Source organism: Coptis chinensis, chromosome 4 (genome assembly GCF_015680905.1).
Source record: "Coptis chinensis isolate HL-2020 chromosome 4, ASM1568090v1, whole genome shotgun sequence".
NCBI lineage: Eukaryota > Viridiplantae > Streptophyta > Magnoliopsida > Ranunculales > Ranunculaceae > Coptis > Coptis chinensis.
Window position 1 is genome coordinate 57,755,898 of NC_141459.1, and position 144,179 is coordinate 57,900,076.

General features: G+C 38.3%; 2 protein-coding genes and 1 pseudogene across 5 annotated transcripts; 1 reads left to right on the top strand and 2 right to left on the bottom strand.

The window, feature by feature from the left end:
- Nucleotides 1-24,921: 24,921 nt before the first annotated feature.
- Nucleotides 24,922-43,875, bottom strand: LOC147504153 (RNA-binding (RRM/RBD/RNP motifs) family protein). Of its 3 annotated transcripts, none has more exons than XM_086557226.1 (5): nucleotides 43,690-43,875; nucleotides 43,540-43,608; nucleotides 34,556-34,662; nucleotides 34,006-34,089; nucleotides 24,922-25,183 (listed from the first exon to the last, which is right to left on the bottom strand). In XM_086557226.1, the coding sequence occupies exons 1-5, from the start codon at nucleotides 43,784-43,786 to the stop codon at nucleotides 25,121-25,123; spliced, it is 420 nt and encodes a 139-aa protein (XP_086413352.1). In that variant the 5' UTR covers nucleotides 43,787-43,875; the 3' UTR covers nucleotides 24,922-25,120. The 3 variants fall into 3 exon arrangements, with proteins under 3 accessions (XP_086413352.1, XP_086413351.1, XP_086413353.1); XM_086557225.1 differs by lacking the exon at nucleotides 24,922-25,183 and adding an exon at nucleotides 33,471-33,814; XM_086557227.1 differs by lacking the exon at nucleotides 24,922-25,183 and adding an exon at nucleotides 33,471-33,764 and having other exon boundaries at nucleotides 43,690-43,865.
- On the bottom strand, nucleotides 30,434-31,718 carry LOC147504154 (serine/arginine repetitive matrix-like protein). Its single transcript, XM_086557224.1, has one exon. It carries the CDS (start codon nucleotides 31,496-31,498, stop codon nucleotides 30,518-30,520), a length of 981 nt encoding a protein of 326 aa, XP_086413350.1. The 5' UTR covers nucleotides 31,499-31,718; the 3' UTR covers nucleotides 30,434-30,517.
- A 16,885-nt stretch (nucleotides 43,876-60,760) lies between the features above and the next one.
- On the top strand, nucleotides 60,761-65,776 carry LOC147504155 (protein FAR1-RELATED SEQUENCE 5-like; annotated as a pseudogene). The gene is made up of 2 exons (XR_015192991.1): nucleotides 60,761-60,893; nucleotides 60,979-65,776. The product of XR_015192991.1 is annotated as a protein FAR1-RELATED SEQUENCE 5-like (transcript).
- The last annotated feature ends 78,403 nt before the right edge of the window (nucleotides 65,777-144,179 follow it).

The window sequence follows — 144,179 nt, forward strand, 5'->3', positions numbered from 1 at the left end:
ATCTGGGTATTGTTGAATCGTCTTAAAAACATTTACTTCAACAGAAAGATGGCCAAAGGATAAGGACATCAAACCATCACGGCAGTTTATGAGCGTGTTGGCAATAGCCAAGAAGGGACGCCCTAAAATGATAGGAACAGAGTCGTTAGCGACTTCTATGTCGAGGATAACGAAGTCGGCTGGGTAGTAAAAATTTTGAACTTTAACTAGCACGTTTTCAACCACACCCTTAGGATACTTAATAGAATGATCCGCTAATTGCAATGTCATTTTCGTTGGTTACATCTCTTGTAGACCAATTTGTTTATATAAATAATAAAAGAGTAAGTTAACACTCGCCCCCAGGTCTAATAGAGTAGTTATCGTGTGATTATCCCCCAAGGTGCATTGTACAGTAGGACGACCAGGGTCCTTGTTCTTAACGATTCCATTATTTTCAAATAGAGTTGGGAACTGTTCAGTTAAAAAGGCGTCTTTATGAATATTTGTCTTACGCCTAGTAGTGTACAACTCTTTAAGAAACTTAGTATGGTGAGGTAACTTTTTTATCGCTTCAAGAAAAGGAAGGTTTATCGTTAGATTTTTGAAAACTTTCCTAATCTCATCGAAATTCGTATCCTTGGTTAACATTGCTAATCTCTGGGGAAACGGTGGTTTCTTTCTATATTTAGCGTAAGGATCAACAGGATGTTTAACCTTGGGTTTTTGTTTCTTAGGTTGTGGTTTAACTGGTACCTCTACAGGGGTAGGATCTTCAGTTTCCAGTTTGGTATCTAGTAGAATATCAGGTGTAGGGACCACTAGTGGGGTAACCACAGGCATACTTACGGCATTATCAACCACTCTACCAGAACAGAGAGTGGTGATAGCATTTAACTCACCTACGTTTCCATTTTCATTACTAGTATTACCGATTACCTCAAAGGTTGTGTTTGGTATTTTAGGATTAGGTAACGCTTGACCTGGAAACACGCCTTTTGGTTAGGCTTTCTCTTGGGCTAACTGTTGGGTTAAATGATTAATAGATTGTAAAACTTGTCGGTTAGATTGAGCCATGGATTGGAAAAGTTGTTGGTTAGATTGAGCCATGGTTTGGAATAGTTGTTGGCTAACCTGTATGAAGGTGTCAAGACGTTCTGGTTGTGTAGGTGTAGTGGTCACAGGTGGTGTGGCTGGAACTATCTCACGTTGATTATTAACAGGTGGGTTGTGATAGTTATTATTAACCGGAATGATACCTGTATTAGCATTATAATTAATATTGTTATAATTATTATAATTACCTTGTCCTTGTCCTTGTCTCTGGGGAGCTTGGTTGTAATTGGGTGATGGCCTAACATTTTGATTATTATACCCTGGAGGTGTAACTTGTTGATTATTTCGTCAATCGAAATTGGGGTTTTGTCTCCAAGGTGCGTTAGGTTCGCTATTAATAGAATAAACATTGTCCGGTTGTGCGGATGGATGTTCATAGACTAGAGGATAATAGGAGTCGGGATGCCCAGGACTCAAACATAAATTACAGAGAATAGATTTGACATTCATAACAGGGGTAGGCTTTTGATGAACAGAAATAGCTTCTACCTTTTTAGTGAGGGATTCAATTAGAGATTTAAGCTCAGGATCATATTTAACCTCAAACATACTAGTAGCCTTAACTGTTGAAGAAGAACTAGCGAAACGGGGAATATCGGCACTACCCCCTCAGTTATTATTACGCTTTGTTTGATCTTCTAGAAATTTATAAGCCTCTGAGGCTCCCTTACTGAGGAAACTACCCCCATTCATTATGTCAAGCACCTTTTTGTGGTGGTGTAATAGTCCCTTGAAAAAAGCACGAACTAACGTGTCTTTCGCGAGGTGATGGTGTGGACACTCTATAAGAAAATCGGTGAAACGATTCCAAGTCTCTGAAAATAATTCATGAGGATTCTGTCAAAAGAAATAAATCTTGGAAAGCATTTCATCTGTCTTCAAAGGTCGGTAAAAGTGTTCCATAAATAGTTGAACAAATTTAGCCCACAAGTCCATAGAATTAGGCACTTGGGCAGTTAACCAAGACGCCGCCTTGTCAGCTAAGGTGAAAGGAAATACCCTTAGTTTAATTTGTTCAGCACCAACCGTAGGATGGTGGAATGTAGTAAGGACTTGGTCAATCATACGCATGTGCTGATAAGGTTTTTCATGGTCTAACCCATGAAAAATGGGTAACAAATTAAATATATTTGGGGGGATTCGGAAATCCCCCACTGGGTTTGATAGAACGATGCAAGATTTTGGGCAATCGTTCAAGGCTTTGTAAAAGTCAGAGAGAGGAGACTCTCTTTCTTCAGCCATTATTTCAGGTGTGGTGTGTGGTATATTAGCTAGAAGTGTAGTGAGTGATATACTAGAAAGGCGTGTTTGTTGACGTTGTCGGTTGATTACATTAGGCATTTTTCTTTGGCCTAACATTAATCTCATGCAAGGCTAAGACCAATCTTAACTAAACACGACAACACTCAAACAATCCTGATATGCTAGTATGAACCTCCAACAGGTGATGCAAGGTATGGAAGAAAGAAGTACCTGAATGCCTCCTTGCTTCGCTTATGAATAGCGTCTTGTATACGCGTGCTCAGTGTATTTAACAAGTTAGAACACTGAATAACTTGAAGTAATAGAAGTTTGAACTAACCTGTGGAAATCGGGCGGGTCAGAGTAGGGCGCAGGTCGCGCTTTGGTTCAGCCTTGGGAAGGCACGGGTCGCGACCGACCCAGATCGAAGTCCCGTGATTTGGGCGCGGGTGGCGCTCCAAGTTGGCCTACCAAGGGCGCGGTCGCGCTCTGTATTTCACTAATGTCCAGTGATTTGGGCGCGAGTGGCGTTCCAAGTTTGCCTACAAAGGGCGCGGTCGCGCTCCATGTAATCCTGCGAAGAAAATTTCAGTTCTGAAACGAACAACCACAGTTAGAATCAAATAAGGGTGGGTGGGTTTAATGGGACTTCGGAAAGACTAATTATACTAACGAAAATAATTCTAAAGGGAACTAAGACAGCAGCGGCGCCATTTGTGATAAAAGTAAAAAGATAGTTTTACTTACGAATAAGTTACGAGACTCAAACGCAAGTAAAACTAAAACGAATTACGTGTGCTACTTTATCAAGATTTTCTACTCTTGATTCTATCGAAATAGAGTTGGAGTAAAAGATTTGTTCCACTCCTAGTTCTTTAGAATTCGTGTTTCCTAAGATTATCAATCTATCCAAAGTTAATGAGAGTTTTACGAAATTATACTACGATGCAAATTATACTAACAAGATATGATAATTCAACTACGAAATGCTAAGGTTTGAATCTAGATAAAGAATTAGGGGGGATTGATTTCACCTTAACTCGACTTAATTTACTAACGAAAAATCGTCGTAATCCGAATTGAACTGCTTTCGCATAACAATTGGTTCTTCCTAATCCCTAGTTGTTCATGGTAATCTCTACCAACTAACATCTAACATGTGAAACAATCAAACCCATTCTCATGGTGAACTAATCGTTTTCTAGAATGAAATGGAAAATCACGACTATTCTACACTAACACAAATCAAGCTTCATCAAGGCTTCTTCAACCCCCTCTAATGGAGGTTTAGCCTAGAATCATTATGTTATCATTTCCAATTAAATTTAAACAATACATCATATGAAGATTGTAAATTTACTAATTTGATCTAATCAATAATTCAAATCTAAATTAACAACTAAGAAATGATTAACAACTAAGAATTGAAATTAGATCTAAGTAATTTTAATAAACCAAAACTGAAATTATGAATAACTAACTATTTTTATTAATCTAATGAAGAATAAAATAATGATTTAATAACTAAATTAATAATCTACTTTGTTCTAACACTAATTACTTGAACATAAAACTAGATCTAAAACAAGATATGAAAAACTAATTAATGGAGACTAAATCTAGATCTAAAAACTATTCTCTAATGGCTACTTGCTACCCTAAGCTAATTATATCTTAAGAGTTAAGTCTTATGTGTTGAAATGGAGGAGACCAGATCCACCTTTTCGTGCATGGGCTGAGGAGCCATGTTTTGGGCCAGAAAATCGAGCCCAAAGCCCAATTTCTTCAGTCCACAGAGCCCTTTTCAGTCGGATTTGACTTCAGTAGACTTTTCATCTACTTTTGCTCCTCTTATTGGGTCAAGGCTTGGACCATTGGAAAGTTCTTTTCGAGCCGGTTGTTTTGACATAAGGTAGGCCTAATTCCGAGGTTTGAGTCCAAAGATATGGCCTTTGGAAGTTCTGCTGACTTTTGTGCTCTATTTCTGCCCGCGTTGACTTTGACTTTTCAGCTTTGACCGGACTTTTTAAAAGATTTATCTTCTTGAATCTTGGCCTTTAATCACAGAACTTCTTAGCAACCAACCCTTGCTTCTTTATCTAGCCAAAGTGACACATTTCTGCACATAATTAACTCCAATGCATGAAATAAATAAAAGCTCGTAATCAGCATTAACTCTTATTTATTACTTGCATAATTGGTCTAAAAGTATTATTGTTAAGGGGTTAAAACTACAGTTTTGGGCACTTATCAGTTTGGTTTTAGATAATAGAACTCACTTGCTCAGTAAGGAAAGCTTTCTTGTGCACATTCAACTTACGTTTTTGTGTACACAAATCTTTAAGAAACTTAGCATAGGAAGGAACTTGTTTTATAGCATCAAGTAACGAAATATTAATTTGAACTTGTTTAAACATATCCATTATCTCATTAAGATTAGAACCTTTCTTAGCTTGAATCAAACGTTGAGGAAAAGGAGCTTTAGGTATATAAGATGGCACAGGGTTAGTCTCCACAGAAGTAGGAGGTTCTACACCCTTCCTAAAAGTATTATGACTATCATATTCACTCACATCACTCTCCTCCTGCTCACACTCTATAGGATCAGATCTGACCTCAGTGTCCCTAGGCATCTCAACCCTATTATCAATATGTTTACCACTCCTAAGAACAGTGATAGACTTGACTTGGTCCTGGTGAGCTTGGTTTAAATTAGAACCTATTTCCAACTGACCCCTCGGATTAGCCACTGGTTGACTAGGAAAGCTACCCTTGTCCCTCTCATTCAAAGTATTAGCAATTTGACCTATGGTGACTTCAAACTTCCTAATGGCTTGAGCATTATCCTGAGTAGCCGTTTGATTGGCTTGCATAAACTGTTGGGTTGTTTCCTGGAATTTCATGGTGTTTTGTGATAATTGAGCAATGGCTTCTTCTATAGGTGAAAGTTTAGGTGTTTGAGGTGCATACTGTGGTACTGGGTTTGAGTTACCCACGGGGCCTCCCTGATGCCCTTAGACCAAGACAAATTTGGGGTGGTTACGCCACCCAGGGTTATACGTGTTAGAAAAAGAATTATTGCCTGCCTTTTGGAATTAATTAAAAGCATTGACTTGTGCAGTTACACCAGGGCAATTATCTATAATGTGGTCAAGACTATCACACAAAAGACACCCAGGGGCATCGACATTGTTAACTGGAGCTAGAGAGTTTGCCTCTTTTTCTAACTCAAGAGCTTCAACTCTTCTAATTAAAGCGGCCATCTTAGCATTCGTTTCAAATTCCTTGTCAACGCGGAACAAACCATTCTGTGTAGTACTACTAGCCACCTTCTTAGGCTCACGACTAGTTTCCCATTGTTAGACCTTCTTAGAGACTTCTTCTAAAAAGGTCCACACTTCTTTTACAGTCTTACCACAGAAATCTCTAGTACTCATGGTCTCAATCATAGCCTTAGAATTAAAATCGAGACCCTCATAAAGAATCTGCACTAACCTACCCTTCTCTAGGCCATGGTTAGGACACTGCAAGAGCATGTCCTTAAACCTTTCCATACACTTCCGTAATGACTCTCCATCAGTTTGGAAAAAAGATGACAAGTCTTTTCTAAAAGCAATCGTCTTATGATTAAGGAAAAAGTTTTTTAAAAATACAATGCATAACTTTTCCCATCCCGTTATGGAATTCGATGGAAGAGTGTGAAACCAACTCTTGGCTTTTTATTTAAGAGAAAATGGGAATAATTTTAATTTTATAGCTTCGTCACTAAATTGTTGAAGCTTAATAATCCCACAAATATCATCAAATTCCCTTACATGAAGATATGGATCTTCCTCCTCTGTCCCCCTAAACTTAGGAAGGAACCCCATCAGATTGGGCTTCAACTCAAAGTGATTAGAATTAGTTGTAGGGGGAACGATGCAAGATTGGTGTATTGCCAACAAAAGTTATGGGTACCTCTAACTCGGGATTTCTACTTCTCCTATAGAGAGTGGGTTCAATCTCAGGATCAAACGGTGCAATAGGTGTGTTATCAGACCGAGTGTCTACCATAAACTATTTCTAAAACCTAGGACTCTTACTTAACTATCACGGCACACAAGACAAACAAATTTAAATTATGAGTAAGAAAAATACCTCCCTTAGTTTCACTGTGTCCTCCAACACTGGAACACTTGTACAAGCACAGTTCTGGGTTCCTCACAGCAATTGGAAGTAGCCTGTAAAAAATCAGATGCCTCAGTATAGAAGTCAAGGCGCGTGCGCGCTCAGAAAACACAGGAACAAAGTGCGTGCGCTCTCTGTGCTTAATTCGCAGAAAACAAGAAATAGCGCGGGCGCGCTTTCTGAAAGGCAAACTAGGGCGCGGATGCGCTCTAAGTTTCTCATAGGTGGTTTTCAAAAAATTTGGGAAACTTATCACAAAGGTTAGGAACTTGTTCCTATGGTCTTATGCAGGAAATACGAAACAGAAACTTAAATTATCAATATGACTAATTTTAACTAGGAAAAATCACGAAATATGAAAAACAGTGTTTTAACGTTCAATTATGCCACTACAATCCCCGGCAACGGCGCCAAAAACTTAATAAAGATTTAACTAACCTAAATAAATAGGTTAATTCACTCCTATTACTATTACTAGTTGCAAGCGCACAAGGTCTATTGTAGTAGGTGTGCGAGAACAAGGTCGAACCCACAAGGATTGTGATCTAGGAATAACTAAATTCTAAAATACTATTTAACCTAATCCGAATATAATGGTTGTTGATTTGAAGATTATTTAACTACTAACTATTTTAATTATACTATGAAAACTATGAAACTCGTATTAACTATGAATGGTGGAAACACTAAGGCATTTGATTCCACCCTAGATTCTTGTAGGTTCTCTTAATTCACTGTTTTAAAGTTCTCATGTAAATACGAGTAGCATGAGGGAAAGGAAACCCTAGCTTCCTCGAATATGTGTTCGTTTAAGCCCTAATAAGAGTTGTCTTCTTATGGCACAACTCTTCACAGATTCAATATACAATTAAAAGCCATGCTATAATGCTAATGGAATAGTAATCCTATAATTAACTAGTCAAGATATGAAATTTAATAATTCAAGATATAATCAATGCAAGTAAACCACTAACATCAGTGTGAAAACAATATATTAATCATTGAAAATTGTTTGAGAATAGTAACAGTAGCATAAAGATATCATACACAAATCTAGGGCTTCACCAAAGCCCTAGCTTTGAGTTTAGTTACTTATAAACATGGTGGAAGAAACAAAAGAATAAGGAAGAGAAATCATCGACAAAACCGTGGGGTAGGCGTTGGCTTCTTCTCCAGCAACTCCACTTCTTCTTCTCTAGCAAGTTGTCCTAAGGTTTGTGATTTTGCGTGTTGGGGGCTAGAGAGAAAGAGCTCTCTCCTTCCTTTGTTTATATAGAGATCCCTTAGGTCGTACAAGCCTTGGAACTCCTTTAGAAAGCTTCCTTTCCATGTTTTAATCACTTTTGGAAACATCCAAATCGAGTTCAAGCGGTGGAAACAAGCTGCGAAGGGTGCTGTGAAAACACTGGAATTCTGCGTTTTTAGAAGGGGGCGCGTGTGCACTTTGACAAAGGCTTCTTCAAGCACAGGCGCTTTAACCTCTTGACAACAGTACCTTAACTTTTTGCAGTAGCTTTATAATGTCATACACATGTTATTTCCCACCTTGTTTCATGTATTCTCTATGTAATCAAGACGTGAGAATCTCACAACTTAGTAAAGTCCTCAGTCTCAGCATGTTTCTTCTTACTCACGTTGATTTCTGTAAAACCAAGGAAATAGACTAATCAAATGAACTTATATTAATTAACTAGACAATGTAACATAAATATGGGCATACCTGTGTAGCATTTATGTGCTTATCATTCATGATTTCGGAATTGGGTGTTCGTTAAGTTTTTAGACTAAGTTATTAATTAGAGAATGAAGGTTTATTTATATTGCTAAATTACTCTCCATTTTTTTATTGTTAAACCCCTACGCAATGATTAATCGAAAAAACTATTATCCTAAACTTCTAGATAAAGTTGCAACTCTTGGGAGTTCATCTCCAAGTTAGTACTTTTGTATGCATATATCATCTCTTGTGTCTGTAACGTAAGTCAGTGGCTCATCGTTCTTGTATGTATCGCTGACTTACCAACTTGGAATTCGGTCCAACATTGGGTATAATTAGGGAGCATTGGAGGCTTAGGTTTGAATCTCTATGAGCGACTTAAAAGGTAAAATTTGATAGACAATGCCATCTCTCGTTGTTGAAATACTGCTGGACAATGGACACAATATTGACCTCAATGTGGCGACAATCTTAGCAACCGTTATGAACTACTAATCACCCATAGGGAAATGCTAAATTTTAAGAGGGGAAATAAAAATGAGTCAACAAGATATGCAAAAATATATGCACTACCATTTAATAATCATGATGAGTACCGTGTAAATGCGGTACGTTGAAAATGGCAAAACACAATGATAACATATTAACAGAATAACATCACTATAAGTCTATAACTTTCCTACGAACTGTTAGTCTACGTTTGTTTACTCACTAATAACTTATGGAAAGGAAAGGAAAACAATGGAATAGTCCACTATAGAATAGAATAGGGTTGCGCTTGTTATAGCAAAAAATGATGGAAGGGAAAGGAAAAGTATAGAGTGGCCTATCTTTTCCATAAGTTTGGTGTATTTGTTTGCCATGGAAAGGAAAAATGTATTTCCCTTATGGAACCAAAACTAAGGAAAAGAAAGGCTTTTATATTTCGAGGTTCAACCCACGGATTTGAGAGGAAAGGAAAAGGAAAAGGGTTGTTTTCTTTTCATTTCCTTAGTTTTTTAATAACAAACATGAAATGGAAAAAAAAAAAAAAAAATTGAAAATTGTTTTCATTTCCTTTATTTAGTTGGTGCATAGCAAATATGGTTAATTATGTTCCTTGGTTTTCCTTTTTTTTCCTCGGTTTACCAAATGTAGATTACTTGAATTTGTTTCCATTCCATTCTTTTCTATTCTATTCCAAAATGGACCATTCAATAGCTTTCTTTTCCTTTTCTTAGTTAAATGAGTAAACAAACGCACCCTAGGAAAGGAGTGGAAGTAGCTTTTCTTGTATTTTAGTTTGGAGAACTATGGAAAGGAAAGGAAAAGTATGAAATGAAATCAGTTGTGTTTGTTATACAAAAATCTCTGGAAAGGAAAGGAAACCTAAGAAAAAATTGACAGCTAGTATACAACTTGTTTGATCAATGTCAGTACCCTCCACTCTCAACCACTCGTGGCAGACCACGTGTCCAAACTACAAGCAAGTCATGCATATGTCAGGTCGTCCAAACGACCTAGGAAACGTAACCGCTGCAAGCTGGTCAACAACATTATTAATGACATATCATTACTTCATAACGGAAAGAGTAAAAGCAATCATCAAGACAGCGCAAAAGGGGGATCTACGCCTATAAAAGAGGCGTCTTCTCCATTCTCAAGGGAGAGGCTGACATTCTCTCCATCTCCAACTCAATCACTCAAGATGAACTACGTCTGACTTGATTCTAGTTCATCAGAGAACTGGATACGTAGGCAGCTCAGAACACTGACCTGAGTTCAGTCAAACATCTTATACAAACCCTATTCTCCGAGATTGTAAGGTCATGACTAAAATGTACCTCCAAATTGGCGTCGTCGATCTGCCGGTTCGTTCCCTTGAGAAAACACACACAAACTCTTTTCTCAAGCCCACAAAACTTGGTAAAACCACCATATGGAAGAATAGTCAGCATTCTTCCTTCAACTATCAATGGCAGCAAGCGAAAAGTTAGCATTCTAAGAGATAAATCTACATTCAACTATCCTTCATTGATACTAATCTTTAATCTTTAGATCAATTTGGATAATTTGTGCACAGTTCTATGTTACAAGATATACTTCATATTTACAAATCACTTACAGTCGATCCAGTACCAACCTGAGGGCTGCAACTACCACCATGTCACACGTTCCTTTACGGCGAATCGGTGACAATACAGATCTAGGAATCCAGCTTACAGGTCGCTCCTTACTAGGTCAACTAAGGTGTTGGTTTAACCACTCTCAAACAAAAATTTCAGAGCATGCTAATATCAATGAGGAGAAGCGCACACCAGCACAACTTATCACAGAGATATATCAAAACCTCAGCTAGATCTCATGCAAAGACCTCCGCCAGGTCGTCCATCAGCTAGGTCGTCATCAGTCATGTCATCCTCAGCAAGGTCATCTTTAGCAGGTCGTCTCCACTAGATCATCCATCAGATCAGCGCATCATCAAGTCAGGTCATCTTCAACTCAGGTCGTCCTCAACCAAGTCATCCATCAAATCAGCATCATCAAGTTAGGTCATCCTCAGCTCAGGTCGTCCTCAGCCAGGTCATCCTCCTCCAGGTTGTCCTCATCCAGGTCGTCCATTAGATCAGCGCATCATCAACTCAGGTCGGACAAAAATAGAAAAAAGTGAATTTGGAGAGGAAAACAATGGATTTTGACCTCAAAAATGGACACCATGGAGCAAAGTTCAGTGGTGACAGCGTGCATGCCGCCGAGATCTTTCCAAATTGGGCTCACACGCGTGATTCTGACAACTGTAGCCAAAGGTATGGCCAAAATACCAAAACACATCCAAACTTACTCCAATTAGCTAAAAATCAGCTCATCCTCAGATCAGGTCGTCCTCAAGTCAGCTCATCCTCAAGTCAGTTCATCCTTAGATCAGCTCATTCTCAGCTCAGTTCATCCTCAAGATAGGTCGTCCTCAAGTCAGCTCATCCTCGGGAGCGGCTCATCCTCGATCGCACTCATCCTCGGAGCGACTCATTCTCGATTAGCTCATTTTCTCGCTTCAGTTTGTCCTCAAGACGTACTCATCCCTCGAGAACACGCTCATCCTCATATCAGCTCATCCTCAGCTCAGGTCGTCCTCAGCCAGGTCATCCTCAAGTCAGCTCATCCTCAGATCAGCTTATCTTCTGATCAGGTCGTCCTCTGATCAAGTCATCCTCAAGTCAGGTTAGAGCAGGTCTACAACCTGGAAGAAGCAACCAATATTCTAACTATTAGTTCAACTCAAACACAATCACTGTCAGTTCAGCTTGTACACATATTGTCATCAGTTCACTGGAGCTTGAATGAACATCAATATTCCAGGTCATCCCAGACTGACCACACCGCAAAGCTCGCGTCGATGATGTCAATCAATCTAAAAAAGCTCACTCGCCATGGAGTTATACCACACACAAAAAGTTGCCAGCATATCCATCATCAATTGAAATAACAAATCAAGGGGAAGCAATACTTTATCGAATCAAGGAATCAACAATTCCAAACTAAGAAGCATCCAAGTGTTCCCGAATCAGATATAACAATTCAAAGCACGTAGTTCCCTCCTCGACAGTTCGCATATACTACAAACTGGTGAGTCGCTCGAATTGCAAAATGGAAGCTCACTCCCTTGCAGTTTATTGCAAGCCAATCAAGCTGGGGGCTAGCCATAGCCATCTCCGAACTGGGACAAGTTATTTCACTGGGGAAAAACAACATTAACACCCACAAATGGCTGCTTCTACTACGAACTGGGGGCTAGCGATAAGCACGCCAGCTAAAGGGTAATGATCAATCATAGTAATGCCCCCAAAAGGCTTACTATCAGCCAACCAAATTGGCATCTACGATCATAGTAACGTCCCCAAAAGGCTTACTAATAGGCCAACTCAAATGGAATCTACGACAACAATAGCGACGCTCCCAAAAGGCTAGCTATCAACCAATCAGCTTGATGCCCTGCTAAGGATCAAGTTCGAACCACGCACTACGATGTCAGATCGCAATCAAAGACACTCAACGGGAAACAACAATAGTGACGCCCCCAAAAGGCTAGCTATCAACCATAATGACGCCCCAAAAAGGCTAGCTATCAACTATAGTGACGCCTCCAAAAGGCTAATTATCAACAAAAATGCCCCCAAAAGGTGTACAAATCAACTTAACACCAACGCCAGGGTTAAGCTTGATTCAACTGTAATTACCACTCAAAAGCTAATTATCAGTCATATATAATCCATGGTACCCCCAAAAGGACCACAAATCAACTTAAGGTCTCTGATAGGGTTAAGCTTGATTCAACTGTAATTACCACTCAAAGGCTAATTATCAGTCAAATCCAATCTACGAACTACGATATACGCAGTACGAGCTACGACATACGATTTACGATCTACGCACTACGAGCTACGATCTGCGCACTACGATGTAGGACCTACTACATCAACTCCCAACAAACCTCTAAGCAACAAACGACATCCAACCTACAAACACAGAAAATTCAATTCACAGCAATCTCCATTTTCAACGAAGACACGCGGTCTCCTTTATTATCTTTCTTTACACTACTATTCTACAAACAGTGATATAAAAAAAATGGGGGCTATGTCAGTACCCTCCACTCTCAACCACTCATGGCATACGACCTAAGGTCAGGTCGTCCAAAGGACCTAGGAAACATAACCGGCCGCAAGCCGGGTCAACAAAGATCATTAATGATGGATCATTACCAGAACGGAAGGAGTAAAAGCAATCATCAAGACAGCGCAAAAGGGGGATCTACGCCTATAAAAGAGGCGTCTTCTCCATTCTCAAGGGAGAGGATGACATTCTCTCCATCTCTAACTCAATCACTCTAGATGAACTACATCTTACTTGATTCCAGTTCATCAGAGAACTGGATACGTAGGCAGTTCAAAACACCGACCTGAGTTCAGTCAAACATCTTATACAAACCCTATTCTCCGAGATTGTAAGGTTATGACTAAAATGTACCTCCACAATCAATATATATGACAACATGTACTAGACTTGCAAAATTTATCATATGCATGCATGGGATCATAAACTAATTATTTTTATTCTGCATTCATCACAAAAGTAGCATAGGTTCTACTTAAACTATTCTTACATAAATTTATCTAGCCTATTAATTAACCAACTTAGACGCTTGTGAGGAGGAACACTGAGAAAGTATATTTTTAGGTCATCATCAGCTCCATTGCATCTAGGGTTGTCAATGGGTTTCGATAAACCGATAACCGATCCAAACCAAACTGATAAAAAATGGTTTGGGTTTTATTAATTTGGTTTGTTCTCTACTGACTCGAAACCGAACCGAACCGATAAGATATTGGTTTGGTTTTGGGTTTGCCCTCCACCGTACCGATATGAACTCGAACCAATAAGATGGCATTTTAGTAATATTTATGATTAATTTTGTATATGTTTATCAATTGTGTGGCTGAAATTAATCGATTTGATTTTGGATTTAATTGATTTTATAGTTTTCAATTCGGGTCGGATCGGTTCGGTTTTGGTTTCAGTTTGTAATATATCTTATCGGTTCGGTTTTGGGTTCCCAATTTTCTTATCGGTTTGAGTTTGGATTTTCCAAAATCCGACCCAAACCGATCCATTCCACTGACAGCCCTAATTGCATCCACCTTCTCATCTTTGTTTAGCTCTTCAATGTCCTCAATACCAGTAGAAATATTGCGCTAAGGAGATGTAGCAACTGTTGAAAATCCTTGAGCTGCTTTCCTATATCCAAGCAACTGTATGGGCATAATTTTGTGTTCTCCTAAATCCCAAAACCTAAACGGCCAAAGGCTTAGTGATGGCATATTGGTATACATGCTAGGACAAATGTAAGCCTCGAAGGCCCACTTTTACTTTAGTATACTGTATACATACACTGTAGTATATTAGATCAAATCATCAAATCCACAATCCCAACCATAGTACAAAATATTGTGATATTTCGACGAAATTTGCGATATTTGGTAATATTTTGTTTAGGTAACAATTTTATTTAATATTTACCATTATATTTCAAATAAATATAAATGATATATCGTGATATATCAATAAGTATCCACGATATTTATCGATATTTTAGATATATCCACGATATTTGCATATGAAACAATGTAAAATATCTCTAAAGAAGAGATATATCCATGATACGTACAGTGTTCGTGATTTCGAACAGAATAACAGAATTCCACCGGATATTTCGATTTTCCAGAAAACCGAAATGGCATTGGAATCAGAACTGACCAAATATGGAAAATCGATTGAATGTCCCTCCTCACCATCACCACCACCGAAACTAAGGTTCTTCCTTATCTGAAATCCTTTGAATCTAAGCCCTATATTTACAATTCTTGAATAAAAATTTTGAAAATAAAAAAGAGATAAGAAATTGAATAAGTAGAAGAAAAATGACCAAGATCCCCCATTGAATCCTTCCACTGCCGTTTTCATCTATGTTCCTCATAGTGGTGGGTTTGAAAATCAATGGCGATGGTGCCTTCACCACCCACCAATTTTGGTTTTGAAAACCCTAAATTTTAAGTTCACTTCAAAAATGGTGAGAATGGCTGCCTAATCTAACGGTCAGGATCTGTTATATTATCTATTTTTGAAATTTCAACCTTGTAAAATTCGAACTATTGGTGAAATGCCGAATAAAATTCCGGTTTTTAAATCTATCAGAATTTCGTTAATTCTGAAATCGTGAACTATGGATACATATCAAAAAAATTGAGGATCGATAAATTTCTATATCCCGATATTTGATACTACGATCCCAACAAAGAAGTTGGGGCATGTTGCGTAATGGGACAGTGCGGAAACAACATTATCCACAACAAATAGATCAATCATACACAAAGATCGATCCTTCTCACTACACAAGACTTCAACACCCTCCAAGTAATATCCCAACACTTCTCAATATCAAATAACAAGCATATAAAGTAAAACTATTAATGTAAAGGAAGAACAAACCACAAGACGAGATATATCGTGGTTCGGCAATTTGCCTACGTCCACACTGCGAGTTCCAAGCTTTACTAGATGTCCGGAATAACAGCTCACAAGCTCTCTCAATTCACTCACAAAGAATGAACACTCAACTCACAAAGAATTGCTCTCTTATAATCTCTCTCTTTCTTGGTTTTGGTTAGGTTAGGTTTTTACAGAAAAAACCTATATTTATATTGTTACAAAAAACTTTCGAAATAGTAGAATACGTGCTGAAAATGGTGGAGCGCGGGCATGCCCTCGACCAGGCAAAAGTCGAGCGCAGGCGCACCGAAAACACTAGAAGTCGCCAAAGACATGAGCGTGTGCGCGCCCTTGTTAAGGCATACATAAGGCGCAGGGGGCATGGGCGCGCCTTACTCCAAATAGAGAAAAACGTCTTTTTTCTCTACATTCTCCACCTCGGTAAGGTTTTAACACATAAAACCAAGCCAAACACATCCAACAAGAACACATCCATCCGAAACTCACAATCAACTACCCCGAAAGGCAATACCCACAAAGGGCTCTTTCAAGCATGTAGGATTTAGAGCAAGTCCAAACAGTGTTGGAACTTAACTCTGGTGACAACCTTTGTCAGCATATCAGCAGGATTGTCATGGGTGTCCACTTTCTCAAGTGCTACATCACCATCCTCAACGACATCCCGTATAAAGTGATAACGGACATCAATATGTTTGGTCCGAGCATGATGAACCTGGTTCTTAGCCAAATGAATAGCACTCTGACTATCACAATACAAAGCAACACTATTCTGCTTAATACCCATATCAGCCAGAAGACCTCGAAGCCATAGTGTCTCTTTCACTGCCTCTGCCACTTCCATATACTCTACCTCAGTAGTAAATAGAGCAACTATAGCCTGTAGCATAGACCTCCAACTAACCGGTGCACCATGTATCATAAACACATAACCAGTAGTCGATCGTCGTCTATCTAGATCACCTGCATAATCTGAATCCACATACCCACTAACATAACAAGTGCTTCCACCATAAACTAATCCCATATCCAAGGTACCCTTCAAGTACCTCAATACCCATTTCACTGCTTCCCAATGCTGCTTCCCAGAATTTGTCATATACTTGCTTACAACACTAACTGCCTATGAAATGTCTGGGTGTGTGCACACCATAGCATACATCAAACTGCCCACGGCACTTGCATAAGGAACATGAGCCATATGTTTTTGTTCCTCCACCAAACTAGGAGAGAACTTAGCTGAAAGCCTAAAATGCCAAGCTAAAGGTGTAGAAACCGACTTTGCATTCTCCATACCAAAACGAGAAATTACTTTCTGAAGGTATTTCTTTTGAGATACAACTATCCGTCGCTTCTTCCTATCTCCGTCAATCTCCATGCCCAATATCTTCTTGGCTCCACCTAAGTCTTTCATCTCAAACTCAAAGCTAAGTTGAGATTTCAACTTGTCTATCTCCACCATGCTTTTGGAAGCAATAAGCATGTCATCCACATAAAGCAGGAGATAGATGAAGTCATTACCACGAAGCCTACGAAAGTAAACACAACAGTCATACTTACTTCGGGTGTACTCATGTTGCATCATGAATGTGTCAAAGCGATTGCTTTAAACCATACAGTGATCGATTCAACTTGCACACATGATCTTCTTTCTCAGCAACAACAAAACCCTCAGGTTGTCTCATATAAATCTCTTCCTCCAAGTCCCCATTTAAGAAAGCAGTTTTCACATCAAGTTACTCTAACTCCAAGTCAAAGTGAGCAACTAAACTCAATAACACACGAATGGAAGTATGTTTGACCACCGGGAAAAATACCTCATTATAGTAAACTCCTTCCTTCTGTGAGAAACCCTTTGCTACCGCTCTTGCCTTGTACCCAGTACTGTCGGACTCAGGAAGGACCTCTTTCTTTTTGAACACCCATATACTGCCGATAGTCCTTTTGCCCTTTGGCAATAAAACTAGGTCCCATGTGTGATTTTTATCAAGAGACTCCATCTCTTCTTGCATAGTGATAAGAGCCCAAAACTGTAGTTTTAACCCTATAACAGTCATATTTTTAGACTAATTATGTGAGTAATAATTAAGAGTTAATACTGATTACGTGTTTTTATGCATTTCAGGCTTCAAAGTTCATTATGTGCAGAAATGTGCCACTTTAGCGAGATAAAGGAGCAAAGGTCGGTTGCTAAGGAGTTCTGTGATTAAAGGCCAAGATTCAAGAAGACAAAGCCTTTCTAAAGCCCGGTCAAAAGCTGAAAAGTCGACGCCGGCGTAAACAAAGACACAAAGTCGTGAGAACTTCCGAAGGCCATATCTTTGGACTCAGACCTCGAAATTAGGCCTACCTTATGTCAAAACGACCGGCTCGGAAAGAGCTTTCCAATGGTCTAAGGCTTGACCCAATCAGAGGAGCAGAAGTGGACGAAAAGTCTGTTGAAACCAACTGCAGCTGAAAAGGCCTTTTTGGACTGAAAGAATTGGGTTTTGGGCCTGATTCTCTGGCCCAAAACATGGCTCCAAGCCCATGCACGATTTTTGGGTCTGAACATATAAAAACAAAAGTTTAGCTCTTTGTTAATGGTAGATAGTTAGACCTAGATTAGTTACCTCCATTAATTAGTTTTAGAATTTCAATTAGTTAATTAATTAGTTTTTCATATCTTGTTTTAGATCTAGTTTCATGTTTAATTAATTACTTTAGAACAAAGTAGATTATTAATTTAGTATTTGAATCATTGTTTTATTATTCATTAGATTAATAAAATAGTGTTCTTGGTAATCTAGTTTCATTTTCCATTTACGTATTTAGTTCAATTCTTAGATTTAATTATTTGTCATTATTAGTTTAATTCAATTATTGCATGAGTAGTTTTGAATTGAGTTTAAACAAGTAAAGTTCAAATCTTTATATCATGTTTTGTTCGAATTTGATTGGGAATGATAGCGTGATGATTCTCGGCTAAACCTCCATTAGAGGGGGTTGAGAAGCCTTTATGAAAGCTTGATTCCGATTATTGTAGAGTCGTCGTAATTTCCTTTCCACTCTAGAAATGATTAGTTCACCATGAGAATGGGTGTAATCGTTCACATGCTAGTTATGAATTGGTAGAAATGTCATGTGTAATTAGGGATTAGGAGTAACCAGATTGTTCTGTGAAGCAGTTCAATTTGGATTACGACGATTCTTTGTTAGTAGGATTAAGTCAAGTTAAGGTGGAATCAATCCCCTTCTAACTCCTTATCATAGAATCGACGTAGCATTCCCATAGTTGTTCAAATAGTCGACTAGTTGCATCTTGTGGGTAGTTGCATTGTAGTCTAGTTATCATTTCGTAATTCTCTCATTAGACTTTAAGTTAAGATTACTTATACGTAGAGAACATTACCATGCGAAAGGACTATGAGTGGAACGAATCATCTACTCCACTATATCTCAATAGGATTAAGAGTAGAAATCTTTGATAAATTTAGACACGTAATTAAGTTTTAGTTTACTTACGTTTTGAGTTTTATCGTTCATTTTGTAGGTAAACTATCTTTTTATGTTTTATCACATAGGAACCAACCAATCTCTGTAATGAGCATCTCTAACAGCTTCCTTGAAACTATATGGCTCATCATCTTTGATATTCAGTGCATATGCCACTAAATCCACCTGACCATAGTGTTTCACCTGCTTCTCGTGCCCATACTTGTGCACTTCTTTAACTTGTCTCTTTAGACGAGGGTCAGCCACTACAAGTTGTGGATGCTCTTGCTCTTCTTCCTGTTGCTGTGTGGTCCCATAATTTGGTACCTCATCATGAACCAACCAGTCATCTGCTGCATCAGACAACTCAAGCTCAATAGTTTGAACTTCTATAGACTCACCATTCTGCCCAGCTCTTTCCGGCTTACTGAAAGATAACACAGAAGTATCATCAAAGATAACATCTCTGCTGACCAAGAACTTGTAGTCTTCTAGACACCACAATCTATATCCCTTTACCCCATTTGCGAAGCCTAAGAATATGGCTTTCTTAGCTCTAGGATCTAACTTGCTCTCCCTCACATGGTAGTAAGCAGTCGATTCAAACACTCGCAAAATACTATAATCAGCTAGGTTACCTGACCACACCTCATAAGGTGTCTTGCAATCTATAGCTGGAACTGGTAACCTATTATATAGGTAACACGCCATGGACACTGCATCTGCCCAATACTCTTTGCCTAGACTAGCATTAGACAACAAACATCTCGCTCTTTCAAGTAAGGTTCTATTTATCTTCTCTGCCATTCCATTTTGCTGAGCCGTGCCCCTAACTGTCTAGTGTCTGGTAATTCCCTGTTACGCACAAAACTCTTGAAAAGGCTCATAGGTATACTCTGTACCATTGTCAGACCTTAGTGTCTTGATCTTCCTATCTGTGTGATTCTCAACCCTTGCCTTCCACTTCTTAAATGTCTCAAACACTTTATCTTTCATTTTTATCATATACACCCACACATAGCGAGTATGATCATCAATGAAAGAGACATAATAGCATTTACCTCCTTTAGAAGCCACTCTGGAGGGTCCCCAAACATCCGTATGCACATAGTCAAAGATGCTTGTTGTCGTGTGCTTGCTTGACTTGAACTTGACTCTGCACTGCTTCCCATAGACGCAATGCTCACAGAACCCCATACTTGGCTTCTTCAAGTCCTTCAAGAACCCTCGGTTACACAACTCAGACAAACCATTTTCACTCATATGCCCTAGTCGCATATGCCACATCTTAGTGCACTCAGAATCATCACTACATGCAACCACTGCTACATCGCGTATCACCGTACTACCTATCAAAGTATACAAGGTTCCATGTCTTTGACTCTTCATAACAACTAAAGAGCCACTGACAATCTTTAGGACTCCACCTTCCCCCACAAACTTGTGGCCTTTGGAATCTAAGGTACCAAGAGAAATAAGGTTTTTCTTTAGCTCAGGAACATGTCTCACATCAGTTAAAGTCCTCACTACACCATCATGCATCTTGACCCGTATAGTTTCAATTCCTACTGTCTTACAAGCAACGTCATTACCCATCAAAACGGAACCACCATCAATGCTCTCATAAGAAGTAAACCATTTTCTATTCAGGCACATATGGTAGGAACATCTGGAATCAAGAATTCACCTTTCGGCCATATAGTCTTGTGTGGACACATAGAGACTCAACTCGTCCCCTTCAGAGCCTGAAGCATAACTTGCCTCAATTTTAGCCTTACCTTTCTTCTTACCATCTCTCTTGTTCTCTTTCTTCTGGTGAGGATAATTACTTGTGTAATATCCATTTTCATCGCAATTGTAGCACTTCACATGTGTCAAAGGCTTCTTTGACTTGGACCTAGACTTCTCATTGCTTGTAGAAGTCTTTTCATGTGACCTTCCTCTTGCCACTAGCCCCTGACCTGCATCAATGTTATTCTCTACACGTGTCTTCTTCATCAACTCATAAGAAAGAAGTGCACTCTGAACTTTGTCAAGATCAACATCTTCTATGTTCATAAATGTAGTCATTAGATGCTCATAGCTTTCTGACAAAGAGAATATTAAACATGTCGCTTGATCCTCATCATCCATCTTCATGCCAACATTCAAATAATCCGCTAGGCGTCAACGGAACTCACTAACGTGCTCTTGCATTGTTAAACCATCCACCATCATGTACCGATAAAGACGCTTCTTAAGGTACATCTTGTTCGTCATGCTCTTGGTCATATACATAGAGTCTAGCTTGAGCCAAATACCGACAGCAGTATTTTCTCCCATCACACTATACATGACCTCATTAGCAAGACACAACCGGATTGATGAACAAGCCCGTAGATCGAACTCTTCCCAATCATCATTACTCATATTCACAGCTTTTGAGTTAATCCCCTTTAAAGCCTTGTGCAAACCTTGTTGGATGAGGATGTCCCTTACTTGGACTCTCCAAATCCCAAAGTTATTTTTTCCATTAAACTTCTCTACTTCAAACTTAGCATTTGACATCTTGGAAGCCATTTTTCAAGTTACACACAATAACCCAAAAAATAATTTCACTTCGGAATTTTATCGAACACCTTGTCTACACAAATTTCGAGTACTATGGTTCTTTACCAAAACTCAAAATCCTAGATCGAAAACCTGGTTCTGATACCAATTGTTGCGTAATGGGACAATGCATAAACAACATTATCCACAACAAATAGATCAATCCTACACAAAGATCGATCTTTCTCACTAGACAAGACTTCAACACCCTCCAAGTAACATCCCAACACTTCTCAATATTAAATAACAAGCATATAAAGTAAAACTATTAATGTAAAGGAAGAACAAACCACAAGACGAGATATATCGTGGTTCGGTAATTTGCCTACGTCCACACTGCAAGTTCCAAGCTTTATTAGATGTCCGAAGTAACAGATTACAAGCTCTTTCAATTCATTCACAAAGAATGAACAATCAACTTACAAAGAATTGCTCTATTATAATCTCTCTCTTTCTTGGTTTTGGTTATGTTAGGTTTTTACAGAAAAAACCTATATTTATATTGTTTCAAAAAACTTTCGAAATAGTCGAATTCGTACTGAAAATGGTGGAGCGCGGGCACACCCTCGCCAGTAAAAGTCGAATCTTGACGCGCAAAAACTCTTGGAAGTCGCCAAAGAAATGAAGCGTCTGCGCTCCTTTGTTAAAAGGCATACATAGGCGCATGCAGCGCCGCTTTACTCCAAATAGAGAAAAACGTCTTTTTTCTCTACAGGCATAAGCAATCTGGCTCCTTAACTTTATCATCAGTCATTCATCACCGCATTGGATACGTCATAAGCCAGAAAGGAAGCAAGCAGAGCTGTGACGAAAGAGAAGTATGTGTAATTTATTGCAAGCGGTCCTAGAAAAGGTCAAATCCCCTACAAAGCATGATTAGGCTTTGCACAAAGTGAAATTGTCATTTATCAAGCTCCTAACTACCAACAACAATTCTTCCTGGAATATTTCTTCTAGCCAAGAACATACATACTTGGTTATACATTTCTGAGGATTTTTTGTCCAACTCCTAACTACCAACATGCAGTTCTAAAGATTTCTTTTTGGTAAAGAACTTTAGAAGATGATTAGTTAGATTTGGAGCAATAAAAATAGCAAATTTTGTTTTATATTTAGAGGACAAACGCACAATAACCACTAAAACAAGATTAACGAAAAATCAACTAAGAGCATCTTTAGGAGAGCAACCAAAAAAACACCAAAATTTTGAACCAAAAAAACACCAAACCAGAAAAACACCAACCATCTTTAGGAGCAACATCAAATTTTCGACATCAAACTACGCGGTTTTGGATAAACCGTGCCATATAGCCCACGCAGTTTTCCCAAAACCGCGCCCTTAAAGCCCATCTGACAGGCCCAAGCCCACGCGGTTTTCCAGAAACCGTGTGCTATAACCATTTAACCCTCTTGATCCTACGAGGTTCTCTTCATTTTTCATGTTCCCTCTAATCTAAACTCATCTCCTTGAGCAAAAATAAAAACACTACCAAAACTCTTGACGATTTTTCAATGGATCATTCATCTTCTTCTGATTCTTCATCAAGCTCGAGCTCTTCAAATGATAACACTACAATTAAAACTCGTAAATTAGTGGTTATTGCTCTACCTTTGGTTCGACATCGTCTGAGTTTATTGCATCAGCAAGAAGCAGAGTCTTCTTATAGACCACATGGTGGTTCGAAGAAAGGAAGAAAATACAAGAATCGTCAGTATGAGGCAACATTGGCTCGAGTAAATGCTAACTACTTCGGCGCAAATCCTATATTTCGTGACCACGACTTTCGATGTCAATTTCGTATGGGTCAGTCATTATTTACTTGTATTTTGAATCATCTTAATCATAATGTACCATATTTTCAACAAAAAGTTAATAGTGCGGGTAAGTTTGGGATTAACCCAAAAATAAAAGTAATTACTACTATACGAATGCTTGCTTATGGGACTGTAGCTGATCTAGTAGATGACATGTTACATGTTGCTGAGCCAACTGTTCATGAATGCATGCGCTATTTCTATGATGGAATTATTAGAATTTTTAGAGGTGAATACTTGCGCAAACCAAATGTTGTAGATATTCAACGTTTGTTTGAAGAGTCTGAGGAAAGCGGATGGCCTGGAATGCTAGGAAGCATTGATTACATGCAATGGCAATGGAAGAATTTCCCATCCGCAGGGCAAGGGTCTCACACTGGCCATGTGCATAAACCAACAGTGATTTTGGAGGCAGTTGTTTCTCGTGATGCGTGGATTTGGCATGCTTTTTTGGAATGGTGGGTTCTCACAATGATCTTAATGTGCTTGACCGCTCACCAATATTTGATGATATAGTCAATGATGAAGCTATTCCTTGTAACTGCACTGTGAATGGCCATCATTATAATATGTGTTATTACTTGGCTGACGGTATTTATCCTAATTATACCACCTTAATTCAAATGATTGCTAAACCGACTATTGCACAAGACAAATATTTTGCAAAAAAGCAAGAAGTTGCTAGAAAAGACATAGAGCGGGCGTTTGGTATATTGAAGTCGCGCTTGGGCTATTGTAGCGAATCCATGCAGGTTATGGTATTTGGAAAACATGGCTACTGTTATGAGGGCTTGCATCATTTTACACAATATGATTGTGGAAGATGAACGCGAAACGGATATCCCGCAGTATATTCCTGATTTGGAAATACCAAGTAGAGAAGGTGCATCTGAAGATCAATGCTAATTTGTTCTATCTCGTTGGGCATCTGGTATCGAGAGGGTTCGTTCAAAAGTTGTTCATAATAGATTGAAGAATGACTTGGTCGAGCATTTGTGGAGTAGGCGTGGGCGGCGTGGTCAAACTTGATTTCTATTTCTATTTGCACTTCATTTGGACTTTGTGTTTATTTATCGATTCAATTTCTATGTATTTGTGTTCCAAGTTTATTTCTATGTATTTGTGGTTTTATGAAAGAATTTGTGTATATAAAAATTTTGAAAATACAAAGTAGACTCTGCCAAATTTTTATTAGAATGATAAAAAGTATCAACTTTAAATTAAGATAACTTAACTCAAATTAAAAGAAAACATTCAATTCAAGTACATTCTAATTAAAATCAAAATACAAACTCAAATTAAAGTATGTCATTAATTAAAAGATATAAATTAAAAGACAAATTAAAATACTCAAATTAAAAGACATACAAACTCAAATTTAGACTATGCACTATTTTGACTACTACCAGTGATATTGCCAAGTCGATTCTTCATTTTTTGTAAAATTTCTGCCCTTTTGAGTTGCCAAATTTCGCGCTCGTCTTCGAGTAATCCTTCTAATTTCATTCCTAGTATTTTCGCATCATTTTCCTTTTCTCGAACTTCGAGCGCATCTTTCTTCAATTGAAGTTTTTCTTTTTGGATTTAGAGCTTCCAATCCATCGAACTTTTCTTCAATTGAAGTTTTTTGAATTCCATCTCATCTTTCTTCAATTGTCTTTGAGCTTCCAATTCATAGCCTTCTTTGGTGGTTTTAGAAAGTTCCACCAGAAAATCATCAAGTTTCTTAGCGGATTCCTCCACTTTAGAATCACCTTCTTCTTTCTCTTTTTGCCTTCTTCTTTTGTCTTCTTTCTTTCCAAGAGGCCTATCCTTAACCCCATCAACTTAGTGTGGATCATAATCCATTGGTTGAGTTGTTGCAGTTGATATTGGAACTGATGAACCTCCTTCCCCACTATTTGACTTCGACTTTTTGGTGGGATGAAAATCATTTCTCAACTATAGCCTCTTCCATTTGGGTGAGTCTTTCACCATATTTTAGCATTGCATCCACTTCCAAACCCCATTATGCATCACATATGCACTTATTGCTTCCTCAACCTACCAATTAAGCATTAACAAAATTAGAATTGATCAATATATTTGTGAATCAAAATAACAAATAAAAAGTAAATACTTACAATCATATTGTCATTATAGCTACCCGGAGGAGATGGTTGAATCTTAGAAAGAATAGCATGAAACTTGTTGATATTAGCTTGAATGAGAATCCAACGGTATTTCATGCCCGTCAAGTTGCGTTCGATCATTCTTCCTAGATTTGCATGAAATGCATTTAGAATTCTAGCCCAAAAATCGTTCGACTTTTGCTCATTTCCTACTACACCATCTTGACTAACTTGTAGCCAACTATTGGTGAGAGCAACATCTTCTTCTTGTATCCATGAAACCCCTCTAGATTTTGCTTTTGGTTCTTGATTAGTCATTGTTGTTTTAAGAGTAGAGAGTAGAGAGTAGAGAAAAGAAGTGAGTGTAAAACTATGGTGTGAGTGTTTCAATTTATAGTGTTAGAAAGATATAGCCGTTTTTTTCCCATTGTTGTCATTGAGAGCATGCGGTTTTAAAAAAACCGCGCGGTGTTGCCAAAACCGCGCCATAGAAGTCCATTTAGCAGCCCAAGCCCACGCAGTGTTGGCAAAACCGCACGATTTTTCTAAACCGCGTGAGTAATTTAATACAGCACCAAAGCTGGAACCAAATATTGGCCGATTTAGTGTTTGGTTTGGTATTTTTTTAGTGTTTTCATCAATACGTGACTCTCCTGAAGTTGAAAAAACACCAAATTATTGAAAATTTGGAGTTTGATGCTAGTTGATATAACTCCTAAAAATGTTGTAAGTCCAAAACATCCGTGGAGATAATAAGAGCATCTCTAGGTGATGGTAGCATACTCTTCAAATTTGAAGAATGTGACCATAGAATCTGGTAGCAAATTTCGACCAACTCTAGGTGGTCGCAAATTCGTGGTCACAAAATTCATTGTAGGCCCACCATGCGCGACATTAGTACTGGCGCGCGCCAGAACTAATGTCGCGTGCTATGTTTTATATAATGTCGCTACGACGAATGGACTTTGTCATTTTACAAATTTTTTCAACTCACCACTCTAGTTAATAGGAAAAAAATGAGTTCAATTTACGAATCCATCTATAATAACCAAACACGATGGAGTGGTGGCGGTAAGGAAGAAGAAAAAAGCAGCATACGTTTGGGATAATCCCAGTGGTGATCTAGATGATGAACCAACCACTTTCGAGCCGGAAATCAAGGAGCCGAGGGTCGACGATCCATTCGCTTCAATATCGCAAAGTCGATTTTGAATTTCTGCTGAGGCTATTAATTTCAGCCATCTTAGGCGGTGTCTAAGAGGTTTCATGATAGGCATGTCTCAAGAGTTGTTCTTGAACAACGGGTATGTTTTTAATTTCATAAATTAGTAGTAGTAGTAGTTAATTTTAGTAGTTCAATACGATATTTTTTATTTTTATTTTTTTAATTTTAGTTTCATTTTGCGTACATCAAAGATGTGTTATGTATCGGGTTCGGTGCACTCCACGTGCGCTTAAGACGTGGTGGGATGATATTAAGAAAGTCGATGCACTTGACCATGTTAGAGATGCAATTTTAGCGACTCCCTTTGCTCATCTAGTTGACATCCCTTACAATAAGACTGACATTCAGGGAGTTATTAATGGTTTAGTTGAGAGATGGTGGGATAGTACACATACTTTTCACTTCCCTCAGGGAGAGTTGGGTTTCACTCCATTAGATTTTTGCATGATATCTGGTTTGAGTATATTATTAGGTAATCCGTTGAGATGTAGCAATCAATTCGAGTTGTGCCCAAATGATGACTTTCTTCCCTTTGTCGACCGAGGAGTCATAATACGATCTTTGTGTTAGGATTTACGGTATCAAGGCCGCATACATTACACCGCTGACTCTTGATTCAGATTGCGCTTTTTGATAGATTATTTGTCACTTGATTCGATGATGGTCAAGCACATGTTGATGAGTATGTAAGAGCTTTACGTATGTATTTGATGGGTGTCTTCTTTTTTTCCTTCCGCCATTCCACGATTAACTTGGGATATCTAGCTAACTTTGAGCACTTGCAATGAGTTGGTATTGATTTTGGTGGAGCCATATATCGTCATTTGTTGCGTTGTTTAGATAGGGCTTCTCGCATCGGGTGTTGTCGAGTCCCCGGATGGGAGGGTTTGTCATTCTCTTAGAGGTATGGTTTTATGAGTATTTCCGTCTTTGCAAATCCTATCCTCACAGAGTATACCGATGAGAGGCCTAGGCTCGTGGCTTGGCACGGACCTTGTCGAGCTCGTCGACCCGGTGAGATCGGTCATAACATAACTTCGTCCAACCCCGGATCGAGCTTAGCACACGGCTTTCTATTGTTTGGAGGCCTTAGAGGACATCCGCGCATATCGGGCGAATGACCCAGAGATATGCATTGTTCATTTCTCATAGGAGGATGGTATTCACTTGTGGGAGTGATATGGAGTGGTATTTAGGGGATAGATGTTACGCATACCACACCATGCTTTGGTATCCCTCCCGATCCGCTACCCATGTATCGAGGCTAAGGACATGACCTTAGAGCAAGTTATCGAGTAGTAACGCATTGGACTTAGCTTCTGAGCTTCGACCTAGTTACATTGCGGACTTATGAAAGCGATATTACCGCATCGGTTTAGGGTGTCTATTGGTCATATGCTCCCCACCGTAGAGGTCGCACAGCAACATTCATACGGTTAGCAATTTGGGTGTCGACGCGTGAATTCCAGATTGGCCGGCCGTCCACCGACGCTTTGGCCGGACTCAGGCAATACATTTGTTCCAGCGGATCCCCTCGGTCGAGTGGCCTTGGGTTTTCAGTTTGAGGGATCCGAGTGGCCAGACGATTTACCAGCCCATTTCTTTTATTGATGCTACTCGCGTCGTACAGTTAGAGCCTGACCTTGGACATCTATCTCTGGTAATTATTTTTATTGGTTTTGTTTTATTATGAAAATGTCATAAATTATTAATGAATAATTATTTCAGGATGACCTACGCATGAGATATGAGACAAGCATTCGTGTAAATGATGGCTTGCGCTTCGGTATTCGCTTCTGATGTTGAGAGAGAGAGACTTCTTTCCCGTGCTCATGTGGATTATGACGATTTGCAACGCCAGATTGATGAGTTACTGTGCCTCGATTGATCGCCTGAGGGTGAGTTCATCACAGCATGGACAGACGGAGAGTTTAGCACAAGGACAGTCGAGGAGGAGTTCACGGCAGAGGAGGCGTATGTAGGATAGTCTAGGAGGTTGTTGTATGACGATTATTATTATGTTGTGTGATTTAGAATTGTTCATTTGATTATTTTGATATGTTGTGTGATTATTATTATGTTGTGTGATTTAGAATTTACTTCCTTTGATTTAGCAAATGAATTACAATTTTTATTAATAGAACGACAACTAATACATGATTGCAAAAATATAAAATAAAAATAAATAAATAAAAGATAACTATTACATATCACCCTTATTACATACTACTAGAGTTACTCTAATTATCAAGTCAGTCATCATTTTCTTCATCATTGGCTTCTTCGTTGTTGGAAGCTTCATTTGTACTACTTGCTCCAGCCTTTTTTTCATATTTAGCTACAATTGCATCTTGTTTTAGCTCTAAAACCCTTCGCAAACGAGGATTGACATTGTCGAATGACATTACCAACAACCTAGTCTCATTTTCCTCCTCTCTAACACGGAGTTTTTCTTGCTTCAAAAATAACTTTTTTTGTGTCTTCTCTTGCTTCAATTTCATCATACTTTGAAATTGCTCATTTTAAATCTCTTCTTTATTTCTTCGACTTTCTTTAAAAGCTTCAAGAAAATCATCCATATTTTTAGCAGTAGATACAACATTACCCTCAATAGTAGAAGCAACTTTCTTGTTCTTCTTAATTTCTTTGCTCTGCTTTCTACCGACTGACCTCTCCAAAACCTTCTGCATCGCTTAGGATCGTATCTCGAAAGTACGAAGAAGGGAAGGGGTAGAGTAAGGCGTTGAAGGGGTTGGGTTGAGGGTGAAGAATCAAAACCTTCAACATCTCCGGATCTTGCTTTCTTCTTTGGTCTTGGAGCAAGCGTTTCGTTGCGTAACTGAGTTATTTGCCACTTTGGCGTATTTTTTACTAGATTATAACAATCTTGCCATATCCATGGTTTTCCAGTAGTAGCTGCATAAATTGTTGCTGCGTCTGAAAACTACGTTTATTAAAAAAAAAATCAATATCAAGTAGTATATAAAACAAAGTATAAACGAATCTTACAATGTCTTCACGTCCCCACCCGCTTGGAGGTTGTCCTTCAAGCTTTCTTAGTATAGCATGATATTTGTTGAAGAACGGTAAAATAATCGACCAACGTTGTGAGACTCCCTTCCACTTACGGTTGTGGTCAAAACCTTGAATTTGATTCATTCTAGCCATAATTCGTTCCCAATAAACTTGACCCGATTGATCATTCCCTACTATAAGATTTTCTCCAATCTTAATCCACGCTCTAGTAAGAGCAATATTTTCTTCATTTGTCCAACTTGGACCCCTTCCTTGTTTTGGTTGTGACATTGAGAGTGTTATGTGTGAAATGGTTGAGAGTGTTGTGTGTGAAAATGAAAAAAGAGATGAGTGTAGATATAAGAGGTAGAAATCCGACCGTTTTTTGCCCGTTGGAGCACGCGCCAGTAGTAGTGGCGCGTGACAGTGGTAATGGCGCGGCTTTGTTGTGGTCAAAGTCAAAAAAGTTGCACGACATTACTATTGTTGCTCCGCATCCGCATCCAAATTGCCAAATTTGCGAACAAGATGCGAAAAGTAAAGTAGGTGATGCCACGAATGCGACCACCTAGAGTTCGAATTCCGAAAAATTCCGATGCATTTCTTCAAATTTGAAGAATGCGACCACGAATGCGTCAACTAAGTCTGAAACATCCGTGGAGATAATACTATTGAGGTCCACGGTCCACCACAACCAGAAAAGAGGATGTTGTGTGTAATTTTAAAAAATTCGCGATAATAACTTACTAATCATCCTTCCCAAAATTGCAATCTTCTTCATCCATATTCTATTGAAATGCTTTCAAATTTGTTTGCTTATTATTGCTAAGTGTTGACTATCGCAGCTAACACAAATATGGCAAAGCTAAATAATAGAAGATAACATTCTCTACCAAATCATGATTACTATATATATATGAATCAAAGAAACACGATCAGAAGTGACAGCAAGATGTGGTTAATACTTAATAGTTACAAATACACTATATACCAAGTAGATTAAGTAGTACTAAATGTAAATCCACTTTAATTTACAGAAATTTTCTTAGTAAATAGAGTGCGCAAATTAAAAAGTTTACTATTAGCTCCAACAGCACCACCAGTAGTGATACTTGCCACACCATTCTCTGAACCACCACCACCACCACCACCACCAACTAAGACATTCTCATTTGTTCTACAACTCAATTGTTGTCTATATCCAATACACATAGGTACATTCAAGTTCAAAACTCTACCTTTACTTGCACCCACATCACCACCCCTATTATTAATATTCTTACTCCTCAAACCTCCTTTCCTCAACCCACTTTTCTCCACATTATTCCGAACCACAGGTTCGGTATTCCTCAAACCCGACGCACCACGCCGAACCTGCCAAACAGGACTATTTCTACCCAAATGAATCCCGCCACCACGGCTCGGACTGTTTGGCCATTTCCTCGATTTCGACTCACCCGCTGAGTTACTTCTTGAACAAGGTGCACTACTCACTTTCCGACTCACCGATCCATTACTGAGTTTTGGCCGATTTCCAGCTGACCAACTTCTTGAGAATGGCCATATATTAATATTCAACTCAGCTGCTGATGAACTCATATTACTCTTTCTTTCTTTCTTCTTCTCTTTTTCTTTGTTGTTTCCTTCTTTATATTCATTTTTCTTCTCACCGATTTTGAATATATCTCTCCAACGTTTAGAAGTTGATGATGACTCAGCTTCTGGCCCTGGTCGACTCGGTTCTGGCTCAGTTTCGTGTTCTAGCTCTAATGGAACTGAGTTGGGTTTGGGGTCTTGGGAAATGAGGTGTAGAGGTAGAAGCACACCATCTGCTATCAGCTCATCAGCAGAAAGAAGATGGGGCTGTGGACAAGAAGGGTTTCTAACCATCCAAAACTCAAACTCTGGAGAGTTAGAATCGTTACTTCTTTTCCTCACACTGTTACTTGAAGATAAGGATTGGGGTCGTTTTGTTTCATGCTCTTCTAAGCTTGGTTTGTCTTCCATTGTAGCAGAAGGAGAGTTGGGAGAGAGAAGAAGAGAAAAGAGATTTGGGTGGGTGTGAAGCTTTTTGGGTTGGAACTAGGCACATGGTAGCCTGTACAGATGACCCTACAAGCATTAAAAGAAGGGAGAGAAACTAAAATCTTTTGGTATCATCTTTAATAAATTCGTCTGTGCTTCTAAATATCTTATGGGCATCTTCTCGTTTGAGTCAATTTCTAGAGCTACAGTGATGGACCTAGACTTCATTTCTTACGACTCTTTTTAAATTTTTTATACTACAAATCTCGTAGAGTTCCTACAGTACAATGAAATGAGATATATCGCAGTATCTGCCAAAGTTTGAGGAATTGGCACGATATTTTACCCAGCATCAAAACTCAAAAGTACCGTAGCATCAGTCGAGTCAGAAGAACAACTGAACAATTGAAGATGCTCTAAAAGACTAAACTGTAGAAGACACAGTGAAAATGTTGACTCGGAAGAAATTGCACTGATGAGTGATGACGAAGACAACCAGCATGGCGTGTTACGTGTTAGACACTTAGACGACACAGATGCATGGGTTTGTTAGTCTCTCAATCTCTCCAAACTCACCCGCCTGACTTCTTTCAAACTCAACAGCGCAATGATACTGTCTACAGTCGTGAATCGTGATGGAGTGGAGTGAGTGAGTTACTCACCAAAAGGGGCAAAATCACGATGATGCTGTTAGATAGAATTTGGTAAGCAACCAGAACTGCGTGCATTGGTACCTCGGTCTAGAATGTCATGTGACACTCAATTTCACACACCATGCAATAAATCTATAGGACAACAACAGAACTCTTTGGCTTTGTGACGGAATATATGTTTAAATCTGACGTTATACATTATCAATTTTGTGAAAGAATGGGCATGCATTAGCTAATACGATAGTTATGTCATACCCGACAATTTGTGTTTCTTTACATGGGTCGCTTATTATACATCCTTGTATTAAAAGATGCATTCCCCGCATAACACAATTTTGTGGCACTAGTGCAAGTGTGCAACCATTCTTAAGATTTCGCAATGGTACTTGATTAGTTATTCTATGATTTTTGTGGTGCCTTAACAACCACAATACTTTACCAAGAATGGTAGATGTGTAGTTATTATTGACTTATATATTGTACAACCTGGTCGATTACTCCATATGCAAGGGGTCCTAAGCATCAACCAACTCACGAAGGGATTATCGAAAAAAAAAACCACAACAACAACTCACGAAGGAGTGCATAATCCGTACTGAATTACAGATGTAGTGAGCCCCCAAAATTCAATTATTGGTTTTCAAGTTGTTGTCTAAAACATATGAGGCCCAAATTGTCCATAAACACATCAAAAGATATCCTTATTTTATGTGCCAATTACGTATTAGAAATGTGGATATTGCAGCTGTGTTAATGGGGGCCATGGGGGGTCACGACTCACGACTCATGAAGATTAATGAGCTTCAAAAAGCAGGGGACACGTCTTCCTTCGACAACTGATTATCAAAACTCAAAAGAGTTGCACACACGTGCTTGTGAATGTAGCCAAAAGAAGAAGACAATACTGCCAAACCAGAGCATGTGGTTCTTAAAAATCCAATTGCAAACCTACAAAATAACAGCTCTGCGGTGCTGCATAAAGACTTTCTAGTTTCCAGCAGCTAAATGCATATATCCATAACAATACACACACCCACCCACATGTAGAAGATGGCATTGGAAGAAAAGAACTCGAGAGGCAATTATGCACGCTCCCTCACTCCCACATGCTCATGCCATCTTTCTCTCGTCTTTTCTCTTTTCTTTGGCGTGACAGTGTTACAACTTATGGCACATTGGCACATCAATGACAATGATGAGCTAACCCTATTTGTTTCTCACCAATACCTGAGAACTTCTAAAATGGATTTACTGAAACTTCTTCAATATGAACAGAGAAACCATCTTTTATACCCTCGATATAAAAAAATACTTGCATCACCAAATCAGATTATGTCAGACACAAGATAAGAGTATTTACATTGTCATACTGGTAGCTGGCTTCTTTGATTTTTATTCTAAAAAGTCCCTGAGATCTACCGTTAATGACAGCTTCGAGAAAGTAATGTGTATCCTTACCCATACTGATTCTTCACAACCAACCTTAGAGGATCTATACGAATAGAAATCCACATTTTTTTATTTAATTGATCCCATCGTATAAAAGGAATTGTCTCAGGTCAGCTGACAACTTCATTCAGATACTATTTTTCTTCCTAAACATCAAGCAAAGGCTCCGGACATCAGGACTATCAAAAAGAATACCCTGTAATTCATCCTATTTCATAAATCCTGGATCTGAAGTCCTCAAGGATGATGCAGTTATGAATAAAAATGATCTCATTACAGCTAGAAGTTCATTCATTACCTAATGGCTACCATATGAAGAATATCAATAAAGGAAGAAGATTATTGACAAGGAAAAGTTCATTTATCTAAAAAATCATTGTTTCTTACACTAGACAGGCGAGGGACTACCAGAGGTCCGCCACGCACCTTTTCAACAGCGAAACTTATCCTCAATGGACGACCTAACATTGCCTGTGATGAGAACCAACTCATTAGATTACGATATTCAATTACTAATCATTTCTTCTGTATGGCACTGGGTAAAGATGACCTAGAGTAATTAACACACTTACACCATTCGGCAATGTGGTTTCATTAAAATAAAAAGTGTTTTTCAAGAAGAAATTTTGAAAACTGCTTTGTGAAAGCAATTGTGAGCCTTCAAATACTTTAGTGAAAAAAATAAAATAACAAATAAACAAAACTTTTTTTTTTTTTTTCTGTAATTTATTTTTATTTTTAAAAAAAAACTTGTGAAAGCATATAGCAGGTATCAGATGCAGTTTTGTTGTTTCATCTGCTTTTGGTTTTTTATTAACCTTCATTTCCTAAATTACCAAACACATTTGCTTTCTAATGCTTGATCTTGAAATAGTAAAAGGCTGCTTTAAAGCAATGCCGATTGGGGCCTTAAGCGACCATGATAAGACCTAGTTACCTTTCCATCCATGGCGTCTTTGGCAGATCCAGCATCTTCGTCCTTCGCAAAATGGACAAACCCAAAGCCTTTTGATCTCCCACTGTCTTTATCATACACAATCCTCACTGAAATGTAAACAAACCACAATCATATGTTTTACTGCATAAAGGAAATAGAAAGTATATATATATATATATATATATATAACTTTCTAAAGAAAATGTCAAATTTCGCTTCTTAAAACATTAATTGATCCTGGGACTAGTGCTGATGCAGCAAACCCTACTTGCATTTAGACTTGGAGTGACTTCCTTAAACAGAGTAAATCTTCAAAATATAATTCGGGAACGTTTCTAGCCAACTGATGTTAATGGAGTATCAGAAGCGCCATCATTCATTACTGACGAAGGCACGAAGTTACATGGTGGGATACTTCGTGGAAAAGAGGCCCCCTTAACGATAGAGTAAGGGGTAACTTCAAGATCGTAGCAGACAAGTAACTATTCTGTTTCAAGTTTGGATGCGACGAAGATTGACAAGTGGTGATTGGAAAGGGTCCAGTATTTGTTGCAGGCAGGGTGTTTGCTGTAAAACCATTGACAAAGGAGGTGGATCTTCAGGAAAGGCATTAAAACTGTTTGTATATGGGTAAAAATGAACCTACCAAAGCTTTTGTGGACTGATAAGGGTATTAGTTTTGTAGCTAGCAGGCTAGGTAATCCATCCAATGTATCTTGATGAGGTACGGCAGAAAGATCCAGACATCGCTATGTTAAAGATTGTAGTGAAGTCGACTCAAGCAGCACATTTCCTGACTCTCTTTGATCTTGTAAAGTCAAAATAGCTGACGTGAGCTTTGATTACCCTTGCTTGCCATCGTTTTGCAGCAAGTGTGGCACTTTTGGTCATTCAGTAAGCAAATGTACTAAGAACCAGAAGGGAGGGTGGGGAGCTAGGAGCATAACAATGGTAAAGCTCATGTGGTGTTCACCAATGGGAACTGAGGATGTGAACCCGACAGTGGCTACTGTTGGCAGTGATGCAAGCCAAACGAGTACTCTTGGGAATCACCATGGAGAGGCTACGGCACCTATTTCAGGTGAGATAGTTTTATATGTGGATCTACCAATTGCTAATAATGTTATGAATGGTATCCCTTTTGCTTCTGCTCCAATCCAAGTGGAGATTGTGGAGCAACCTGCTGCCCTTGCATCTTTACTAGTTAAAGATGTGGTAGTCCCTGCCGCTGCCGTCAAAATGGCAGGTGTGGTAACTGATGAGGTACCAAGAGACATAGTACAAGTATATGAAGAAGAGGATGGTTTTATAAAATGAAGACCATGTGTTCTATGATAGAGACGAAGTGAAATACCACAGTTATGGAGGAAGAATCAGACTCTAGCATTGAGTCTGATATAGCCATAGTGAAATTGACGACTTAACAGAAGACCAAGGTCTTGAATCCGAAGCTGATTTGGTGGTGGAAACACCTCGCATGCTAATAACCAAAAAACATATTAAAACTAGGAAGAAAAATAGAGGGAGACCCAAAGGGTCTAAGAACAAGCATAACAGTATCCTGTGTGTGGAATGTAAGTAGTATCAAAAACCACCAAAAGGCAGAGGAAGTCAATAAATTAGACCGGAGAAACATTTGAGTCTTCTTGCAATAGGAGAGAGTACGGTAAAGAATGAGCTATCCTACTACAAGCATAATCAAGCTAGAAACAAATATAAAAGATAGAAAGCAACAACAAAATAGCTTACCAACTAAAATACACCTAGAAGAATCCCAAGAGAAGGCAAAAAAACCTAAAATGTGTCTCCTTGAACTCCATCCACCTCTTACTCCAAAAGAACAACAACCCTTTGAGATCAATTTATCAAATGTGCAATATTGGGATCCCTAGCCTCAAATTTTCTTCAATTTCTGTCCAACTGTTAGAATATGCTGGAAGATAGCAAAGATTATTCTATAAGCTAGTAAAGAATATTATCTGGGAGATCCTAATTATACTAAATTACTGGCTTAATTGATTTGATTAGAATTACTTTTCCATTTTCCTCATTATAATTTTATATAAACTATTGTAGTTTGCATATGTATGTCACAATAGCTAATGGTTCCAAAGCCAAACAAAACGGAGTTGTTGAACGCAAGAACATACCCATTTTGGAAGTCTCCAGGTGTCTTATGTTTCAGTGTAACATTCCAAAAGTGTAGGCTTGCTACTTGATTAACCGTATGCCCTCCTTTGTGTTAGGAGGGAAAAGTCTCCAATGTCTGTCGTCTTTCCCAATCATAAAATAATGATGGAATTCGTTTCAATAGTAGGCTTGGAACGAACAGATTTGTATTGTCACATGAACATGAAAAAGATAGGTATTTGAGTCTAGTTTAGCTAGATTATTGAATCATTAAAATATTTGGTATAACGAATCCTCTATGATGATTTTAAAAAGACCCATATCAAAACTGTCTGAGAAAATACCTGGTGCGTTATGCAACTTCGTGCAGATTTTTGCACGTGTACATATTTGGAGTTTCATGAAAACAAAGAAGATGTAGATCTATGGGTCCTCCATAATTTTATTTATTTTTTTAAAAAAAGAGGGGTACAACAAAAACGGAATAAGCTACGTTTTTATTACAAAACTGAAAAATAATGTGTAATCCAAAATAACATTTCAATGATTCACTATTGTATGATGGGAACGTTTTTAATGAACATTAGGGACAATCATGTGATCATAATCATCTCTATAATACGAAAAGGAGAAGAGTTGTAGGGTTACATGCCTTTTGATCTTCAAGTAGAGTCGCTGCTGATAACGTGTTGAAGCTCAATATTAATGGATGGAAGTAAAGAACAATATGAAAAAGAAAGAGAGACACTCTTATTGAGATGTGTCAATAATGTGAGAAAATTTACTTTTATATAGAGAGATAGCCACCTAAGTAATAAAGCTACATTAGGAAACATCCTCTATTCTCAACAATGATGAGTCCCATGGTGGGCAGCCACATTATGTCGGTCTCGTAGATCATAACAAAGTAATCCTAATCACTAATTCAATCAAGCTTGTCCTACTGTCACAAATGTTATCTTAGGATCGAACTCGTTAAGTTTAACCTTATCGTCAATAGCATACCCCAAACTCACCATGACAGTAGTCATTAAGACGGGCAAATGAAGTTTTTTGTCATTCCTTTTGTCTTTAGCCATTGCGTAGGGACACTCTAGTATGAATGAACACAAACAAGGCAAGTGCAATCTGGTTAGTGCAAAGTTGCACGGTTTGTAGTGGCCACCGCATTTATCCAATGATTAAGCTAGTTGCTGATTTTCTTGACGAGAAGCAACAATGTGAGGGTTTGTCTATTCTTGTTCAATTTCACACTTGGACCCTGTCGCTCATGGTAAACACTTAACTTCCCAATTTCGGTGTATCACCTCCTTCAAACAATAGAATGACTATAACTAGTCAATTCCACTTCACTGTCACCAAATCCAATTTCAAAACTTCATTCACCTCGCCACACCCTTTAATTGCTCAATAGAATTTTGAAGCATGCTCTTGGAGTGTGAATCATTCTCATCATATATTTATTTTCCAAGTTAATTTGAATTTTGAACGACATTTTTTCTCTCTTCGACTGATTTCAAATTCCAAACCGAAACAAAACACTAACAGACTTTAAGTTCGTTTTTTCGAAACACAATTTTTGATGGAATTAGTTTTGGGATCAAAAGTTTGACCTAAACTTCATAAGGAGTTCTCATTCATCCCAATTCAAGTATCTTTTAACCCTCAGGTGTCAAGATCCTAGCCACCACCATTTCCTTCTTTTCCAAAATTTGTACCTCTGCTATTTCGTCCCAGTTAATTCGCCCCAAGCGTCTTCTCCAAAAAAATTACTTTCCAAAATTGGGAAGCTTAAGCAGCCATCATGAGCGATTGGATCCAATTGTGGAGATGAACAAGACTAGACAAACTAATGTAGATTGTAGTGGCGGAAGCAACACTTAATCAAAATCTACACTTTGTAAAACCCTAAAAGTCTCACCTTTATTGATAATTACTCAATAATTCATAATACACATAAACACAACTAAAACAACTCCCTGAAATCCTAACTATAAGCTCTTATTTATACTAACCCTAGAAAGCATAAACCAATAGAAACACGACATGTGTCATAACTAACTAATGGACTCAAACCATGGGCTTGGACTCAACTAAGGGCGCATGCCCATGACACTAACAACAACAACAACTAATGTTCTACATCACTCTCTCCATGTTGAAGAAGCTTGTCCACAAGCTTATTGACATGAAAACCCACCAATATGCAAAAGCTCTTCAAATTTCAAACTTGTATACGTCACCCTCCCGAGGTTATGAGGAATTCAACCTCAAGTCTTGCCCAAATATCGGCTCAAACGAATAACATGACACCACAATGTTACTAGTACTCCTTTCTTGAAACACAACGGATATTGGAAGTCACGAAGTATGCGTTGAAGTGTTTTGTGGCTGCGAGCAAAAACCTTCTCAAAATTGGTTAGAAAATGATCAATATAACCACCACTTTGTGCTTGCTGAATTGGATGAACAAGGCCTTCATAGATCTGGTCAGTAGGACGTCTTTGTTGCAAAGGAAGGTGATATACCTGCTGATTTCGTTTGTTATCACGCTCAAGACATGACACAACGACTTCATAAATTCCTTCCTTCTCTTTGTTATCATCAACAACAACTGGTGTTTTATGTTGGGCTATAGAAGCTCCACCAACGCTAGGGGGTTCGGGCTGCAAAAGCTCCACCATAACCTCCCTAAGTCGACTAGTTGCTTCTTCTAATCGATCAAACCTATTTTGCATCAAGGCCTCTCCCCACTCTTCTAATCGAGCAACCCGTACTCTAGGGGTTAATATGAATCCATGAGTTCTCCATGAATTCTTCATCTCTGACGTTGTAGACATATCTTGATTTAGAAGAATAAAATTGGATTCGCAGTGAACAGTAACCAGGGTGAACAGTACCATGAACAGTGTTTTTGCACCAATCTCCCAAAAAATCAACCCTCACATCATTAGTTCAAATAAATTAACTACTACCTTATCGTTGGTTATATGAATTCATGGTGGGGCACGACAAACCATGCAACATTGTACCAGCCCGGATAGCACTTGCTTTGGTTATTGATAATGCGAGACGAGATGTTGTTTGTGACAATTCATGGTAAATCATCTCTACAAAATAGCTAAGGACAAAATGAAGGACAAGAAACTCCATTTGCTCGTCGTAGTGGTAACTATCAAGGTGAGTTTGGTGTAACTATCATGGTGAGTTTGGGTATGCTATTTTGATAATGATAATGATATGCTACTGACAATAAGATTAAACTTGAAGAGTTCAATCCTAAAACATCATTTGTGATGTAGAATAAGTTGTATAGAAATAGTAATTAAAATTATTTTGTTATGGTTTACGGATCCGGCACAACACGGCTACTCACCTTGGGATCCATCATTGTAGAAAATAGAGAATGTTTTTGATGTAATTAGTATTATTTAGTAACTTAGTTTATTTAGTAATTGGTATTCTAGTAGGATTTATCTAGTTTTAGTAGTTTGTTTCCTAAGTTACATTGACACGGACACGTGTGTCCATATCCGACACGGATACGGAGTGTTTGACACGGCAAAATATCAAAAACTAAGGTATATCACACACAATATGTGTCCGTGTGTGTCTGATACGGACACGTGGATATGTATCCGACACAGATTATTTTTGAAATATGGTGTGTCCATGTAACATAGTTTGTTTCTAATTAGGATTCTTTGGAGATTGTATAAATAAGACCTTGGTCTCAAAAATTACTGGGTTGATTTAATGAGAATTTAGTAATGATTTTCAGATTAAAAGTGTGTAGATTTTAGGGTTTACTAAAATCCCCTTTTTCCATCAAATTAGGGTTAGAATTAGGCTTAATTTATCAATGGTGTGTTGATTAAAGTTGCTTCCGCCTTTAATTCACATCAGTTTCTTAATGTAACTCTATTACTTGATGAGGAGGTTACCTCCCTATATGAAAGCAAATCTTCTCTCATTATCGACACATCTTAATAAGAGATTCTATATTGCTCTCCCTCATAATGTTCTTTACTTCCACGTATTAATATTGAGCTTCAACACGTTATAAGGAGAATTGCTAGCGTCCTGCCCGTTTAAAGGGGTAGGACCATCCTAACCCATTTGAGGACAAGAATCACTAACTTGGCAACTGTTTAGGCGGTTTGACTTTTCATGATTTAGAAATTAAAAACAAATTACGTAAAGATAAAAAAAACAAGTCAGAAACTTAGAAGTTAGAACACGAATACAGTAAAACAAGTAGAATTGTAGAAGTGTAGAACCACCACCACCCATCCACCACCAATATATAATAGAGTTTAACCCATTCCATTCCACCACCACAAAGAAAGCAAAACAGCTCTAAAATATTGTATGATAACACATTCCATTGGATTTATGAGTATATGAAGATCAAATTTGGGTGTATAACAATGGATTCTTCATTTGGAAATAATGCTAAGAGGAATTCTTTGATTTGTCTTCGTTTTTAATCCTTTTTTTTTTGTTTTTTTTTTGAAAACTTATTGACATGGGATAATTTATCTTCTTTGAATCTTTGGGTCGAATTTGCAAAAAAAAAGAATCAACTATTGAATTTGAACATGGGTTCCTTCATTGGGATCTTAATGGTGCTTAATTGTTAGCCAATGAGAAGTAGATCTAAAGAAATAGAAATAAACTTTTGTGATTTAAAAGTAAGTTTGATTTATCACCAAGAAAACGAGGATGAGAGAGACAAGAGAATAGAAGAGAGAGAGACTATGAGGATTCCAATGTCGGTCTTGGTCGCTCCGCCCCGGTGGCTGTGGTTGGCGGTGGGCTGGAATGAGGAAATAAACAAGGAACTGTCGGATGGTAGTTTAGAGAAGATGACATGTTTTACCTAATTATTTTTTTTCAATAAAGGAGAAAAAGAGAAAACTGTTTGATAAAGTTGCCCGGTGCCTTTTCTTGTCCTCAAGCGGGTTAGGATGGTCCTACCTCTTTAAAGGGGCAGGAGGCTAGCAATTCTCTGTTATAAATACTCTAGAAGTTTTTTTTTTCTCTTTTACATCTATTCTTGAAAATCTATGTGTTAACCCTACAAACCTCTTCTCCTTTTCATATTATAGAGATAGAGATGACTATGACCACATGATAATGATGACGTATAATTCACTAAGAACATCTCATCATACAACAATGAATCATAGAAGTGTTAATTTCAGTTTACACATTATTTTTCAATTTTGATAGTTCGTCGTAATTAATTTGTAACTTACTCAATACTAGCATATGCCCCGTGCCTTAAAGGCACTCAACAAGGCAAGCAATTGACACATTTTAGAACAATGATAAGAAAATCTCTGTAAAGATTATCACATTTTAGAACAATGAAAAGAAAATGTTGGTAAAGAATACGAGGTAAAAGGTCTCCACCTTATTGCAAGAAAAAATAGTGGTATAATGAATAGCTGGTTATCTGCTTAAGGTTTCCCTTTATTGAACCAGGGTTCAAGTCCGTCCCCCCAGTTCACCTTTTTTTGTTCGTTTTTAACTTTTGACCATAAATGGAATACATATCTCGAGGGAACTTTTATTAATTATCACACATATCTCGAGGGAAAATAAGCACACAGGAGCCATTTGATGGTGTTAGAAATGATCACCGTCCTTTGTTTATTATTTTGTCTTCTAGTGCCAAAAAAACCCTAGCTTATTATATAGATAAATCCGTTTTAGCTGTCCATAACTTGTTTTGAAGAGGACTCATAGATCTACAACTTCTCTGTTTTCATGAGAAGCCAAATATGACCACAACAAAGCAAAAATACGCACGAAGTTTACTAACGCATCAGGAATTTTTCTGGCCTCTCAGATCATTTTTTTTTTCAAGAATAAACTACTTTCAGTTCATGGCCATTAAATCCACCAAATTTTGTAAACCATTTTTCCCTTCTTGATAATCATGCATGCTGTCTCTAGGAATTGTACGTGAAGTAAAAAATCCCTTAAACAAATCATAGTTCACACGTCTCACAGTCATCATGTTAATTTTTATTTCTCATCAGGTTCTAAGCATACACCGCATCTCTGAACTTTAAATATCCTTTTCATCACATTATAGGAAAGACTTACGAGGCCTATGGCTCTTCTGGAAACGTGATCTTCACTTAAAATACAACACTCTCCCAAAAATATTGTCCACACTTCCCTTACCTCATCTAACACTTCTAACTCCAACCTTCTCATTTTCATTTATTATGCACCCGCAAATCTAAAGAGTGACACACCTCTTGAAATTACATCAACAACTATGGTCAAAACACTACTGAGGGAAGGTTGTTTACTGAAAATTTGACCAGGTGGTTATGTAGATTCCATTATAGGCTGATCTGTAACTGGATTTCACGCTTGGGTTCTTCAATTACAGTAGGAGGAAAGAGAGAGAATAGTCTAGTTATACAATGCATTTCTTGTTTCAAATATACAATTTGAACTGGAAAACCCATTTTCATATTGCCACACCAATACGCAACACCCATATTTTCACTCAAAACTGAATTCACACATGCCAAGATTGGCCCAAACTCCATAAATCCTTGTACAAGGCTTAAAGGATGAATACGATAACCCACACATATAATTTAAACAATATATACACTTAAAAATTTGGCATGTAGTCCCAATACAATTCAACATTAAAGGAAACCTCACTCATTCTACTACAGCATATGAAAGAACATAATCATCTTTCATTAAAATGATAAAACGTTTCATTCAGACATTTCATCAAACAAGTATTAAAAAATAACGTAAACCAAAACACAGTGTGCATAAAAATGAGCTGTTTGTAATTTCAAAGTTGGTTTTACCTTCAGTGACTTGTCCAAATGAGGAGAAAGCTTCTTTTAAAGACTTCTCATCTACTGCCAACGACAAACCTACAAACCACGACAACATACATTATGTTAATCAAACAAAACACACCAGTCACTAACGAACGAGATAGAAAAAGAGAATACCTCCAACGAAGAGTTTGTTATTGAGCAAAGAAGAAGTAGAATAACAACTTGAGTGATAATTATTATTTGCTAATATTCTTCTTATTACAAGAAACATTACAACAGCTACCAAAACTTCACGTAAGTTGATGAAAACTATTAATGGGCTTGAGCTTAGTCTTGGGCGTTGTAGTTGGGTCCAGCTTAGACCCGGCCCAGTAAATATTTGACTTGTGTTAGAGGGGTACCCGTTTAACCAGAACCGGAACCGTAAGAAAAATTATAGTTATAGTCAGGACAGATGTCGATAACCCCATAACTTACCCGAACCAAACAGATAAAAAATGGTTTGGGTTTTGGAAATTTAGTTTGCCTTTCACCGAACCTAACCGAACCAAACCAATAAACATAGTCACTTGCAATTCAAAAAATAAAATATTAAAATAAATGAATATAAAGTTATCCATCATAAAAAAAAATCGTTAGATATCGGTAAACATCATAAATTAGGAGACTTTTACTGTTTATTCAGTTAGAAATTTGGTAACTAGCCAATTCAGAGACTTTTTACATTTGTTTGAAAAAATCAGAGATTTTGTGACTATGCCAATAAGATATTGGTTTGGTTTCAAGTTTTGCCTCCACCAAACTGATATGAACCCGAACCGATAAGATGACATTTTAGTAATATTTTTTGATTAATTTGTATCGGTTTTATCAATTTTGTTTCTAAAATTAATTGATTTGATAGTTTTCAGTTCAGATCGGTTCGATTTTGGTTTGTAATATATCTTATCAGTTCAGTTCAATTTTAGATGAAATATAAATTATCGGTTTGGTTTGGTTTGGTTTGATTCAGATTTTCCATAATCCGACCCAAACCGATCCATTGATTGCCCTAATTATGGACTTATAATACCTATTTTTAGAGCATCTTTAATGGTGAGACTTCTTGAATACCAAACACTAAATTTTTGAAAATTTGATAAAAATCATCTTTAGTGGTGAGACCTGTTTCAGCAAGATTTGCCAAAACACACCAGTTGAAGGTCGGAAGTAATGTTTTTTTTGGAAATGGTGAAGGAGATGGTGGTTGGGAAAAGATGAGACTGGACTTCGGTTTTGAAGTTGCCTACGTACCCAAAGATATTGCTTGGGATCAAGTCTCGATTGCGTAGTTCTGGAAAAATGACGAAGGTTGGATTTTATAGGTAGCATTGGTGATAGTTACTTCCTCGTTCTCCAATATTCCAATCGTGGGATGAAGTTGGAGAACTGGCGGGAGAACTGCCCAATCATGGGATGAAGTTGAGAGTCAAGGACAACCGTCGGCTCGTGGGATGAAGTTGAAAGTGGCGGGACAACAACTCGTGGGATGAAGTTAGAATCGGGGGACATCTGTCGGATCGTGGAATGAAGTTGGAGAATCGGCGGAGAACTGTCGGCTTGGTGGGGGATATCTCGTCTTTCGTAGGATGAAGTTGAGAACCGGCGGAGAACTGTCGGCCCGTGGGATGAAGTTAGAAACGGGCGAGAACTGGGCTTCGTGGGATGAAGTTGGAGAATGGCGGGAGAACGGTCGATTCGTGGGATGAAGTCGAGAACCGGGGAGAATCGGCTTCGTGCGGGCTGACATCCGTCGGCCGTAGGATGAAGTTGAGAACTGGCGGAGAACTGTCGGCTCGTGGGATGAAGTTGAGAATCGGCGGAGAACGGTCGGTTCGTGGGATGAAGTTAGAGAACCGGGACATCCGGCTCGTAGGATGAAGTTAGAGAACCGGGACATCCGTCGGCTCGTGGATTGAAGTTGGAGAACTGCCGGGACATCTGTCAACTCGTGGGATGAAGTTGGAGAACTGGCGGGAGAACTGTCAGCTCGTGGAATGTAGGCTTTGAGCATGGGCTTTTTTATAGATAAGCTTTGAGCATGGGCTCTGAGCGTGGGCTTGTTTATAGTTGGGCTCTGAGTGTGGGCTTGTTTATAGTTAAGCTCTGAGCATGGGCTCTGAGCGTGGGCTTGTTTATAGTTAAGCTCTGAGCATGGGCTCTGAGCGTGGGCTTGTTTATAGTTGGGCTCTGAGCATGGGCTTGTATTGAATTGGGCTTATATTGGGCCACATTTGTAGGGGCCGGAACATCGCCGTCTCTTTGTTACATGGGCAAGGCCTGTGTGGCAAAGATTTTTTTTTTTTTGTAAACTGTTATATTGATTGGTAAAATAGTAAATGGATAGTGGAAATTGAGGTGGATGAGTCTAATTGATCACATTGTACTTGTAGTCTTGTACAAAAATAATTTCGAATTGAAGAAGGAAAACCGACGCCCGAGTCCGTTCGCTTAATCACAATAAGTTGGTTCTCGCAAAGATCGATCCTAAACGACTAACTTCAAAGATTCTCCATTTATTCCTCCCTTACAAATGTAAGCTTGTCATCGTGAGTGATAGAAAAAGACCGCTTGGATTTAAGGCAAAAATCTTCTAAACCGCTACAAAGCATGGAAGCAATCCAACGATTTGCACCAAATGGGGGGCGTGGTGTCCAAAGTGACTCCATCGGCCGGGTTGTCAATGTATCTCATCCCGGGCTTTCTTCCAAATGATGATTTCATAACTGATACATCAATGAACGATACACTATACTATCAGGTCGAGGTAAGATTCACTGCATAGACATCACTATTGCAGAAGTTTGCATGCAGACCCAACACAACCTCAAACCATATAAACACATGAAAAATTCTTCACTTTTTCTCCACATGCTCTTCATCCTTGATCACCAATTTAATAAGCGCCTCAGCCACAATGATAAATAGCATAGGAGAGGGAGGCATCCTGCCACAACCCTTAAGATCTTTTAGAATGCATAGTCGACAAACATGTTTTAATCCAACTACACCATTTCTGACCAAACCACATTCTACCCATCAAATAAATTGTTATACCAATCAACTATCTGATTTTTAATCACTTATTGATCTTGTGTTAATTAACTGCCCATCCACCTATAACCTAGATATAGTATTACTTCTAACTCTAGCATTGACAACTCTGTGAACATATCCTGTACATCTTTTGCCCTTTGTCACCCACAAAGCTTTAGCTCTCAACCTCCACTAGGTATCTTCAAGACTAAGTAACTCATTCAGCTTTCTATTAGTTTCAGCTTTGGCATTCAAATCCTTTATTAGAAAGGTTCTGTTGTTCTTCTTTATCTTGGAATAACAAAACTTCCGTTGTCGCAATGATTCAAAGGGATTGCGAGCGGCATTTATGCACACTAGAATGGATGCTATTCCATCAGCTCCTCCGGTTCCTGAGGGTGGTGAAAAAGGGCCAATACACTTTTTCACCATAGCAAGATCAGATCAGCCCGGCTTTTTCAAACCACAGTGATTCAAACTTAAAATGTTTTGGACCTCCAACAGTTACACGCTTTTGTGGTTGGGCTCGGCAATGCAACAATGCGAGCGGCATTGGGATCGGCAAATGCAAGCGGCAGCGGCAAAAGATTAAATTGTAAGAGTCATAGTAGCGGTGAATATATACACATCTAGCAGTTTAAATAGTAGCGGCATTTCAATTCAGCGTAACATCATTCGAATTCAGCGGCAACATATCCAGCGCATTTCAATTCAGCGGCAACACACATCCTGCGGCAATTCAATTCGAATGGGTCGGCCGTAACAGCGGAAATTCAATCTATGGGATTGGCAGCAAACTGTAAATCAATCTCTGAACCTATAAAGTTTCCTCAGCCGCCATATCATCTAGAAGAAGTATATCTTCTAAGATTCTTGAAGTACAAAATCTAGAATTGGGCACCTAGATCTCTTGTAATTAGATGGCAGCAAGAGCGGTTCCCATATCATTCGAACTTTCTCAAGGCTAGCGCTTGAGCATCTTCAGGAGAGATTTCCCAGCAAGCCAAAGTTTGCTAAAGAATCAATAATGCGGATTATTAGTATCAAAAGGATGCTATCATCTCATCTTTCCTCCAACAGATACTTGAAGCCTCATGTATGACGTCAGCAGCCTTTTCCCTCATTTCAGAGCTACCAACCATTGAACTAGTCGCTCCAGCAATGAAGAAAGCATTTTGAACAAGTATACATCTAAACCCACAAAATTTTGAACAGCAAATAGAAATACCATTCGACTTGAAATTGAAAACCGGATAGTAATTGAAGAAGTAAGTAGATAACCATCTTGTTATAATTTCTCCGTTAGTAATTATTAGTAGTGGATTAGAAGAGTTGTTTTATGGAGTTCATATTTTGGAGTAACCATCGAAACTTAAATTCAAATTGAAGAAGGATTGGACTTATCATTAGTAGCGGTAAGATTTTATTTTAGACCGACCCAATATTGTTTATGAAACAAACCTATTGGTTTACGTTTCTTTATGAGCCCTGGATATAAAAAAAACCAAGTCGGCTCCCATCAATCATAAAACTGATAGAAAAAAAAAAAAAAAAACAAAGTTCTGATACTAACATTCTGTTTCGTTTTTCTTGCTCAGTATCGTTTGCACGTTGGAGACTCTAGTGCTTACCAAGGTGGTTTCATGGCTTTAGGATTTGATCAATTGAATTGAGGTTTGTGAAAAGGTTAGATTTTTATTTTGTTTAGTTTTTGGCAGTATTGAAAATATTTGTTTAATGGAGAGAAATTATAACTTGAAGAGGAGATGGGGTGATAAGGGGGATTTTAATATGAATAGGGTGGCGAAGGGAATTGATGCTGATAGTTTGAGAGCAAAGTATGATATCGGAGATGATGTTTCTATTGAGTATGTTGGTAGCGATATCGACCAAAAATGTGAAAAGGATGAGATAATTTTATTGTTTTCACATTTTTGGCTTGGTTGTAGTGTTCCATTTTGGAAATCAGTTTCCGAGTTATTAGCTCGATGGAGAGTACATCCCTTACAATTATCTCCTGGCTATTGGGCTATATTTGCCCGCAGCAAATGGTGAATTTGTAAGGTTTATCAAAATAGTATGTCGTCGACTTTTTGTTTGAGTTATTGAAGCCTCTCAAAAAAAAACAAGGCCTCTTCTAAAAGTTATGCATTGGGATATCATAACCATCACAACCGCATTATCGGTTTTATGGGATGCCTTGAACTACAAGAATGCGAAATTGTATGGTTTTAAGATTAAAGGCAATTGGAGGTTCGAAGATATTGATTATCCTAACAATATATCAGGTAAGATATAAACTTAATATTCTTATAATTATAATTTTTAATAGTTAGCATCACATTTTGATTAAATTGTTCTTTTTTCTTTTTTTTTTTAAAAAATTTTTATAGGGGATTTTCTGAAGTTTCCAAATAAATCAGTGTTTAGCAGCGAGATGATAAAAAAGAAATTTGTTAGTTTGTTTAGTCATAATGCAGATGTCTATGATCTTTCGTTTCTAGACGATATAGTAGATTATTATCATGATATAGAAACTAGACTGCTGAATGAGCCTAGGGAATTAGCACCTTACTGTGGCTCAAAGAAGAGAAAGAATATTATTGTGGATGATAGCAGTGAAGATGACGAAGAAGTAGAAGGAGATGACTCTGAGGATAGTGGACAAGAAAATATTAGAAAGAAGAAAAGAAATGTACGTCCAAAAAAGAAGGAAAAGAAAACTGGGGATAACTCAAGTAAAATTGAGGAAGAGATTGATAGTCGAGAACTAGTACGTATATAATATTTCTTTTAAAATAACATATATGTAATACCTATAATATGTTTTGGAATGATGTTTCATTGTCACAGGTTTTTTGTCTTCCTGTACATAAAACTACTGATGTGCTTGATATTGATGATGATGATGATATCGGTGGGGAAGCGATGACTAACAGTATATCTAGACTTGATGTTAGTGTTGATCTTGTTTCTGTGATTTTGAATAATATTCGTTATTTATTGTTTAATGGTTCTTTTGGTAATGTAGATGGAAAAAGTTGACGATGGTGGAGATACAATGGGTTCAAATTTCATTTGTCAAAATCAATTTTGACCGCCAACTTCTTTTGGTGGAAGTAGTATTGGAGTTCCAACACCTGTTGTTGGCACCAATGCTGGTGTAGCAACTTCTGCCGATGGCACCATTGCTGGTGTGTCAAGTTTAGTATCAACTGTTGTTTGCACTAGTGCTGGATTGCCGACTTTTGTTGTTAATACCGATGCAGGTATGTTAACGTAGTGTCAACGATTGTTGGTACAAATGTTTGGATTGCCGACTTCTGGCGACACCGATGCGGGTGTGTCAACCGGCGTCTACTTTTGTTAGTGCCGACATCATTGTTGGATCAACTGTACCTTCTTCGTTGCAGCCGGGGATGAGCCGGTTGTTCTACAACACCTATGCTCATCACTCGGGCGTCGCAAGCCTTGGCAATTGAAGGTTAGATGTTGAATAGCTATTTAAATAGTATTTACTGATTATTATATATTATTATTTTAAATCCTTTTGTCTAATATTTCAGATCCAGAGTTATTGTGTTTGGATTATCAACGAAGTGTAGATTTTGGAAAAACCGTTAGTATGTTGAATTCAAAGCTTGCAGAGGTAATTTTTAGTGTGTGTGTGATTTTTTTTTTTTTTTTTTTTTTTTTGAGTAACACATTATTTTTTCTATTAGGCGTCGAAGCTTGGGGATTGTGCTAAAGAAATCTTAGAAGCAAAAGAAAATTATAAGATTAAAACTAGTGAATATGCAAGATTGAAAAATATTTGGAAAGAGAGAGAGCTCATCTTTCAGGAGAATGAACATTTGAGAGGAATAATTTTGAGAAATGAAGTAGTTTTGCACGACTATAAGATGAAAATGAATATCATGAAAGCTGAAGTGTCGAAACAGAATCAAGAAATTGTTGTTCTCAAGGAGCAGAAGGTTTTGAGTGATGAAGTTGCAATTTTAAAATGTGAGAAATTGGAATTGTCAAAACAAGTTTATGGCGGCTGAGGGATTAGAGGAGACTACAAGGTACTATTGGAAGAGAATGCATTTTTGAAGAAGGAGTTAGATGAATGTCATGAGAGGGTGGAAAATTTTAGAGTAGGGTGTGAAGAGAAGGATGATATAATTGAGAAGCATGCAGTTGAAATTAAGAAATCTGGGGTGTTAGTTAATGAAGCATCGCAAGTGTTGGACTTTGGAAATCAAGAGATTCTCGAAAACGGGAAAAATTGCAAAGAAATTGGCCGATTATTATACTATGTGTTATAAGATGTTGGAGGATAGCATTATGCCGCAACTTCTTGAGTGAAGTTTTTATTCTTTATTGTTATGATGATGTGAGGTTAGGTTACGGTTTTTTCTTTCTCAATTATGTTTCTTTTTCCATTGTATTCATGATATTTGGTTTTATCTATTTTTTATTAGATTGGTAATCAGAATAGGTCGGTCAAAATATATAATAGTTGTGTAATCTGGTTTTGAGGTAGGTCGGCAAAATAGATATAAGTATTAAGGATAACGTAATGAAATTTGGGGTGTCGCCGCCCCCATAGTGTAATGATAACGTAATGAAATTTGGGGTGTCGCCGCCCCCATAGTGTAATGATAACGTAATGAAATTTGGGGTGTCGCCCCATAGTGTAATGATAACGTAATGAAATTTGGGGTGTCGCTGCCCCCATAGTTTAATGATAACATAATGAAATTTGGGGAATCGCCGCCCCCGTAGTGTAATAATAACATAATGAAATTTGGGGGGTCGCAGCCCCCGTAGTGTAATGATAACATAATAAAATTTGGGGAGTCGCCGCCCCCAAAGTGTAATGATAACATAATGAAATTTGGGGAGTCGCCGCCCCCATAGTGTAATGATAACATAATTTGGGATATTTGATCTCTAGTTAAAATGAAAGATGGATCGAATTTTATTGAATTATAAAATGATTACAATGAATGAAAAACAAACATTCAACGATAAAACTTTTTCAAATGAAAAGCATTCCATGGTTTGGAAAAATTTTCTCCGGTGATTCGACGAAGGAAATAAGACCCTTTGGATGCTGGTCTATCAATAATGAACGGTCCTTCCCAATTCTCTGACAGCTTCCCAGATTCAATGAGCTTCTGTTTTGCGGCTAAGTACCCAATCTTCGGTTCAAAACTCTTGAGGCAAAGCTTTTATCATATTTGCGCTTCATGGTCTGCCGATATTTTATTAGACATTGTAAAGCTTCTTCGAAGTTTTATCAATTGAGTCCGCCACCAAAGTTAGAGCAGATCATTGTTACCGGTTTATCGCTATACGTCCTTGTAGTTGGTGCAATTAATTTCGCCGGAGGACAAAGATCCATGCCATAAGCTAGATTGAAAGGGGAAAGATTGGTAGAATGCTTTGGAGTGGTGCGATAAGCCCAAAGCACCGTGGCAACTCTTTAACCCAATTTCCTTTTGCTTCATTAAACTTCTTCTTCAAAGTCGAGAGAATCGCCTTATTGGTTGCTTTCCGCTTGTCCATTTGCTTGTGGATAATATGGAGCGGAGAAATTATGCTGAATTTTTAGTGAGGGCAAAAATTTGTGAATTTCTTCCGCATCGAATTGTTTACCATTGTCGAGACGATGTTAGATGGAATTCCAAAGCGACAAAACGATGTCTTTCCATAAGAAACGCCGCATACATCCGTTCTTTGAGATGTTGACAAGCGGTTGAGCTTCTACCCATTTAGTGAAATAATCGGTCGCAACCAATAAAAATCGTTACACTTCCGTGAGCCTTTGGTAGGGGTCCCACAATATCCAAGCCCCATTTCGTAAAGGCCAAGGGCTTAGAATTGGGTGGAGTTCCGTCTTTGGAAGTTTGCCCATATTTGCATGTTTTTGACATGGTATGCATTTTTTGGGCAAATTCGTTGAGTGTCTTTGCATGCTAGGCCACCAAGATCCTTGAGTCATGGCTTTATGTGCAAGACTACGTCCCCCATAATGGTTTCCACAAAGTCCGGAGTGTATCTCTTCGAGAACTAGATGACCTTGATCTTTGGAAAGACATCTGAAAAGAGGACTGAAATTATTTGCTTTCCTATAAAGTAGGAGATTTCCTTTAGAATTTGGAATTATGACAAATTTCCAGGCATCTCTCTTAATTTTGTAGGAAAGCGACGAATCCTCAGGTAGAGTTCCATGTTGCAGAAATTCTAAATAAATAGGTCTCCAATCATCTGGTGAAGTGTCACCGTCGATAGATTGGAGATCCAAATGTGGTACTTCTGGAGAATTATCTGCTTCCTGGGACTCATCTTCCATATCAACATTGATTTGGTCGGCATCATGTGTGGGTGGAGAATCACTCTCAACACGATGATCGGCCAAACCTTGATGGTCGGCTAAATCTTCTTGAGCTGCTTCCTCTGAGTGAGATTCTGAACTTGTGCCGGCCGATTGAGCTAGCTCTTCTCTCTTTCTTTTCCTTGTTGTTACGGCATTCACTTGCTCGAATTCAAATTTCCGAGATGTCGTCTGGAAATAGCATAGATGAGCAATATATAAGTTTTGAACATGTTCTTCTATGACAGTTATGCTTGGAAAAGGTTGGAAATCAATATAGATTTTTCTTTCATTGTTAATATCAACTGCGGCAGAGAGATAGGCTAAGGCATCGACATGACGATTATCATTCTTGAGAGCCGGGTGAAACAAAGAATGGATTTGAAATGAATGGATAGCTCATGCATTTTTGGACATATCGCACCATCCTATCATTTTCGAAAGCAACAAAAGATCCGCCAAATTGATTTGCAACAAGCTTTGAGTCGATGAATAACTTCGATTTTTGTAAGCCCCGTGTCAAGTGCCATTCGCAATGCATAAAGACCCGCTTCATATTCACTTCATTGTTTGATGCACAAAATCCGGTGGCTAACAGATTTTTCAATTTTCTCGCCATCAGGTCGGATCAAAACACAACCAAGGCCTGAACCTGATTTGTTCTTGGAACCGTCCGTGTGTATAGTCCATAAAGTAGGGTCGGCACTTGTGGATGGATCGGCCGATCCTTGTTGTGGATTAGGAGGAGGTTAGATCAAACCGCTCTTCCATGGTCGGTATGTCATCGACAGGAAAATCGGCCATAAGTGATGCCATTGCGTGGCCTTTCTCAGATGATCGGGCTTTGTAGATAATTTCGTAGGCACTCAAATATGTTTCCCATTCTGCTAATCAGCTCAAATCAGCATTTCGAAGAACTTTTCTCAAGGGGTATTTAGTGTAGACATTGATGATACGTCCTTGAAAATAAGGCTTCAATCTTCGTGCACTATGGACAAGTGAGTGAGAGCTATTTTCTCAATCTGTGAATACCTTGTTTCTGGAGTTGTAAGGGTCTTACTTATGAAGAAAATTGGTTGTTCATTTTCATCATCAATGAATAAGACGGCACTCACAGCTATCTCTGATGCTGCCAAATAGATGCCAATTGTTTGTCCGGTGGTCGAACTAGTAAGAATTGGCGGCCGCATTTCTAGGTATTCTTTTCATTTTCTGAAAAGCTACGCCACACTCATCCGGTCCATTTTGGGGATCCCTTTAATGGCTTGGAAAAAGGGTGGAGCCGATCCGAATATTTTGAGATAAATCTACCCAAAGCGGCTATCCTACCCGTAAGTTGCTGGATTTGCTTCTTAGTTTTTGGCGAGGGCATTTCAGTAATTGCACGGATTTGATCAGGGTTAGCTTCAATGCCTCGTTTGGTCATAAGATATCCAAGAAATTTTCCTGATGCTAATCCAAATGCGCATTTTGATGGATTTAGACGCATTCAAATATGTATCAGCCGATCAAAATATTTTTGCAAGTGATGAAGGTGTGATGACTCTTCATGCGACTTGATGACCATATCGTCAATATAAGCTTCCATAAACTTGCCTAAGAAGTCTGAAAATGATGTATTAATGAATTTATGATATGTTGCCGGTGCATTTTTTTAGACCGAAAGGCATTACCTTATAGCAAAATAAGCCTTGGTCTGTTATGAAAGTTGTAAGTTCTTGTTCATCTTCGGCTAATGCAATTTGATAAAATCCCATTGAGGCATCCATAAAAGAAATTCGTTTAAACCCTGAAGTGGCATCAACCATTTCAGAAATACGAGGCAAAGGATACGGGTGAACAGGACATTTTTTATTGACATCAGTAAAATCAACACAGATTCTAAGTTTCCCATTTTTCTTAGGGACTGCTACTACATTTGATATCCATTTCGGATATAGTACAGGCCTAATAAAATTAACACTTAGAAGTTTGTCGATCTCTTCTTTCACTTTGAGCTTTCGATCGGGAGCCATTCGGCGAGGCTTCTGACGCACTGGCTTTTGTGTTTTGTCGATATCCAGCCTGTGACATGCAAGTGAAGGATCAATCCCAGGCATTTGTTCGACCGTCCACGCAAACACTGTGCAATTTTTCTTCAAAAGCTCAATGAGATTATCCTGTTCTTTCTTGGAAATTTCCGCAGAAATAAAAGTGGTTTCTTCTTCCTTTGTTGCCGATCCGTATTCTTGAGGAGTCCGTCGATGGTCGGGGGGCCACCTAAACGCTGCTCCATAGCGTTTACCCGGCCAATGGAATTCTGTAATTGCTACTTTTTCCCATCGGCATTTAGGATGGTGTTACCCTTGACTTCCGAATCTTTATAATCTTCAAGTACAGACTCATGACACTTCAAAGCTGCTATTTGATCACTTCGAACTTTGCATACCCTACCATCACACCAGAACTTGATAGCCTGATGGAAAGTAGAAAAACGACGGCTCCCATTGAGTGAATCCAATCTCTTCCCGAATGACATTGTAGGAGGAGTTACAATCCAAGAGAAGAAAATCAATTGTAACTTCCTTGTTCATTAATGTCACCGAAGAGAGCATCTACCAACCGATGTTCTTTTGTCCCATCGGGCCAATGATAGGATTTGGATCGGGAACTATCATTTTCTCGGGGAGGTTGAGTCCTTTGTAACAACGCTTGTAGATCACACTTGCCGAACTACCTGTATCGATCATGATTTTCTGCACACGATGAATTCCAACAAAAGCTTGTATTACAACGACATCATAATGAGGATGGTGCACTCCTATCAGGTCATTGTCAGTCCAACAGAGAGGTCCTTCCTCATAAGTTTCAGTACCCATTCCATGGAGAAAATCATATCCACTATAAACATAGTGGTGGCTGAGATCAGTGATCTTGGAGTGATTGAAATTCTTGCGCTGGGTGTTAGACATTGAATCAACTCTGGCATGACCGACTTTGATTACATTGTGTGCGGTAACGACTAAAGCTTGTTTCGTTTTACCCAGCACATAATCCTGGAGCATACCCTTCTCGATCAAACCTTGGATTCTACCCCTTAGAGATCGGCATTGTTCAGTTTCATGACCAAAATCATCGTGAAATTTGCACCACAGGGATTTGTCACGTGTAGCCTTGGTATCTTCGGAGAGAGGAAAAGGTGGAGATAAGATATTCTTTCCTTAATCATCTCATAGATAATAACAGCACTTCGTTGAGGCGTAAGCTTTAACTCGAAGTTTCTTTTGTTCTTTGCCGTTCCATTGTTGTGGCCTACCATCACTCTTGGACTTTTGATCGGTTGTTTGTTGAAACTTCGGTTTTGACTCGTTCTGCGGCTTGCTTATTCGATCCCTATCTCTGTGAACTTCGTGCGATGCATCATCTTCAACTTCGAATAAAGCTGAGTTGAGAGAAAAAAAGTTCATAACGAGTTGTTGGGGCGTCTTTTACAATAGAGTTATAAATGCCGCCCCTATCATAATTAATGCCTTCCTTGAAGCCATAAATGACAAGAATATCGGATGCATCCGATTTCAACAACCGCTTTCGAAATCTCGCAACAAACTTCTTGAGCTTTTCTTCTTTTGTTGTTTAATCTTGAATAGAGAATCAATATGTTTTCGGTTCTTTCCAGTTGTGGCCGAAAAAATGCTTCGGCAAACTTGTAAGCGGATCGATAAAATTGTGGATGGATCTTTACGGAAGCATGTTAAACCATCTCATCGACTCAATTCCAATGAGTGTGGGCGGAATAACTTGCAAAGAAGAGCATCGTCGAAAGTCCATAAGATCATCTTGTTTACGTAATTAACAAGATGCATCAAAGGATCTCCATCAATCTCATCATACTTTTCGAATTTTGGTTGCTTGAAGTCCTTGTGATGAACAGTTGTTTGGATTCGAGAGAGAGAAGGGAGAATCGATACCACTCTCGATAGTAAGATTTCGTATTTTATTTTCGTGACTCCTTATCATTTACGACTTTTCAATTATCATTTCGTGTAGACGTCGTTCAGAAAATGGAACATTCTCTTGACGATGGTCACGACCGAACTGTGGACGTTTTGGCCAAGATTTCTTCAGAGGAGGTGGAGTGAGTTCTCGTCGACCCGTCCATGTAGGTGAAGGTGACCGAGCCAGTAGAGGAGTTCGGTTCCTTCGTCTCCTATGGTGAACATCGGGAGAATACGGACGGAGTGCTGGACCTGATGCAAGTGAGTCTCCATCTCCATGGCTACCATTGTCAACATACTTTGGCCAACAATGAGCTCTTGGATTGGGACTACAACTTGAGCGACTTGGTTGTGAACTGAAACTGCTTGGTGAATAGTCTTTGCTGTCGAGATCGGGCGATACTTTATTCGCGACGAGGACTTCTGATGGGCTTTCCTACCCCTTCTATAGCTTGGGGTAGGAACTTCATTGGTTTTTTGTTGGTTGGGTAGTCTATCTTGCCGACCTATATGAATATTTTGCCGATCTCCCTTAGTACGGTTCGAATCGGTAAAACCGGTTTTCGTCATGAGATCTTTTGTGAGTTGGTGATCCCCGGCGGTGGTCGGCATCAAGGTCGGCGAGAGAGTTTGTGGATTAAACTACGATTACACCGAAAGTGTAGGCTTTTCGGCGTTGCACATTTTGTTTTGCGCCAAGCCTTTAAATAGCGACTTCACGGGTTCTCTTGGTGCGGGGAGTTTGTACTTTCGGAGTCTTTGGATGTGATGCTTCGGTGTTCAAACGATCCCAAACACTTTTTGCCGTAGACCACTGAATCATCTTCGAAGTTGTCACACTTTCTTCTTGATTGTTATTCTTGCTCTCCAATTGTCGGAGACGACAATCTACCTGAGTTGATGGATCGGATACATGAATATCCACTCTCTCAGTCGCAGATGGCCGAGGACCATCGGACTTGGAAAGTGAATTCCCAGCAGAAGGTGAATGCTGAACTTGTGCGGTAAAAGGGATACTTTCACCGTTGTTTGTTTTTCGAGAAGCCATTAACGTAACTTTTGTTTTGTGGTTGAGGGTAGGACCACAGACGGCGCCAAATATGTTTCAGCAAGATTTGCCAAAACACACCAGTTGAAGGTCGGAAGTAATGTTTTTTTTGGAAATGGTGAAGGAGATGGTGGTTGGGAAAAGATGAGACTGGACTTCGGTTTTGAAGTTGCCTACGTACCCAAAGATATTGCTTGGGATCAAGTCTCGATTGCGTAGTTCTGGAAAAATGACGAAGGTTGGATTTTATAGGTAGCATTGGTGATAGTTATTTCCTCGTTCTCCAATATTCCAATCGTGGGATGAAGTTGAGACTCGGCGGAGAGAATTGTCCAATCATGGGGATGAAGTTGGAGAGAGGGACAACCGTCGGCGGGGATGAAGTTAAACCGTGGGACATCTGTCGGATCGGGAATGAAAGTTGAGAGAATGGCGGGACAACCGACATCTGTCGGCTCCGATGAAGTTGAAGAACTGGTGGGACATCTGTCGGCTCGTGGGATGAAGTTGGAATGAAGTTGGGATGGATTGGAGAACTGGCGGAACATCTGTCGGCTCGTAGGATGAAGTTGGATCTGTCGGCTCGTGGGATGAAGTTGGAGGATGGCGGAGAAACGGTCGATTCGTGGGATGAAGTTGGAGAACTGGCGGGACATCCGTGGGATGAAGTTGGAGACATCTGTCGGCTCGTGGATTGAAGTTGGAGAACTAGGGACATCTGTCGGCTTCGTGGGATGAAGTTGAGAATTGGGAGAACTCAACTCGTGGAATGTAGGCTTTGAGCATGGGCTTTTCATAGATAAGCTCGGGCATGGGCTCTGGCGTGGAAGCTTGTTTATAGTTGGGCTCACGAGTGTGGGGCTTGTTTATAGTTAAGCTCGAGCATGGGCTTGGGCTTGTTTATAGTTAAGGATGAAGTTCGAGAACTGGCTTGTTTATAGTTGGGCTCGAGCATGGGCTTGTATTGAATTGGGCTTATATTGGGCCACATTTGTGGGGGCCGGAACAAGACCTAAAACTCAGTTTGATTTTAGATGAAATATAAATTATTATCGTTTATTTGGTTTGGTTTGATTCAGATTTTCCAAAACCCGACCCAAACTAATCCATTGACTGCCCTAATTATGGACTTATAGTACCTATTTTTAGAGCATCTTTAATGGTGAGACCTCTTGAATACCAAACACCAAAATTTTGAAAATTTGATAAAAATCATCTTTAGTGGTGAGACCTAAAAAAAAAAATATCAAACCAAACACCAAATGGATCTGTGGGCTGTTGTGGGCTTCTTTGGCGCGGTTTTCATAAAGCAACGTGAGATTTGAAACAATGTAGGCTTTGGGCTAAATTGTATGACATGGTGTTTTAAAAGCCACGAGTGTTGTGACCTGATTCTTTCTTTAGTGTTTTATGTTTTTTCTCCTTCCCCTATTTCTTTAGGGTTTCCCCTTATTATACTTGGTTCCTTTGTAGTATGCGCCCTCCCCTTGATCTTCCTTCCATCCATCCGTTCTAATAAACTCACGTGTCCTCTCTGACTTCGCACACCTGTCTACCGCCTTTTGGGTTACCCTATCTATTTCTGCTCCATGCTCGCTGCCTACTCCCAGTCCGCGATGGCCCATCAGCCTAGGACTATTATGCTCCATGCTCACTGCCTATTCCCAGTCCACGATGACCCTCCAGCCCATGGACTCCTCCGAACCCTTAGGTCTATTAATCCCAAATCAGTCCATAACAACGAGGTGTTTCAAACACTGCTTGGGCTAAACCGTGGGCTTTCTGGCGCAGTGTTTCGAAAGTTTCGTTGGCTTTTTTGGCGCATTTTATCCAAAACAGCATAGTTTGGTGTCGAATTTTTGATGTATGGGTTTAAGTTGTTTGGTGTTTGTTTGGTAAAAAAATTTGGTGTTTTTCAGGTCTCACTATTAAAAAATGCTCCTAGGAACCATATAGCGATTGGGCCTGAAGCCCACAGTTATAATTTTATTACGAAAAACGATTAAAAAGAGCATCGGACTTTACAAGTTTTGACAATATGGGGACTAAACTTTTATTTCGATCAAATTGGGGACCAAACTTTTTAATTTTTACAATGTGGGGACTAGTTACACATGTAGTCTAAATTTCTCACACGGTGTTTCATAATTCACAAGTTACATACATTGTTATACACTTTCTTATCAAAGTAACTTAGGGTTGTCAATCAATAGATCGGTTTGGGTAGGATTCTGAAAAATTTGAACTCGAACTGATAAGAAAATTGGGAACTCGAAACCGAACCGAACCTATAAGAAAATTGGTAACTCGAAACCGAACCAAACCGATAAGATATATTACAAACCAAAATCAAACCAACCCGAATCGAAAACTATAAAATCAATTAAATTCTAAATTAAAGCAATTAATTTCAGCCATATAACTGATAAATATATACAAAATTAATCATAAATATTACTAAAATGTCATCTTATCGGTTCGGATTCATATTGATTCGGTGGATGGCAAACCCAAACCCAAACCCAAACCCAAACCCAAACTAGTATCTTATTAGTTCGTTTCGATTTTGGGTCGGTGGAGGGCAAACCAAATTACCAAAACCCAAGCCGTTTTTTATAGGTTTGGTTATGGTCACCATTGACAGACTGAAGTCCCAGATAGACTATTGTAATTGTAAAAAAAAATTATTAATGGGCTTGGTCTTGGGCCTTGTGGTTGCTCGGCCCATTAAAGATTTGACTTGTTTTAGACACCTTTTGTGGAGGAGTACAGTAAGGAGGTGGTTTTCAAAGAGAGTACCAGACGACTGAAGTCCACAGCCTCTCTACTCCCAATTCTTCTTTTGTATTCCTCAGGAGTACCACTCCTCCTTACTGTCCTCCCTCTCCACTTTTCCCGCTCTCATCAAACTTTTAAGGTAAGTATTATTTTCACCTTTTTTTAATTAATAATTAATGACGTGTCTGTAGATAATAATTTGTGTTATTATTTTAACATTACAGGTATGGAACTATATAATGAAGAAACATTTGTAGACATACCAGAATGTGCAGATACTTTATGTGCAGACATTTTTCCTAAGCCATATGTTGGTATGGAATTTGAGTCACTTGAAAAAACGTATTTATTCTACAATGAGTACGCTAGATATGTTGGGTTTAGTATACGTCGAGCTAAAAATCGTAGATCAAATATAGATGGTGAACTACTTTTTCAAAGATTTTGTTGTTCTAAAGAAGGTCATCGTCGTCAAAGGCGTGAAAGTGATGATGGTACAAAAGTTAAAGATGGTGTTATAGTTAAAGTTAGGAGAAGGAATGTGAAGTCGATAAGAGTTGGTTGTAGTGCAAAGTTAGATGTTAAAAGGGTTAGTAATAGTAGATGGGTTATACAGAAATTTGATGAAGTACATAATCATGAGTATGCTAACCAGGGTGAAAAGCATTTGCTGAGGTCGCAGAGGCGTGGTGATATTACGGAGGTGACGATGAATAAAGGATTGTATGGTGGAAGTGGGGAGAGGAAGAAATTTGAAAGAGGAGATGTTAAGGTTGTTCTTGATTACTTTACAGAGATGAAAGTTGAGAATGCGTCGTTTTTTTATGCGGTTGATATTAGTAAAGACGATCAGATGTTGAACTTCTTTTGGGCTGATGCGAGGTCGAGGATGGATTTTGGTTATTTTGGTGATGTAATTTACTTTAGCACATCCTATGGGACAGTCAAGTATGGACGACCATTTTCTCCAATTTTTGGTTTGAATCATCACCTACAGACAGTCTTGTTTGGTTGTGTTGTACTCTTGAATGAAACTGAGGATTCATTTGTATGGTTGTTAGAGACATTTCTGAAAGCAATGTCAAGGCATCGTCCAATTGTTATAATCACAGACCAAGATGATGCCCTAGAAAAAGCAATTGCACGAGTTTTACCAGGAACACAACATTGTTTCTGTTTATGGCACGTCTTCCAGGATGCAGCCAACCATCTGAGTGAGTTGTATGATACAAATGAAGCTTTTATTACGGATTTCAGGAAATGCATATATGAGCCACGGTGGTCAGAGGAGTTTGAGTCGAGGTGGGCATTATTACTTGACAGATATGAGATTTCAGATAATGAGTGGCTTAATGATACGTTCAAGAAGAGGCATAAATGGGTTCCAGTCTATTGTACACACATCTTTCAGGCAGATATAATGACAACTCAACGAATAGAGAGTATAAACTCCTTCTTTTATGGATACTTGAACCAGTCACTTCCTTTCAGTGAGTTTTTTAAACAATACGAGAAGGCAATTGCGTGTAGACGTGAAGTGGAACATAATGAAGACATTCGGTCCCAACAAACAAGGCCTGTTTTGAAGCTGGACGTGCCAATGGAACAGCAAGCTGCTGATGTTTACACAGCATCAGTGTTTAAGGAGTTCCATAAAGAGTTCTGTGAGAGTTTCAACTACATTGCTGAAGAAACAGCAAGAGTAGGTACAAACTGGACTTATGCAGTGTCAAGGTGGGGGCAAAATAGGAGCTGCCTTGTTAATTTGAACTCTTGCAATAATGATATCCGAGTCATTTGCGACTGTCAAAGATATGAGATCATGGGCATTTTGTGCAGGCACATCTTCAAAGTCTTCACAGTACGAAACATTATGTTGATTCCAGATGTATATTTTAAAAGAAGATGGACAAAAAAGGCCAAGTTCGGGGTTGTTCAGTGTGACAGTAATAAGGAATTGCAAACTGACCACCAGAACTCTCTTACATTGCATTACAATGATCTCTGCCACCTATCCTTTAACTATTGTGCAAAGGCCGCTATCTCTACAGAGGCTTACCTAACCGCAAAGAGTGATATGGAGATGATAATACAAGAACTGGAGAAGGTTGCAGAAGAAGACTTGACCATCACCCAGCCTGAAATTGAGCACATTAGAGCCTTGCACTTTCCGGCAGAAGTTGTTAACAATCTTGGTAGCTCTAATAATCCTCATCAGTGAAGATAATGAGACATTAGCTTCAGCTGCACATGTGACTATGCAAAATCCACCAGGAGTTGGGGATAAAAGAACTGGATTCTGGTTACGGTTATAATGATTTAGGATGATTTACACACTATATGGCACTAAACGGCTGTTGTTTTCTACTTGATGTGAGCAGTAAATATGATGACTGAGCACTATGTATCTTACTGATTACTGGGTGGCAAGATTTTAAATACAATCTGTGTGAGAATTGTGCATGTCAGTGCATTCCTTACAATCTGACATGCCTTCCATTCCTGGCTGAACTTGTTAAAATAGTTCCTTCCAGTCTGAAATAGATGTATTTAAGTTTTCTGGTTTTCTGTGGATTACGGTGGAGGCAACAACATATCAACATCTCAAAAGTTTTGCATTGACTTACTTTTTCTGGTTTTTTTAAAACGTAACTGAGATGTTTGGCCTTAACATCTTCACAATCAAAAGTGAAAAGTACAAAGAACAGCAAGGTATTCGCATTTGGAAAACTGTTGTAAACCATTTGAGTATGTTAGGGTCTCAAAGCTTGATATTCTGTGATATTTTCACTTGAATTGGTTTTAAATGTTTTTGTTCTACCATTTTATTTTATATTTTGCTTATGTTGTCTGCAGGTTAAAAGTTATGAGTTCAGTAATGATTTACTTCAGTTATCTTCTTTTCTGAGAAAGCAGATACATTGATGCACTGGTTTACCAACATTTTTTTTATTATATTTGCTACGTGCTTCATTTTCTATTTGCCTTGGTGAAAGTCTCCACTCTATGGTTGCTGTGAAGGAAGTTGCATTACCAGGGTACCGCAGGAGCCAACCATCTATCAACGGAACAAGGATGTGTTGTTACCATCAAAATTCAACAATTTGACATAGCAGCCATTTCAAAGCGTATGGAAGGAAGTGAGAACTTTTTTGTTTGTTTTTTCTGGCTCTCTAGCTGCAGAGATCCAGCTTCTAGTAGACGATTATTTACAGTAAACATACTTGGATTACAATGGTAGAAAGTATAGTTGATGAACTTTCTAGTAGATCCATTTTGGGGAAGAACTAACAATCAGATATCTCAGGGGAAAACAGTTGTGCTGACTTTGCTAATTTCAAAATTTTTTTATTTCATGTGTGGTACCCAATTATATAGTGCCTATTTTATCTAGTTTTTTTTTTTTTTTTTTTTTTGTAGGAACTGTGGGCCTTATCAAACTGACATCTGGTATGTTTCTAAAATCAGTACCCCCTGTCTTAGTCTTATGTACATATCCATGTGTTTGTATAGTCAATATGCCTTTTTTGCAGAATTTTATGGTTTTCATAATAGCAATTGGATTGATTTTATTTCTCTTTCTGTGTCGTCCTAGGTTAAACATTTTTCGCTTCATGATTATCGACAAACCATAGGAACATAACTACGCTATTATAAAATCAGTAGGGGGCGATTTTTTCATAGTTTCGTAGAAGAAAACCAGATTGCAGACAAACTGATCAATGGAGGCCTGTCTTGGTGGTTTTCTTGTCCAGATTTCATTAGGGGGAAATAGTTACATGATTATATTATGTCTTGTTATATCTTAGTTAGATTTTGTTAGTCTACTCTTTTTTTTGGGTTACGCTGTTATTGCCCGAGTGGGTTCATTAATTTTTTTGATTTCTTTTCTCTTCGTACCACTGTAGAAATGCAAAATTATAGACCATGTATTTAATTTTCTAACCCATTTTCTAACTTCCTTGATTCGTTGTAAGCTTTCTTTCAATATTACATTTTACATAGCAAAAAATATATTGATTGGTTGTAAACTTGTAATTGTATTTACTGTTCAATCTTAGATGTCAAATATCCTGCTTTTGATATTGTTCTCCATAAGTAGCAGATTTGTTTTTAAGAAACCTAACATGTTTAGGAGATTAGGTCTAGAAAAGCTCACACTTAGGAGTGTGCTGATTTTTGGAAGGATGAAGTTTAAATGATTATGCTAGTAAGTTGCAGCGCAGTGGGCGTCAGTGGAGCAAAGGCTTCTTGTGTTCTCATGGAGAGGGTTGTAGAAGAGTTAGCAAGGCGGAGAAAAGTAGAGACATTCGAACAACTCTTCGCATGCTGCGTTTTGCAAGTTGTGAAACAGAAAGACTTGGACAGATTCGAGGGGAAGGGTGGAGACTTTTGTGAGGGAGAAAAGAGTATGGTCTCTAGACAGACAAGACAGATAGCTGTGCACATGAGCCTGTGGCTCAATGGTTGTGCACCCGTCCCCTCATAGGGGAGGTTGCAGATTTCGAAGTCACTAGCGTTGTCTAGAGAGTTTTCACTCATGAAACATTGAAGACGTCAGGCAGTTTTCTTAGAAGCGGTTACCTCTCCATGGTCATTACCCTTCGGAGAGGGTGACAGCATTCTGGCCAGGTGGACACAACATGGTTGCTTAGTGGACCAAAGTTGACGCAAGCCCCCCTATAAAGGTGCCTTCTGTGTGATGTGGAGGTGATTGAAGTACGTTGCATTTTTTTTGTTGCCGAGTTTTATTTTTGAACCTGAAGACTTGTTTAAAGTCTGATCAGGCTCACAATAGATGGCCATTGAGTCATTCAGTCCTTTCGATTGAAGGAATTTATTTTTGTCAATTTCATGAAATGGTCGTCCAAGTGGTTGGCAAGCTTTTTGTATTGATGGATGAGTTTCATTCGATATTGCTCCTACAAAAACTTTGTGGGTGAAGAGCACAAACTTTTGTATACACTGTATTGTAATTTACTTTGTATCAACTGCAGTTACAGACTTGCAGGCCGTTGCATCGCTATCGGGCTAAATCCACAGGATCAGGTAGTGTCCTATGTGACCACACATAGGCACACACGCTTTGGCAGGTAATGAGCCTTATTTTTGGTTATATCAGCATTTCATATATATATATATATATATATATATATATATATATATATATATATATAATTAACATACAAAAGTGACATACGCAATCCTACCAATTTATACAATGAACTAAAAGCTAATTTTCTGGGTATGTGATATCCACAATATGGAGATTATCTCTACAAAAAATCAACTCTTTTGAATATGTCTAACCCTACCAAAAGTTGCGTTCAAGTTAGAAATTTATTTGACGGTTCAGAATTTAAACACCTTTTTGACAAGTCTAGAGACATCCAATTGAGCTGACTTTTTGTGGAAATTCTATCCATGGTAGGTAAGTCATCTCTACCAAAAATCAGTCCCTAATTCAATGCGCAAGTCCGCTTTTGGAATGCGTATGTCCGGTTTTGGAATGCGTCTGTCATTTATGTATGTCAATTTTGAATGTCGACGTAGCCAGCCCGTATATATATATCATATGAATGGATTGACCCGGCAGCAAGACAACAAAGAGAATCGGGAGGTATTGTATCATGATCACGGATACCTAAACCATGGGGCGGAGAACTCATACGTGGAGGACTGAAGACCGTGAGATGAGGAGACATGTTGACGACTAAGAGGAGAGGAGACGAGGGTATAAAGAGAATATATATATATATCATATGAACATGGATTCTAGATTTCTAGACAACGTACTGGCTCAATCTGTGGTAGTAGAGAGAATCAACAGTGGATTGACCCGGCAACAAGACAACAAAGAGAATCGGGAGGTATTGTATCATGATCACGGATACCTAAACCACGGGGCGGAGAACTCATATGTGGAGGACTGAAGACCATGAGATGAGGAGACATGTTGACCACTAAGAGGAGAGGAGACGAGGGTATAAAGAGAAAAAAAGGGGAGGAGAGAAGAGGCCGAAAATTCATTAGAGAATAGAAAGGAAAACCTAGAAATAAAGAGGAGTGAAGAGAAAGGGTGATACAATATTTGGCGCCATCTGTGGGGAATGAGAGAACAAAGCAACTCAAAGATGGTAACGATAGCAAAAAGAGGAGTAGGCAGACCAAGGAGGGTGGTAGTTTAGGAGGCGGATGGGGAGACCAAGGGGAGGAAGAGACGACGAGGTTATTTTCAGAGGAAACAAGGTTTCTGCAAGAAGAGATTGCTGATAGGGTTATATACTAAAAGCATTACTTTTGTATTAACTCTAATTCTTTATATTTTGAATGAGAATCATATGGGCAAATGTTATGTATATTAGTTATATGCATGTGTCTAATACTTTATGTTGTAGATGATATGGTATGGACACACAAAAGATCATATCATCAGTACTTTATAAAATATAAGTAATCGTTCACAACCTAGATGGATTTGGACAAACCATTGGTACGGTTGTAGTATAATCTGGTATTAGTCTATCTTGACTATATGATTACACTAGTACACTTTGTGTGTATTGAACATGACCAAGTGAGGTTGTTTCTCTTTATACTGACTATATAAGAGAACAAACACCTCTGTTATTATGGATGATTGTCCTCTTATTCCGGATATAATAACGGGCACTTATGTGCATTGTACATTGCTTTAAATCATCAATGAGTGAGATTCATTTGTGAATCAACAAACTCGATGGATTGGGTAATGACATTGTATGTAAGGTGTCTTTGTTGATTATAGAAGAAATCGCGGACCCGAAGAAGTCGGGTTGATGATGTCCCCTTGAGGAGCTCAAAAAGATTGTCATATAAACCCTGTAGGCAGATTTATTCCAACATGACAATGAGGTTGAGTGGTACTACTCAAGGACATAAGAAGTTGATTGATGTTGTTGTCAGTAACTTGACTTAATCAACGAACATTCGATATCTTAAACACGGGGAGATCAACATGCATATAATATGGAACCCATAAACACTGACATGTAATTTGGGATTAGGGCGGTAGTGCAACAATGGCCTTTAGTAAAATAAGCCATTTGTTGACGGACTTGGGCCATGTGTTCTAGGTGAACATGGGAAGCCCAAGCCCGTCAGGAGGCCCAACCCTAATTTCTCCTCATGGTCCCTGTTGTAGCCTATAAATAGAATCCATTCTCTCCTAGCCGAAATTACTATTCACTCTGGATTGAAAAGAGAGGCAAGGAAAGATAGATCCAAAATTGGATCTAGCTTTGTGAGAAAGAAAGGGGTTGGTAGATCGTTGCCCACACAACGTCTAATCTATTGAAAGGAATACAACAGAAGATCAAGGGGTTGATTGTTGATTCGGATCCATAACTATTGGATTCTTAGAGTTAGATTAGCCGGATTTAAATGTATGTTTTCCAATCCAAAACCGTGAACCCTATTAATTTCACTGCGTGTGGGTTTTTGCGGTTTGTAGAAATATTCATTATGAAATAACGGTTCCTACAATTGCTAGGTTGAGGGAAGAGAATGACAGACTCAGAAGAGAAAGGGAAACAACGGAAGAGGAAAGGAGAGACAAATCGAGCGAAGAGGACAGTAAGGAGGAGAGGCCAAACTTGGTGGAAAACCCAATAATTGGCATCATGATGGGCAGGTTCTGGAGATGCTAGCCAATGACCACGAGGCAAATCAACAGTAGACGAGAAGGTTAGTAGGAGCGGCTAACCAAGTGGTGGCAGGTCTGAACCACAACCCATTAGCGGACATTGTCTGGACTTCTGAGGTTTCGAAACATTTCAATCAGCCCAGATTTGAGAGGTACGGCGGGAAAAGAGATCATGCGGATTCACCATTTTTGACAACATATGTCGTTATGGCAAGAAACTCGATATAATGGGCGGTGGTGCATGATGTTTCCCGCCAGCCTAAAGGGTGGGGCTTGAATTGGTACTACCGACTACCACTGAAGAGCATAAATAGCTTTCAAGAATTAGAGCATGCATTCATAAACTACTTCATATGTCAAAAGAGGCATACTGTTGACATTGTGATTTTGTTCAATGTTTGTCAAAGATCCAGGGAGTCAGTGAGGGATTATTTATGCAAATTCAAGGCCGAGACACTGGAGGTGGAAAACTTAGATGAAAGGATAGTGGTGATATCTTTTGACAGGGGGTTATGCCCCAGAACGAGAGTACATGAATCCGTGGCTAAAAATGAGATAACGACCTTACATGATCTGTATTCGCGGGTGGAAAAATACATAAGGCATGAGGATACTTTGCAGAAATAGCACAAAAGGATGGTGAAGGAAGTGCTATCCTTGGGGAAAAGCAAAGGACGCCGAAAAAGCGAGACATCAGAGAGGGGGAGGAGTGGGTATAACAGGGATTCATCGCGAACAAAGAGGAGCAGAGATGTGATCAGGAGAGAAAATAGAGAAAGAAAACCATACTGCGAGCTAGAGCACACTCCACTGAATAGGCCGTTGAATGAGATCTTACCATTGATCAAAGGTCTCCAGAATTATGAGGGGCTGCGTAGTACCCCGGATGAGATGGCAGGTAAACCATACTGTGCGTATCACTAGATTAGGAACCATGAGACTAATGACTGTTACACACTAAAATGATTGATTTAGAGGCTGAAAGAGAAGGGTATGTTGGGAGGGTTCGTAACAGAAGCCCATGAGCTGGCCCCGGGTAGGATTCTGGGAACGATCAATGTCATATTTAGTGGGGAGACGTTAAGCCACAATTCTCATAGATAAAAGATTAGGCAAACCATGAGCATTCAACATGTTAATGAAGTGAGGGGATCCTCGCGGCCAATTACATGGTTTGCGGAAGGAAAGTACTAGATCGTATTCACATCGGCAGACCTAAACACAATTGACTCACCACACGAATTCGAAGACGTACTAGCTAGTGATTAATGTAGCCATAGGTAACTACATGGTAAATATGGTGTTAATCAATTACGATAGCTCGGTGGACTTGTTATTTAGAGGGGCAATGGAGGAAATGAAGATCGACGTAGAACAATTGAGGCCCTCTCGGACAAACTTGTTTGGATTCAATGGAAGCATGACCGAGCCCATGGGAGAACTCGCTACCTATGATTATGGGAAGACAAACAATGGATACATGGATACATGAAATGAAAGCAGTACCGTCCACTTATCATATATCAAGAGATTTGCTTCCCAACAACCAATGGAATGCATGAAGTCCGTGGGGATCAAGTGGCGGCAAAGAATAGCCATCAGGTAACTGTGAAGAGTATGATTCGCGGAACCCAAGGGGAGTGCTCTGACTCTGGGAAAATGTCGGCATAACAATTATAGAGGGATGTCGTGGAGGAAGAAGGGTGAGCCTCCGATGGGACCGAAGACCTTAGATGAGATCGAAATAGTGAATGTAGGAATAATGGGGGATGAAGAGAAATTTATGTCAGTAAGGTCCAACTTGCTGGAAGAGTGGAAGGTCAAGATTGTACAATTTTTGTTAGGGAATCAAGATGTATTTGCGTGGGTAATCGAAGATATCACGGGATTAGACTCAGAGTTTGCATGTCATCACTTACACATGAATGTGGACGCAAAGCCAGTGAGGCAAAAGATGAGAAGTGTAAGACCGAAGTATGCAAAAGGAATTCATGAGGAGGTTATAAGGCTGAAAGGGGCAGGGATAATAAATGAAGTAGAATTCACAGATTGGTTGTCCAATGGGGTCACGGTACCAAAGAAAAATGGCAAGGTCAGGATGTGTGTTGACTTCACGGACATGAACAAAGAGTGTCTCAAAGATAGTTATCCCATGTCTCGAGTGGATGAACTGGTGGATAGGATGGCAAGCTTCAAGGTTTTTCTTTCATGGACACATCTAGGGGGTACAATCAGTTGCGATGTATGGGCCTGGATCAAGAGAAGACAACCTTTGTGGTGGAAGGAGGGACATACTGCTACACGAAGATGCCCTTCGGATTAAAGAACATCAAGGCCACTTTCCAAGAGGTTGGGAGAAAATATGTTTGAGGGAAAAATTCGAAAGGAATTGAAATCTACATTGATGACATGGTAGAAAAGAGTATGTGTCACACCTCGAATTTCATCAAAATCATAAAAACAATATTTGTTCCTAACTCTTCAAGTTTCAACGTGTGAAACACTCCCAATATAGAAAAACCCATTATCGTTTAACTATTCCAATAATTTGAAACTAATAATTTTTTTAAAATAAACCAAAGTCCTCTTCATTACAAAAATTCACAAATAAGATTAAGTTACAAACTTCCCCTTAAACATTGCTTCAATTATAATTACCACCGAAATACAAAAACATTGTCTCAACTGAAAATTTGTTGCACCTCAAGGGAAAATAAAACATATTCTGTAATGAGATGATAATGCAAATCACAACAGCAATCAACCTTCTTCAACACTAATCCTGTCAAGACTTATCGATTATGTTCATTTTATGAACACACTCGATAAGCAAACATGCAAATCGGGTCAGCATTATAAATAATGCTGGTATGAGTAACCCTAAAATATAAATCATACTTATACATATATGTACACAATCAATAAGACAGTTAGTTCCTCCACCAGGGCGTTTTAATTTCCAACTAATCACACAACAATCATACGTACAATAGGTAAGGCAGGTAGTTCCTCCACCGAGGCGCCTTAGATTCAAACTGTACTAGATCAACTGTATCTAATAATAAAATAACAAAAGTAAAACTTACTTTATACTTACACTGGTGTAGGCTTGATCACAGAGTGGGTTATTCATGCATAAATAATTAATTCTACCCACCCTTCTGCAAAACCGCTGTGAGTGCAAATAAAATACTATAAAACAAAATATATCATATATAAAATTTCAATCATTCCATCAAACCGAGAAGAACAAACTTCACGACAAATTTCACAACCATAGTCAATCATTTAGTATTGTGTTAACTTACACTTTGACAAATAATAATTATTATTTAGAATTTCTTCAAGTGTCCCTAGAATAACGCCGTCTCTATGTTTTACCTAGTTTCTTGTCTACCACAATCGCTCCCCTCAATCGAGCCGAACATCCACATCTGCATGCCTATCTCACATAATGCAACCACTCCGTGCGTAGTTACCTTAAGCGGGATGTCGTATACCAGGTAACCCCCACACGGACGCCAAAATTATGTGAGTAAGTCTTTACTAGGCATAACATATCACGTGTCTCGTACTGAATTGGCGACAAGATAAATAAAGCCAATATTTGGCTACAAGGGCTCCAGGTTCCCTTGAAACAAAATCACATTCCTTTCACAAGGGTTAATCATATAATCAAATGAGTTGTGGTAAATAGGAACTAGGATTTTCGTTACGTAAATTATTCAAATATCTTACAATTGTATCTCATAATATATCATTCCACACTCTATCACGTGCCAATAAAATATATTGCACTAAAACACAATGTTTGGAAATATCACCATCTATCTCATAACCATTTTATTCTTTCACGTGTCAAATAAAATTATTGCACTTTGGAAATATCCGCAAAGACTATAATACCTCATACTAGCATCTCACAGATATAATAATAATAATAATGGAGCGTTTACATTTATTTCTCAAAAAAATCGCATTTAATAGATATCATAACATATCATATCATTTAACAGAACAACAATTACAACATACCACATAATGTCACTATTGCTCCAAACATACTGCATAACATTTTTATAGCATTTTAGGAATGTCATGTCACACCGAAATCATATGTATGGTATACTTTGATTCACATTACAAATATTTCTAATTAATTCATCCAAACACCATTTAAACATCAAACACGTCTTAACAATAAATAAATTTCCCATTACAACATTTCCAAATTGTTACGTACTAGTTAATGCCCGTGCCTTCGGCACAGATTCCATAAAGAGGCATCATTAACAATGTGATTTAAAATTCCACATACATTTATTATTTATTGTAATGGAAAAAAAAATGATAAGTAGGCAACTCAACGAAATTGCTAACCCCAGTCAATATTGAATCTCTATAAACCAACGTTAGAAAATATGGATTATGACAAAAGTATTACCATCTTCATTTGATATAGAATACACCATAAGTAACAACTCTTAATTATTGAGACCCTCTAGAACATGCATACATTTTGAACACGGAGATTGACAACCAAGAGATAATGAATCAACTTTTGCAATTCAAAAAAAAAAATAATGAAATTGCACAACCATGACGTCTTGCTAGCATTCTCACCTGATGTTTTACTATGACAATTGCAAATTCACCCAACGTTTCATTTGACTTGTCTTGTGCAACTTTCTTTACCAAAGCTTGTTATTGTATGACTTCAGACATTTCCTTTATTCGTGTTTCCCTCAAACTGCATGTCTATGATATTGCCTGCATCCTTCACAATTGGCATGAAATACTTTTAACAAAAGCGTCCTCAAAAGAACAAAGGTCAAATGACAATTATGAACCTTGTTGTTTACTTTGATAAAACTTCAACCTACATAAATAACTTTGTCATAACAATACCTTAAAAAGATTGGAGAGACCCTTCGATTGGTGGGCAATCAAATTATCAAATGGAATATAAGTCAATAAATAACCCTTCCAACAATACCTTTGCTTTTTAGCAGAACTACAAAGCAACCACTCACTTCAAGGAAACATAAAAAAATACACAAATAGTAGCTCTATGATAAGAGGCAAATTATTTGATCAATCAATCCACAATGTTACTATTACTTTTAATGATCAATCATAGACTATAAAGAACTATGATGCATAACTACTTAACCCACCTATTCTTGTAGCTTAAGAAAATTAAAAATATTTGGTTTTCTTGAAAGTCTAGTTAATTACTGATACAACAGATTTGCTGAAAAAATAACATCCATTTTGCAATGGAAAGGTAGAGCGAGAAAAAAATAAAGAACGCTGACATGAAATTAAATGCATGACCAATATATGAGGTCGACATCAAGAAACAAAACAAAGTACCCCAAAGAAGTCCAAACCCAAATTAGAAATTTATAACAAACACACAACGACACTTTAGTATGTGGGCAATTAGTGACAGAGACGTAAAGCAACGACATGGAGAGGTCTACGGTAGAACTCAATTTACATAATGAAGTATGCACACAATAAATTCTCAGGAAAAAAAAAATAGGAATCACTATTAATCTTTGTTGCCAAACTATCCAGGTATAAGGAACTTCATATGTGATATGATTGTAAAAGTACAAACAACATGGGACTTCACCTGAATCTTGAGTAGCCACCTCATTTCTATTCAGCCACAAATGCATAACCAATATATGAGCTCGACATCAAGAAACAAAACAAAGTATCCCAAAGAAGTCCAAACTCAAATTATAAATTTTAAACAAACACACAACGACAATTTAGTATATGGGAAATTAGCGATAGAGACATAAAGCAACGACATGGAGAGGTCTACGGTAGAACTCGATCAATTTACAGAATGAAGTATGAACAAAATAAAATTCAAAGGAAAAATATGAATTACTATTAATCCTTGCTGCCAAACTATCTAGCTAGATGGGACTTCATATGTGATATGATTGCAAAAGTACAAACAACATGGGACTTCACCTGACTTTTGAGTAGCCACCTCCTTTCTATTCAGCAAGATTTCTCTTCGAGACTAACTTTATCCCAATAATCCTTGATGCAGGAGGACTACATGTACACAATGACGTCGGAGTTGGAAGACATGGAGGGCTAATGTAAAAACACTATTCCTATTACACACACCTCGTTATTAATATTAGTATATATAAGAAAGACTAAAAGAAGCAAACATAGCATATATCGATATGACAATACAAATAACTAACATATAACACGCGTGACATTATTTGTTTTAAAGATGTATAGAGATTCTAGGAAATGATGTTCTACTGGCAGATTAGTCGTTGGTCCAATTGAACCATCTGTTTCCATGTCTTCATCAGAAATTATTGATTCATTTAAGATCCTCACTCCTTCATATGCATTTTCGTTGGAACATCTATCACTTCCAGAACATCTTTCAGACCTGGGACTACATTAACATTTGAAGCAATAATATATTATATATAAGCATTGGGTGGAACTGACATTTCTTTGACGGATCAAACACTTGATATAGAGAAACATACTTGTAGATTATTCGTAAAGGTGTTGTTTTCTGACTATTACCCAGTTGCGGATAACAATCACCAAGATTCATAACCTTTTCTTTGTATAGAACATCGTTTTCTCGAGTGGAGTCCCCAGTGTAGACGATGACCTAACCAAATACGTGACTATGGTATATGAAGCTTTAGACAGTGGTGTGTAACTTCAAAAAGTTTGTTTAGAAGTGAGGTTCATCCTAAATTATTTAGAGTTTGAGTGAAGGAGATGTGAAGAAGAAAGGTATACTCTTGTATGGATTAGAATGGTTCTAAGCTAATGAAAACTTGAAAGCTTTAATTGTTGTATTAAAATGACTTGAAAATATGGAAGGAAAGATTGAAACAAACTTGAAATAAGAACAATAAGATGAGATTGAAACAAACTTGAAATAAGAACAAAGGAAAATAAGATTGAAGATTGAAATAAGAACAAGTAAATAACAAGTTTAAATTGAAATGAAATAAAACAACAAGAAAGTAAAAACATGAATTGAAAAATTAGACAAGAAATTAAACAAACCAAATTGTTTGGATCCTAAGACAATGAATAGTTTCTCTCCCCCATGTTTTTAGCTTATATACCCTTACTTTTGCTTTTTACAGATTTGCCCTTCTCCATTATAAACTAGACACTTCACATTTCACTTTTGCTTTTGCTTTTGCTTTTTGGTTTATTCTTAACCAAGGTAGATTTAGGGAGAAAGTCATCATATTTTGAGATAAGGGCCTCCATTTCTGGTCTTATGATTTGAGGGCTTTGACTTTTGACTTTGACTTTGACTTTTTCATCACTTTTCTATAGCAGCTACTGGTCTTCATAATAAGTGTGATTAAAGCTCTTTTTGGTGCTAATACGCAACTTTTATGATAAGTGGTCTGAAATACTCCTTAACCTGAAAAAGACAATAAAAGCTATGAGTTGTCTTTTCGTTAAGCGTAAGAGAGACTGTAATGTAATAATATACGGGTAATAAAATGCACATTTAGGAGCCGATCAATATACAGTGGCATTGGTGTCAAATCACGAACAATGCTCTTTCTTGTGTCCTTTAGAACAGAGGTTTGCAACGGTGAGTGAGAGTCCTCTTCTGCTTTCGATGCTAGGTGATCCTTATTCAAGATTAGGTAGCACAGCAGGAGTGGAAAGATTGTTCAAATTAGATGAAGACTGGCCTCCCTGAGCCTTGGTTGAAGATATGACTCTATCTTTGTCTCTTCGAGCACGACATGAGATGGTCCTAAAGGAACAATACTCATATATAGGAAGCTGGCGCTGGCGCTGATGGGCTAGACTTGAGTTGTCTGAGTGCTGTTGACTGAAGCCCTAAAAAACTATTTGCAATAATTTAACACAATTAATTATAAGTAGGTGATATGGTGACATACATGTGCAGATAAAAAAAACATATTGTACTGAAACTCACTCGTCATTTTAATGGTAAATATTTGCATAGTCTAGTTTTTTTTACTATAATTATAGTTTCAGTCATAACCTGCAGATCCAATTTTTTGAACTTGTAAGACTAAAGGGAACATAGTTGGGTGTGGAAAATACTATATATACCTGGGGTGTCATTCACAGCTTGAGGTCGGATTTGCAAATCCAATCTTCCTTGTTCAGCACGTACGGATGACTATCGTTTCACAAAAAAAACAACTATTCTTTTAAAAAAAAAAAAAAATCTTTACAAGAAATGAAGACGTGATAGCATTGCAATACAAGAACATTACCCACAAAATAAATAACAGGTACCTCAGTTTTTGTTCGAATTTTCTTATGCACCCTTGCCCCATGAATTTCTACATTCAACTGTAAATGGGAAAAGTAGGCAATACATACTCAACGATAGCTTAGAACACATAAAATGAGTTTTCATGAGAGAGAGCAGAGAAAATGTTTGAACACTCAACGATAGCAACAGTCGGAACTTGATATCTTACCCCGACGGAAACACTAAGCTAACGAACATGCTATCTTTGTAAGATTTTAAAAGACTGGTCGTCTTAGGTTTTTAGTACACTATCTTAAACAAAGTGTTTCTCCAACTCCAAACATATATTTTGATTAGCCTGTAAAACTATACCAGGTAAATATGGCAAGCTAATTAACAAATCTTTTGGCGTCTGTAACATGGGAAGCCGATGTTGCAAATCAGAAGCAAACAAATCTGAATTGACAAACAAATGTGTGTACATTCTGTTATAAGCGCAGCTGAGCAAATGGTTTTAATTATTTAACAAATAATCTTGCGTTATCGGGTGTTCGTTAGTGAGAGAAGAACTTGCAGACATAGTGTAGGTACTAAAAACATGCAAAATAGTATAGAGACACCAAAATCTTGTTGAAGGTGCGTCTGCACATTGTCCACGCAACTAAAAATGGTCTGTGTGAGCCAGATTTTGTAAGAGAACCAAAATTTCAGCTCGAAACCAATTAATAAGAAGGATGTTGGTGTATAGGGAATTAACCAAAATAAGGCACCTCAAGCATGGTAAAAGTAGGTGTTTTATAAGAATGAAAATAGAATTACAATTGTTGAAGATCCAAAAGGTTTCACTCATTCTCGAAGACATTCTGAGAAGTGAAGAACAAACCATGTACATGAGAATTTAGCAAGTTAAAGAAGACACTGTAACAGTGCTCGCAGGCAAATTTTTTGACACATAACAAAGTACATGGGAAACCGTATGCTTGATTAATTACCACAGTCAGGGTCCACACTGGAACACTGTGAGCTAATATCCCAAAGTCAAAGGCATTGTTGAAGGAAGCATTTCTTTCAGTATCCTTCTTCGACTTTTTGTAATATCTGTTCTCTTAAGCCAATCAGTAAATGGATGCTCAGGCAAGAGTTAAAGTAGTACCCTTCTCAGCATACGTCCCGGAAAAGTTGCCACAGGAAGCACTTAGTGGACCGGCCACCAAGGTGATTGAAGACAATATTAACTAGAGATGTGCAGGAGATATATATTGTTAAGTTCCATCCATTAATAACATGACATGAAGAGTTTTAAAGTAATTTGAACTATGAACAACAACAGGAGTTGTATCATGGAATATAGCCAATTTGTTCATGGCTGGTAAGTTCAAAGATAAAACATAAACATAATAAAAGGTGAAGTAGAGTCTTCAATCAGCAACCTTGAAAATGAAGAGGGTTCATCACAGTATTACAAATAAAATCTAAGTAAAAAAGCTAAGCATCACGGAATACAAACAAAATCCAAGTAAAAAAAGAAAAGAATCACAGAGCTGAGTATAGTTAATCACATACTCACGGAGCTTAGTGGTTAGAACTTGCTAATATTTTATTGTAATATATGCATTTGATTAGAATTTGCCAATAACAACTTGCAATGGATGACAACGGAAGAATCTCACCATTGTAATCCAGAAGGTGCAATTTAGTGTGCATTGCAATTGAAAACTAACTATTGGTAAAGAAAGGTCTAAATATGGAAAGAAACTCGTTACTAAAGAGCAAAGAATGAAAAAAATCAACCCATTAATTTGTGGTTCTAATTACAATCAGCTCTTTGTTAAGAAAGGTGACAATACAAATTCGAATAATCTCATGAATTAGTCCAGAAACTCGTACCTGTAAAATTTGCTTCTTTGCCATCAGTGTCCATATTCAAACAAAAACGAAAGAGCATAAACGGTGCAACTCGAATGGGAGAAAGAGATACTTCACGTGCCAAATAGAACTAATGGAAGGAAACCAAAATATGGAGAAGAAGAGGAGCCGCAGTTGGTGTCTGATATTTGATTGAGCTATAGGCGCTAGGAAATCTGCTGTAATAGAAATGATTACAGCTGTTTTGGAAGAAAGTAAATGTGTCAGATTCACCAAGTGATGTACATAAATTGATATTAAAACCTAGAGAATGAAATTGGGAAGCATTATTAGATTAGACACTCACTTCTAGATAAATTTAAGTCTTTAAGAGAACAACAACATGTTTAGCCTGAATGCAAAACGTCTACCATAACAACTATACAATATTAATTAATATTGCAAAAGCAAAAACAAAACCTGAAATCGAACGGGTTCTGCACAAACTGCAAAGTTTAGCTTTTTAAAATTTTGTAATGAAGAAAGCAGTAGTCAAGAAAGTACTAATGAAGTTTTTTTTTTTTTTGTAATATAGATGAGGTTGTGGTCGACCTCTACCTACATTAAGTTCTCAAATATATAGTTTCCTGCTTGTCCTCCTCAACAATAGACATGAGAGTTGAACTCAGAGGAGTTACAAAGTATTCTAAAACATGATCAAAAGCTAAAGAAGCAAGATAATTAGCTGCTCGATTCGTTTCCCTGTACACATGGGAGATCTTGACATTCTCAGAAAGCCTTAGTATGTCTTTAATCTCAACAACCATGTTAGAACATTGCCAAGGTGCCCTCTCTTGGTTCTTGAGAATATTTACTGCTTGAAGGGAGTCTGATGCTATTTCCACCTTCCTTATCTCAACCATAAGACATCCATGTAATCCATTCAAGATAGCTTTAAGTTCTTGAAATAGAACTGACCTTAATCCTCCCGCTTTAGTGAATGCGAGTAATACATCCCCATTGGCATCATGAATGGTTCCTCCATTGCCACATCTGTTATCTAATAGTGAGCCATCAGAATTGAGCTTGGCAGTATGTGGGTTTGGATGAGTATATACAGAGGTGACAGGTCACTTGATCTTTCCCTGCATAATCAATCTATGGCAAAAGAACACAACACGAACTAATTTGTAGAAAAAATAATAGCAACCAACCTTTTTAATTATACACATACAAAAAAAAGGGAAAAAAATAAAAAAACTTACTTGAGACTCTTGGGTAGCGATTCGAAGAGAAAGACAGAGTGAAAGGAAGAGGCATTTTGGTGAAAGAAAACAGTTGTATATGGAAGTTTGTGGGTTGGGAGAGAGAATAAATGAGAACCAAAGGTTTTCAAAGGTTTCACCACAAAAGAGTCCCTTCATTTCTAATCCAAGTGGCGCATTTCATAAAGCAGTATGATCAAGCTTTGGTTTAAACTAATAGACATGAAAATTTCTGAATTTTGCAACAATAGAGCAACTGACAACACCATTTGAGCAAAATGGATAACTGCTAAATACTAAGAACGTGATTGTGAAGAGGTGAAAAGTGTAGCTAACATAAATTAGAGTTCCCAGAGAAGGAAAAGGATTACCATTGCACATTGAGAAGGAATGCAACTCTAGAATTGTGTACCCGTTCAAATAGTCTTTCGCAAAAGTTCATTTCTACTCCAGTTAACCATAATTAAAAAAACATATGAGAAAATGGAATACATTCATAAACATATGCAACTAAATTGTGCTCTCCACTCGAATAAAACACCCTATAATTCTTATTAACATTGTGCTACATATGAACTGGCTAGAATTGATTGACACCTCAAAATCAAAAGTTTGATGTAAATTCAAAAATTCAATGTAAATACCATATCAAAAAAGGTAAAGTTGAAATTATGGAGTTGAAGAACAGTATGCCTTAAGTTGGGAATACCTAAATTGATTTATTGATGAATTTGAAGGTATAAACACCTTAATAGGTTTGCTATCAATCAAGAAGAAGAAGAAGTGAAATTGGTTCGTACCACTTTAAAAAAAAACAAAAAATGAAAAATTGAGAAACTTACATGTGAGTTGCGAGAGTATTGAGCGTGCAAGGAGAAAAGTGTTTTTTTTGTTAGATGAAGTTGTAGATCAAGAGAGAACGAAGAGAACCAAAAGGTTTTCAATGGTTTTCTAATCCTACAAAACACACGGTCTCCAACTGTGGTTTAAATATGGAGAAACGAAGGGTTTTTTGTTTAATTTCAGAATTAATAATCTAATTAATTTATGCTGTCATCGTGGCACTGATCCCAACCCTCGATTTATCCCCTTGAAATCGAATTCCAGCCGCAAGTCAGGAAACCGAGCTGTTTTGTTAAGTAGACTAGTTAATGCTTGTGCCTTCGACACGGATTTCATAAAGTTATTGTGTCTTTTAATTGTAATTGGCATTAACACCTGCAAGATAGTTGTTGTAACTTTGGCATGGATAGCTCTTATCAAATGTCTTCCTCTAACAAAAAAAGTTTGTTGTGTAGATAAGCTCTTATCAAATGTTTATTATCGGAAAAAAAACAAAAAAAATAAAAAAAAATAAAGGCTCTTATCAAATGTCTGCCTCTAATGGCAAAGTTTGTTGTGCATATAATGGGGCAATGTCAATATAATTCAAAAAAACTAATTAGATTTAAAACCTCCAAGAAACTAAAATTTGTTTATGCTAATAATATTTATGTTTCTATTTTGAATACATGGAAAAACACCAAAACTAAAAAGAGATATATGAAGTGGAGGATTGGCATGATCTTTTTTCTTTGACTGTATACAAAAGCAAAGATCCAAATGTTAGATTACGCATACTTCTTGTCATAAAAGTGGTTAACAAAACAGGGCTGCTTTGTTCACAATCCAGCCTAATAAGAATGTATAGTGATGAGATTACATAAAAAAAATCCATCACTTCCTCTTAACACCATTTGAGCAGTACATAATAGTGTCTACAAACTTAAAAAAAAAAGTTTTAGGCCAGTGCTCCACCAAAGATCCTAGCAAAGAAGCACCCAACAAACGCCTCACACCATATTTCCATGCTTGCAAAGTACTTTTAGCTCTCCTCCACCTCTAGTTTCCACTGGAAAAGTTTTCCCCCTGAAAGGCATACAGAGTTCCTTAAATATGTTTGCAACATCATCGGAACAAATTAAAAACCAAAAAAGTACATAGTCATGAATTGATCATGGACAACCCAACAATATAATGTCATAGTAACAATATAAAGCCATGATAAACATTGCTTGAAGGGATTTTAAATTTTCTAAAATATCCACTTTGCTTGACGCTAATTTCTAGTTGAAAACCTGAATTGGAATTAAAACAATAATAGCAATAACGAAAATAAAGGTGGCAATGCATACCTAATTTGACTTCAACAATTTTTTAATGTGTTCTTATCTGAGTTTAGTAAAAGCCACAGTCTGAAACATAACATAAATGAAGTATAGTTTCAATCAAGCTAACATAAAAGTGTAAGTTATCTCGAAGTACATTGGTAAAGAAAGATTTTCTGCGGGATAGTAAATATGAAAACAAAGAACTAATAGAAAAATAGGTGGTGTTTTTTTTAAACCAAATGGGGTAACAATACAAAATCTACTTAAACAAAAAGGTAAAAATGCCGTCAAACACTACACATACCTTATTCAAAATAGCAAGGCATGCACACATGCACTCCGCCACCCAATTTGTCTTTGAATAAGTTGTTACTATTAAACAAAGTGTGTGTCTAATGCAATAATTATTGAACTCAACCACAATTCAGAACAATGTTTAAGGAAGAAAGTACAACGTGCTCGGTTAATTAGTTAACTACTTTGGCATTTCCATCTGCCCAAATGTTGGAAGGAGAAGAAAGATAGTGGGGACGAATTCATAAAGCATTATATAGTCAAACTAATTACATCATGTCACGTAAAATGTCTATATAAACAATTAAGAAAAAAATGTCTTATAATACTCATATAGTTGGCTTCTACTTGCAGACAAAAATTCAACTAAATAAATTAAGAAAAAGTCGTTCTCTAGTTAGCATTTCCCAGCAAACTATTCCTAAGTCACATCATTTTATATGTGTTGTCCACACAATGCATTGTTGACACAATAAAAGGGGACGGTATTAGTCTTTAGGGAATAAATATCATTAAAGGAATTCAGGAAAATAGTTGTGGCAAAGCTTATTGGGTTGAATGAGGAAACTCTAAATTTCCATTTTCTGGCCCCAATTTTGTTCAATCTGATATTCGAAATCACCTTGAGAGTGATAATGCACTTTCCCTGAATTGGAAAGAGCATATACACACAGGATATCATAAATAACTATTAACGATTACTACTATGCCAATCAACAGATAGAATAAAATGGAATTTGGAAAAAAGGAAATACTTTAAGTAACTTCTTTTGCCAAGAGAATAGAAAAATCAGAATCCCTTAAGGAAAGTAAACAAATTACCAATTATATATGTATGTAAACAAAGAGGAAGAAAGCATCTTGTTAAGTAGTATGATACAAAGAGCATTAGTAATGAAGATGTAGGTTATAAGGCTTTTGATAGATGGTAATTTAGGGTTTGATTCTTTTAAGTCTGAAGTCCGTAGTCCGCAGTCCAAAGTCCGTAAACGTCCGTTTAGTCAAGTTACCTTACTCACGTGGGTTGGTAGGATAGGTTGAGTAAGGGATCGTCCATACCTTAGGGCTTGGCAAGGTTCACAACTGGATTTACAACTTTTAGTGAGTATGATTTTAGGTTATTTCTCAGGTTTGGATAAACTAACGGTAATGCAAGTAACGTAAAATAATAACGATTGATTTCTACGTAAAATAAACAGGGATATAGATACAGGAAAAGGGTTAACCGTACTCATGCAAAAATCAGTTTCAACAGTTAGAGTACCATATCACTACATCTCTAATCCATCTCGAGTTCATAGACAAATCCGAGATGACATCGAGTATCGATCCCTAGTGAGATGCACGCATCTTTGAGCTCATCTCACTGGCATAAGGAGTTGAACTAATATTCCATCTCTGGAATATCATTTCAGCTCCTGGTTTGATTCTACATCAGCTGGACAAACCAGAGAGCTAACTGCCACCATAGAGTCTCGCACGAGACTGGAATTAGTGTAAACTGGGTCTCGCGCGACACTATTCTGGAGCATCAGCACTCCAAACTTGGACAGTCTCAATCATTTTGGGACCGAATGCATAATCTACACCTAATTCCTAAGTAGTGATTCTGGAACATTAAAATGTCAATCCTGATCCTCACATGAGCATCATTAACCCTCCCCCTTGGGAGGATTTTAGCTCATGGTCATGATGGATTGATTGATCTTATTGTATACACTAAACAAGTAAATAAAGAACAAGAACTTAACTTAAAGAAAAATAAATCTTATTAAAGTAAATACTTACAGTACTTGATGCTTGAATGAAAAGCTACTGGAAGGGAAATACAACAACACGTAATGAAAATGAAAGCAGGAATGTAAAAAGCTAAGGTCCAACTAAGGTCCCCTTCTTATATCTCAAATATATTGCCCCTCCCACGTGAAGCCTTCCTTCTTCTTTAATTCCATTTTGTCTTTTCTTTACTTTGTTTTTTTTCTTTACTTTGTATAAACTTCCAAAACTTTGTATACAAAACAAAACCTTCCTTTAATGTTTTGTTTGTTTCCTTAACAAGGTGCCACCAAGGTGTGCCCTTAACTTGCCACCTGTCCCTGGTGACTCATCATGCCTTGTGGGCCCGCAGAGTGGGTCCATGTGCTGTGTTTAGTGGCGGCTCGAATTTTGGCATTTTTACAACTTTCTGTCTTTGCGTAGAGCTCGTCGCCCTGTTTGCTCTAGCAGTTCACTTGCCGAAATCGGCGTCCAGGTTTGAAAGATGTGAGCTTCGAAAGTTTGCTGCTTCTTTACACATGGACCCGTTCTGCACTGGTTTTGTCCCTTTGGAAACTTCGGGTCTAGTCAGGCTTTGTTGGGCTTCACTGGGGTTGAGTGGGAAGACTTCTAGTATGCACAATATTCCCGTACTTTGATACATGTTTTCTTATCATATTTACGTTAACTGCAAAAGTATGAAAATATAATTATTTTATGATTATTAAATACATAATTGACCAAAATGCTATGTCTCTCGGGGTTTAATATTATAGTTTTGGGTGTTTATTGATAAGAGCTCAAAACTGTAGTTTTAACCCCTTAATAATAATGCTTTTAGACCAATTATGCTAGTAATAAATAAGAGTTAATGCTAATTACGTGCTTTTATGTATTTCAGACATGGAACTCAATTATGTGCAGAAATGTGCCACTTTAGCGATATAAAGGAGCAAAGGGTTGGTTGCTAAGAAGTTCTGGGATTAAATGCCAAGACGGGCAGAAACAGCACACAGAAGTTAGCAGAACTTCCGAAGATCGTATCTTTGGACTCAAGCCTCGAAATTGGGCATACCTTATGTCAAAACAACCAACTCGGAAAGAGCTTTCCAATGGTCTAAACTTTGACCCAATCAGAGGTGCAGAAGAAGTGGACGAATAGCCTGTTGAAGTCGAAGCCAGCTGAAAAGAGCCCTGTGGACTGAAGAATATGGGCATTGGGCTCGATTTTCCGGCACAAAACATGGACCATCAGCCCATGCACAAAAATGTGGATCTGTTCTCCTCCATTTCCACACACAAGACTTAGCTCTTAAGTATCAATTAGCTTAGGTTAGAAAGTAGCCATTAGAGTAGTCATTAAAGCTTAGTTCTAGATCTAGTTTTTGGATTTGAATTAATTAGTTTCTATTCCATGTTTAGTTTCATTCCTTGTTTTAGATTAGTTATTTGAATCATTGAATATCATTTGTTAGATAAATAAATAGTTAGTTCTTGTTAAATTCGATTTTGATATTTATTGAATTACTTAGATCTAAATTCAGTTATTAGTTGTTATTCAATTCTTAGTTGTTAATTTCGATTTCAATTATTGTTTAGTTAAATTCAATAAAGTTAGAATTTTTATATTATGTCTTATTCAATTTCATTTGGAAATGATAGTTTGATGAATCGAGGCTAAACCTCCATTAGAAGGGTTTGATGAAGCCTTGATGAAAACTTGATTTTGTTAGATTAAAATCGTTGCAAGAGTCTATTCCATTCTAGAAGGACGTTAATTCGCCATGAGAATGGGTGGACGCCCTCATATGCTAGTTATTAATTGGTAGAGATGCCATGTATAGTTAGGGATTAGAACGACCAATTCTTACCGTAAGAACGTAAGAATTAGATTACAACAATCTATGCTAGTTCTTAAGTTGGATTCAAGGTAGATTCAATTCCCCCCTAATTCTTATTTTAGATTCAAATCTTAGTATTCTGTAGCATTTCGTAGTATAATTCGTAATTCTCTCATTGACTTTGGTAGAATTGATAGTCGTAGGAAACTTGAATGCTAAAGAACTAGGAGTGGAACGAATCTTCTATTCCATCTTTACTTCAATAGTATCGAGAGTAGAAATCTTTGATAAGTCTAGTATAAGTTTAGTTTGTAGTTTTACTTTCGTTTAGAGTTTCATCGCTTTATTCATTAGTAAAACTATCATTTTTACGATTATCAAATGGCGCCGCTGCCATCTTAGTTGCCTTTAGCATTGTTTTATTTAGAATTGTTAATTTTCCAAAGTCCTATAACCCACCCACCCTTGTTTGATTCTCACTGTGGTTGTCCATTTCAGCACTGAAAATTTTCCTTGAAAAATTACACGGAGCGCGACCAGCGCCATGGGTAGGCATAATTAGAGCGGGACCTGCGCCTAAGCGCCTGGAACTCCACTTTTTGGCTGAGCGCGACCCGCGCCTTGCCAAGGCAAAACACGAGCACCCCCCGCACTGAAGCGCCAGGACCTCGAGATTTTCCTTGAGCGCTACTTGTGCCCCACCAAGGCTAAATTGGAGCGCGCCCTGCGCCCAAGAGCCTGGAACTCCAGCTCGAACCTTAGTACTACCTGCGCCCTCTGCTGAAACTGCCCAATTTCCACAGGTTTGTTTCAAATTTCCATTTCTTCATAGTTTTCAGTGTTTTAACTTGTTATACACACTGAGCATGCATAAACAAGACGCTATTTATAAGCGAAGCAAGGAGGCATTCAGGTACTCTTTTCTTCCACACCTCGCATCTCCTATTAGAGGTTCATACCAGCATATTAGGATTGTTTGGAGTGTTGTTGTGTTCGTTAAAGATTTGCTTAGCCTTGCATGAGATTAAGGTCAGGCCGAAGAAAAATGCCTAACGTAATCAACCGGCAACGTCAGTAAACACGCCTTTCTAGTATACCATCGACTACACCTCTAACTAATATACCACACATACCACCTGAAGTAATAGCTGAAGAAAGAGTGTCTCCTCTCTCTGACTTTTATAAAGCCTTGAATAGCTCTAAATCTTGCATCGTTCTATCAGACCCAGTGGGGGATTTCCGAATCCCCCCAAATATATTTAATTTGTTACCCATTTTTCATGGGTTAGACCATGAAAAGCCTTATCAGCATATGCGTAGGATTGACCAAGTCCTTACTACATTCCACCATCCTACAGTTGGTGTTGAACAAATTAAACTGAGGGTATTTCCCTTCACTTTAGCCGATAAGGCGGCGTCTTGGTTAACTGCCCAAGCGCCAAATTCTGTGGACTCGTGGGCTAAACTTGTTCAACTATTTATGGAACATTTTCACCCACCACTGAAGACCGATGAAATGCTTTCCAAGATTCATTTCTTTCGACAGAATCCTCATGAATCATTTTCAGAGGCTTGGAATCTTTTCACCGATCTACTTATAGAGTGTCCACACCATAACCTCGCAAAAGACACGCTAGTTCGTGCCTTTTTCAAGGGACTATTACACCACCACAAGGAGGTGCTTGACATAATGAATGGGGGTAGTTTCCTAAGTAAGGGAGCCTCAGAGGCTTATAAATTTTTAGAAAATCAAACTAAGCGTAATAATAACTGGGGAGGGGGGGGGGGGGGTAGTGACGATGTCTCCCGCAACGCTAAATCTTCTATAACAGTAAAGGCCCCCGGTATGTTTGAGATGAAACTCGATCCGGAACTTAAAAATTTAATCGAATCTCTAACTAAAAAGGTAGAGGCTATTTATGTTCAACAAACGCCGATCCCCGTCATGAATGTCAACTCCAATCCATGTAATTTCTGTTTGAGTCCAGAGCATCCCGACTCCTATTGTCCTCTCGCCTATGAACAACAACAGTCACAACAAGATAATGTTTGCTCGATTAATAGTTTTCCTATTCCTAACGTCCCTTGGAGACAACATCCCAACTTCAGTTGGAGAAATAATCAACAAGTAACACCTCTAGGGTTTAATAATCAAAATGTTAGGCAAGCAAACAATTATAACCAAGCTCCACCATGACAATGACAAGGTCAGGGTAATTATAATAATTATAACAACCAAGCGCAACTACGACAAGGTCAAACACAAGGTCAGGGTAATTATAATAATTATAACAATAATAATTATAATGCTAATAGAGGTATCGTTCTGGTAAATAATAACTATCAAAACCCACCCATTAATAATCAACGTGACATAGTTCCTGTCACACAACCTATATATAGCTAACACTCTTCCACAACCAGATTGTTTCGATACCTTTATGCAATCTCAACAACAGATTTTACAAGCCATCCAACTTTCCTTACAACAGTTAGCTCAAGAGAAAGTGCAACCCAAAGGTGTGTTTCCAGGACAAGCGATACCTAATCCTAAAACAACAAACACAGCCTTTGAGGTAAAAGGTAATACTAGTACGAAAAATGAAAATGTAGGTGAGTTAAATGCCATCTCCACTCTCCATTCTGGGAGAGTGGTTGATAACAAAGTAACTATGCCTATAGTTACCCCACCAGTTGTCCCTACACCGGAGATTGTACTAGATACCGTAATAGAAACTGAAGAGCCTACACCTGTAGAGGTACCGGTTAAACCACAACCTAAGAAACGGAAAGCAAAGGTTAGACATCCAGTTGATCCATACGCTAAATATAGAGAGAAACCACCGTTTTCCTAGAAATTAGCTATGTTAAACAGGGATACAAACTTCGACGAGATTAGGGAAATTTTTAAAAATCTAACAATAAACTTACCTTTTCTGGACGCAATTAAAAAATTACCTCACCATGCTAAGTTTCTCAGAAAGTTGTGCACTAAAAGGCGTAAGACAAATATTCCTAAAGACGCCTTTTTAACTGAACAATTTTCAACTTTAACGGAACACAATGGAATCGTTAAGTACAAAGACCCTGGTCGTCCTACTGTACAATGCACCTTAAGAGATTCCCACATGACAACCGCTTTACTAGACCCGGGGCAAGTATTAACTTATTCCTGTATTATCTATACAAAAAAATAGGTCTACAAGAGGTGAAACCTACTAAAATGACGTTGCAATTAGCAGATCGATCAATTAAGTATCCTAAGGGTGTGGTTGAAAATGTGCTTGTTAAGGTCCAGGATTTCTACTATCATGCTGATTTTGTTATCCTCGATACAGAAGTCGCTAACAACTCTGTTCCGATTATTTTAGGGCGTCCCTTCTTGGCGATTGCCAACGCACTTATAAACTGCTGCGATGGGTCGATGTCCTTGTCTTTTGGCCATCTTTCGGTTGAGGTAAATGTTTTTAAAATGATGAAACAGTTACCAGATTCGTCTATAGATGGAAAGGTTAGCATGATCGAGAGCTTAGCTTAAAATTACTTTAATAACACGTTTCTAGAAAACCATATGCATAAATTCCTTTCTTTTGGAAGTTCAGATTTTGTCAATGACTCCTACATAGAGGAAGTCAACACCATCTTCGAGTCTACACAAATCGTAGACCCTTTGGTTGCTCCATATACAGAGTTTGAAAACCTGTTGCCTAAGCAAGTATTCATTACTCAAGATGAGGACCCTCCAGAAGCATTTATCGATATTCCTCCCACCCCGGTGCTTAAATCTCTTCTTCCTGAGTTAAAGTATATTCAACTTGATCCGATGGTAGTCATCCGGTAATTATATCTTCTCTGTTATCTAAGGAGGAAGAGACACGGTTGATCAGGGTGATTAGGGAACATCGTTTTGCGATTGGTTGGTCCCTAGCCAACATTAAGGGAATTAACCTTAATGTGTGCACTCATCGTATCCATTTAGAGGATAACGCAAAGACTTCCCGCAAACCTCAGTGTCGTTTAAACCCTGCCATGAAAGAAGTGGTCAGGGAAGAAGTCTTATGGATACTCGATGCGGGTATCATATACCCAATCTCTGATAGCGAATGGGTAAGTCCCATTCATGTAGTTCCAAAGAAATCAAGGATTACCATGGTACGTAATGCCAAGGGTGAATATGTTGCCATGCATGGCCCTATGAAATGGAGGATCTGTATTGATTACAGACGGTTAAATGCCATGACACGAAAGGATCATTTTCCTTTACCCTTTATAGATCAGATGCTTGAACGTCTAGCTGGTCATGCTTTTTATTGTTTTTTGGATGGCTACTCTGGCTATTTCCAAATTATTATTGATATTGATGACCAAGAAAAGACTACCTTCACATGTCCTTTTGGAACATACGCCTATAAATGAATGCCTTTTGGCCTTTGTAATGCTCCTGGTACCTTCCAGCGGTGTATGCTTCATATATTTAGTGACATGGTAGAGCGTTTCATGGAAGTGTTCATGGATGATTTTTCTATCTATGGAGACTCTTTCACTGAATGCCTGTCTAACCTGTCTAAAGTTTTAACATGATGTGAAGAGAAGAGTCTCGTTTTAAATTGGGAAAAATGTCACTTCATGGTGAAAAAAGGCATAGTACTAGGTCACATCGTATCTAGTGATGGCATCGAAGTAGATAAGGCCAAACTAGATAAGATAGAGACTTTACCTATACCACGGTCTGTCCGTGATATTATAGCCTTTCTAGGCCATGCAGGTTTTTATAGGCGTTTTATCAAAGATTTTTCGAAAATAGCTAGACCCTTAACTAATCTACTTTTAAAGGAGGCCATCTTTGATTTTAATTTTAACTGTAAACAGGCTTTTGAAACTTTGAAGGCCGCTTTAACTTCCGCACCCATTATATAGCCTCTCGATTGGTCTAAACCTTTCGAACTCATGTGTGATGCTAGTGATTATGCAGTTGGTACTGTCTTGGGACAGAAACTAGATAATAAATCCACTGTCATTTATTATGCTAGTAAAACTGTAAATGATGCTCAAAGGAATTATACAACTACAGAAAAAGAATTCTTAGCTGTCGTTTATGCTTTAGATAAGTTTCGTCCTTATTTGGTTGGTTCTAAGACTCTAGTTTACACGGACCATGCAGCCCTTAGGTACCTTCTCGCTAAGAAGGATGCTAAGCAGAGATTGATCAGATGGATTCTTCTCCTGCAAGAATTCACATTAGAAATAAAAGACAAACGAGGGGTCAAAAACGTAGTTACCGACAACTTATCTAGACTTACAAACGACGATGATAGTGATTCTGACTCCATACCGGACTATTTTCTGGATGAGCATCTGTATGCTATATTTTCTGCACCATGGTATGTTGACATTGTAAATTATTTAGCGTCTGATATTATTCCTTATGAGTGGTCAAGAAATGAATGTAAGAAGTTCTTGGCCAGAGTTAAGCTATACTACTGGGATGAGCCCTACCTTTTCAAGTATTGTGCAGATCAGATCATTTGTCGTTGTATTTCCCAATGGGAATATAATGAGGTTCTCTATTCTACCATGACAAAGACTGTGGTGGCCATTTTAGGGGTATGAAAACAGCTGCTAAAATTCTTCAATGTGGGTTTTATTGGCCCACTTTCTTTAAAGATGCCCAAGTACATTGCAAGACGTGCATTCGTTGCCAACAACTTGGGCGAATCACGAAGTGTAATATGATGCCATTGAATCCAATATTGGTGGTAGAAATTTTTGACGTATGGGGCATTGATTTCATGGGTCCCTTTCCAGTTTCCCACAGTTTCATTTATATTCTAGTCACCGTGGACTACGTGTTTAAATGGATAAAGGCCATGGCTTGCCGTAGCAATGACCATAAGACAGTTGTGTTTTTTGTTAAGAATATATTTTCTATCGATTTGGCATTCCCAAAGCCATCATTAGTGATGGTGGAACACATTTTTCCAACAGAGTTGTTGCATATCTAGTGAAAAAGTATGGAGTTACACATAAAGTAGCAACTCTGTATCATCCACAAACTAGCAGACAAGTAGAAGTTTCTAATAGGAAAATCAAAAAGATATTAAAACAACTGTAAATCCTGATAGGAAAGACTGATCAAAGCGTCTATCTGATGCCTTATGGGCATATAGGACGGCTTTCAAAACTCCTATAGGTATGTCTCCCTTTAGATTTGTATTTGGAAAACCTTGTCATTTGCCCGTTGAATTGGAGCACCGTGCTATGTGGGCTATAAAAAGCCTTAACTTCAATGTCGATGAGGCGGGTGTCAAGCGCAAGTTGCAATTGAATGAGCTTGAAGAAATCCGTAGCGATTCTTATAATCTCGCAAAGGATTATAAAGCTAACATGAAACGTGTTCATGATAAGCAAATCTTGCACAAAGAGTTTGTGGTAGGTCAAAAAGTCTTGCTTTACAACTCCCGTCTACATATTTTTCTAGGGAAATTAAAAACTCGTTGGTTTGATCCTTTTCTGGTTACTGAAGTCACCCCTCATGGGGCAATCACCTTGGTAAATCCCAAGGACAACAGTACCTTTCAAGTCAATGGCCAACGGTTGAAATATTTTCATGAGCTATTGTCCCCTGATGTAGAGGAAGTCCTTTTACAGGACCCTATCTATGAGGGCTGACCTTTTTCATTGGTGTACTTCCTTCCATTTCCATATATTGGTAAGTGCACCATTCAGGTAACCGGGACCTCCTTATGGAGTGTGTGGCTGTAAGTACCGGATCCTAAGTCCACGTTAAACATAATTCACGTTTTCCACTCTTGCATGTTTTCTCGGATTTTGAGTCATGTTCTTCTATGGTATGAATTATTCATTTATTGCTTTATTGTTTTTCTTATATTAAATCTTATTCATAAAAATAAAAATTGTTAAAATCATAAAAATAGTAATTTAGGAAGTCTCGGGAATTTGACTTTAAAAGACCCGCTTTTAAAACAAATTTTCTAAACTTCATTGCCAAAAATTTGTTTGGGGGTGGGGTGTTCGTTTTTGTACTGGATTGTTAAACTTCCCAGTTGTGTTGTTTATGCCGTTTAATTATATTCCGATTCGGGTTGACATTATCTAGGAAATTAGAGTTCATTCGTTCGCATAACTTACGTCATGCACGCACTTTGAGACATTTTTCATCTTCTTATATGTCATCCATGGTTGGAATAGAGTGTTTTATGGTTCATTGGATTGGAAATTCTCTTTTGATCATTTCCATATCTCATTCGCAAAAATTGGACCGGTAACGAAGCAGCAATTTTAGTTTGAAGTTGTGTGAAAAAATCGACAAATTTTGAAAAATTGAATTGGGCTTGGGCCCAATCTCGCACGCACGTGCCATGCACGTGCGTCTCCTTCTTCAAACAATAGTCTCGTTTCATTCTCCAAACTGCCATTAACAAACAACAAAGCTTCAAAGCCTAAAAAAAAAAAAAAAAAAGAAACCTAATTACACCCACGCCAATTAGTTAAATCCACCCCAAATCTTTTCCAAACTACACCCACCACCATCCCCACCAATTTAAACCACCAAAAACCACCAAAATTCAAGAATTGTGAACTGCCACCCCCCCATGCGCCCACCACCACTGTTTTGTTAGTGAGGGAGTCTCAAACTCCATCCCCACATTCAAGTTAAACCCCCACATCGTCCCAAATCTTTAAATGGCTCAAAGACGTCGGATTTTGCCGGAGCACGCGTTTAGTGCCAACCAGTTCGCGCCGTTTTACGGTGACGAAATGGTTAGGAGAGATTGGAGTGGTTTGTGGTACTCGATAGAGGATTTTTTCCATGAAGATTTGGTCCGACAGTTTTATAGGACGAGGGAGTTAGATGGAAATATGATTTTTGTTAAGGTGGTTGGGCAGAGGAGAGAAGTATCTACTGGGTTGTTAGCTGAGATTTTAGGCATTCCGCCTAGACGCCACCTCAATGCCACACTACAGGATTCCCAATTTACTGTGGTCGAGCCTTTGATGAACGCGACTGTTATAGAAGGGAACTACAATGCGAGCTCGCATTGTGTTTGCCAGTCGTCTCTCAGAACCAACTAGCTGGCTGTAGCTCAGTGGATTGGTAGGAATGTCATGGGGAAGGAGAAAGTCAGTGACATCGGGCTGAACTGCCTTCACATTCTATGGATACTCCAAGAGCAGAAGTACGAGTTCTGTATTTTATTGTTTTTGGGTAACACGATTAGGGGAGTTGGGAAGAGTATTACACCTCTTCCTGTTTTGATAACCAAGATCATGATGACCTTGAGAGCGACTCCGACTTCTGATAGGATTTGCCTGAAGGAGCACCGAAATCCTCATATTTATACGGCGTGTATCCAGAGAGTTTGGAGGTTACCTGAAAAGAGGGTAGTTGAGGAGGATGACTCGGAGGACACGACATGTTTTGATGCTGATGCCTTGGAGAGGTGTAGGTCGGATGCAGAATGTATGGCTGTGATTCATCGTGGCATGCGTTCTCTCAATACTATTTGTGAAGACCTCCGAATTTGGCAGGCTACCATGCATCATAACTTTGAGACTTCGTGCCCGGCCATGAGGATGAGCGGATGAAAACAGACGAGGCGAGATAGATAGAAGCTCGGTAGCAAAGTTCCGAGATGATATGCTTGCACGCTTTCCACCCCAAGGGGGTGCTTCTTCTGAGGAGCAGTCTCTGAGGCACGAGCGTCATTGCCGCAAGACTGATGGCTCTGGCCCATCAGGAGCTCAGGAGACATCACCTTCCCATGTCCCTTCCATTACCAGCATCGAGTGGTTTAGGAATATTATGAGTTGATGTTGCTTTGTATTTGCTTTTTATTTTAGATAGGATGTTAATTTATGAATTCCATATTTAATTTTGAATTTGGTTGTGAAATGTTGTTTGAATTTCCGTTTTAATATAATCTGGTTCTTTTTAAATTGAGCATTGTTTTTATCATTAATCCCACCTTCCCGAATTGTTTGGGGGTGGTATTATGTATTCTAGCATAATTTTTGATATGATCCTCCGGTTTAGAATTTGTGTTGGAGTGAGGGTTGAGAATATTGCCGATATGGGCATCACTATGAATAGATATTGTGATAGGATGAAATCTCGATGAATTAGGCAGTATCTATCCTAAATTCAACCTAAAAGGTATTAGGTTTGTTTTGGAATAGAGAATATGGGTTGTTTCCGTTTTTGGGTTTGAAAATTTTTTGTTTCCGACAAATTGCCTTAAAACTTTTTGTAATTTCCCGATTCGTATTAGCAACTTAAAACCTATAAAAACTTCATTCATTCTACACTCACAACCCACACTACACCTCACTTTCATCTCTCACCTTTCACTCCCACGATTCCAATATTTTTATCCATTTTAGCACCATCAGCACCTCGGAGCGCACCTGCGCCCCAGAGGAGTGTGACCTGCGCCCTAGGCACTTTCTGACAGAATTTCATCAGAGCACGACCTGCGGCCTACCAAGCCCTGAGCGCGACCCACGCCCACAACATTGGAATTCCAATTTTCATCCTGAGTGCGACCCGCGCCCATCCCAGGCACAAAGTGAGCGCGACTTGTGCCCAAGTGCCTGGAACTCGAAAATCACCAAGGCGCAACCCGCGCCCTATCCAGGCATAGGGGGAGCGCACCCCGCGCCCAGAACCTTGTATGCAAGAAAAACTCCAATTGTTTGTGGGTTGTCCCAGGATCCTCAGCAACTATTCCAGCGAGTTATTGGGGATGACATTCCCTCGTATCATACTAGAACAGTCTTTTGAAGACTTGTTCCAAAGTGACACCTATGGTGCGTGGTTTCGCGAAGTGATCATTTTAGCAGGATGGGAGCCACTATTGGTAAGTCCTGATGAACTTTATTCTCCCACACTTACATCTTATTTTTACGATAATTATAAGTTCTTTGATAGACCAGATAGAGAACAAGTGTTCTCCATCACCATCGGGGATGAACCAATGGAAATTACAAGGTTCTTGTTAGCTTTTGCTCTCGGACTTGCTATGCCCGCTGAAATACAAGACTCATGGGCCTATTTGGTAGATAATAAATACCTCTATAACTATGAGGATTTGCATGAGCATTATGGGGCAGGAATCTTTAGGATAGAGGACCAAGGGCAATATAACGTCACCCTTGGTAGCCTGTCCATGAACGTGGGCACTGTGATGTTTTTTATAATGCTAAACATGTTAGGGGAGTGACATTTTTCTTCTGCGAATGACGCCACTTGTGACATTTTCCTTGCTCTAGCTGAGGGACGTATGCTATATGACCTTCCCAAGACATTAATGTCTAGTTTAGCACGAGCCCAGAACACGAGGCATAAGTATCTTCTTATGCCTATTTTAGTTTATCGTATTATGCTATGTTTCTTCCCTGTTTTTTGTGCCCGTTACACGGATCGGGTAGGGGTCGACACTGTGAGATCCACCAATTCTATTATTCGATCTTTCTGTGCAATGACTTGGCCGGGATGGCAGGTGCAACCTCATTTGGTTGCCCCCTTCACCCCATCCGACCAAGTGGCGCTTGACAGGTTAGCTATAGTAGACGATAAGTGGCATGAAGCCTGGAAGATTACTATGGCGTGGCAGGATGCGAAGGAACCACATTTCTTCATTAAGGATGAGGAGGAAAATGTTTAAACGGGAGTTAAGGTTAGTTTTTATTTCAGTTAGTGTCTGCTTATGTCCCAAGCAATCTGTTTCTCATTAACCCCATTACGGGTGGAACTCTGATAAAACATAAAATGCTAATTTACATACGAGATGAACGATGAAATTCAAAACGTAAGTAAACTAAACTATTCTATGTGACTATATTTTATCAAAGATTCTACTCTCAATCCTATGAGATATAGTGGAGTAGATGATTCGTTCCACTCTTAGTCCTTCCGCATGTTGTGTTCTTTACGTATAAGTAATCTACTCTAAGTCTAATGAGAGATTTACGAAAAGGCAACTAGACTACGATGCAACTACCCACAAGATGCAACTAGTCGGCTATTAGAACAACTATGAGAATGCTACGTTGATTATATGATAAGGAGTTAGAGGGGGATTGATTCCACCTTAACTCGACTTAATCCTAGTAACGACAAATCGTCAGAATTGAATTGAATCGCCTTGGAATAACTGGTTACTCCTAATCCCTAATTACACATGGCATTTCTACCAATTCATAACTAGCATGTGAACGATTACACCCATTCTCATGGTGAACTAATCATTTCTAGAGTGGAAAGGAAATTACGACGACTCTACAATAATCGGGATCAAGCTTTCATCAAGGCTTCTCAACCCCCTCAAATGGAGGTTTAGCCGAGAATCATCACGCTATTATTCCCAATGGAATTCAAACAAGACATGATATAAAGATTTGAACTTTACTTGTTTAAACTCAATTCAAAACTACTAATGCAATAATTGAATTAAACTAATAATGACAATTAATTGAATCTACGAATTGAAACTAAACAATTAATGGAAATGAAACTAACTTATGGAGAACACTATTTTATTAATCTAATGAATAATAAAACAATGATTCAAATACTAAATTAATAATCTAACTAATCTAAGTCTAACTATCTACATAATAAGGGAAATTAGATCTACACAATTGTAAATGACAAGAATCGAAATTGACAAACTAGCTATTTTATTAATCAAACTAATTAAGAATAATGATTCTAAGAGTTTAATCTAAAACAAGAATTGAATTTAAACTAAACTTAATTTTATTACATGAAAACTAGATCTATAATTATCTATAGTTTTAGGTCTAACTAGCTACCATTAACAAAGAGCTAAGATTTTGTTTTTATATGTTTTCAGATCTAAAAATCGTGCATGGGCTTGGAGCCATGTTTTGGGCCAGAGAATTAGGCCCAAAACCCAATTCTTTCAGTCCAAAAAGGCCTCTTCAGCTGCAGTTGGCTTCAATAGACTTTTCGTCCACTTATGCTCCTCTGATTGGATCAAGTCTTAGACCATTGGAAAGCTCTTTCCGAGCCGGTCGTTTTGACATAAGGTAGGCCCCATTCCGAGGTCTGAGTCCAAAGATACGGCCTTCGGAAGTTCTCACGACTTTTGTGTCTTTGTTTTACGCCCGTCGACTTTTTCAGCTTTTGACCGGGCTTTTAGAAAGGCTTTGTCTTCTTGACTCTTGGCCTTTAATCACGGAACTCCTTAGTAACCGACCTTTGCTCCTTTATCTCGCTAAAGTGGCACATTTCTGCACATAATGGACTTTGAAGCCTGAAATGCATAAAAACACGTAATCAGTGTTAACTCTTAATTATTACTCACATAATTGGTCTAAAAGTATGATCATATGGGTTAAAACTACAGTTTTGGGCTCTTATCAAGCCACCCCAAACAGCATTTTGCTTGTCCTCAAGCAAATATGAGAAATTAGAATAAGTGACCAAAAATGGAGTTCTAACTACTCGCTTTACTGAAAAGCGATTTGCATTGACCATATGCAACAAGGCCTTAAACCACTAGGAATTCCCTAGTAGACGAGTTATAGCCTCATGAGAGTTTTCCAGTGAAGGTACTCACAAACTTCATCTATATTACAACGACTAAGAAATAAAACTATTGTTTCCTTATTCATGCTCTAAATTAACTATACCTCTCACTAGCAATGTATATAGAGTAATCAAGTCGAAATCTAAGCTAATATATGCATAATAATCAATCATCTATAATAAACATATATATAACGAGTAATACTATGAAATGCCTAGCAGGTTCGTTTCTAAAACTCGGAATAACGTCCTTAAGTAGGTTCTCACAATAATAGTCAAGATACAACACTCTGATTTTTTCCACTCAAGTTTTGCTACTCCAAAGGCAGTGGGCACACTTTTACCTTACAATCTCAATGACAACAAGGAAGCCGAGTCGATCAAACACATCTGCCACTTATTATCACACTAACCTATTCCTAATTGAGCTAGAGGTCTTTATTAGGTGTTGCGGGGATTAGGAGATGGTTTAAAAAGGAAGGAAATGGATATTCAAAAAGGACAAGTCTGAGATAATAGAGTCTTCATATTATGTAACTAGAGAAAACCTTGTTATTTACTTTTGCTTATACACTTTGTTTCCATCATTAGCCATATTTTTTTCTTTTTCTTTGGCTTTTGACTCCTTTTATTCTATATATATATATATATATATTTTTTGGAGTTTTTATTTTATTTCTATTTTTATTTTTCTTTTCTTTGGATGGAAACTTCTTTTCTTTATTTTCTGAATCAATTAACTAACTTTTGTTTACACAGGTTTTTCTCTTCTTCTTTCTTCCTCATTCTATTCTCAGACTTATTCTAGATTGGGTAGGTTGATTTTTATTATTTTTTATTTTTATTTTGTTTTGTCTTTGCAACAGGGTAAAGGATTTGTGGTTTATGGAAGGCTAAAGAAAGGCTTAGAGGGACGACTAGCGGAAAATAATTCATAGGTTTGAATTTTTGGCTATATCGATCCAAAGAGGGCCTAAATTCTCGCTTAGGATATGGTTTAGTGATCAAGCAAGTGGACGTGTGATATCTCTATCCGGATTTTACTTCTCCCTTGTGTCATTTCTCAAATGTTTCGCTCATATAAGGCTTTAGGCTATATTTTCACAGGATTTGTAGAATAAGTACTCTAGCCTAGATTTCAGAAACTTACTGCTAACAATCATCGATACTCATGTAATATATTTATAGATAGATGCAAAGATTATTACCTACATATTAGCGTAAGTTTCTAACAGTTATTCTGATGCAAAAGCTACGTGAGACTTCTAGATTGTTAAGAGCATAGAGAAAGAAAACAATACCAATATTCCTAAGTGTATAACATAACTTATTTATTTATATTTTTGAATTTTTGAAATTTTAACTAGAAAACAAATGCATATTATATCTATCTATATCCTAACAGATGCCTTAATTACACGTGTTTCTATGCCCCCCCCCCCAAACAAGAAGCATGCTTTGTCCTCAAAGCATTTAAATAGAGAGGGTAGGAAAAATACCATTGAAGCGCGTGAAATTCAGGAACATCTGCAAAACAAGGTTAGAACGTACTAATATAGGAAATAAAAAAAAACCCAACTCTATACGAGTTCTACCCATTATGGGGTTAACAAGAATGAAATTGCTTGGGACATAAGCAAACACTAACTAGAATTAAAACTTACCTTATCTCCCGCTTTACTTATCATCTTCCTTATCCTCTTATTCTATAAAGAAGTGAGGTTCCTTCACGTCCTGTCATGCCATGATAATTTGCCAGGCTTCCCGCCATTTATCATCTATTATTGCTAACCTATTAAGAGCCACTTGGACTGACGGGGTGTAGGGTGCAACCTGGTGAGGTTGTATCCTCCACCCTTGCCAAGTCATTGCACGGAAAGATCGAATAATACTATTTGTGGGTCTTACAAAGGTCGAATCGTAATCCAATCCGCGGAAACGTGTACAAAAAAGGAAAGAAAAACATAGCATAATACGGAAATTAGAACAGGCATAAGAAGGTACTTATGCCTCATGCTATGGGATCGAGCTAAACTAGACATCAAGGTTCGGGGAAGGTCATGACACATACGTCCCGTGGCTAAAGCAAGGAAGACGCTGCAAGTGGCATCATTCACGTAAGAAAACGCCATTCCCCTAAAATGTTTAGCATGATCCAAAACATAACAGTTCCGATGTTCATGGATAGGCTACCAAAGGCGACGTTATATTCTCCTTGGTCCTCGATACGGAAAATGCCTGCGCCATACGACTCATGCAAAAACTCATAAGTGTAGACATACATATTATCTACCCAATAACACCATGGGTCTTGTATTTCAGCGGGCATAGCAAGTCCAAGAACAAATGCTAGCAAGAACCTGGTAATTTCCATTGGTTCATTATCAATGTTGATGGAGAACAGTTGTTCTCCATCTGGTCTCTCAAAGAAAATGCAGTTATCGTAAAAATAAGATGCTAGTGTTGGAGAATAAAGTGCATTAGGTCTCTTACCATAAGCGGTTCCCCCTTTATGTGATGATCGCTTCTCAAAACCAAGCACCGTAAGTAGTGCTTTGGAACAAATCTTCGAAAGATTGTTCCGGTATCAATGTAGGAGATGTCATCTCAAAATTATGTTTTGAAATAGCTGCGAATGATCCGGGAACAACCCGCAGAAAAACTGGAATTTTTCTGGTCCACGGAAGTCGTATGCGAGCGCTTACTTGAAGCCGAAAGTCGCCTCAAGATTTTGGAATTCCAGTGTTTGAGCGCTGGTCGCTCACCTTGAAGCGAAAAGCGCCTCTGTACAAAAATTCTGAAAAAGTCGCGAGCGAGCGCGCTCCCTCTCTCGCAGCGCGCCCGAGTGCGAGAAAACAAGGTCGAAAAATGAGACGAAACGTGGGAGTGAAAGGTGAGTGATGGAAGTTAGGTGTAGTGTGGGTTGTGAGTGTAGAATGAATGAAGTTTATATAGGTTTTAAGTTGCTAAAACGGATCGGGAAGTTGCCAAAAACTTTTTACGGCAGTTTCCGAAAATACTAAAATTTCCAAACCCGAAAACGGAAACAACTCATTTTCTTGATTCTAAACAAACCTAGTATCTTTTAGGTTGAATTTAGGATAGAATCTACCTATTTTATCGAGATTTCATCCTACCATGATACTTATTCATAGATATGCCTAAACGGCCATATTTTCACCCTGACTCCGCAATAACTTCTAAAACGAAGGTCATATAAAAATCATGCTGGAATAGATAACACCACCACCAAACAATTTGGGAAGGTGGGATCAATATTAAACAACCACGCATAATAAAAATAACGATATTATATTAAAATTGGCATTAAATGCCCTTTTACTACAAAATCCAAATTACGGAATTAAACCTTACATTAAAATAACTAACAATAATAAAACTACAAATAAAAAATATCAAACTATACTATCCCTAACCACTTCGGTACTGGTAGCGGAGGGCACACGCTCAGGAGATGGCTCCTGAGCTCCCGATGGGCCAGCACCATTCGTCTTTTCGGCGGCGGCGCCGCGTGCCTTGATGGTGTGTCCTCAGAAGGAGAATCCCCGTGAGGTGGGAATCGTGCAAGCATGTCGGCCTGGAACTGGCGCTGAGCTTCTAGCTCAGTCCTCATCTGTTCCCACCGCTCATCCTCCCGCTAGGATCGGATCTCGAAGTTATGATGGATAGTAGCCTGTCGAGTCCGGAGGTCTTCGCAGATAGTGTTGAGTGAACGCATGCCACGATGAATTACGGCCATGCGTTCTGTATCTGACCAACACCTCTCCAAGGCATCCGCATCAAAACAAGTCAAGTCCCCCTCATCCTCCGAGGCATTCTTATTTCCCCCATCCTCCTCGTCATTCTCATTTCCACCATCCTCCACGTCCTCTTCTCTATCCTCAGGCAACCTCCAAACTCGTTGGACACAATCCTTATAGATCCGAGGATTTCGGTGTAGGGTGATGTAAATCCTATCGACGGAGCGCTGCTCAACTTCAAAGATGATCTTGGTTATTAAAACAGGGGAGAGGTGCCATCAACTTTCCCACTCCCCTAATCATGCTAAAAAAACTCCAAGATACGTAACTCGCGTGACTTCTGCTCCCCGGAGTATCCATAAAATGTGGAGGCAGTTTCAGACCGATGTCGCCGACTTTCTCCTTCCCCAGGGCGCTCGACCAATCCATCGAGCCGCAGCCAATTTGGTTGGTTTCTCGAGGATGCTGGCGAACACAATGCGATCTCGCATTGTAGTTCCCTTTCTTCGTAATCGCCACGCTCATCAACGGCTCTACCCCATTATATTGGGACTCTGTAACGCGACATCCGGATGGATTATAGGCGAATGCCTAGAATCTCAGCCAACAACCCAAGAGTTACTTCCTTCCTCCTCTTCGCCACCATAACAAAAATTCTAGTCCCCTCCAACTCCCTCGTGTTTGTAGAACCGCGTCGGACTAAGTCTTCATGGTAAAAGGCTTCGTCGAAAGTACCACAAGCTATTCCAGCCTCTCTACTAATCATTTCACACCGTGAAAACGGCGCAAAGTGGTCGCCAGTAAATGCTTGCTTCGGCAAAATTCGACGTTGTTGAGCCATTGTAGCGTTTGGAATGTAGTGGGGGTTTAAATGGGATGTGGTGTTGGAATTTGAGTCGACCGACTGAAACAAACAGTGGTGGTGGCGCGGTGGTGGCGCGACAGTTCACAATTTTTGAAATTTTCGGTGGTTTCTGGCTTTTTTTTTACTTGGTGGAGGTGGTGGTGGAAGAATTTATAGAAGATTTGAAGTTGATTTGAATGTGGGCGTGGGTTTAATTAGGTTTCTTTTTATTTTTTATTTTTTATTTTTTTTTAGGTTTTGGAGCTTTGGTGGTCGTTAATGGCGGTTTGGAAGGATGAACGTGACTGTTGGGGCAAAGGTAAGGCTGGTGCGCTGTCGCTGGTGCTGGTTGGGCCAAGCCCAATTCAAAATTTTTGAATTTTTCGATTTTTCGCGAAACTTCAAACTAAAATTGCCGCTTCGTTACCGGTCCGATTTTTGCAAATGAGATATGAAAATGATCAGGAGAGAATTTCCAATCCAATGATCCATAAAACACTCTATTCCGACCGTGGATGACATATAAGATAGTGGAAAATGCCTCAAAGTGCGTGCATGACGTACGTTATGCGAACGACTGAACTCTAAATTCATAGATTATGTCAACCCGGATCGAAATACAATTAAACGGCCTAAGCAACTCTAATGGGACATAAAATATTCTAGGACGGAAACACGAACACCCCACCCCCAAACAAATTTTTTACAACAAAGTTTAGAAAATTTGTTTTTTTTTTTGTTTTTTTTAAGTGGGTCTTTTAAAGTCAGATTCTCGAGACTTCCTAGATTACTATGTTTATTCTTTAATATATATATTCTCGAGACTTCCTATATTTACTTTTATAATGAAAAACAATAAGCAAGAAGGACATAATTCACCCCATAGAGAAACATGACTCAAAAATTCGAGAAAACATGCAAGAGTGGAAAACGTGAATTATGTTAAATGTGGACTTAGGATCCGGTACTTACAGCTACACACTTCATAGGGAGGGCCCGGTTACCTTAATGGTGCACTCACCAATATATGGAAATGAAAGGAAATGCACCAAACACAAAAGTTGAGTCGTTTATAGTCAGATACTCGAGACTTTATCTAAACATATGTATGAACATGCAGTTTATCATATATCAACAACCGAAATAGTTGTGGATCATTCTATAAATAAATATCACAGAAAACATATCCAAACACAATCAAGCACCAAGATTTCCTATGACGCATCCTAGTGAACTGAAAACGAAGTCGGATAACCCTATAACGTAACCTAACATGCACCTTCTTTTTCATTTTTGAACGAGAGGGTGTCCTAGTGAATAAGTGTGAAAAAGTGAATGGTTGTGGAGAATATGGTGGATATGGATAAGTTGTAGAAGGAAAGCATGGAAAAAATGAGGATGTGGGTTTAGCACAAAACTCATTCATGGTGTAGGTAGGGACTGTTTCAAGTCTGAAAATGAAGGTGTCAATTACTTTGTTCTTTTGAAGTATTTGTTTACTAGGTGGATTTAAAAAATTATGAAGCACAGAAGAAACAAAAGGATCGAGTGCAAACTCGAGATTCCTTTGAAAGGGTGGAAGGAGGGGAGTCGAGGTGGATGTTGTGCAAAGTAGTTCTTGATAGGGTGAATCATCACCTGCTCTAAGAAACTTATCGAATTCCTCATCTAGATTGGTCATATCCACGTTACTATGATAGTCCTCTATATCTTTGAGAAAGTCATCTATCTCATCCTCATCCGTAATATGTGTATCGACTAGTGTAGGGATGAAAATGTTGAGTCCGAACTTCCAAAGGAAAGAAATTTGGGCATATGATTATCAGGGAACGTGTTGTTGAAATAATCTCGAGCAAAGCTCTCGATCATGCTAACCTCTCCATCCATAGACGAATCGGGTAAATGTGTCTTTGTTTTAAAAACATTTACTTCAATAGCAAGATGGCCAAAAGACATGGACATTGAACCATCGCGGCAATTAATGAGCGCATTGGCAGTTGCCGCCGAGGAAAGGGCATAAAGATGATAGACAGAGTCATTAGCGACTTCTGCATCGAGTATGACAAAATCAGTCGGATAGTAAAAATCCTGAACTTTTACCAGCACATTTTCGACCACACCCTTAAGATACTTAATAGACCGATCAGCTAATTGCAACATCATTTTAGTGGGTTGCATCTTGTCTAGACCTATTTGTTTATACAAATAAAACGGGAGTAAGTTAACACTAGCCCCCAGGTCTAATAACGCGGTCGTCGTATATGAATCTCCTAAAGTGCATTGTACAGTAGGACGGCCAGGGTCCTTGTACTTAATAATTCCATTATGTTCAGATAGAGTTGGAAATTGTTATGTTAAAAAGGCGTCTTTTGGTATATTTATCTTACACCTAGTAGTACACAACTCCTTAAGAAACTTAGCATGGTTTGGTAGCTTTTTAATAGCTTCGAGGAAGGGAAGGTTTATAGTTAGATTCTTGAAAACGTCTCTAATCTCCTCATAATTAGTATCCCTAGTTAACACGGCTAATTTTTGTGGAAACGGTGGTTTATGTCTATATTTAGCAATGGTATCACCTGGATGTTTAACCGTGGCTTTCTGTTTCTTAGGTTGTGTTTTAACTGGTACCTCTACAGTGGTAGGCTCTTCAGTTTCTATTTTGGTATCTAGTAAAAATAGCGGTGTAGGGTTATCGTGGGGTAACTATATGCATAGTTACTTTGTTATCAACCACTCTGCCAGAACGGAGAGTGGTGATGGCCTTTAGCTCACCTACATTGTCATATTCATTACTAGTATTATCGGTTACCTTAAAGGCTGTGTTTGTTGTTTTAGGATTAGGTATTGTGTGACCTGGAAACACACCTTTGGGTTGGGCTTTATCTTGGGCCAACTGTTGGCTTAAATTATTAACGGATTGTAGAAGCTGTTGGTTAGATTGAGCCATAGTTTGGAAAAGTTTTTGGCTCACTTGTATGAAGGTGTCAAGACGATCCGGTTGTGTGGGTGTAGTAGTCACGGGTGGTGTGACTGGAACTATTTCGCGTAAATTATTTATGGGTGGATTTTGATAATTATTATTTACCGGAACGATACCTCTATTAGCATTATAATTATTATAACTACCTTGACCTTGTGCTTTACCTTGTCGAGGTTGCACTTGGTTGTTATAATTATTAAAATTACCCTGAACCTGTCCTTGTCGTGGTGGAGCTTGGTTAAAACTGTGCGTTGGCCTAACATATTGATTATTGTACCTTGGAGGTGTGACGTGTTGGTTATTTCTCAAACCGAAGTTGAGATTTTGTCTCTAAGGGGCGTTAGGTTCACTATTAATGGAACAAGCCTATTCATAGGCTATAGGAGAGTGGAAGTCGGGATGCTCAGGGCTCCAACAGAAACTACATGGATTTGAATTTACATTCATGACGGGGATAGGCTTTTGTTGAACAGAAATGGCCTCTACCTTTTTAGTGAGTGATTCGATTAAAGTTTTAAGCTCGGGATCGTGTTTAATTTCAAACATACCGGCGGCCTTAACTGTATTTGATGAACTAGCGGCGGTGGATGGATCCCCCCATTTGTTATTTAGCTTAGTTTGATCCTCTAAAATTTATAAGCCTCCGGGCTCCTTTGCTTAAGAAACTACCCCATTCATTATGTCTAGGACTTCTTTATGGTGGTGTAGAAGTCCTTTGAAAAAGGCACGAACTAACGTGTCTTTAAGCTAAGTTATGATGTGGACACTCTATAAGGAGATCGGTGAAACGATTCCAAGCCTCTGAAAATGATTCATGAAGATTTTGTCGAAAGAAATTAATCTTGGAAAGCATCTCATCCATCTTTAGGGGTGGGTAAAATGTTCCATAAACAAATTGAACAAGTTTAGCCCACGAGTCCATAGAATTAGGGCGTTTGGGCGTTAACCAAGACGCCTTTATCGGCTAAGGTGAAAGGGAATACCCTGAGTTTAATTTGTTCCGCACCAACCGTAGGATGGTGGAATGTTGTTAGGACTTGTTCAATCCTACGCGATGCTGATAAGGTTTTTCATGGTCTAAACCGCGGAAAAACGGGTAACAAATTAAAATATTTGGGGGATTCGAAAATCCCCACCGGTCCGCTAGAAACGATGCAAGATTTGGGGCTATTGCTCAAGGCTTTATAAAAGTCCAAGAGAGGAGTCTCTCCTTCGTCGGGCATTATGTCAGGTGGTGTGTGTGAAATAGTAGCTAGAGGTGTAGTGGGTGGTATACTAGATAGAATTGTTTGTTGACGTTGTTGTGTGATTACGTTTGGTGTTTTGTTCGACCCGCACCTTAATCTCATACAAGGCTAAGACCAAATTTAGCTAAACACATCAACACTCCAAACAATTATGATATACTAGTATAAACCTCTAACAGGAGATGCGAGGTGCGGAAGAAAGGAATACCTGATTGTGTCCTTGCTTCGCTTATGAATAGCGTCTTGTTTACGCGTGTTCAGTGTATATAACTAGTTAGAACACTGAAAAACTTGAAAAATCGGAGTTCGAATCAAACCTGTGGAAATTCGACAAAAGTCAGCTCAGGGCGCGGGTGCGCTCGCTTAGGGCGCGGTCGCGCTCCATGTAATTCCAAGTTACAGTGTTTTAGGGCGGGTCGCACTCAAGGTTCCAAGCGTATGGGCGAAGTGCGCCGCTTTGGGTCGGTCATTTCGTATTTTTTTTCAAGGAACTTTTCAATGCTGAAATGGACAACCACAGTATGAATCAAACAAGGGTGGGTGGGTTTAATGGGACTTTAAGAAAAGTACTTATACTACGAAAACAATGCGAAAGTGAAACTAAGATGGCAGCGGCGCCATTTGATAAAACATAAAATGATAATTTACCTACGAAATGAAGTATGAAACTCAAAACGTAAGTAAACTAAACTATTCTATGTGACTATATTTTATCAAAGATTCTACTCTCAATCCTATGAGATATAGTGGAGTAGATGATTCGTTCCACTCCTAGTCCTTCCGCATGCTGTGTTCCCTACGTATAAGTAATCTACTCTAAGTCTAATGAGAGATTTACGAAAAGGCAACTAGACTACGATGCAACTACCCACAAGATGCAACTAGTCGGCTATTAGAACAACTATGGGAATGCTACGTTGATTCTATGATAAGGAGTTAGAGGGGGATTGATTCCACCTTAACTCGACTTAATCCTACTAACGACGAATCGTCGTAATCCGAATTGAACTACTTCGTAGAACAATCTGGTTACTCCTAATCCCTAATTACACATGGCATTTCTACCAATTCATAACTAGCATGTGAACGATTACACCCATTCTCATGGTGAACTAATCATTTCTAGAGTGGAAAGGAAATTACGACGACTCTACGATAATCGGGATCAAGCTTTCATCAAGGCTTCTCAACCCCCTCAAATGGAGGTTTAGCCGAGAATCATCACGCTATCATTCCCAATGGAATTCAAACAAGACATGATATAAAGATTTGAACTTTACTTGTTTAAACTCAATTCAAAACTACTAATGCAATAATTGAATTAAACTAATAATGACAATTAATTGCATCTACGAATTGAAACTAAACAATTAATGGAAATGAAACTAACTTATGGAGAACACTATTTTATTAATCTAATGAATAATAAAACAATGATTCAAATACTAAATTAATAATCTAACTAATCTAAGTCTAGCTATCTACGTAATAAGGGAAATTAGATCTACACAATTGTAAATGACAAGAATCGAAATTGATAAACTAGTTATTTTATTAATCAAACTAATTAAGAATAATGATTGTAAGAGTTTAATCTAAAACAAGAATTGAATTTAAACTAAACTAAATTTTATTACATGAAAACTAGATCTATAATTATCTATACTTTTAGGTCTAACTAGCTACCATTAACAAAGAGCTAAGCTTTTGTTTTTATATGTTTTCAGATCCAAAAATCGTGCATGGGCTTGGAGCCATGTTTTGGGCCAGAGAATCAGGCCCAAAACCCAATTCTTTCAGTCCAAAAAGGCCTCTTCAGCTGCAGTTGGCTTCAACAGACTTTTCATCCACTTCTTCTCCTCTGATTGGATCAAGGCTTAAACCATTGGAAAGCTCTTTCCGAGCTGGTCATTTTGACATAAGGTAGGCCCCATTCCGAGGTCTAAGTCCAAAGATACGGCCTTCGGAAGTTCTGCTGACTTTGTGTGCTGTTTCTGCCCGCGTTGACTTTTCAGCTTTTGACCGGGCTTTTAGAAAGGCTTTGTCTTCTTGACTCTTGGCCTTTAATCACAGAACTCCTTAGTAACCGACCTTTGCTCCTTTATCTCGCTAAAGTGGCACATTTCTGCACATAATGGACTTTGAAGCCTGAAATGCATAAAAACACGTAATCAGTGTTAACTCTTAATTATTACTCACATAATTGGTCTAAAAGTATGACTGTTACAGAGTTAAAGCTACATTTTTGGGCTCTTATCAAACCACCCCCAAACAGCATTTTGCTTGTCCTCAAGCAAATATGAGAAATTAGAATAAGTGACCAAAAATAGAGTTCTAACTACTCTCGTTTCGATGAGTGCGATTGCATTGACCATATGCAACAAGGCCTTAAACCACTAGGAATTCCCTAGTGGACGAGTTATAGCCTCGTGAGAGTTTTCCAGTGAAGGTACTCACAAACTTCATCTATATTACAACGACTAAGAAATAAAACTATTGTTTCCTTATTCATGCTCTAAATTAACTATACCATATCCTAAGCGAGAATTTAGGCCCTCTTTGGATCGATATAACCATAAATTCAAACCTATGAATTATTTTCTGCTAGTCGCCCCTTTGAGCCTTTCTTGAGCCTTTCACAAACCACAAATCCTTTGCCCTGTTACAAAACAAAACAAAATAAAAAATCAATCTACCCAATTCTTTGAATAAGTCTGAGAATAGAGATAAAGAATAGAAAAGAGAAGAACCTTTGAAATCAAGAATTCGTTAGTCGCTTCAGAAGAGAAAAGTAAGTTTCCATCCAAATAAAAAAAATAATAAAAGGAAATAAAGATTTAGAACTCCAAAAATAGAATCAAGGAGTCAAAAGCCAAAGAAAAAGGAAAAAAAAAATGGCTAAGGATGGAAACAAAGTGTAGAAGCAAAAGTAAAGAATAAGGTTTTCTCTAGTTACATAATATGAAGACTCTATTATCTCAGACTTGTTCTCTTTGAATATCCATTTTCTTCCTTCATAAACCATCTCCTAATCCCTGCAACACCTAATAAAGACTTCTAGCTCAATTAGGAATTGGTTAGTGTGATAGTAAGTGGCAGATGTGTTTGATCGACTCCGGCTTCCTTGTGTGTCATTGAGATTGTAAGGTAAAGTGTGCCCACTCCACACTGGAGTAGCGAAACTTGAGCGGAAAAATCAGAGTGGTTTTTGTCTTGACATTTATGTGAGGACCTACTTAAGGACGCTATTCTGAGTTTTCAGAAATGGACCTGCTAGTTCATCTCATAGTATTACTCATTGTATATATGTTTATTCGTAGATGATAGATTATTATGCATATATTAGCTTAGGTTTCGACTTGATTATTCTGTATTCATTGCTAGTGAGATATATAGATAATTGAGACATAGATAAGGAAACAATAGTTTATTTCTGAGTCGTTGTAGTATAGATGAAGTTTCTAAGTACCTTCACTAGAAAACTCTCACGAGGCTATAACTCGTCCGTTAGGGAATTCCTAGTGGTTTAAGGCCTTGTTGCATATGGTCAATGCAATCGCATTCGGCAAAACGAGATTAGTTGGAACTCCATTTTTGGTCACTTATGCTAATTTCTCATATTTGGTTGAGGACAAGCAAAATGCTGTTTGGGGGTGGTTTGATAAGAGCCCAAAACTGTAGTTTTAACCCCTTAATAATAATGCTTTTAGACCAATTATGCGAGTAATAAATAAGAGTTAATACTAATTACGTGATTTTATGTATTTCAAGCATGGAACTCAATTATGTGCAGAAATGTGCCACTTTGGCGATATAAAGGAGCAAAGGGTTGGTTGCTAAGAAGTTCTGGGAGTAAAGGCCAAGACGGGCAGAAACATCACACAAAAGTCAGCAGAACTTCCGAAGATCGTATCTTTGGACTCAGGCCTCGGAATTGGGCGTACTTTATGTCAAAACGACCGGCTCGGAAAGAGATTTCCAATGGTCTAAACTTTGACCTAATCAGAGGAGCAAAAGTAGATAAAATAGCCTATTGAAGTCGAAGCCAGCTGAAAAGAGCCCTGTGGAATGAAGAAATTGGGCTTTGGGCTCGATTTTTCGGCCCAAAACATGGACCCTCAGCCCATGCATGAAAATGTGGATCTGGTCTCTTCCATTTCCACACACAAGACTTAGCTCTTAAGTATCAATTAGCTTAGGTTTGAAAGTAGCCATTAGAGTAGTAATTAAAGCTTAGTTCTAGATCTAGTTTTTGGATTTGAATTAATTAGTTTCTATTCCATGTTTAGTTTCATTCCTTGTTTTAGATTAGTTATTTGAATCCTTGAATATCATTCATTAGATAAATAAATAGTTAGTTCTTATTAAATTCGATTTTGTTATTTATTGAATTACTTAGATATAAATTCAGTTATTAGTTGTTATTCAATTCTTAGTTGTTAATTTCAATTTCAATTATTGTTTAGTTAAATTCAATAAAGTTAGAATTTTTATATTATGTCTTATTCAATTTCATTTAGAAATGATAGTTTGATGAATCGAGACTAAACCTCCATTAGAGGGGTTTGATGAAGCCTTGATGAAAACTTGATTTTGTTATCTTAGAATCGTTGTAAGAGTCTATTCCACTCTAGAAGGACGTTGATTCTTTATGAGAATGGGTGGACGTCCTCATATGCTAGTTATGAATTGGTAGAGATGCCATGTATAATTAGGGATTAGAACGACCAATTCTTACCATAAGAATGTAAGAATTGGATTACAACAATCTATGCTAGTTCTTAAGTTGGATTCAAGGTGGATTCAATTTCCCCCTAATTCTTATTCTAGATTCAAACCTTAGTATTCCGTAGCATTTCGTAGTATAATTCGTAATTCTCTCATTGACTTTGGTAGGATTGATAGTCGTAGGAAACTTGAATGCTAAAGAACTAGAAGTGGAATGAATCTTCTATTCCATCTCTATTTCAATAGTATCGAGAGTAGAAATCTTTGATAAGTCTAGTATAAGTTTATTTTGTAGTTTTACTTTCGTTTAGAGTTTCATTGCTTTATTCATTAGTAAAACTATCATTTTTACGATTATCATTTATCACACCACCCCCAAATAGCACTTTGAAGAGACATTAAAATGATAAGTGGCCAAAAATGTGCTGTCCTAAACTAAGTCTCATTTCGTAGAGTGCGGTTGCATTGACTGTATATAACAAGGCCTTGAACCACTAGGAATTCCCTAGTGGACGAGTTATAGCCTCGTGAAAGTTTTCTAGAGAAGATACTCACAAACTTCATCTATACTACAACAACTCAGTAACAAAGGCTTGTTCCCTTAATTAATCTCAGATATCTATCCATCTTACTAGCGGGGGAAACAAGGATTATTTCTTTCAAAATTCAAGTTAATATACATACAATAATCAAAACATCTACATATGAGCATGCATGAAGTGATCTTTACAATGAAATGTACGAGCAGGGCCGTTATGGATCCTTTGGATAGCGTCCTTAAGTAGGTTTTCACAGGTATGTGTTTAAACACAATTTCTCTCTTATTTTTCCACTCAAGTTTTGCTAACTCCAGTGTGCAATGGGCACACGTTTTCTCACATACTCAATGACAGTCAGAGGAGCCGAGGTCAAGAATTCACATCTATTACTTATTATCACACCATCCTACTCCTAATTGAGCTAGGGGTCTTTATTAGGTGTTATGGGGCTTAGGTGGTAGTGTAGAAGAAAATGGAATGGAAAATTCAAAAATGATAAGTATGAGAGAATAAGGCCTTCGAAATATTTACACTAGAGAAATCCTTATTTTCTTTCCTGCTTCTAACACGAGTTTCCATACTTGGCTTTTTTAAGCTTTTGTATTCCCTTTTGATTTGATTTTGGGGGAAATTCTAACTTTGATTTTCCTTTTGATTTTTTTTTTTGGAAACATATTTCTATTTTTCTTTTTCTTTTCTTCTGAAGAAGGTAACTGATTTTGATTTGTGACAAGTTTTTCTCTTCATTTTTCCGGACTTCATCCTATTTCTTATACTCATCATCTAGGTGGGCTTATTTATTTGTGGTTAATAGATGGGTAATGAAATTTTGGTGAAATAGAAAGGGTTAATGAAAGGTTCAGTGGGCGACTAGTGGTAAACGTTTTTACAAGTGTGAATTTTTGGCTATATCAATCCAAAGAAGGCCTAAATTCTCGTCTAGGACTTGGATAGTGATCAAGTAAGTAGACGTGTGAACTTCTTTATTCGGAAAAACTACTCCTCTGTGTCATTACTCACATATAACACATTTTGAGGCTATTTGGTTAGATTCTCACAGGATATGGAAATTAAGTTGTCTAACCGTGGGTCCCAGAAACTTACTGCTATGTACATTTAATGATAGTTAGTGCATGAATGCTCATCAAAAGATATAAAAACTATTGCATATGTATTAACTTAAGTTTCTAAGAACAAATCCTAGTTCTAATGCTAGGGTGAGATTTCTAAATATTTTTCATCACAGAAAAGGAAACAAGACTTTGTTACTAAATACACTTATTTAGATAGAAAATAAAACTATATACAACCTATAAATGCTTAATTTTTTTGCGAAAGGTTTTAACCACCCTCAAACAGATGGACGCTGTGTCCTCAACGTGTCAAGAGGAAGAAAGAATATACTTGAGAGGCTTGAGCAAAAATAAAGCTGATATCTTCAACATAAAATTACATTAACACCACATATAGTATACAACACAAAAGGAAAAGAACACTGTTAGGTTATGTATTTTTCACATCAAAAAGTAAGACAACAAATATGTACATCAACTTACACTGCCCTAATTACGAATTAGGGGTATGTCCATTCTCGCTTCATTTCTATCGAAATGCCATTCCTTTACGTCACGCCAGTTTATCATGGTCTGCCAAACTTCGCTCCATTTTCTCTTTCTAGAAGTGTCCAAATGAGCTATAATGCTTATGTCTTTAGGGAAGCAACGAACGTACCTCAGGTACCTTGAAAAGTGGCGACGCCAGACCCTAAATCTCAAAGAACGAATTATCCTATTCGTCTGACACATAGAATCTACACGTACCCAGTCATGAAAAGTGGGTAAACTGTGGGAAGAATTTCCTCATTAACCAGCATGCGGTAACTGGCAAAGTGATATAATGCTGTCAAAAAAGATGAGCCCTTTTCAGGTTCTTAATGACGAGGTTCGTGATGTCGAAGGCGGCATGTTGTTGAGCAAGAGCAGGGAAAGCCTTGCAAGCTGATTTGGAGGTAGTGGAAAAATGCCAATCCCTTATGATGTTCAGAAGGATAAAAACATGGCAGTCCCGACATTCATTGTCATACTTGCCAGGGGAATTGTTCTGTCTGGCCATCATCCAGGTTCGTCACGTTCAATGACTTGGGTGAGGCCATCGCCATAAAGGGCGACGAAATCTTTCCAAAAGTAGTGATTAAAGGTGTTTTGTATGAGGTATTGAATGGGGGGGGGGTTTGGCTGATTATAGGGAAGGTCCAAAGCCATAGCAATTGTTGGCTCGTAAAAGAGATGTCTGGTGTTACTAATACGGATTGCAAATCCATTCAAAAAGAAACCATGTGCAGTAGGTGTATCCTCCATATGATCATAAAAATTAGCTGCCAAACTTGGAGAGTATGTCTGCTCAGGGTGCAGAATGAAGGAGGTCTAACCAACTTGGGTGATAAGGTTTTTGAAAAGAAGTCCATATGCTGGAGAATTCAGCAAAGCATGGAAGGATTGTTCAGGGATAATCTTTGGAGGTGCCATTACAGAAGACGTGTGATGAAAGATACCACCTGTAGACAAAGATAAACCAAAAATTAGAATACGATGGAAATGACTAAGTAAAAACAAATGACATTTATTACAATAGGAAAATTGCACTATACTAAAAACTAAAAAGAAAATGACAAAGAACATAAATTTGTAAAATTTAATTTGTGTCATGGCCTAATTAACATTGAGGATCCTTAGGTGAGAGAAATCCATTTATAAGATTCTTGATGATGTCAATCCGCGCAATAGCCCGTTGCAATAGGGCGTTCTGTGTCTGGTAAATCTCGGCTTGGTTATCCATTATGAGAGTGTGATTTGCCAAGAATTGATTGTGGCTGTGCAAGAATTGTGCTTGTTCCTCGCCTTGTATTGCCCGAAGGTCGTGAAACTCAAGAAGACTGGTGATGATGATGTTATGACGTGTGTATAATGTCATTAGTCCTTGGTGAATTAAACGAAGGCCTTCCATAGGATTAAATACGTTGTGTATTGCATTTTCAGTGAAGATGTTAACAGCAGAACAAGCTTCACCGATTTTTGCATCGGCATGGTTCTTTGCAATGTCGGGAGTCCAAAAACCGTTCATACAAACTGAGTGAATAGTGAGAATGTTAGCTGTTTTGAGATAGGTATTAGGAGCAGTAATAGGAAAACCCCAACGCACCATGATAAGTGTCACAATGGTTGGCAAAGGAGCTGACTTTTTCATGGCACGTGCGATCGCGTTCCAAAGAAATTGAATTATGCAAAAATCATTGCATTTAGTCTGTAGTACCCAGAGTAGATAGAGAAGGGTTTTGTTATTTCGGAAGTCTTAGATGTGCCGAGCACATTATGGTCTAGCCATTGGATCACAGATAATTGGTTCCTTTGCAAGGATCGCTGATAAACAATGCGGTTTTTCCGATTGTATTCACCGTAAAGGATAGTTGCAAACATCATATGCCTTATATTGTCGAATGGTGAATCCTGAAGGTGTACCCCAGGGTTTGTTATGGGAACTTGAAGGATCTCGGAGATGATTTCCAGAGTCAATTCGCGCTTGCTTCCGTTTGCACGGACAAAGAATTGCCCGTTTTGGAAATAACCGTGTTTATAGAAATGCAGAACCAATTCTCTGGAATTAAGTGCCTCCTTATGATGTAATAGAGGGAACCATCCTCGATGTAAAATTTCAGTATCAAAATATGGGTGAAATAGACTGCTCTGAAAATTTCCATAAAGTTTTGTTTGGCACAAAAATTTGAGTGAGGGCCATTAAAGATGGAAGGAATGGAGTGGTGAAAATAAATTAGTGAAAAAGGGAAGCCTGGATTTGAGAGGTGTATAGCCTTGCTATAAATAGGCACCAATCCGAAAGTTTAGAAAATACGGATTGAGGTGTCACAGGGTAGTTAGACCACGCGTATTTTCTAAAATAATTCTGTCGAGGTGCTTTCCCAAAAGATTGTTTAAAATAAAATTCCTGATACTGTGAATTAGATGTGGGAAGAGATGGAATATACGAGACAAGGTTGCACAGGGTAGTTCGACCAACTTATATATTCATAAATCAATTAAACAGTACGAGTACGGAGATAAGATCATACATTAAATTGTAACAACGTACAGGGATGTGAAAATAAACCATAATGATAACAGAAAAAAAATACAAATCTAAATATTAGATAGGACTATATGCCACATTAACAACATTACGATAATAAAACAAACGAGCATGAAGACTTGAGTAGCATATTCAATTAGCCGCTGCTCAAACTTTTATAGTGCATCCATGAAGCTAAAATTTGGTAAGAATGTAAAAAAAACGTAATTGGAATTAAAGAAAAAATGTAGAGAGAAGAAGATGAAAGGAGTGAATGTGAAGGATGTGGTGAACTTCTGTTTATAGAAAGAAAATGGAGCCGTTTTCTGACCGTTTTGGTGACTGTTTTAAGACCATTTTCGGACCGTTGTGCTAACGGTTTTATGACCGTCTTTGACCATTTTGCAAAATGTTAGTGGACGGTAAAGCTTGCCGTTAAGTGTGATGTCAAATATATATATATATATATATAATATAATATTGGAGATATATAAGATCTAATATAATATTTGACAAGGCAGAAAAGTTGGGAAAATATAGGAAATAAAAGACATACTAGAGTGGAAAATTAAAATGCAAACACGTAAATAAAATATCTGACATAAATAAAATACAAGACCGGGAAAATAGAATGTCTACTAAGAATCCTCAGGGGCTGCTGAAGAAGAACCAGGAGTCCTACGTCGGCATGCAGGATGAGCTCCCATGGAGGCTAACTACTCCTGGATATCGCCTAGAGTCTGCATCACCTAGTCCTGAAACTGGTGCTAGTTCTCCATGAGCATTCGCTAGAACTGATTCTGGCGAGTAGTTATATGATCCTGAAATGCATTCATAGAAGTGCGCATTTCTTGCTGAAATTCGCCCATGTTGTCTGTCAGCGACTTGTGGTGAGTGGTCATATCCTCCCTGAACTCGCCCATGGTATGTTCCATCGATACATGGCGAGTATACATGTCTCTCATGCCATTGTTCATAGCATGTAAGGCATCCATAGGATGGCTCATCTGGCTTATAGTAGCCTCATCAAAGAAAGGTGGAGGGGGCAGGTGATTTGGATCCACGTTATTGTGTTCAACTGCCATGCGTGCTGTGGGTTCCCATGGAGACAGTATGCACTTCTTGAAAACATGCATATTCTCATATGGCAGCATAGGGACTAATGGTGTGGCAGACAGAAAACCCAGATTTAACATAACTTGCATGACAAGAATGGCAAGAGGGGCTGACTTGAGTGTGGCATGCGTAATAATATCGAAAAAAAAAGTCACTATGTAGAAGTTTCCCTTTTGCTCCTGGAGGACCCAGAGTAGGTGGACAAATGTCTTGTTATTTAATGTCTAATGGCTTCGAGGTGCTAATGACATTCTGTCTCAGCCATTGAGTCATGGATAGCTGGTTTTGTCGCACCGAGCGTTGATACGTACATTTCCCCGCCATATTATAATCACCCTCGATAAGCGTGTCGAGCATGAGGTCGTAAGTCTGTGGATACATGGACTACTGCTGAGTCAGCACGTGGTCGACCACCGGTATGCTCGTGATCTCTGAGATCAAAGCGGGTATGACTTGGCGGCGCACGCCGTCGATGGTGACCCAAAAATGGTCGCCATTAAAGCCACTATTGTCGTAGAACTTCAACACCAAATCCGTTGAATACATCCTGCCATTAGCATACAAGAGATACTCCCATCCTCTAGAGTGTATTTCTATGTCAAAAAATGGAGCAAACATCCCACTTTCGAATAGGGATTCAAAAGTTCTTTCCACCAAAATTCGCCTGTTTCCAGCCATTTATGATCGCATGAGGAGGATGGGTATTGATTTGAGATGAAGGGCAGAATTGGAAGTTGCTGGCAGAACAGAATTCGTTTATGAGTTGTGGTGGTCGCGTGCGCGAGACTTGGATTTAACTTGGGCTTGTCTCGTGCGAGACTGAAATGGGAGGGGATGAGATTCGGTTTTTATGGGAGAAGAAAGATGGAATGATGACACGTGGGAGAGATGTATCAGGTTATTAATGGGTCGAGAATCATGATATTTGGTTAGGCCCAAAATGTTTTCCATGCCCAAATCAAGCCTAAAAAATGTAAACGCGCACAAATGACTCGTTCGGACTCCGAATTGGATTCCATGCCCAAATCAAGCCTAAAAAATGTAAACGCGCACATATGACTCGTTCGGACTCCGAATTGGATAAATGAGCTACCGTAATGATTGTCACAAAAAATGCCATCCAATTTTATGAGTCATTCTCAAAGGCCCCAAGAATTTTTGGAAAGAAGGAGGGATGTTTTATTTATGAACAATTTTTTTTTTTTTTTATATGGTTTTATTTCTATACAAGGGAGATTAATGTGAATAACATTGGATGTCCATAAGACTCACCATCTAAACTCACAGGCAACTGTCATTTCGGCTCTGGAGCTAACCCAATCCAGCCAAACTGTGGCTTTATCTTTATGTATTATGGGTATAGGGGCAAGACGGTACCATCCTGGATCGTGTGCGCTACGGTCCAATAATATTGCCCTTATTACATACTACTATCCTCAAACCGCCCCAAAGGGAACTCAAAGTAACCAATTCTAGGGGTTAGCCTGGTGGAATCTATTGCTCGTACGTGTTCCAAGTAGGCAACGTCCGAGGTTGAACACGAATCTTTATGTGCACAACTTAATGCAAGGGGAATTTTAAAAGACAACAATATATACATATATACAAGGTGAGTCTTTTAACGTCAGATCCTCAAGACAAATCAAGTCTTTTAATGTCAGATCCTCAAGACGATTCCAACCCATGGGAGAAACGGCGCGGCGATGAAGTTTATCCTGCTCAGTTGGTGTCAGACAAAAGTATACCTTATATCGGCTAGTATTGGATAGGAAGTCAAGACCTAGATAGAAAGGTGTTTGACAATGCATACACCACCCCATCTTTCACGCACATCGTTTACGAGCAAAAGTACTATGACCATTACCTATTCATGATGAGTGAGACTTACACCAAATGATTAGCTGAAGTTCGCAAGGTAGAGAGTAGAAAAGGGAAAAGAAGGAAGGAGGAAAATTTTTTGGTACCCATCGTTTACCAGTAGGAACGTTTGCTCGCGTTTTAGAAGACATTTATACTTAGTTCTGAAATAGAGGTTTTGTGGACTACGACTCCGGCGCTTGCAACCACACAATTCAAAGTACTTTTGAGATCATAAAATAGAAGATAGCCTAGCTACCAAAATGATGTACCTTTTACATAAAAACAACATTGAGTATGTCAAACGAAACATCTAGTCTATGTAGACCGGATCTTGAGAAGAGTCTGTTCAACAGTTGGGGAGCGTAACTCGTGGTAATGTTTGAGATGTTGTCCAATTACTTGAAATTCACTGTTATCTTGTGGATTAAGCAAAGAGATTGCCCCATAATGAGTCACAGCTGACACAATGAAAGGACCAGACCATCGTGTTTTCAATTTACCAGGAAAAATATATAATCTGGAGTTATAAAGTAAAACTTTTTGGCCAATTTTGAAATCTTTACGCAAAATGTGCTTGTCATGCACTCTTTTCATATTAGCTTTGTAGGATTTCGAGAGATCGTAAGCATCACTTCGAATCTCCTCAAGCTCATTTAATTACAGTTTTTGCTTCTCGCCTGCTGCATTGATATTGTAATTGAAGCTTTTGATGGCTCATAGGGCACGATGCTCAAGTTCAACCGGCAGATGACAAGGGTTTCCAAAAACGATGCGGTAAGAAGACATCCCTATAGGTGTCTTAAAGGCCGTTTGGTATGCCCACAAGGCATCCGATAAGTGGAGAGACCAGTCTTTTCTTGAGGGATTGACAGTTTTCTCTAGAATGGACTTTATCTCTTCGTTGGACACTTCCACTTGGCCACTCGTCTGTGGGTGATATGGAGTAGCAACTTTGTGAGTAACTCCATATTTCTTCATTAAAAACCTAAAATTTTTATTATAAAAATGTGTGCCCTATCATTGATGATAGCTTTGGGAACACCAAAACGAGAGAAAATGTTTTCTTTTACAAATTTCACGACAGTCTTATGGTCATTTGAGCGACATGCGAGTGCCTCAATCCATTTGGACACATAGTCCACAACGACTAGAATGTAGAGAAAACCTTGAGAAATAGGGAAGGGTCCCATAAAATCAATGCCCCAAACATAAAAAATTTCCACAATTAAGATAGGATTTAGGGGCATCATATTGCATTGGGTAATGCGACCCAGGTGCTGACAATGAATGCAAGCTTTGCAATGTTAGTGTGCATCGCGAAAAAAGGTAGGCTAGTAAAAACCACATTGTAAAACCTTGGCTGCAGTTTTCTTCCTACTGAAATAACCATCACAAGATTGGTCATGGCAAAAAGATAACACGTCGGTGTGTTCCCAGTCGGGAATGCAGTGACGAATGAGTTGGTTGGAACAATACTTAAAGAGGTAGGGGTCATCCTAGAAATAATATTTTATAGTGGATAATAACTTTTTACGATAAGGGCGTGACCAAGAGGAAGGAACTTCCTCAGTAACTAGGTAGTTAATGATATCCACGTACCATGGAGAAGAGAAAATAGAGTATAAATGCTCGTCTGGAAAGGAATCATAGATGGCGTCAGAATCACTATCAATGTCACCAACTAGCCTTGATAAATGGTCGACCACGACATTTTCGGTTCCTTTCTTATCTTTGATTTCCAAGGTGAATTCTTGCAAGAGAAGGATGCAGCGGAACAATCTCTGTTTCGCATCCTTTTTAGCGAGTAGGTACCGAAGTGCGGCATGGTCAGTATATACGATGGTTGAAGAGCCGACCAGGTAAGGGCAAAACTTATCCAAAGCATAGACAACAGCTAGTAACTCTTTCTCAGTTGTTGTGTAATTACGTTGAGCGTCATTAAGAGTTTTGATAGGGTTATATACTAAAAGCATTACTTTTGTATTAATTCTAATTCTTTATATTTTGAATGAGAATCATATGGGTAAATGTTATGCATATTATATATGTTATTAGTTATATGCATATGTGTAATACTTTATGTTGTAGATGATATAGTGTGAACACACAGAAGATCATATCATCAGTACCTTATAAAGTATAAGTAATCGTTCACAACCTAGATGGATTTGGACAAACTATTAGTACGGTTGTAGTATAATCTGGTATTAGTCTATCTTGACTATAGGATTACACTAGTATACTTTATGTGTATTGAACAGGACCAAGTAAGGTTGTTTCTCTTTATATTGATTGTGTAAAAGAACAAATGCCTCTGTTATTATGGATGCTTGTCCTCCTAATCCGGATATAATAATCGGCACTTACATGCATTATACATTGCTTTAAATCATCAATGAGTGAGATTCATATGTGAATCAACAAACTTGATGGATTGGGTAATGACATTGTATGTAAGGTGTGCTGTTGATTATAGAAGGAATCCGTGTCCCGCAAGAAGTCGGGTTGATGATGTCCCCTTGAGGAGCTCAAAAAGATTGTCATGTAAACCATGCAGGTGGATTTATTCCGACATGACAATGAGGTTGAGTGGTACTACTCGAGGACAAAAGAAGTTGATTAATGTAGTTGTCAGTAACTTGACTTAATCAACGGACATTTGATATCTTAAACACGGGGAGATCAACGAGCATATAATATGGAGCCCATAAACGCTGACACATAATTTGGGATTAGGGCGGTAGTGTAACAATGACCTTTAGTGGAATAAGCCATTTGCTGACGGACTTGGGCAGTGTGTTTTGGGTGAACATGGGAAGCCCAAGCCTGTCAGGAGGCCCATCCCTAATTTCTCCTCATGGTCCTTGTTGTAGCCTATAAATAGAATAATCTCTCTCTGGTCAAAATTCACTATTCATCTAAACAGAAAAAGAGGCAAGGAAAGATAGATCCAAAATTGGATCTAGCTTTGTGAGAAAGAAGGGGATTGGTAGATCGTTGTCCACACAACGTCCAATCTATTCTAAAGGAATACAACAGAAGATCAAGGGGTTGATTGTTGATTCGGATTCATAAATCTTGGATTCTCAGAGTTATCAAAACTGGATCTAAAAGGTATGTTTTCCAATCACAAATCGTGGACACCCATTAATTCCGCTGCGCGTGGTGTTCGCGGTTTGTAGAAATAGTCATTCTGAAATAACAGTTCCTGCAAGTTTTACTAGCGTAGTAAATGACAACGGGTAGGTTTGTCATCACGTCGTTGGCCTAGTACGGCGTCAATAGCAAAGTCACTAGCGTCACACATTAGTTCGAATGGTTGAGACCAATTAGGGGGTTGAATGATAGGAGCGGTAGTCAAAGTGGTTTTTAGAGTTTCAAAAGCTTGTTTACAATTGAAATTAAAGTTGAAGACTGCATCCTTAAGCAGGAGGTTGGTTAAGGGTCCAACAACTTTAGAAAAATCCAGAATGAATCGCCTGTAAAACCCAGCGTGGCCTAAAAAGACACGGATATCCCAAACTATTTGGGGGATAGGTAGAGAAGCAATTTTAACAATTTTAGCTTTATCAACCTCTATCCTGTCTTTCGAAACAACATGACCTAGAACAATTCCTTTGGTAACCATGAAATGACACTTCTCCCAATTAAGTACCAAATTTTTCTCTTCATAACGCGTTAACACTTTAGAAAGGTTGGATAGGCAGTCATCAAAGGAGTTTCCATAAATGGAAAAGTCGTCCATGAAGACTTCCATATAACGTTCCACCATATCACTGAAAATGTGAAGCATGCAGCATTGGAAAGTACCATGGGCATTGCAAAGACCAAAAAGCATTCGTTTGTATGCAAAGGTGCCAAAGAGACATGTGAAAGTTGTCTTCTCTTAATCAACTGGATTGATAACAATTTGGAATTAGCTAAAATATCCGTCAAGAAAATAGTAGTAAGCATGACCGGCTAAACGTTCTAACATCTGGTCAATGAAAGGAAAATGGAAGTGATCTTTACGTGTTACGACATTAAGTTTGCGATAGTCAATGCAAATTCTCAATTTCACCGGGACGCGAGTGGAGATGCATTCATCATTTTTCATTTCGCATAACTTTAATGACGGACTTTTTTGGTATGGTATATGATACCTGCATCAAGTAAGCATAAAACTTTCTCCCTCACCACCTCCTTCATGGCGGGGTTAAGGCGATGTTGCGGTTCCCTCGATGTCTTTGTGCCATCATCTAGATGTATGCGATACGTGCATACACTAGGGTTTATTCCTTTGATATCATCTAAGGACCAACCAATAACAGAGCGATGTTCATGAATGATATGAATCAAACGTGCTTCTTCGTCGGTAGTCAAATATGAAGAAATTATTATAGGGTGACTACCATCAGGATCAAGATGTACATACTTCAATTCAGAGGGTAGAGGTTTTAAATCCTGAGTTAGAGGATTAGGGATCAAGGATTTGTGAGGGGCCGTCTCTTCAATGGAAAAGAGCGAGTCCAGTTCTTTTGAATCAGTTGGCAACGCAGCAGTAGGGTCAAATAATGGTATTGACTCTAATAATGCATGGACATCCTTAATGTATGAGTCATCGTCAAACTCAGGATTATTAAAAGAAATAAATTGGTGTACCTCGTCTGGGGGAAAAGAGTTTGTGAAATATTCCTATGCTAGACTATTGACCATGCTAATTTCACCCTCAATGCTAGGATTGGGAAGTTGTTTCATTAAGTTGAACATATTTACTTATACAGAAAGGTTCCCAAAAGACATTGTCATTGAACCATCCCGACAATTGATGAGAGCGTTAGCAGTTGCAAGAAATGGACGTCCTAAAATGATAGGAATGGAGTCACAGGCAACTTCGATATCTAGAATTACAAAATCAACGGGGCAGTAAAAATCTTAGACCTTGACTAAGACATTTTCTATGATACCCTTTGGGTACTTGATGGAGTGATCCACGAGTTGTAAGGTCATGCTGGTAGGTTTTAATTCATGAAGACCTAACTGCTTGAATAAGTAGTAGGGAAGTAAGTTAAAACTGGCACCTAAGTCTAAAAGGGCCGTGTAGCGGTATACTTGTTGCTCAACGTGCATGGTATAGTTGGTCGACCTAGGTCCTTGTATTTAACCACACCATTGGTAGCAGTAATGGAGGGAAACTGCTCAGTGAAGAACACTTGTTGAGGAACATTTGTTCATCGTTTGTTGGTGCACATGTCCTTCAAAAACTTTGCATGCTTGGGCAAATGCTTAAGTGCATCGAGAAAAGGTAGGTTTATGGTCAAATTTTTGAAGGTTTCTCGGATCTCATCGAAATGCTCGTCAGGTTTGCTTTTTGCCAAACGGGCAGGGAAAGGAGCTTTTGGGCAGAATCGTGCATATGGATCAGTGGTTCTTTTCCTATGGATGTGGTTGTAGATTTGGAAGGAACAACTTCGTCCGTTATAGGTTGCGAGGTAGGAGTTTGAAAGACGTCAACCACAGCTTTCGTCGGTTGAATGTCTGGCATACGTATGTGATTGTCGATGGTTCGGCCAGAACGAAGAATGGTGATGGCATTCACCTCACCTTGGTTGGGATTACTAGATCCTGGTGCATTGGTGAGTTCAAAAGCAGTGTTTGTGGGCTTAGGGTTTGGAACTGCTTGGTGAGTTCACCCCCTTTTGACTTTTATCCTGTGCTAATAGCTGAAGAGACTGTTGGATAGATGCTAGGATTCGATTATGTTGATGCATGTAAGTCAGAAAAGTTTTAGCTGTTTTATCGGCTAGTGAATTGTCCCAGTAGAGCAGCAAGAATAAGTTCACGATTATTGTTTACGGGTTGATTTTGGTAGCCATAACCTAGATTAGCGAGAGCAAGGCTGCGGTTGTTTTGGTACCCTATATTTGTGGTGTTGGGGAACTGACTTTGCCCTTGCAGAAATTGCGGAGGATTCCTTTGACGGTATGAATTTTAGTTCGTGGGTGGCCGTACAGGAGGGTTGTTGAAACCTGGAGGAGTTGGCTGTTGGGTAGGGGGACGCCAAGCCAAATTTGGATGTTGTCGCCAAGGTGCATTAGGGATGTTGAAAGAACAAGACTCTTCAAATGGTTGGGGAGGGCACTCGTATGCCAAAGGACAATAAGAATCGGAGTGCTCAAGACTTAAGCAAATAAGACATGGGGCAGCATCGGCGGCCATGACTTGTTTGGGTTTTTGATCATTCACTTGAACCGAAAGAGCATCGACTTTTTTGGTTAGGGTCTCGATTAGAGTTTTTAATTTTGGATCGGGTTTGACCTCGAACATAGACGTCACTTTGGTAGGAGTGTCTTTAGAATATTTGGAAGAATCAGTGTTACCCCAATGGGTGTTTCATGATGAAGCCTATTTTTTGAGAAAAGTGTACGCTTAAGTAGCGCCTTTGTCCATGAAACAGTCGCCGTTCATGATATCTAATGTTTCCTTTTGATGGTCAGAGAGACCATTAAAGAATGATTGAACTAAGACAGCAGTGTCAAGTTGATGATCAGGATATTTGAGAAGTACATCAGTAAATCTACTCCATGCTTCTGTAAAGGATTCCAGGGGTTGCTGGCGAAAGAACTGGAACTTTTGAAGCATTTATGTAGTTCTCTCCTGAGTATAGAACTTTATCATGAATGCTTGTACGAGCTTTGCCCATGTGTCAAGGGATTGCAATGCTTCGCCCGTGAGCCAAACTGACGCTTTATCAGCTACGGTGAAGGGAAACAACCTAAGCAAGACTTGTTTGTTGGTAACGGTTGGATGGTGGAAAGTGGTGGCCACTTGCTGCATCCGACGAAGGTGATTGTACGATTTTTCATGGTCTAGACCATGGTAAACAGGTAACAACCCGAAAACATTTGGTGGAATGCGAAAATCTCCTGCAATCTCATCGAGTTTAATGCAGGACGCAGGTCCTTCCTGTAAGGCAGTATAGAAGTCCGGAAGGGGCTTCTTGACTGTGGGATTTTCCTGGTCCATAACTATGGGTAGGGGTGTGCATAAATCCGCAACAACCGAGATAACCGACCGACCCAATCCGAACCGAGTTAAAAAAGTCGGTTATCCATTTAGCATCGGATTGAATTGGTTTGAAAATATGAAAAACCGACTATGTCAGTTCAGTTGTCGGTTATTATTTGTAAAATCTGAAAGTAACCGACCGACCATACCATCTGGATATACATGGAAATATGGAATAATATATATTCTTTTAAAAGTTAGAATACACTACACATCAGTAAAGTAATAAACTAATACGGGACCCAACTAATATTGTATATAGCAGCTAACGTGCTAACCTGATGTCCTTATCAGCCCCAACTAATAAAGTAGGTAGAGACAAAAAAGTGAAAAAACTAGAAAAGTACAGAGTATGAATAAACAGAGAGAGAAAACTATAGAACACCATTGATCATTCCATTCTCAATTCTTCCATACGCCCATACCCATATACCAACTAAACAATTCAAGATTAAGTATCCAAAGCAAAAAGAATTGTATGAACAAAAAATTGTTGCTCCATCAACCTTCTCTCCAAAGGAAACCAGTAATTTCCAGAATTTGAATTGAATTACAAAGTGATTGCAGCTGATCTCAAAAAATTTCAATGAAACAATTCCTTCTATTAAAAAGCAACAAATTGGTTTAGACTTCAAAGAGAAGAAGATATATTTATTGGTTTTTGGCAAGTTGGTTTTTCCTGATTTTAATGGAGTCAACATCCGAAGAGAAGAAGGGACTATCATTTTGGAGTTTTCTAACTTTTCATTGTCGGTTTGGATCGGGTATCAGTTAGGTTGGAGATTGGTCAGGTTGGATTCGGTTCGGTTAAGTCATGAGTATCAGTTCGGTTCAGTTAGTGTTGTACATAAACCGACAGGGTCGGTTCGGTGGTCGGGTTTTACTCAAACCCGACCTGAACCGACCCGTGCACACCCCTAACTATGGGAGATAATGACAACGGAGATACTTAACGAGGTTGGTTTACGGAGGAAGAACTGTGTCTAGGGGATAACTTATGCAGTTGTTTATTGTATTTCCGACGACGATATGTAAGTTCTAATTCCTTATTAGTACCAGATCGTAGTCTAATTCTAGGCTCATAAAGAACGAATTATGACATGAGGATTAGGAATTATGAAAGGAGGGAGGTGAACCACGTCTTCCTGAGCTATTGTTAATATGAGCAGGTAAGCTAGGATAACTTGTGAATATTCCAGCAGCTAGGTCAGATGAGAGAATTGAGGGAGGCTGTTTGTGCTAGCACGTTCCTTAATTAGGTAATCTCAAACTTTCATGTTTGCTAGACACTGATGAAATATGATGATGATGTATTATGTGATTATTATTAATATGATTATGATGAAATTTTATTATTAGGGTTTGATTCTTTTAAGTCCAAAGTCTGCAGTCCAAAGTCTAAAGTCCGTAAACGTCCGTTTAGTCAAGTTACCTTACTCACGTGGGTTGGTAGGATAGGTTGAGTAAGGGCTCGTCCATACCTTAGGGCTCGACAAGGTTCACAACTGGATTTACAGCTTTTAGTGAGTAGGATTTTAGGTTATTTCTCAGGTTTAGATAAATTAACGGTAATTCAAGTAACGTAAAATAATAACGATTGATTTCTACATACGTAAAATAAATAGGGATAGAGATACAGGAAAAGGGTTAACTGTACTCATGCAAAAATCAGTTTCAACAGCTAGAGTACCATATCACTATAGCTCTAATCCGTCTCGAGTTCATAGACATACCCGAGACGACATTGAGTATCGATCCCTAGTGAGATGCACACATCTCTGAGCTCATCTCACTAGCATAAGGAGTTGAATTAATATTCCATCTCTGGAATATCATTTCAGCTCCTGGTTCGATTCTACATCAATTGGATAAACCAGAAAGCTAACTGCCACCATAGAGTCTCACACGAGACTAGACCTAGTGTAAACTGGGTCTCGCACGAGACTATTTTGGAGTATCAGCACTCCAAACTTGGACAGTCTCAATCATTTTGGGACCGGATGCATAATCTACACCTAATTCCTAAGTAGTGATTCTGGAACATTAAAGTGTCAATCCTGATCCTCACATGAGCATCATTAACCCTCCCCCTTGGGAGGATTTTAGCTCATGGTCATGATGGATTGATTGATTTTATTGTATACACTAAACAAGTAAATAAAGAACATGAACTTAACTTAAAGAAAAATAAATCTTATTAGAGTAAATACTTATAGTACTTGATGCTTGAATGAAAAGCTACTGGAAAGGAAATACAACAACACGTAATGAAAATGAAAGCAAGAATGTAAAAAGCTAAGGTCCAACTAAGGTCCCCTTCTCATATCTCAAATATATTGCCCCTCCCACGTGAAGCCTTCCCCCTTATTTAATTCCATTTTGTCTTTTCTTTACTTTGTTTTTTTCTTTACTTTGTATAAACTTCCAAAACTTTGTATACAAAACAAAACCTTCCTTTAATGTTTAGTTTGTTTCCTTAACAAGGTGCCACCAAGGTGTGCCCTTAACTTGCCACCTGTCCCTGGTGACTCATCATCCCTTGTGGGCCCGTAGAGTGGGTCCATGTACTGTGTCTAGTGGCGGCTCAAATTTTGGCATTTTTACAACTTTCTGACTTTGCATAGAGCTCGTCGCCCTAGTTGCTCTGGCAGTTCACTTGCCAAAATCGGCGTCCAGGTTTGAAAGACGTGAGCTTCAGAAGTTTGCTGCTTATTTACACATGGACCCGTTCTGCACTGGTTTTGTCCCTTTGGAAACTTCGGCTCTAGTCAGGCTTTGTTAGGCTTCACTGGGGCTGAGTGGGAAGACTTCAAGTATGCACAGTATTCCCATACTTTGATGCATGTTTTATTATCATATTTACGTTAACTGCAAAAACCTGCAAAAGTACAAAAATATAATTATTTCATGATTATTAAACACATAATTGACCAAAATGCTATGTCTCTTTGTAGGAACCGTTATGGTTGCATGTCATTGTTTACAAACCGTGAAAACCCATGCGCAGCGGAATAAGGGTGTTCATGATTTTGATTAGGAATCATACCTTTTGATCAGCTGTGATATCTCTAAGAATCCAAGCTGTACGAATCAGCAACCTCTTGATCTTCTATTGTATTTCTATCCTTGGAATGGACATTGTGTGGGCAACAATCTACCAGCCCCTTCTTTCTTTCTTGGCCTCTCTAACTCACAAAGTTAGAATTGAATTTAGGAACTAATTTTGCTTGAGAAATAACTCAGTCTTTTGGCCAGGAAAGAAGGGTTTCCTTATATAGGCTACAACAGGGACCATGAGGAGAAATTAGGGTTAGGTCTCATGCTGGGGTTGGGCTTCCCATGTTCGCCCAGAACACACGGCCCAAGTCTGTCAACAAATGGCTTATTCTACTAAAGGCCATTGTTGCACTACCGCCCTAATCCCAAATTACGTGTATTACATTTGTAGGATCCATATTATATGCTTGTTGATCTTCCCGTGTTAAGATATCGAATGCCTGTTGATTAAGTCAAGTTACTGACAACTACATTAATCAACTTCTTATGTCCATGAGTAGTACCACTCAACCTCATTGTCATGTTAGATTAAATCCACCTACAGGGTTTACATGACAATCCTTATGAGCTCCTCAAGGGGACATCATCAACCCTACTTTTTGTGGGTCACGAATTCCTTCTATAATCAACAACACACCTTACATACAATGTCATTACCTAATCCATTGAGTTTGTTGATTCATAAATGAATCTCACTCATTGATGATTTAAAGCAATGTACAATGAACATAAGTGTCCGTTATTATATCCGGATTAAGAGGACAAGCATCCATAATAACAGAGGTGTTTGTTTTCTTATATAGTCAGCATAAAGAGAAACGAGCTCACTTGGTCCTGTTCAATACACACAAAGTGTACTAGTGTAATCTTGTAGTCAAGATAGACTAAAACCAGATTATACTATAACCATACCAATGGTTTGTCCAAATCTATGTAGGTTGTGAACGTTTACTTATACTTTATAAAGTATTGATGATATGATCTTCTGTGTGTCACCACAGACCATATCATCTACAACATAAAGTACTAGACGCATGTATATAACTAATAACATATATAATATGCATAACATTTGCCTATACGATTCTCATTCAAAATATGAAGAATTATAGTTAATACAAAAGTAATGCTTTTAGTATATAACCCTATCAAGGTATAGGTTCCATAACAATAGTATTCCTAACTCTATCATGAAAATATTCAACTTCTCTGTCTGATGTCTCACCATCTGAAATCTCTCCTATTTCAGGTATATCCATCAATAAATGGAATATAATGGCTTCCATGTTAAACAACGTGAATTCATCTTCTTCCATCCTCGAGTTTAGAGGCACAATACTGTTATTCAAATGAGTTACAATAGCTTGTGTCTCTTCAAGCTCGACTGTTGTTGCACAATGATTTACCATAGGTGGTAATTATGTCCCCGACCCTATGGAATTCACAATTGTCTCAGCTGAGTTATTAGTAGTGCATTCTTGAGTAGCATGTTGATTTTCTTGTTCATTACTTGGCCCTGCTTCATTCTTGATTCCAACTCTTGGCCTCTATTCTTTGTCTTGGTTCCTCATTTTTAGTCTCATTTTTTGGCTCTTGGACAATCTCCTGCCATTTGCTTGCACTTCCTGTTCCATTGGTTCCTTCCCTCTGTTACTTGTCGGAATTTCCACCATGTTGCTTTGAGTAGTTGCTCCTGAATCCTTTTTAACTTGTCTGCACTAAAAAACAATATGTCCACCAATCTTGCAGTGATTGCAAAACTTTGGAAGATAACCATATTGTATGTCCTGCCAGTTATCAATCCCAAGCTCAGGTACCTCAATAGAAATTTTATTCGGAAGTGGGTTTATTAAATCTATTTCAACTAGAACACTAGCATAGTATCCTTTGTAATGAATTCATATCCACTCGGATTGGATGCCCTCTTCCCATACTCATCAATATGTCAACTTCCCAGTATTCAAAAGGCAGCCCTGGGAATTTGACCCACACAAACCCTGAAGTTTGTTTATGAGTTTCACTGTTGAAATTAGGTGTCCATCTGATGAATCTAACCATTTATCCTTGAAGATACCACGGACCACCAAAGAAAATCTTGTTGTAGTCTGTCTCATTGGTAAACTTAAATAAGATGTATCATTTTCCCAAAGGTGAAATCTTTATTGATTCAATTAAACCCCACTTAGTGCTGACTACCGATCTGATGGTGTCTAAGTTGAAATATTTAGAATTCATTCTAGCAATCAAAGCATACTTGCAAGCTTCAATTCCTCTCTCCACCGAAGCTAGTGGAATTTTGATCACTGGATTGTCTCCTTTTTCGCGTTGGTACAGGAAGAGTAGCAACATCCACCATTTGTTTCATTATCCCTCTAGCTTTGTCAGCATAAGACTCTATATTTGATTCCACAGTATTACTGTTCCTGAGAGTTCCTTGCCTTGATGATTCTGCCTCACCACTAATAGGAAAACTCTGTTAGTGTCTACCCGAACCAAACCAAAATGGAACCGATTGAAGCCATTTTGAAATATTGATAGAGCCAGAGAATTGGTATACTTGTTTGTTTCGTTTGTGAACTCACACTGTATACAATGGAGGATTTTACCAACAGAGGAAAGAAACCTGTTTGCTTCCACTATTGAACTCTCATTGTTGACAATAGAGGATTTTACCAATAGTGGAAATAAAGATGCGATAGAACTAGATAAGAAAACTTGACGAAGGCTTTTGTCTCCTATTTTTGGTAAGAAAAGAGGGCACAGGATCAAAAAGCAACTTAAGTTATCTCACTACTTATTGCTCCTAAAACTGTCCCCATTGTCCTTAGCTCCTAAAACACTATTTTAACTGTTCATGATTTTCCGATTTATTTTAGCTACTGTTTGAGTGCATACTAGTTGGGAAACCAACTCCCTGCAACTCCGTGACCTGACCCTAGAAAAATCACACTCCACTTTTTTTATCGACGAAAAGACGCGACTCTTAATTTGTTTGTCTAGAAGCGGCCCCGCCCTTTAAATTTAAATTTAAAAAAAAAAAAAACCCGCGTGCCCAATTTAGCCTCTTTTTTTAGCGCGCCCGCGCCCTATTTGAAGTAGAATAGATTTATTTTTTTATAGTAACTACAATATTACGTCATGAGTACAGTCCAATACTGTGATGCCCAACCATTCCTGTAATTGCATAAATTTTTTTTCATACTTTACGGTGTCTAGAAAACTCAAAGAATTGGGGTTATCTAATTAAGGAATGTGCACGCACGGACAACCTCCCTTAATTCTTAAGTGACTTGTGTAGGAACCGTTATGGTTGTATCGAATGACTACAAACCGCGAAACACCATGCGCAGTGGAATAAAGGTGTTCGTGGTTTGGTTTAGGAATTCATACCTTTAGATCGGCTAAGATAACTCTGAGAATCCAAGATCTATGAATCAGCAACTTCTTGATCTTTTGTTGTATTCCTATCCTTAGAATGGACGTTGTGTGGGCAACGATTTACCAACCCTTTCTCTATCTCTTTGACTCTCTTTTTCCAATCAAGTAAATAGTGAATTTCGGCCAAGAAGAAAGGTTTCTATTTATAGGCTACAACAGGGACCATGAGGAGAAATTAGGGTTGGGCCTCCTGACGGGCTTGGGTTTCCCATGTTCACCCAGAACACACGGCCTAAGTCCGTCAACAAATAGCTTATTCCACTAAAGGCTATTGTTCCACTACCGTCCTAATCCCAAATTACGTGTTACGTTTATGGGCTCCATATTATATGCTTGTTGATATCCCTGTGTTTAAGATATCGAATGCCCATTGATTAAGTCAAGTTACTGATAACTACATTAATCAACTTCTTATGTCCTTGAGTAGTATCACTCAACCTCATTGTCATGTCGGATTAAATCCACCTGTAGGGTTTACATGACAATCCTTATGAGCTCCTCAAGAGGACATCATCAGCCCGACTTCCTGTGGGTTACGGATTCCTTCTATAATCAACAACACACCTTACATACAATGTCATTACCCAATCCATCGAGTTTGTTGATTCACAAATGAATCTCACTCATTGATGATTTAAAGCAATGTACAATGCACGAAAGTGCCCGTTATTATATCCAGATTAAGAGGACAAGCATCCATAATAACAGAGGTGTTTGTTTTCTTATATAGTCAGTATAAAGAGAAACAACCTCACTTGGTCCTGTTCGATACACACAAAGTGTACTAGTGTAATCCTGTAGTCAAGATAGACTAATACCAGATTATACTACAACCGTACCAATGGTTTGTCCAAATCCATCTAGGTTGTGAACGTTTACTTATACTTTATAAGGTATTGATGATATGATCTTCTGTGTGTCACCACACACCATATCATCTACAACATAAAGTATTAGACGCATGCATATAACTAATAACATATATAATATGCATAACATTTGCCCATATGATTCTCATTCAAAATATAAAGAATTAGAGTTAATACAAAAGTAATGCTTTTAGTATATAACCCTATCAGCCTGGCCGTTGGTTTCAAAAGTTTTTAGTAGACGTGCTTCAAGGCTGTTGAAGGCACTATTTATACACATATCAAGGAAGCTCCAAGTAACACCTCTATACATCCTCGAATCTACTGTCAAAGGATTCTATTTCTAGTAATAACTAGGATAATTTTTGCATACTCATTAGGATTTGCCTATTAGATTTAAAACTTGAAAAGATTAAGATCTAGTACGCATAAACCTGCTATATCAGTTTCTTGTAGACACAGAAATAATCGCCTATCTAGAAATTTATAGTTAGAGTTTTTGTATATTAATTAACATAGAATATATCTTTAAAACCAATATGGCCTATCAATATGTAGACCAACAATCATGTGGTTATTATGCAAACCCTTCCCATTGTTCATGCTGTGGTAGTCCTTACCATTGGGTTTCTCAGTGCCCATCATACCAAGAGTTTGGGCCTACTATAGGATATAATTATAATTATGAGCATCAATTTTCAAACTTTCATAGTAACTCATAAAATCAAGAGTTTTCTAGTCATTCAAACAATTCTGGAACCCCGACGTTGCAAAGAACCATGTCGGTACAGGACCAAACGAAGATTGTTCCACCGACAACATCTTTACTGAAAATGCATTATGCAACGTATTTAATCCAATGGAAGGGCTTCGCTTAATTCAACAAGGACTGATGACATTATTCAAACGTCAGAACATTATTATCACCAGCCTTCTTGAATTTCAGGACCTGCGGACAATAAACGAAGAGGAACAAGCACAATTTTTTAAACCATAACCACGTTCTTGGCAAATCACACTCTCATAATGGAGAACCACGAGATTTACCGCATGAGAAAGCAAAATGTTGCAACAGGCTGTTGCACGGATTGATGGCATAGAAAATCTTATAAACGGATCCCTCCCACAAAATGATCCTCGCCGTTACTTGGGCCAATGAAACCATTTAAATTTTGCAATTCTATATTATTTATCATTTTCCTTTTAGTTTTTAATTTTTGTATGGTAATTTGTTTTTACTTAATTATTCTCATCATACTCTAATATTTGTTTATCCTTGTCTAAACAGGTCACAATTTTTTCACACAATGGAAGCTCCAAAGATTATTCCAGAACAATCTTTTTACTCATTGCTGAATTCTCCGGCATATGGACATCTTTTCAGAGGCTACATCACTCGAGTTGGTTGGAACTCTCTTATTCTACACCCGGAGCAGACATACTCCCCAGGTTTGGCAACTTATTTTTATGATAACATGGAAGATCTACCACCGTCCGGGGTTTCCCTTTGAATGGTTTTACACTACGTATTGGTAACACCCGACATGCTTTTTATGAGCCAACAGTGGCTATGGCTCTAGACCTTCCTCCTCTTCAGCCAGATCTCCCCATTCAATACATCATAGAGAATGACCTTAATGACTATTCTAGGGAAGATTTTGCTGCCCAGTATGGCGATGGCCTTGCCTACGTCAAAGAACGTGTCGAAGCTGGCCAATGGCCGGAATTCACTATTCCACTAGCCAGTATAACCATGAATGTTGGAACTGCCATGTTATTTATTCTTCTGAACATCATGGGGGATTTGCATTTTTCCACTGCATCAAAGTCAGCATGTAAGACATTCCATGCATTGGCCCAACAACATACCGCCTTCGACATTACAGAACTAGTAATTGAGAATCTTAAGAAGGCCCGGTCTTTTCGGCAACACTATATCACCTTGCCAGTAACAACATGCAGGATAGTGAGGACGTACTTCCCTGAGTTTGCGGCCACCTTTCAGGACTGGGTAAAGGTCGACTCTATGTGTCCAACAAACAAGATAATTCGTTCTTTGCGATTTCGGACATGGACACGCCTTGCAAGGTATCTTAAGAAAGTTCGTTCTTTCCCTAATGATGATAAAATGATAGCTCATCTAGACAATGCAAAGAAGAGGAAGTGGAGTGAAGTCTGGAAAGCTATGATAGATTGGCGGGATGCGAAGGAATGACATTTCTACAGGGACGAGGCAAGGAGGGACTATCCCCCAGTTCAAGGTTGGGGCAATGTGAGTTGATGCATGTACATATTTGTTTTACGTTTTGATGTGAAATAAATAAATAACCTAACAATGTGCTTCTACTTTTATGATGTATAATATATAGTGTGTTATAATAAATTTCTGTGGAAGATGTCAACTTTATTTTTGCTCAAAGCCTCTCAGGTATACTCTTTCTTCCTCTTAACACTTTGAGGACACAGTGTCCGACTGTTTGGGGGTGGTGAGAACCTTTTGCAAAAATTAGGCATGCATAGTTGTATATAGTTTACTTAATGTCTAAATAAACGTATTTAGTGACAAATTCTCGTTTCTCTTTCTATGATGAAAAATATTTAGAAATCTCACCCTAGCATCAAAATTAGGACTTGTTCTTAGAAACTTAATTTAATATGTATGCAATAGTTTTTACATCTTTTCATGAGTATTCATGCACTGACTATCATTAAATGTACACAACAGTAAGTTTCTGGGACCCACGGTTAGACAACTTAGTTTCCATATCCTGTAAGAATCTAACCAAAAGCCTCAAAATGTATGATATATGAGTAATGACACAGAGGAGTAGTTCTTCCGAATAGAGAAGTTCACACGTCTACTTACTTGATCACTACCCAAATCCTAGGCGAGAATTTAGGCCTTCTTTGGATCGATATAGCCAAAAATTCACACCTGTAAAAAATTTTTACCGCTAGTCGCCCCACTGAACCTTTCATTAATACTTTCTACTTCACCAAAAAAAATCATTACCCATCTAGTAACTACAAATAAATAAGCCTACCTAGATGATGAGTATGAGAAATAGGATGAAGTGCAGAAAAATGAAGAGAAAAACCTTGTCACAAATCAAAATCAGTTACTTGCTTTTTGAAAAGAAAAGAACAAAATAGAAATATGTTTCCAAAAATCAAAAGAAATGTCAAGGTTAGAATTCCCCCCCCAAAAAAAAAAAAAAAAAAAAAAAAATCAAATGAAAAGGGAATACAAAAGCTTGAAAAAATTCAAGTATGGAAACCCATGTTAGAAGCAGGAAAGAAAATAAGGATTCTCTAGTATAAATATCTCGAAGACCTTATTCTCTCATACTTATCATTTTTGAACTTTCCATTCCATTTTCTTCTACACTACCACCTAAGCCCCATAACACCTAATAAAGACCTCTAGCTCAATTAGGAATAGGATAGTAAGATAATAAGTAGTAGTTGTGACTTCTCGACCTCGGCTCCTCTAACTGTCATTGAGTATGTGAGGAAACATGTGCCCACTGCACACTGGAGATAGCAAAGCTTGAGTGGAAAAATAAGAGAGAAATTGTGTTTCGACACATACCTGTGAGAACCTAATTAAAGACGCTATCCAAAGGGTCCAGAAATGGCCCCTTTCCAGACATTTCATTATTAGATTACTGCATGCATGCTCATACGTAGATGTTTCAATTATTGTATGTATATGAACTTGAATTTCGAAAAGAATAAAATCCTTGTTTCCCCTGCTAGTGAGATGTCTAGATACCCGAGATTAATTAAGGAAACAAGCCTTTGTTACTTGAAATCGTTGTAGTATAAATGAAGTTTGTGAGTATCTTCTCGAAAAACTCTCACGAGGCTATAACTTCGTCCACTAGGGAATTCCTAGTGGTTCAAGGCCTTGTTGCATACGGTCAATGCAACCGCTCTGCGAAATGAGATTTAGCTTAGGACAACACATTTTTATCACTTATCGTTTTAATGTCTCTTCTTTGTTTGAGGACAAGCAAAGTGTTTTTGGGGTGGTGATAAGCACCCAAAATTGTAATATTAAACCCGAGATACATAGCATTTTGGTCGATTATGTGTTTAATAATCATGTAATAATTATATTTTCGTACTTTTGTAGGATTCCGCAATTAAAATAAATATAGTGATAAAACATGCATCGGGCACAGAATACGGGAATATTTGAAGTTTCCCACTCAACCCCGTGAAGCCCAACAAAGCCCGACTAGAGCCGAAGTTTCCAAAAGAACAAAACCAATGCAGAGCGGGTCCACATATAAAGAAGCAGAAACTTCCGAAGCTCAAATCGGATAAATCTAGATGCCGACGTTGGCTAGTGAAGCTTTGCCATAAATAACCCGGCTTAATTTAACTCAAAAGAAGGACAAAAGGTCGTAAAAATGCCAAAATCGCAAATAATCGGACACACTAGGTGGATCCACTCTGCGGGCCCAGAAGGCATGATGAGTTAGCATAGGCAGGTGGCAAAGGATGGTTTCAATTTGATACCACCTGGCAAGAGAGAAGACACGTACCAATTCAAACCAGGTGGTTTGAATAGAAATGAGCTAAAAACAAAACCTTAAATCAGCAAAAAGACAAAAATTAAAACAGTTAAAACAAAGTTTTGTTTCGAACCATTCAATTAGCATAAAACCAAAATCTAAAACATTCACGGATAGCAGTCCTGTATCAACCTATATATATGAGGGGGTCGCCTTCATTATTACCCCTTCAGCATATTAATGCTTTAGCTTCTGCCTAGTTAGATTTTCTTCTTCAGTACTTACATTCTGCCATTTCCATTTCAGCAGCTTAAATACTGTAAGTTATTTTACCCTTAATAACAGTCATTTCTTTTCTAGTTTAATTTCTGTCCTGCATTTATTTACTTAATGTATACAACAAGTTTTATTATCCCTTCTATGACCATGAGCTAATCCCCCCCCTCAGGGGGAGGGTTATGCTGCTCGTGTGAAAATCCGGATTGACTCGTTAATATTCTAGAATCACTACTTAGGAATTAGGCATAGAATTGACATCCGGTCCCAAAATGATCGAGATCACAAAATTGGATCAAAACTGATGCTCCAGACAGTCTCGGTCGGCGCAATGAAAAATGTCTCGCTTGACTCTCAGTGTCGAGGCAGACTTTCTAATTTGTCCAGCTTTTATGTGAAATCGAGCCAGGAGTTGAAATAATATACCAGAGACGAGGTATTATTGAAACTCCTTATGCTAGTGAAATGCGACCTAGAGATGTGAGCATGGACTAGGGATCAATACTCGACGTCGTCTCCGAAACGAGATGAACTAGAGATGTAGTGATTTGGTAATAAAAACTGTTGAAAAATGATTCTTGCATGAGCATGATTAACTCTCTCCCTGTTTCTCCACCTTTGTTTACCTACATAAAAATCACAGTAGTAATTTACATTAATTGCATTACCGTAAAATTTATTAAACCAATTAAAAAAACCTAAAAATCCTACTCACTAAAAGTTGTAATTCCAGTTGTGAACCTATCCGAGCCCAAAGGTTTGGACGATCCCTTACTCGACCTATCCTACCAATCCCACGTGAGTAAGGTAACTTGACTAAAACGTACGACTATACGGATGTTGGAATTTGGACTTTGGACTTGGGTTTTTGGACTTCGGACTTTGGACTGTGGACCTCGGACTTAAGAAAATAAGTAACTGAAAACCAATAAACGTGTATAAAGAGCGTTTTATCAACCTGCCATTGCATTTCATAACATAGCATAGTTCATTGTATAGTTGTTTATCTTAAGATAATTTGATTATTATGCATGTATTAATTTAGGAGTTAGATTGATTATCCTTGTTTAAACGCTATTAAGATGTATAGATTCTGAGATAAAATTAGGGGACAATTACTTTTATTTCTTAGTCATTGTAGTATAAATGAAGTTTATGAGTATCTTCTCTCGAAAACTCTCACGAGGCTATAACTCGTCCACTAGGGAATTCCTAGTGGTTCAAGGCCTTATTGCATATGGTTAATGCAATCGCACTCTGCGAAACGAGATTAGTTAGGACCACATTTTTGGCCATTTATTTGTTTTTCTTTCTCATCTTTGTTTGAGGACAAACAAAATGCTGTTTGGGGTTGGTGTGATAAGCACCAAAAAGTGTAGTTTAAACCCTTTAATAGTATTATATTTAGGCCACTTATGTTTATAATAAATAAGAGTTAGTACTGTTTACGTGTTTTTGTATATTTTAGGTCTTGAAGCTGTTTATGTGCTTAAAGACGCCATTTTGCATGGAAAATGAGTCAAGATGATTGCTGGAAGAGTTCTATGTTTAAAACCCAAGAATCAAGAAAAAAAAGTTTTTTTAAGTCCAATCAAAGCTGGGAAGTCAAAGTTAATTCGGGTAGAAAAAGAACAAATAAGTCTACTTAACTTAAAATGGGCGTATCTTTAGACTCGGGCCTCGAAATTGGGCCTACTTTATTTAAAAACGACCGGCTTGGAATAATCTTTCCAATGGACTCGGTCTTGCCAAAAATTAGAGCTGTAAAAGTGGACAAAAAAAGTACTAAAATAATTTTCAGCAGCTGTGGCCTCTTTATACTTAACCTAATGGACTTTGAGCTCACATTAGAGGCCCAAAGTTCTCCTTTTTGGCCTATGCATGAAAATGTAACCCTAACCCTATCCTATATAAAGAGGGTTAAGGCTAAACAAAACTTGGCTACTCCCCTCATTAGTTTAGTTTTAATTTAGGGTTCTCTCTCTCCCCCTTTATTTAGAATAGTTTGGTTTAGTTTAGGTTAAGTAGTTTAGTTTGTAGCCACCTCTATGGCTTTTGCGGGAAAATGTTCGTCACCCACTCACCTCCTTTTTGCGGATGATATCATATTATTTGCAAATGGAAGTCTAAAAGGCCTAGTGCACTTGAGGAATGCATTAGAGGCATATTAAAAGGCGGTGGGTCAGCTGATAAACAAAGGGAAAAGCAAGGTACTTCTCTATAGCATGACTGCCACCAAGAGAAGAAAGGTGGAAGCCTTGTTTGATATGAAGGAAGGCCACCTACCAGAAAATTATTTGGGTGTTCCCCTCTTCAAGGGCAGAGTCCGTCACGCCAACATTCAGAATCTGGTGAACAGGATTAAAAAGAGAGCAAGTGGATGGGCAGGAAGGCTACTTAATTTCCTTTCAGGGTCGAGTTGTCTTGGCACAATCTACTCTGAATAATATTCCCGTGTATAACATGGGCATCTATAAGTGGCCTCGGAAAAGCATCAAAGAAGGAGAAGAAGCCATCAGAAACTTCATATGGTCAGGAAATCCCATAGCGAGGAAGTATATTACTCTCAAATGGGCAAAAGTTTGCAAACCAAAGACTGAAGGAGGGCTCGACATCCGGTCCCTCAAGGAGTTGAATCTGTCACTACTAATGAAACTAGCATGGCAAATGCTTACCATGGACACCTCTTGGTCCAAGTACATGGAACAGAAGTATAAAATAAAAAATGGCAAATGGCTTGCCTATTATAAGTGTTCCTCAATTTGGGTCGGGATTAAGTGGGCTTTGGAATCCATGATAAACCACATTTCTTGGGCCATTGGAAATGGTACTGCAATAGACATGTGGTGAGATGCTTGGGCTGGGCCTGGCCTAGTTCGGTGGCTGACTTGCTCCCACACATCGATTGGAGAAACCCCCAAACCAGAGCTAGCGACTTGATAAGGAATAACCAGCAGAATTTCCCTATCGTAACTTTGCATCTCTTTGAGTCGTTGGGCATGCCACTTCTCTCTCTACCCCCACCTTGCAATGAGCTAGATGATTGCCGAATCTGGAATCCTGACAAGGAAGGTAAGTTCACGGTTCTCTCGGCTTATGACACTATAAGGGAAAAGGGGAATATTGTCTGGTGGCACCACATCATCTGGAACAGCTACATTCATCCCAAAACTGCTAGAATGGCTTGGAAGATTTTGCAACATAACATACCAACAGATGATAAAGTTACAAGCAAAGGTATCCAATTGGCTTCTCGCTGTAACGGATGCAAGGAAGATAAAGAAAGCTTTGATCATCTATTCTGGTACTGCCCAAACTCTCAGGCTCTCTGGGATTGGATTAAAAGCTTATTCCAGTTGAATGCATTATCAGTTATCGAAAACGGCGATATGAAGGAAATTCTGAAAGCGGCAAATCAAGTGAGCCCACTGATCAAGGAATTATGGATAGCAGCAGTTCTGAGTTTGTTGGTAGCAATATGGAAGATGAGAAATGCACAGAGGTACAACGACTCAAACTTTAACCATCGTTACATAAGAAAGCTGGTCTGGCAAGGAATTCATACGACTGGTAGATTGTCCAAGAGCTACATGTTCAATTATGTCAAGGAAATGGCAATTCTACTGTCTTTGGGGATCGAATGCAATCCCAAACAGATAAAAGAAATTCAACAAGTCAAATGGTACCCACCAGAGGAAGGAGTGGTTAAGATCAATTGTGATGGTAGCTTTATCGGCAATCCTGGTCGAGGGGGTGTGGGGCTAATCTTCAGAGACCATCATTGCGACCTACTCGGCGTACTTGCACAAGGACTGGGGATAGTTACTAACTATGAAGTGGAGTGTCAAGCACTAACTTTGGCAGTGGAAGGTGTGGCAACAAGAAACTGGACACGAGTTTGGCTAGAAACAGATTCACAGTCAGTTGCACTAGCCTTATCTAATGGCCATATTCCCTGGGTTCTAAAATCGAGATGGGCGAGTGTTACTGCGGCGCTGTCCTACTATAGGATATCGCATGATTGGAGGGAAGCCAACTTTAGCGTGGATGCTGCGGCAAAGCATGGAGCCACTTTAAACTAGGATGATTTTGTATGGAGCGTGGAAAGACCACCTTTTGTCACAAAATTGGAAAACCGGGACCAGTTATACTTTAGATTTTCTTAGAGTGTAGCAAGATGCCCTTTTGTTCCTTTTGTAGCAAGAAACTCTTATATGTAACTTTATATTTATAATAGATTCACATTTGCTTGCAAAAAAAAAACCATTAAAACCCATTCAATAAATCTTTAGTATTCAATTCTCTTTATTCTTATGTCTTTAATTCATTGTTTAGTTAGTATGATTCTGACGACATGAGGCTAAACCTCCCTTAGAAGGGGTTAATGAAGCCACGTGAGGATGATAGCTAATTAGTATGGTTGTTGTTTTGTATTAGCGTTTCAAGTTCAATTCTTATGATTGTTTAGAGATAAAAGTCATAAGGGTTGAACTAGAGTTTAGAGCCACCATCAAAGAGATTTGTGGTGGAGCTAAACTTTCATACTAGTGAAACCATGATCATAGATGACTTGGTATTCACTAGGGATCAACAATCGATTCGATGACTAATTAATAGCCGATCGAATCATGTGGTGGATTAACCTTCTCTATATCTTTCTCTCATCAATTTAATTCACTGTTTTAGCATAATAATTTACTGTTTTCATAGCCTAAGATTACTCTCATTAGTTAATAGTAGTTTATTCTAGATTCGTTTACAAGTACGTGTAAACAGAAGTGGAGAACACGAATACTTCCTATATTCTATGATGTTGAGAGTATTATAATAACTTGATATGCATGATTTAGTAATGTAGAAACACTGTGTTTACATCTATTAAAACTTAGTTATCAAATGGTGCCGCTGCAAACATCAAAGAGGTCTTCGTACACATTTTAATAGTGTGTATATCAAATTTAGAGCGGGTTAATATGCCACTTTGATATGTCTTAAATGTGATATGCGGGTTTAAATCATATTTGAATACTTATTAGTTAGTGGCATATCACATTTAAAGGAGCGCGGGTTAATATGCCGCTCCAAAAAAACACTGTTAAGTGAATAGTGTATTAAAATGATAATTCAAACTGTATAGTTAATCAAGTTTCGATCTTAGATGTAAAACGAGCGGCGCCATGTTTAAATTATTACACAAATATCTACATAACAATGACTATAGAGATGTAGGTTGTTTACTAGGGATGCTAAACTATTTGATGTAATTACTGTAATTTGATAACCTGTATTTAAATTATCATAACTTAGTACATGATAATGGAATCCCATTTTGTAACTAGTT

Bases quoted from the DNA above. Each gene is read 5' to 3' on its own strand.
- LOC147504154 (XM_086557224.1), bottom strand. From the start codon at position 31,498: ATGGAAGACAAACCAAGCTTAGAAGAGCATGAAACAAAACGACCCCAA.
- LOC147504153 (XM_086557225.1), bottom strand. From the start codon at position 43,786: ATGTTTCTTGTAATAAGAAGAATATTAGCAAATAATAATTATCACTCA. The intron at 43,609-43,689 runs GTATTCTCTTTT...CGTGGTTTGTAG, and splicing joins TAACAAACTCTTCGTTGGAG to GTTTGTCGTTGGCAGTAGAT. The intron at 34,090-34,555 runs GTAACTAGGTCT...TTCTCATCACAG, and splicing joins AAGACGCCATGGATGGAAAG to GCAATGTTAGGTCGTCCATT.